General features: G+C 32.1%; 4 protein-coding genes and 3 long non-coding RNA genes across 9 annotated transcripts; 2 read left to right on the forward strand and 5 right to left on the reverse strand.

Moving 5' to 3' along the window:
* Window positions 1-3,392: 3,392 nt before the first annotated feature.
* On the reverse strand, window positions 3,393-52,493 carry LOC139523509 (transient receptor potential cation channel subfamily M member-like 2). 2 transcript variants are annotated; one of them, XM_071317574.1, is made up of 25 exons: window positions 52,384-52,493; window positions 47,054-47,406; window positions 44,762-44,934; window positions 43,649-43,862; window positions 42,280-42,445; window positions 39,719-39,836; window positions 39,221-39,323; window positions 38,483-38,527; window positions 38,041-38,076; window positions 37,156-37,263; window positions 31,383-31,498; window positions 30,628-30,744; window positions 29,790-29,849; window positions 28,495-28,660; window positions 28,020-28,073; window positions 24,980-25,069; window positions 23,097-23,196; window positions 19,500-19,761; window positions 18,630-18,707; window positions 17,739-17,885; window positions 15,583-15,855; window positions 13,908-14,103; window positions 5,860-6,031; window positions 4,241-4,410; window positions 3,393-3,569 (listed from the first exon to the last, which is right to left on the reverse strand). In XM_071317574.1, the coding sequence occupies exons 1-25, from the start codon at window positions 52,413-52,415 to the stop codon at window positions 3,490-3,492; spliced, it is 3,429 nt and encodes a 1,142-aa protein (XP_071173675.1). In that variant the 5' UTR covers window positions 52,416-52,493; the 3' UTR covers window positions 3,393-3,489. The 2 variants fall into 2 exon arrangements, with proteins under 2 accessions (XP_071173675.1, XP_071173676.1); XM_071317575.1 differs by lacking the exon at window positions 28,020-28,073.
* A 5,318-nt stretch (window positions 52,494-57,811) lies between these two features.
* LOC139522376 (uncharacterized) lies at window positions 57,812-60,363 on the forward strand. Its single transcript, XR_011664401.1, has 2 exons — window positions 57,812-58,002; window positions 59,264-60,363. It is a non-coding gene; the product is annotated as an uncharacterized lncRNA (long non-coding RNA).
* A 1,211-nt stretch (window positions 60,364-61,574) lies between these two features.
* On the reverse strand, window positions 61,575-62,618 carry LOC139525059 (beta-1,3-galactosyltransferase 1-like). Its single transcript, XM_071320236.1, has one exon. The coding sequence runs from the start codon at window positions 62,616-62,618 to the stop codon at window positions 61,575-61,577; it is 1,044 nt and encodes a 347-aa protein (XP_071176337.1).
* Window positions 62,619-79,598: 16,980 nt separating this feature from the next.
* Window positions 79,599-92,839, reverse strand: LOC139523510 (uncharacterized). Of its 2 annotated transcripts, XM_071317577.1 has the most exons (7): window positions 92,646-92,755; window positions 91,599-91,709; window positions 88,605-88,957; window positions 86,093-86,265; window positions 84,988-85,201; window positions 80,354-80,572; window positions 79,599-79,703 (listed from the first exon to the last, which is right to left on the reverse strand). In XM_071317577.1, exons 2-7 carry the CDS (start codon window positions 91,613-91,615, stop codon window positions 79,648-79,650), a joined length of 1,032 nt encoding a protein of 343 aa, XP_071173678.1. In that variant the 5' UTR covers window positions 91,616-91,709; window positions 92,646-92,755; the 3' UTR covers window positions 79,599-79,647. The 2 variants fall into 2 exon arrangements, with proteins under 2 accessions (XP_071173678.1, XP_071173677.1); XM_071317576.1 differs by lacking the exon at window positions 91,599-91,709 and having other exon boundaries at window positions 92,646-92,839.
* On the reverse strand, window positions 82,109-83,397 carry LOC139523511 (uncharacterized). Its single transcript, XM_071317578.1, has 2 exons — window positions 82,772-83,397; window positions 82,109-82,456 (listed from the first exon to the last, which is right to left on the reverse strand). Exons 1-2 carry the CDS (start codon window positions 83,021-83,023, stop codon window positions 82,208-82,210), a joined length of 501 nt encoding a protein of 166 aa, XP_071173679.1. The 5' UTR covers window positions 83,024-83,397; the 3' UTR covers window positions 82,109-82,207.
* Window positions 92,840-96,762: 3,923 nt separating the features above from the next.
* On the forward strand, window positions 96,763-99,356 carry LOC139522377 (uncharacterized). Its single transcript, XR_011664402.1, has 2 exons — window positions 96,763-96,998; window positions 98,257-99,356. It is a non-coding gene; the product is annotated as an uncharacterized lncRNA (long non-coding RNA).
* A 36,567-nt stretch (window positions 99,357-135,923) lies between these two features.
* LOC139523512 (uncharacterized) lies at window positions 135,924-140,621 on the reverse strand. Its single transcript, XR_011664635.1, has 3 exons — window positions 140,334-140,621; window positions 137,782-137,874; window positions 135,924-136,614 (listed from the first exon to the last, which is right to left on the reverse strand). It is a non-coding gene; the product is annotated as an uncharacterized lncRNA (long non-coding RNA).
* Window positions 140,622-144,179: the final 3,558 nt, after the last annotated feature.

Consider the following 144,179-nt stretch of genomic DNA (forward strand, 5'->3'; position numbering starts at 1 on the left):
AATTCATCTTCCACCTCTTTATGGCATAAAGGACATATTCTATTTTCTAAAGCTGTTTTGTTGTATCTACCACGTTCAACAGCCAGCATACTATTACTTATTCTTATTTTAGCATAATTTGTTGTAACATTTTTATCTAAATTCAATAAAAGGTACTTTTCTAGTTCATACTTTACTTTAAATTTTCTGTAGGTTCTTAGTTTATTTCCATTTATTGAATTATCATCATTAAAGAGACAATTTCTCCAAAATATAATGTAATTTTCATTGAGCTTCTTCACGATGGCTAAAAGTAATCTTTTTTTAGAGAAGGTACATTGATTTTCCCAAACATGAGTGAAATTCAATTTTGAAAGTAGCATTTTAACTTTTGAAGCAAATCCATCATTTAACTGCTTGTTAGCTTTATAAACATTATATAATGAGGACTCATTTTCATTTGACTTTAAAATATGTAACCAAAATCCAACAGAAGACTTAAGGGCCTGTATACCAATAGGGTACATTCCCAATTCAGCTAATACAGCTGTATTTACTGCCTTTGAATTAACATTTAGAAGACCTTTCGCAAATTTGATTTGGAGTTTTACCGATTCCATAGATAAATATTGAGATTCAAGAGTTTTGTTGTTCTTCACAATATTTAGCGACCATATCTCACTACAATACAGTAATATTGGGCTAACACAAGAATTAAATAGTTTCATATGGGAAAAAACATCCATCTCATCAGAGTAGAGTATTTTTTTTATACAAAACAATGCCTTAGAAGCTTTTTTACATATGAGATTTACTGCATTAGTGAAAATTCCTGATGGCTTGAATAGTATACCTAAATATTTATATTCTGTGCAACATTCAATTACTTCATTATTCAATACAAACTTGTCTTTAGTAAGTTTTTTTACCACTTTTATTAAATATCATTGTTTTTGTCTTGTCAAGATTGACAGTCAAGTTCCATTTTTCACAATAAGTATTTAACTTATTTAGACAATTTTGTAAACCTTCTGAGGATTCTGATATTAATACTAAGTCATCAGCATATAACAGACTAGACAATTTGATGTCATGTAATGTTACAGGATCACATGTGTTATCAAACATTGAGGTTATATCATTTATATAAAAAGAAAATAAGGTAGGACTTAGAATGCAGCCTTGTTTTACTCCAACTGTGGAAGGGAACATATTAGTAATGCCTTCAGTGACGTTAACTGCAAATAAAACTTCTTTGTACATATCTTTTAGAATATTAAAGAATGGTCCATTTATGTTATATTCAGCAAGTTTGTGCAACAGAGCCTCTCTATTTATATGCTTTTACAATTATTGTAAACTTTTTATATATTGTGACTTAGACGGAAATTTGTCTCATTGGCACTCATATACACGTCTCCTTATTTATTAGCTAATTTCAAAGAATGACAATTTATAGTTTCTTGTACTGTTTCTTAGTCGGGCATCTGCATTTGTTTGTTTTCAATCACGTCGCTAAATACTCATTCTACTTCAACAACGTAGACTACAACCTCCAAAAAGACACCAACACATTGAAGACCTATTGGTGACCTTCTGCTGTTGTCTGTTCTATGGTTGGGTTGTTGTCTCTTTGACAAATTCACCATTTCCATTCTCAATTTTATAACACATACTCTTTACTTTATTGATAAAATATTCAAATCAAATACGTCAGTAAAATGTAAAAACGCTTCTAACAACAAATATGAAACAAATAACACTGACGAAAAGGACAAACCATACATCTCCCGATCAAAAATATGTGACAATAGTACCGTAACATGTATGCATGTGACATTTAAGGTAGATAATAAGTAAATGTTTTTTGAGACAGAAATTTTTTATAATTTGCCAAAATGAAGATCTTACTACGCTTTTTTCAAAAATATACCAAAAAGTATGGGTCACCGTGCTATTTTTCGAGCTATGAGTCGTTGAAAACTGCCTAAATTTGGTTAGTTTGTTCATGAAAAAAAACCTAAGAGTGCATAAAAAAAATTCTATGAGATAGAATTTTGAAATAAATTGTGAGAAGATAGGTTTCATAATATATTTTAAGAAAATGAAAAGAAAACATGGTGTCACCGAACTTGTTTTCTTGCCACAAGTAAAAATAAAAACTTTCCCTATTAGTCCAGAATAAATTTTGTGCTAAAAGAGTTATCTCCCCTTAAATGGCTCATTTGAAAAAAATGATTTTAAAAACCAAAAAGCTTGATATTTGTTAAAATATTTTGAATAATACAATAAATTTACAAGTTTTCTTAATATAGATAAACAGTCTAACCATTAAATTGCAAATCTGTTTCCAAATTTGTTGATTTGGGCAAATAACTAGACCGATTTTGTACTGTAATTGTACAATCCGAGATGGCGGTATACTATGAATCTACCTTAAGGGCAATCACTTCTTGTAAAAACTATGTATATGCTTTATGTCGAACATAATACACACTGAAATACTGGGAATAAAAAATAATTCACACACTGTTTATAAAAATCACTCAATGAAATTTAAAATAAAACACATGATTCAAAATTACACACTGATAAATTAAAAAAAACACAAAAATCGCACCCTTTTACGAAATAACATAAAAAAAAATTGGTGCCCACTTTCAAATAAACCGCTACGAAGGTTATCAAGTCAGTGTGCATCAATTTTTTTAGGCTTTTTCTTCAAAGTCAGAAAAAAATATTACAGTCATTCCTTAATGAAAATGGGTTAAACATAATTTTCGTTTATTATGGGTTAAACATCTTGCGCTAAAAGGTTATACATTACTTCCGCGCTAAAACGTCTGATTTTTTTCCACTCAAATGTCTTATCAATGCGCTTAAATGTCATCCACTTATTTAAAACTGCATCTATTATATAAGTAAACGATATTTTCGAAGATAAATAATGTCATAGAATTTGAATGAAATTACTAAATGAAAAATTAACAAAAAAAAAAAAAGAGGAGAAGTGAACATAAGAAATGTTTTCTCTATCAACAGATAGCCGTGAAATCGGAGTGGAAGACTTACAGCCGATTGCATTGTGTGTGTAGGGAAAGATAATATGTTTGGTTAGCTTGCTTGTTAGCAGAACCGTGAAGGCATTATTATGTTAGGTATAAACTACCCTCCTTTAAGTGTAGACTTAGTCTGACAGATAAACAATCTATCTGTCTGTAGGACTAGACTACTGACTACTTCGAAAGGAGGGTAATATACCTTAACTAATAATGACTTCGCAGTTCAGCTAGCAAGTAAGCTAATCATACATATTACATTTACCTACACTCTCAATGCAATCGGCTGTAAAAGGTATTCCGATACACTCCTCTTATTTATATATGCAGGGATCAACATCTAAAGAAAAACTATTCAGGTTTTTAAATTCGTGTTCTAACATTTGTACAACGGTTTACATATCAATGTTATTCCCTATAAACCTATTTGTTTGTCATAAAACGTTTGTTCCTACTTTTTCTTCATGGACTCAAAATACAGACATTTTACAGCATGTAGATTCTGTGTTTCTTGGCTCACTGTTTTAACATCTGAAAGTATTTCAATCTCATGAAAATTGCAAATTGATACACAGTGAAGTAAAATACCAGATTCATACCGGATGCAGCATATTTTAAGCTTATGTCGTTAATTTGGCATTTAACACGTCTGTTTCCAATTAGCTTCATATATATCTTTTTATAATAATTATTATTTTCATAAATCACCATCATGGCCGAGTAAGCCAAATATACATATCAGGTCTCCAAACTGAAATTCACATTTGTCCTTTTTCATAAATATTTGCTTACTATGTACGGTTATTATCCCCTTTTTTCAACAAAACTATAGTTCTAAAAATATCTTTCAGGGAATAATGGTCATAATTTGAACCAGTAGGGGACGTGGTTTAATTATGAAATCTCCTTGTACGGTCAAATTATCAAAAATATAATGTGGTCACCAACAAATGAATCACATCAGTCGAAATTGAACTGTTTCTATGGCAAGACGTTTTACTACTTATTATTGAACAGATATATCATGTTATGGAGGGGTATCTGTGAAAAATACCTCTCCATAACATGATATATCTGTTCAATTATAAGTAGTATATACCGTGCGTAACGTCATACTGTTTATTAAGTGATCGTGTTTTTTGTGTTTTTGTGTGTGAATGAAATGACAATAGGAATCACATATAACATTTCGTTAAACATACCTTCTTTCCTACAATCACACTGCTGTTTGCAACAATTTCTCCATATTCTCCATGGTAGAAATAACAGATTCAATGGAACAGGATGTCGGTTTCTATATTGCGTTATTACTGAGTATCTCCAGTATTTCGACAGTTTGTCCGAGTCCTTTTGCACTTCTTCAAAACGAGAACTGAAAAAATAACATGTCGATATAAACAGTGATTTACTCTTTTGGAAATACTCAATCAAGCGAAAAAAAATTCTCTTTACATTTTCTGAAGTACCATATCCTACTCCCTTTCCACTTTGCGGGTGCGAGTGCTGCCTTGTAGTGGCATTAGCCTGCTCTTTTTCGAAATCTACAGAGGTGTCTTTTACGTGCAAGACATATGTCTCTCTCTAAACACGGGTCAGCCATTTATCGTACCCTTCCGACTGACTATCATCGTTTCCTCAAGATTATACTCGCAAATGGTGTCAAGGGAGAGCCGAAACTGAATTCAGTCCCTAAAATTTTCACCCGAAACAATGATCGAACCAGGAACCTTTGTGTTAGAAGTCCGATGCGTTAACCACTATACCACGGTTCTTCAAACCACTACACAATCGCTGGTATGTTAACGTGAAGAGAAAAAAGAATACACAATGTATTGAATGATATAAGAATATCAACATTTCGTGTGTACTCTTGACTAGAAACCATTTATAAACTATCGCTATTGTCTTAGAAAATTGTTGATGACATGTGACCCCCGTTAATCAAAAAGGTAAACATAAAATACAATACAAAACAGGTCAGCACATGAAACAGTACAATGTCGATTTTCTTATTGTTTTTTTTATCATATTTTATAGATCTAAACGTATCTATTCCTCTGCTAACATTCTGTAAAATACTTATTTTTGGTGGGTTGAATCAACTAGCGACATTCTTACTAATGATTTTCATAGTTTAAAGTTGCAATCACTGCACATGCGCAACCAATTTTCAATAAAAGTTAAACCACAGGTCGCATGCCTACATATCCAAATGAGGTTTAAATATAGACTTGGAAGTAATAATTCATCAGTGTTTTTGTCAATTTATTGTGACAAAACTGAATCAAACTGACTGCTAATACCAAAATATCATTTCAAAATTCCACTTTTATGAACATTTGAAACAAAAACAATCAATGGCAAAAAATAGTTATATATGAATCTATCTAATTATCTGTAGATTGCCAGAGAGGTAAGCAAAAAATGATCTATGCAATAGATGAATTATCTATGAATCCATCTAGTTGAACAATATATATCTTTGAATCTATGTTGTTAAACAATATATATCGTTTGACCTATCTTGTTGAACAATACATATCGTAAGACCTATCTTGTTGAACAATATATATATTTGTATCTATCTGTGTGTAAATATTTAAATTAATTATAATAAAAAAGCTGTGGCCAGTACTGCCAACAAATCTTAGTTTTACAAGCCATCTCGAATAATCATATATTATGTTTTTGTCGATATCGTAGCTCATGAACCATTAATAATACACCTGTAAAAGTATCACAGAAACAGCGTACCATGTATAATTAATTAAAAGTAAAACATTTAAGAATTAAAAGTAAAACAGTAAAGAGTAATATTTACGTGAACAAGGCAATAATCAGGTTAACCAACAGTAAGTTCGTGATCAGCATGTAAAAGGCAGCAATGACGATTACCGCCCAGTCGTAATCAACACAACGTTCATACGTCCCCGGCTGATTTTCCCATACAGAAGTCTCAAATGTACAGTTTCCATTGACACCATTGTTGTCGCCTGTGAAAAAACAATATTTTATGTCTGAGAACACACAACTGTTTTCTCGAATTATCTTAATGTTCTCTTTTTTGTTTGCATGACATAAGCATTTTAGAGTACAATGATGTGCAGTAACGGATCTAGCCAATTTTTAAAAGCTTTAAGGATGGTCCCAAACCAGGACGAAGGGGAGGGGGATCCAACTATATATCCCCTTTCAAATGCATTTATCGGCCAAAAAAAGGGGGGTCCAACCCCGGACACCCCCTCTGGATCCGCCAATGATGTGTACTATAAAAAGCATGTACTCCTTTCTATCATGTGTATTGTGATCCAGCTAGGGTACTTATAAAGCATGTATAAACCGATCTTAGTTTATCGAAGTGTTTGACCTTAGTAAGAGTCAAGTTGCTCTCAACGCTATATATGTAAGTCGGAATAAGGAGACCTAAAGTAGCAGGCATTTGTTTTTTCCGATTCTTTATAATCTTTTAGATCCACCTTTGATGTGTGTAGTAGCCACATTTTCTTGTAAGGACTGGTGATAGATTTTGAGGACTTTATAGGTGCATTGAGCATCAGAGCGCAGTGTATATATATATAAAAAATGAATTTCTGGTCCGAGATCGTAAAAGGTAAATTGTTAAGTAGGTATATAATACACCTTTCGCATCATTAATACTTAATTCCTACTATAAATATGTTCACTACCTATCCACCCGTACCGTAGTCGAAATTGTTATTCCCCCAACCAATATATCCCGCGATTTAATATAAGTGTTATATTGTATAAATAGCATCTGCCTTTTGGATGGGAAAGCAATTCGTGAGTAAGCCGTGCCTCATAATTAAAAAAATTACAAAACGTCAACAGAGGGACACTGTACGTCAAAACTTTCGAAAATTAGAAGAGTCAACCATTTCAATTTCTGAACACTTTCCGAAAGCTATACATGAAAAATGTAAACTATTATTTCCTGTGTATAAAAAAGCAAAGGAGGCAGGTAAAAGAGTCTCGTTTAATAAAGATAAACATTTTATTGATGGTGAGCAGACTGTGGTTATATCAAACGAACTAGTCAAAATTACACGTCGTGATCAGTCAGGTGATAGAATGTCGGATACATCGTCGGGTCTAGGGTTGTCAGTGGCCGAAAAAACACCGAGCCGCAGAGCGTTTCAAGTATACAACCTAGTAAATCTTCAGTGAGTGATGGCTCGTCTAGTGGGTCCCACTTTGAAGTTTTAGCAGATATACACACAGGTCCAGATTAGGACACATCGAGAAGCATCTCCTTTATTAACTTTTTGTATTGGAACATTAATGGTGGTTTACATGATAAACTTATGAGTCAATTTTTTTTTTATCTTACGTTCAAACATATGATATTGTTATTTTGTCTGAGTGTTGGATTGATAAGTCATTTGATGCTATTGTAGATAGTTATATTTGGTCAAAAAGTAAATATAAACAAGGCGGTGGACTATATTTGTTAATAAAAAACTGTTTATATATATTCAGAACGATACAATTATATGGCTCAAGGTGTCAAACGATACATCAACTTGTAGGTTTGATTATTTTATTGGATGTATATATTTGCCTCCTGCCTATTCAAATATTATAAAATGTATAATTGTGATTTTTTCTATGATTTGTTAAATTCTGTTGAAAAATAGTCATCAGAAACTTCATGAGTATTTTTACTAGGTGATATGAATGCAAGAACTGCTATAGTTAATGATTTTATAATAAATAACCATGTATGTGGCCCCATTTTTGATAGTTTCAACCATATTTTTGGGTATTTAAGTGACACAAATCTACCAGTAAGAAGAAATCCAGATCGAAGTAGTAATGAGTTAGGGTTAAAATTGTTAAATCTGTGTAAAAGCACTGGTCTACGTATTTTGAACAGTCGGCATAAGGATGTCTTTAATAGCTAATGACTATACATTTTGCGGTTCTCGGGAAATGAGTGTTGTGGACTACTTATTGGCTCCATATGACTTTTTACACATTATAGACCAGTTTATTGTTTGTAACTTCACTTCTTTTAGTGACGACGCGCCTTTACATATTGCACGATTCACAAGAACCTGAGCGTAACAGTGGTACGTCAAACAACTCATATGAAAGTTACCGATGGAAGGAAGAACTAAAAGATCACTGTTATGAGTCTTTAACTTTAAACAGTGGTTCACTTAGCCAGATAATATTTTTCTGATAATGAGAAATCCCAAGATGGTGTTGACAATTATGTTGAATCGTTTACCTCCAACTTGATGGACATTATTTCACCATTCTTTTGTAATTCACATAATTCAAATAATACTTGTAAACGTACCCGTAGTAAGACGACCCGATATAAAGATGACAAACCATGGTTTAACTACGAGTGCAAAAGACTTCGATCTATCTATATTAGTTCTTTGTATATGTTGTGTAAAAGTTATCATTTTGTACAAATTATAATTTGTATTTTGACTTTGTACAAATTGTAATTTGTACAAAAAGTGCCTGTAATTTGTACAAAATAAGGTTAAATTTCACTTATAACTTGTACAATATTTTAAATATAATAAGTTTCAAATCAAATGATAAAAGATAAATCCAATTTTAATTACGTATCAATATGAAACACACTGATACCTCTATTTACAATACTATACAATAATATATAGTGTTCTTATTTGTTTGAGCAGGTTAGCGAACCATGACACCATGAATTACACAATACATTTTGCTTTTTACATTTACACTTTGAATTGTTACAACCGCCTTTACATTTGCAAGACAGATAACCCTGTCCACCAGTTTTTGAATTTTTTTCACAGCTTCCCTTAGGGAAAGTTGTAAATCTGTAATTTGTGTAACGGACAAAGAAGAGTCACTAATTGATTCTAGTTGGTTTTTGCTTAAGACTCCTGATAAATTACCAGCTATTGTCCCTACACGATATCCAAAATTTCCTACTCCTACAACAACTACTGTATGTTCCTCGGAACGGTCGGTACTCGGTCATATTGTGGTATTGGGATAATAACGTTGTCTCCAACAGATAACTCACTCAGTTTCTGTTTTGTATTTCTTGTAAGGACATCTGCTTTGATTTGTTGGCCAGACAATGCACTTTTTCTAGCACGAATGATTGGGGTTTCGAATTTCTCTGATACTACTTCAATAGTTGTACTTGTTGATCCAGAATCGTTAAGTTCTCTTTCTGATTCTACCGATTCAGCATCTGTGTTTTCATCCGTTCCATAAATCTCAATTTCACTGTTATCCTCTGAAACCTCTTTAAACACTTTCTCCAGATCTTCCTCAGTTTCAAGATTTGGCAAAATTTCCTTGGGCAAAGAAGATGAAGAAAAACCTATCTTTGGGTCAGAACCAAACAGAGCATGAAAAGGCGATTGATCAATTACTCTGTGATATGATCTATTTTTCTGAAATTGCACGAAGCGCCATTTCTATATCTGCAACTTCAATAGCATCATATTTCTTTAGCAAATGTCTGTCTTGGTCACTTTTCTGCGATACCTCTTTTGCATTTTTAACTTTAGAAATTAACTCATTCAATTTGTCCCTAGTATAAAGATGGTTGTGCTTAGATGTATTATTCTCAGCAAATTGCTGAACTTCTGGATAAAATTTATCCTGTTGATCAACAATACTAGCCATTTTTTTAACAGTTTATTAAACCTTATTATTATAGACGTCCATCGTCGTTCAAATAAGTTCAACTTCTCAGCACTGCAAATGTAAAAGATTTGCGTAATTTGTGTAAGTTCTTGTTTAATGCACTTAATCATAGGTCCGAACTGTAATTGGTCAATACTTGTTATTTATTTGCTTCTCTGATGTATTATGACATGTTGTGTTATAAAAATGTATTTGTATTTATTGCAACGATAAGCATAATGTGCTTAAAGTAATAAAGAATTGAAATTGAATTGTATGTGTGTATTTTCATTTTATCAATTAAATTACTAAAGACACGTCTTAATTTCATCTAATTGGTAAATTAAAAATACACTTACATCTATCTTGATGATAATATGTTTGTTAAATCATTAAGATATCTCTATATATCTTACAGTGATTTGTATAACCAGTGATTAAGTAGAATCCCTGAAATTATCAGGGATTATGTAGAATCACTGGCTGGTTTAGGGATTATGTATAATCACTAAAATTTTCAGGGATTATGTATTATCACTAGAAAAAATGCCAGGGATTATACATAATAACTGAAATGAGGAATTAGTTTTATTTATATTCGATAAAAGCATATTAAAACATCATTATAAACATGAATTGTAAAATGTTAAGCACAATATATCAAAATGATAACGCCATTTTTTTTTTAAATGTTAGGCACATGATATATTAAAATATTAAACACAACATATTAAAATAATATGCTTTGCATCTGTTTTTACCACCATATCCACATTTGAAAAAAATGAATCAGATTTTACGACATACCCAGGAGAGAATAGTGTTCAGTAAAAACATCCCAACCTCCCCCCAAAAATAAATAAATAAAGGGAATTAGCAACCTCGAACTGGTTCAAACAAGATACCATGTCTTGTGGCCAGGCGATATCCTTTTTCAGATTTTTTGTGAACAATTGCCATTATGTTTTTTTGGATTTTCCTTTCCTTTTTACCCTGTCAAATTGCTATGAAAATATTACACCAAATACCAGCTTCCTCTAAAATTTGGTCCTATTTGTCAATTCTTAGTTTTGCCTGTTTTTTTATACATTTAGATGCGTAATTTCTCTCAGTTTGAATTTCTGGGTCATTTGAACAAAAAACAATTCCATTCTCAATTTTAAACACAAAAATACCAACAAGACAGATGTTCTATAATCGTCTTCACCATTTTTTTTCAAATGTTCCACTAATAACATGATGTGTGGATTCACAAATAAAACATTAACATCCATTCGACGCTGGCTTTTAATAATAAAACAAGAATGTGTCCTCAGTACACAAATGCCCCACTCGCACTATCATTTTCAATGTTCAGTGGACCGTGAAATTGGGGTAAAATCTCTAATTTGGCATTAAAATTAGAAAGATCATATCATAGGGAACATGTGTACCAAGTTTGAAGTCGATTGGACTTCAACTTCATCAAAAACTACCTCGACCAAAAACTTTAACCTGAAGCGGGACAGACGGACGAACAATCGAACGGACGAACGAACGAACGGATGCACAGACCAGAAAACATAATGCCCCTCTACTATCGTAGGTGGGGCATAAACACAATAATACATGTAAAGAAAGGTATTGCTATAGCAATAACTGTCCTTTCATAGATCTAGATATTTCAGTAAAACACCAGAAACTTTTATAAAGATTTTAAAAACTCCGATAAAAGGAATGATTTTTATATATTGAGTGCCTAAAATTGCTTATATCAACTTCATTTGAACTTTAGTGGATAGTTGTCCCAAAGGAAATCATACCACACCTCCTTATTTTTACATCAATAGTCAGTTAATGTAATGAAGAAACATATTTTAGAAACACATAAGGTGTACTGTTAAAAACTATTCAAACAGAGCATTTTCAAGTACAATCAAGGATATCATTCGTAACTATAAATCAACATGCCGACATCTTATACGTTCAGATATTTCACATCCAATCTTTTATGATAATCTTCTTTGCAAAGCACAATTATGTCGGCATTCACCTCAAAAGCTAACAGACTTATTCCGAAGGGATGTTATTATGGTAATGTTGTCAGATCATAAAAGATGGCATATTTTGGTATTAATATTGATTTGATTGTTTTGTAACATAAAATCAGTATTTTCATGGATGGTGATACCCTCGGGTAAATCTTGTATATATAAAAAAGAAGATGTGTTATGATTGCAAATGAGACAACTGTCCACAGGAGACCAACATGACACATAAATTAACAACTATAGGTCACCGTACGGCCCTCAACAATGAGCAAAGCCCATACCGCAAAGTCAGCTATAAAAGGTCTCGAAATGACAATGTAAAACAATTCAAACGAGAAAACTAACGGCCTTATTTATATTAAGAAAATGAACGGAAAACAAATATGTAACACATATTCTCTGAATTACAGGCTCCTGATTTGGGACAGGCACATGCATACATAATGTGGCGGGGTTAAACATGTTAGCGGGATCCTAATTCCCTCCAATAACCTGGGACAGTGGTATAACAGGAGAACATAAGAACGAACTATAAAAATTAGTTGAAAAAGGCTTATTGGCTTTGCTCATTGTTGAAGGCTGTACGGTGACCTATAGTTGTTAATGTCTGTGTCATTTTTGTCTTTTGTGGATAGTTGTCTCATTGGCAATCATACCACATCTTCTTTTTTATATTAACTCATCAGATAGACCAAAATACAAGTGGACGTGGCCGTGTACATCCCAACAACTAAAAGACACTTGGAACATATCTGAGAGTACTCGCAGTTATCTGACAGCTAACAACTAATAAAAAAATCATGCATCTAAGACTAAATTATCAATACGTACACATCCAACATGTATGTATGATTATTAATATTAGTTTTTGTAAATGAGTTTTGGAGTTTGGTATGACACAAATGTATGACGTTCTTTATCACTGAATTACTAGTAGTACATATTTTTGTTTAAGGGCCAGCTGAAGCCAGCTTCTGGGTGCGGGATTTTCGTGCTGTGTTGAAGACCTATTGAAGATATTTGGCTGTTTTTCTGCTCTATGGTCGAGTTATTATCTCTTTGACACATTCCCCATTTCCATTTAATTTTATAGTGCATTAGTCAGAGCCAAAAGAGATTTTACAGATAAGTATCTTGATCTCCCACGACAGTGTTATATTACCTGTATTTATCCTGCAATTGGGTGTTCTTCTATACCCTACAGATATCGCTATTCTGTATCTGTATACTATACAGATATCGCGTTAAAGCTCCGCCCACTGCCGGACTGAGTATTGTATGAACCTGCGTTACCTCAGAATGTGTATTGCAATCGCATTCCAATGAGTATTAATAGCGAATTAACGATTACTTTTATACGTTCTGTTTGTTTTCAAACATTTCTTTAGAGCAATAAGAATCACACCAATCTTCTGATAACATACACACATGAGCAGCAGTCTTTTCTACGATGACAAATATCGATTTCAAAACTTGAATGTGTATGATTGTGTAACAAAACAACCATGACAATTTCAGCATGCATGTTAAGTGAATGTCGAGTCTGAAGCGTAGGACAACTCGTACACTCTTGTTTCAAATTGGACAATGTTTTTGTTTACTGTTGAAATTAGTTGCTATGTTAAAATATGTAATTATTCACCTTGAGCGATGTATTTTTGTTGATCTTTCGAGATTCCTTTTTTGCGAACCCGTCTTTAGCTGAATGTGTGATTACTGTATCGTATTACTACACGGGCTTCAAGGGATTTCAAATCGAAAATAAATGCAAAACATGTGTTTTTGTGTCTTTCAAAACACAAATAATATACAGAATTTATTGCAGGATAAAGACAATAACTGTTTAGTGTCTTTAAATATCAGCTGTATTTGTACTCGACTCGTAAGAGGTGTAATAGCTCGCTAAAAGCTCGCATACACCTTGTTTCCTAGCCTCGTACAAATTTGATATTTAAAGACACTAAACAGTTATTGTCTATATATCGTAACGATTCGAAAAGAAGGGTATGCATTTTATGCATATTAGTAGATAATAATCATTTTGTTGCATGTGATGACTCCGGTTTTGTTTTTTGTTTGGTATATTCCATATGAAATTTTAAGCTTTGAGCATAGGTAAACCAATATGTAAATCTTTATTTTAAACACAATGATGTTTGATATTTGAATATTATCATACCTTGAAGATCTTCCAAAAAAAGCTCTCCGTAAATTTGCCAGTAAGGCAATGCTATTATTTTCCAGATTCGCCAGTACTGCACACCTTCTGGTGACCACATGTCATAATGACTGGGATACATGTTTGCATGATACAACACACCTGTACACATCATGAATATAATCAAAATCCAGACAAATTTAAACAACTCCAGAAGCTACAAAAATGAATTAAAAAAACATAAGTAGAAGCAAATTCCAATAAACATATCTGAATTTGAATTTGACAAAAATGAAATGATTTCGATATACGATAATTATGCGGTTTTTATCCAAAGTGTCTTTGTAATAGATGACAGTACATAGATATAAATCGGTATATTTCTTTCCATAACGTATACAAAAAGACAAATATACATTTTCATAAAGATAAATGGCCAAAACAAATAACAAATTGTCAACGAATTGCATAGATTACTGTTGATTAAAATAAACTTATGATATCATAATATTTTCACCGTAATTTGTGAGAAAATTTAACAATCGGAAGGTTTCAGCGAAAATAATGACATCGTGCCTGTTTTCAATTGGCATTTAAATCTGTCAGATATGTTTGGAGTGTCCTATATCTTCTCCTCTTCTATTTTCATGAAATAGACCGATATACTGTTTATTATATAAACGTATTTACACTTGTATGCACCATTGTCTGCTATAATAATTACTTAATATCACACAAGTTCCCATAAAATATTCCATCACAATTTTAAAAATATAGACGGTTCAATTAAAATGTGATTAAAGCATTACGTCAGAAGAATATTCAGAGACACTATTAAACTAAATACCTAAAGTGTAAATACTTAAGAAATAATTTATGCAAGCTATTCTTTTTTGTAGTTTTAACATGGGTAGGCATTATATTCGTGATTATTGTTGCCCGAGCGATTATATTCGTGATTATTTTTGCCCGAGCGATTATATTCGTGATTATTTTTGCCCGAGCGATAGTGATGGCTAAAATAGCATGAATGCAATGCCTGCCCATGTTAAAACTACAATAAAGTATAGCTTGAATCAATTATTTCGATTATGAATAGGACAATTAATGTAATTTCTATGTCCGATAAGTATAAGTGTAAAAGCGTTTGTGTAAGCTCTTCCATGAACCTTCCTTTTTGTTTGTAAAGAAGCAAACGGCTGGCACTGTGATTTTTCAGAGAAAGGAGTTTGAACAGCCAGCATGAACGGTTGTCGTATCTAGGTCAAATAGTCAATTTCGGAATGCAACACATTACAGTCATAACAAATGAATTAGTAACATCATGTGCACAATTTAAGAGTTTGAAAGTGTTTCAAAGTTAAGGAAATATATTTTAAAAGTGCACGATAATTTGATAAAATTCATCATTCTAAATAAGTCAATATACGCATGTGCAAACACATTTTATTGGATTTAGACCATGGGTTTGTTCACAAAGCGAAAGCATCACGTCTTATTAGAATCAGTAACAATTCGTGGGAACAATTTTATCGAGGAGTTTATGAAGGTGAACAACGATTTTTCAATATTCAACAGAGCAGACAAACCTATGGGCGTGTATACAGACTTTGTAAAACCCCAACATCAAATATCAACGAAAATATATAATTTTAATTGGTACCCACGAAAATAAATGTATATTTAAACAACTTACCATTTCACCAATCATGATGATTTTAGGTCCAAAGTAACTGTGTACGATCATGCACTGTAGAAATCTCATATACATCAAAAACAAACCAAGGCTGTAAAGTCTGAGTGATGCTCTATGGTAGACGGATGAGGTGAAAAATCTCACCCATATAGCTTGAATTAAAACTACATGCGACAAAAACGTAAGAATAGTCCAAAAATTGAAAAGAAATCTTTTCATTTTAAACCAATATGTATGCTTCCGACGTCTAAACATACGTGGTCTTATCAAATTCTGAAATGAAATTAAAAAATAAAAATGGTTTATTAAATTGTTTTTTTTTTATTTGGCGAAACATAAAACTACATAAGTACTTACAAATTTTCATCAATCGCTGTTTGCATGTTTCCCTGTAATAGGCTTTGTTTTATGTTACTGTTATCAACATTTGCTGTTACCTTGTACACGTGGAAAATCCTTTATATGGTGTGACAGTACTTATTTCATATTCATATTTTTATGAATAAATGTGTTATATCGTAACAAATCCGAATAGAAGGGCGTCAACAAATTATCAAATAGGAGGAAACAGTAAGTTAACTGATGCACTAAATTACAAACCAAAAGAAAACCAAAATGTCAGGTATTGTATGAAGCAGACGATTAACAACACTGATATTGTGTAAACGAATGTGGTACGTTTTAGGTGCGAATCAAATCTTGATTGAATAGGCTTGTTAGTTTTTCTATCGAAAGACGGTGGTTCTCTCCGATCACTCTGGCTTCCTATGAAAATAAAAAGATGACCACCAAAAAATAGTACAACAGTGCTTAAAGTAGCGTTTACCATCAGTCAATGAAAATTATGATTATCGTCGTGTCATATGTTTTCGTATGTCATATGTTTTCGTATCAAGCACATTTCGTTGGTTTCAATTGCACACGCGTACATTGTGGGGTGTTTATCGGTTTCTATATTTGGTACAACAACAACACTACAACGTGACAAATGTATGACATACTCAAAGTCGCTTTTAAAGACGTAAGAACTAATTAAATTAAATTTACCTTTTCAGCCATTTTTATTTAATGTCCAAAATACGCATCACTAGAATAGTTGTTGAGAATAATTCTGTGGGGTTATATGAAGTATAGCTATATTTTCTACCTTTAGGACACCAGATCTTCAAGACATGTGACTGTCATGTGTTTTTTTTTTGTCATTTTTATTACAAACCAGCGAGTTAAAATTATCATGGTTCTTATATAAAATGGTTGTTCAAAATCCATTTCATTCAATATTCTATTGACAATTTTTATTATACATCCGTGACACATAGAATTAAAAACAGTCTTAAATTGTTATATTTAATCCAAAATTTTAAAAACTGCATTTTAATTTCAATAAAATAATGTCCAATGTAGAAACCCAGTGCAAAACTGAAATAAATCAAAATGTAACAATTTTCACGAAACACAAACTAACACTATTTACTTGTTATTTTTAGTGCTGAAAAGTATTTAATAACTTTTTTTACGATTTAAGCGATTACCAGAATCACGACTTTATAACTGCTCATTTCCGGACTTTAAAGTCATTTCCTGTCCGTGTATTGATCCAATTTTTTAATTCATACGAAAACATATGACGCCGTTTTTTTGACATACCACAATCCCAAAGTAATCGGAAACAATAAAAAATCGTAGTAACACTTGACAAAACATTTAGATAGCTAAAAACATTCGACAAAACATGCTCTTAATATTTTAGTAAAAACCTGAATAAAAATTCAACAGTGAAAATTGATATTAGTACGAAAACACATGACACGAGGATACATTAGTGATCAATAAGTTATATATTATTATCAGAACATTTTGGAGAAAAATCGCGAAATGACCAAAGACGGCATGTAGTATTTTAAAATTTTGAATAAATGTCTAAACTTTTTAATTTTAAATTAAATTTTAGAATTGTCTTTGAAGTAACTCTAGTTCATCAACTTTGTTTATACTAGACAGTTTGAAATAGAGAGACAGGCTTCCTACATAAGCATAAATGTAGTTTGAAGGGTGATAATAATTCAATTGACTGAACATAGTTTTGGTGTCTAGTTATTATAATTAGATAACAGAAGAGTTGAAATGTTATTGGACTGCATACTCTTTATACTCACTGGAAACCCAAACTCCTCTAGAAGGTCTGCAAATAACCACAAATACAGTAGCCATTCATAAATTCCAATGTCACTGATACTTGATATTATCTTTAGGTCAGTAAGAACAAAAGCACTGAACTCTATAATTAATGCCATCAGAAAAATCTAAAAAATATTAAAAATATGTTAATTAAACTTGTTTAAAGCAATTAACTTTATTCACATTCAATTAATCATCGTCATCTTCAGCTGTTCATTACTAATACTTGTGTGGAGAAATGTAATATTCGACAACGGAACCAGGGAAAGAACAGCAATGGAGCCAACTTCGACTGGAACAAAAAACCGAAACCAATTTTTACCTCTTTCTTTCTCACAAATAATCAAGCTTGCATTTTTCATGGATAAATTTATCTTTCATCTTCTTATTTACCTTTTGATTGACTGGTTGCTAACGTAGATTAATTTTCTATTAAAGTTTTCTATTGATATTGTGTCATAAGTGATTTCACGGGAAGTAACGCGTCCTATCACTAAGTGCACTTTTAGAACTTCTCGTTTTAGAACACCAAAAAATAAATAAATAAGAATATAATTTCTAAGGTATTTGCTCACCACTAACTCAGATCAAGTGTAAAATGTCTTTATGTCGAAATTGGCAAATACAATGCATAAATGAGAGATTTATAATGGCATTCGATGCTTCAGTGCTATGAAAGCTGAGATTAGGAGTAATAGCAAGAATAATAAGTCCAAGTTGTGAGACACGTCTGTTTTGGCGTGCATGTGTAAGTATGACGTTCCAAAAATTCAACACAAATCAAACATCAATAATTAAGTATATCAACCCATTTTTATAGAAATCAAATAACAATAATGAGTACAAATACTTAAAAAAAGTTATCTTACATAATGAATAAAAAACTTCATCAATGGGGAAAACCATGCTTGAATCCTTCTGGTACACCCATTACAACAACATGCATTCTGTATCAAAAAAGATTCAAGCAGTTAATATGACATTCTTCATCATTGTAATAATGAAATGTATATATCTATAATGACAATATGAAGGATAACATGATAAAAATGACACTCTTAAACATGTTTGTTCTTCGTATCAATTCAAGTATAGTTTGAAATTACGACTTTCATTATTTACTAATATCAAATGATTACAATCGGACACATTGCATGGAAGTATAAACAAAACTATACTAGAATTCGTATAAATTTTATAAAAATGTAATAATTCTGTTAGTTCAGGGTGCTTGTTTTCTAGATGTCGGTTGTTTGGAAAATTACATACGTTGTATGGATCATACAGAAAAGGCATCATAATGTGAATAGAAGGTAAACTAAATGATATAATTTTTAAATTAAGAATTAAATAATACCTCTTATCAAATTCTTTCAAAATTTAAAAAGGATAAATGTGTTCACTGTACGTTTTTTTTTCTTCTATAACATAATATTGAAAAATGTCCTAAAGATTTCTTTATAAATATACTTTTTTCCGAACTACCTCCCCTTAGTACACAAATATTAATATATTTCGAAATCGAGCAAAATATTCAATTTTGTAACATATGAGTGATAAGAGCCTAATATATTTGTTTCTATTAGTAATCAAGTTGCATTCCTGTATCAAAATTTGCCGACCTCGTTAAAATTTCTAAACCTGTTACGTTCTGCTTCATGTGCTATATAATTCAAGATAACGGAGGACAACCCCAATTACATTTCTAAATGTGCAATTATAAATGAAATTGGCTTTACCCTGAAACAGTCCCAAAACTTTGCTGCTGCCTCAGAGGTACCGATAGGGAAACATATTTGTTCATTATACCATATTCTGTTTAGATGTCGTTGAATGCAGGGATGGCCTATAACATCTATCATATTGTGCTCATGCGCACATATCATTGGAGAAACATGAATTCCCCAAACGTCATCTTTTTTTTCCATAAGCGACATAGCATCATATTCACTTTCCTCATATAATGAGCTCTGCATATGAACCACTCTCTCTTCAAACAACCTAATGCAGAGAATAATAATAAGATAAATGAAGTGTCATTTATGTCAATGCTTACTGCAAAAGAGACACTTTGTCATTCCAAATGTGTTTTTTTTTCAAATATAAAATCACTTTTCTTATGGGAATTTGAGCCTCAATTATAATTTTTGGGCAATTCCAATATTTCGTTATGAGTTTTCGATACCTCTACTGGTAGACGTTTAATCCCTGAGAGTATCACTAGCCCATATGCCAAGACGTTGGTATTGGCAAGAAAATAAGGATGTTGTGTGACTTAACATTTACGCTTGTATTAATTGAAAGTATTTGGTTTTGCAATTTTGAATATTTTGGTCCGAGTAATATTGAAATGGCATTGTTTTCTGAATGCGCATATGATGAAAACATAAATTGACTGTACGATTAGTCTGGTAACTAACAAATACACAAGAATGAAAATTACACCACGCAATTCAGACATTTATTTACTTGTAAAATTTGGTTTAAAGAATGGTTTTCATGTTTCAAGAGGACTTAGAAAAATATGTTTTTGTAAATCTGTGAGCAAATACAAATTTATCAATATCGTATAATAAAGCTGTTCAAGTGTTACTATATGGAGAGATTGCTGATAAATGATTTACTTTAATTTTGAACTACTCCACATACCGTTTCAAATTAAAAAAAAAAACAATCAGCTGTGCTGTACATATCGACAAACACTCAATTTGTATAATTTCAATTTCAATAGAGCTTAGAAAATGCACCATTTAAACACCGTGTTACTACTCAATTATAGACATCAATTATACATTTTACCATTATCATATCTACGAATTGATATCATTATAATTGCATCTTATCTTATACTATCTGGAAGATTAACGTTTCGTTAAAGTACTGTAAACAAATTCAAAATCAATGGAACAAATAAAACATTCTTTAAATGATAGCACTTGAGCTAAATGTGACAAAACATGTAAGAAGCTGCATGTGATTGATTACAAGGAATATTTGCTTATATTTATATATTGAAACTATTTCAGAAGTGATACAAAAAATACCAAACGGATTATCCAATTGATAAGTCGAAAACAAACTTAAAATGCTGTGACAAAAAATAAAAAGAAGGAAGACAAACATTACACAGAACACAACAAAAAACTTAAAACTGAAGAACACGAATCGCAACAAAAACTTGTATGATGATTCCAGTTGTTCTGGACGGTTCAGTAGATCCCTCTCCAGATGTGTCCCCGTCGTGTTACGTGTTAAATGTGACAAAACATGAAAGTAGCTGCATCTGATTGGTTAAAAGGCAAATTAAGTAATCTTTGTTTATTTATATATATATTTAAACTGAATTTTGGTGATATGAACATAATTGTTCTATCGCAAAAGTACAGTTCCATTTAAAAAAACCAAAACAAGAGTACAATTCACACCAAAACAATAAAATGAACATATGGGACATACACTTCAGCAGATCTTACTATTGCTGTACGTTTACAAGTTGTTATCAGATATGACAATTAAAATGTTATCCATTCGTGGGTTGAATTGTTGGAGTGTTATCCATTCGTGGGTTGAATTGTTGGAGTGTCATCCATTCGTGGGTTCAATTGTTGGAGTGTCATCCATTCGTGGGTTCAATTGTTGGAGAATCATCCATTCTTGGGTTCAATTGTTGGAGTGTTATCCATTCGTTGGTTCAATTGTTGGAGTGTTATCCATTCGTGGGTTGAATTGTTGTAGTGTTATCCATTCGTGGGTTGAATTGTTGGAGTGTTATCTATTCGTGGGTTGAATTGTTGGAGTGTCATCCATTAGTTGGTTCAATTGTTGGAGTGTCATCCATTCGTTGGTTCAATTGTTGAAGCGTTATCCATTCGTTGATTCAATTGTTGGAGTGTTGTCCATTCGTGGGTTGAATTGTTGGAGTGTTATCCATTCGTGGGTTGAATTGTTGGAGTGTTATCCATTAGTTGGTTCAATTGTTGGAGTGTCATCCATTCGTTGGTTCAATTGTTGGAGTGTCATCCTTTCGTTGGTTGAATTGTTGGAGAATCATCCATTCTTGGGTTCAATTGTTGGAGTGTTATCAATTCGTGGGTTCAATTGTTGGAGTGTCATCCTTTCGTTGGTTCAATTGTTGGAGAATCATCCATTCGTTGGTTCAATTGTTGGAGTGTTATCCATTCGTTGGTTGAATTGTTGGAATGTTATCCATTCGTTGGTTGAATTGTTGGAGTGTCATCCATTAGTTGGTTCAATTGTTGGAGTGTCATCCATTCGTTGGTTCAATTGTTGGAGTGTCATCCTTTCGTTGGTTGAATTGTTGGAGAATCATCCATTCTTGGGTTCAATTGTTGGAGTGTTATCCATTCTTGGGTTGAATTGTTGTAGTGTTATCCATTCGTGGGTTGAATTGTTGGAGTGCTATCCATTCGTGGGTTCAATTGTTGGAGTGTTATCCATTCGTGGGTTCAATTGTTGGAGTGTTGTCCATTCGTTGGTTCCATTGTTGGAGTTTTATCCATTCGTTGGTTGAATTGTTGGAGTGTTATCCATTCATTGGTTGAATTGTTGGAGTGTTATCCATTCGTTGGTTCAATTGTTGGAGTGTCATCCATTCGTTGGTTCAATTGTTGGAGTGTTATTCTGTCGTGGGTTCAATTGTTGGAGTGTTATCCATTCGTGGGTTTAATTGTTGGAGTGTTATCCATTCTTGGGTTCAATTGTTGAAGCGTTATCCATTCGTTGATTCAATTGTTGGAGTGTTGTCCATTCGTGGGTTGAATTGTTGGAGTGTTATCCATTCGTGGGTTGAATTGTTGGAGTGTTATCCATTCGTGGGTTAAATTGTTGGAGTGTTATCCATTCGTGGGTTGAACTGTTGGAGTGTTATCCATTTTTTTTTATGTGTTAAGCTTTGGATTTTGTCATTTGATTAGGGACTTTCCGTTTGGATTTTTCTCGGATTTCAATATTTTTTTTATTTTACTTTTTGGTAGAAATACGTGCATTTTGAACAGTATCTTGAGCTCTACATCAAAGGCAATTTTAATGTTAAAGGTTTGCATGAATGACATAAGATACATGCAACGTGTATGATGTTTTATTGTACATTCGATAGTCCATACTAAAGTCACGTTTTAAATATGATGTATTGACTGATCTCAGCTTGTTATTATTTATCGCCTCGGAATATCTATTATACAATGTTAAGAATTAAACCTGTTGACTACATACTATATAATAAAATGCAGAAAGGCACTTTGGACGCATTCATTTTCATAGATGTCAAAGTATATTAAGGAAAGTTTTGTTGTCATACAATGGATTGTTTTAACAACCTTGAATGGCCTAGGAGATCTTGGTAAAGCTGTCTGTCCTTCGCTGATGTTGCTTTGTTCGCCATATTTTTCAATATACTGCTAGCCATTACCGCTGTTACTGTAATACCAATACATTATATATCATATTTACTTGCTATATAACATGATATTGAACCAAAGATATTGTATGTTAAAATTGATGGGATATTTCAATTGGTTTTCTTGGTAACACACGTATCTGAATTATCTGCACTTCACAAAAGCCACATATTATAAACAAGGAATATGCAAATTAATAAAATATGCTGCTTAGAGAATAATTAACAGAGTTTACGTATACGTTGATAACAAAACTGTACTACTCAACTTGACATAAAAAAAAACCATTATTTTATTTTATTGTATAAAAATAAGAAGTTGTGATTAAATTGTCAATGAGACAATTCTCCATTAGACATAAAAAAAAAAGAGTAGAAGTACGAACCTTATGAAATTCAATTATGAGCAAAACCCATGAGGCATATAACAGATTTCCAATTAAATAGCATACGTACATAACTCGACGTACGCATTTAATGTGAACGGTTAGGGTAAACTTATGCATTTTTGTTAATACGTCGCTCAAATTTAAACACATAATCCATGACGTTTTAAATCAAACACTGCTTATTTCATATGGTTATCAAGATTCCAGCCTTAATTTTTATTGGCATTATATCACGTTTAAACACGTATCCTATAGCAATAATACAAAATAATTAAGTTGTTTTCAATATTTTGTTGATGACTACTATTTATCAATATACTTTGCAGATTGATGCAACATTATTATGATTATTCTATATTATAAATGCTTATTTTTGTCATCCGATGTTCTTTCGTTTTCCTTTTTTCCCTATCTATCTATTACTAATCAAGGACTTCTGCACTGTTTTTGTTTTTTGGTGTCATCGATACATTTGTTACATTCCGGAACGGTAGAAAATCTTGACTTATTATCTTTTGTATTTAAGAAATAATTGATGCAAGCTATATTTTATTGTAGTTCTAACAAGGGTAGGCATTATATTCGTGATTATTTTTGCCCGAGCGATAGTGAGGGCTAAAATAACACGAATATAATGACTACCCATGTGAAAACTACAATAAAATATAGCTTGTATCAATTATTTTGATTCTGATTAGGACAATTAAGGTAATTTCTATGTCCAATGTGTATAAGTGGAGAGAGTTTGTGTATGCTCTTCCATGAACCTCTCTTGCTGTTTGTAAACAAGCAAACGACTGAATGTGATTTTTCAGAGGGAGGAGTTTTGAACAGCCATCATGAACAGTTGTCGTATTTAGGTCAAATATGTCAATTTCGAATGGCAACACATTACAGTCATAATAAATGAATTAATAACAACATGTGCATTATTTGAGAGTTTGGAAGTGTTTTAAGCTAATGCAATATATTAAATGATTGCCAATTTGACAAAATTCATTATTCTGCAGTACTCAATATACGCATGTGCAAACACATTTTATTTTATTTAGAACATGGGTTTATTCAAAAAGTGAAAGAAGCACGTCATTTTAGAATGCTAAATAACCAATCCAATATGCACTTCAGGAACCCGATTGTCAGTGATTGTCTTTTGTTGATGTGGTTCATTAGTGTGTCTCCTTTCTCGTTTTGTTTTATAGATTAGACCTTTGGTTTTTCCATTTGAATGGATTTACACTATTCATTTTAGGGCCACTTTATAATCTGTTGTTCGATGTGACCTAATTGGTCTGTGTTGAAAACCGTACTTTGACCAATAATGTTTTACTTTTACAAATTGTCACTTAGATGGAGAGTTGTCTCAATGGCACCCATACCACATCTTTTGAAGGAATAATCAGATATAACTTACGTAATTGATTTTTGCATCTTGACCAAAAAACTCCTGCTATCTCTACCCTGTTAGTGAACAAAGCCCATGCCAACAGATCATGAAAATAACCTGCAAAATTATTATTGATATCATTTATCATAGTTTTATACAAAGATCATTGCCATTGCTGAACTATCACAAAATTATATATCATATATAATCTTTTACATCAATAAAGTTTGATATAAAAAAGTGTATTAATTGCAATTTAATACTCTGTTTTGAGTAAAGAACTGCCAATTCCAAACACTGTATTACTCGTGTAATTATTCGGGTAAAACTGTCGTAACATAATTCATTTAAAAAAGGTCACTGACATATATAATTTCCTGATACAAAACTTTGATTTTTTCGAAAAACTAAGGATTTTCTTGTCCCAGGAATAGATTACCTTAGCCGTATTTGGCACAACTTTTTGGAATTTTGGATCCTCTATGCTCTTCAACTTTGTATTGTTTGGCTTTATAACTATTTTGATATGAGCGTCACTGATGAGTCTTATGTAGACGAAACGCGCGTCTGGCGTACTAAATTATAACCCTGGTACTTTTGATCACTATTATGATTAATTTTTTTTAAACACGACGCTGGTGATGTTAATCGTATATGTGAAACTTCAAACTTGCCCTAATATCATTTGTTACTTTTTGTTTTTTGGTTTTTGACACACACGGACTTATTCTTTTACTGATGACACAAGGAGTATCGCCATACATATTTACACAATAGTGATGAATAATGGATGACAAAAAATTGGGGTTGAAACGTCCACATACAATAAAAAATGTTTTAATGATTGCTTATATTAAATACCGTTAAATGGATAACTCTTTATTAGATACGGACATGAGTACAAGCAAGTTTTACCAGTATTGGCATTTCGCTAAGTTTATATGTCTATAAAAAGCTATATTCATATAAAGTTATATTTGGTACTTTTCGAAATTGTTTGCTATACAATGACCTTCAACTTCGTATTTAAACTGTTTAGAATCGAATGTCACAGATGAGTCGTATGTAGACGAAATGCGAGTCTGGTATACTATATGATAAGTTTAGAAAAAAAACATTTTTTTCAGTTCATGAACTTAGTGAATAAAATACTATTGAATGTGAACGTGTTAATATGTTAAGATTAGTTTTCTTTTCCTTTTAAATTAGTCTCACTAACCTATAAAAACCTTAATCTTTTGTTACTCATGCTAAAAATTAAAATAACAAAAATACTGAACTCCGAGGAAAATTCAAAACGAAAGCTCCCTAATCAAATGGCAAAATCAAATGATAAAACACATCAAACAATGGACAACAACTATCATATTCCTGACTTAGTACATGCATTTTTAAATGTAGAAAATTGTGGATTGAACCTGGTTTTATAGCGTACAAACTCTCACTTGTATGACAGTCGCATCAAATGCCATTATAGTTATAACGATGTGTAAACAAAACAGATATAAAAGGTAAAATTGTCAAAATTGGGATACAGCCATCGTCACCGTGTCACTATCTCAATCAGAACAAAAACAAACAAATATATAACAAAGAAACACAAAAAAGGAAATATAAAGTGGTGTTAAATTAATAAACTACTAGAACACTCCCGCGAAATCGTGGGCATATACAGCTTGTGAACTGTTGTAGGGTGATTTTTTGTAAAAGATATTATGTATGGAGAATTTCATAAAAGGTAACAAAAGCCCTCTCCCTTTTTCAAAAGTGCAATATTTCAATTGTTTCCTTTCTGCTAAATTCAATAAGTTTCGTGTTTCTGGCCTCAGACCACAATTATTCTTCTCCATTGCTACAATGCATATTTTGGTAAAAGTCAAATTAACTTAAATTGTGCACCGCTTCAAACATGAAGTAAATGTAACTGTTTATATATAGACCATTATTAGTCTAATAAAATATGTTTCTAGGACAATCCATCAGTGTTTTTTCTTTCGAGAACCTTATTAACATGCCAATGGCAGGATATGAATCTTGTATAAATGACTAAGACGAACTAAGGATAATTTGAGGGGTGTCGGATGGGTCATGATCCAGAAATCCCGAGATGCAGAATTTAAAGAAATTCATATCCCGAAATCGAAAAATGTATTCCCGGATCCCATATGGATCAATCCCCTAATCCCGAGCTTAAAAAACACCCGATCCCGACGTCCCGACGTCCCGAAAAAGGCCATCCCTCCCTCCAATCTCTACCCTAGTTTCTTTTTTGCCAAATCACTACTTTTACTTTCAACAATGAATGTTTATGCCCCATTTATGGGCATTATGTTTTCTAGTGTGTGCATCCGTGCGTTCGTTCGTTCGTTCGTTCGTTCGTCCGTTCGTCTGTCCCGCTTCAGGTTAAAGTTTTTGGTCGAGGTAGTTTTTTGTGAAGTTGAAGTCCAATCAACTCGAAACTAAGTATCAACTCGAAACTTAGTAAATATGGTGCCGATGTGGCATCCATGTACTATTGACACATTCTTGTTTCCACATGTTTTACTTCTTTTAATATATATGCAACTGGTTTGCCACTTAAATAGTAAACATTTTAAAGAAAACAGTAGATAGACTATAAAGAGTCTCTATATATTAAAGTAGTATAATCGTAGTTTACATCTAGATAAACGCGAAAAATAATTGTTCTCTCTAAGAAGGTATAATAGTTGTGGTTCTTGCGATCTATACACCATGATATGGAGAACGCACTGATTGGCTTATCAATTTTTCATTTTTGTTATCTATCATACGATTGGTTGAACTTGTGCATGTTTTAAACCGGAAGACTTATCTATGACTAAAAGTCAGTCTGATGACGGAATCAATATTCGGACTCCCTTTTTTGTCGTTTTTCTCCCAAAAAAAATCAATCTGAATAATCATAAGAATGGATGACAAATGCGACTATGTATGTTACCTATAGAACACAGAGGCATGGTGATTAATTTATCGTGGAAGGAAGAGAAACGACACACAAACTGAGGTCTTCTCGTTTAATAGTATAGATGTACATGTATATTGATACCTTCATCATCATCTAGTGTAGGATGTACTGTTCCAGGTCTGATTTCATTTGTAACTGTTGATAAATTAAATTGTAAAAACGTATCACTAATGTATTTTTAGATTTAGTTTTAGATTTTTTAAATCTTTGCTGAAATTAGGTAGTTCATGTTCCCATATACATTTTCCTATTTCCTGTTTAAAATTTCTTCAAACCAGGCAATCACATTATTTGGAACATGAAATTAGATTTAACTAGACAAACGGGGAACAACAAATCAAACGATATGTGTTAATTGTTTATTTGATAACATTACTATTAACAAGTAATCATTATAAAATCTCGTAAAGGACTAGAAACATTAAAAATATCTTTAACAGTTATCTCCTTTAAAATGGCTTTGTCTCTTCTTAATCAGAACAGTTTCTCGAACTCATTTAAACAATAATACGTTCTTTAAGTACACTGTTATAGATACTCATCTTGACGTTCTTACTTGTGGCATAATTGAGTAACTGTTGACACATTAGCCTTCCACTGTCGCAGATTGTTAGGGATCTCGCGACATGTCTTTTACAATTGGCAGATCCGTTCCCTGCAATTCCTTTCATTTTGCCTTGGCATGTACACCAGATTTGTTCACAAACGTCAGCACTAATTCTCTTTATAGTAAAAACCAGTCATTAATTTTATTTCATCTCTAAGAATTATATCTTACAATTACAAACATGATACCTGAGTTCACACACGACATACAGAGTATGGATTGCTAATTTTTTGATACATGCTCACGTAATGTCTTTGCTTTTATTCATGATATGCAATTCACATAAATATTCTTCTTGACACCAGATTATTCGATGTGCAAACGGAGATGCATCATCAAAGTTAAGGATAGCATACTATCTTCTTTCTGTTATCTTTTGTTTTTAGATTTTTGGTCGGGTTGTGTTTTTGCTTTGCCACATCACCAGTTTCCATTATCGACTCTATTTTATTAACAACTAAAGATATCAACAATTTAGTCAGCAGTTTAGTAATGGAGGTTATTTATTATGAACCTGTCAACTTGTGCAATTTCGTGGTACGTTGATATTAAAGTTTTTTTTATAGATGTATTACACTTAAGACACTTAAGAAATGCGTATGTATATGTAAAAAATATTCCTATATCCATCTTCACTATTTTCGTAGATATATTTAATGATATTTTAGTTTGAAAAACATATCACCTCTCTTTTAATCCAATTAGTTGTCAATATTTGTACAATGTCAATTGATTAATTAGCGTTTAACGCTATTTGCAGCACAATTATGCTATTTTAGGTGGTAGGCAGTTTTCTCTGACGGCGGCAGATTTAGTTTACGGAAAGAACCAACTTTTGGCAGGAAACCTGATAATCCGAATAAATTGAGATCGAAGCCAAGCGCACCTGCATGCCACGTGCATTATTCGAACTCATACACCAGGAGTTCACCGACTATTGAGACATACGTAAGACGACTTACACTTCTCGGCTTTTGAAAACAATACGCTCAAAATTGCAAGAAAAGACGCACGAACGACGGAACTATTATTTGTAGTCTACACACTAATAAAGAGGATTTATTGATGTTTTGTGAGGATTAGTTGGAAACGAAATTGGTCACATACATTACATAATGTACTTACGAATTAAATCCAAGAACATTTTGAGATTTGAAATGATTAATCATGTAAAATTGATTATGTCAAGTCACGATATTTACCGCAATAATTTGAAAATGACGGGTATATAAAAATTTACTTACGTGATGAATGGAGTGAATTTTGCGACAGTCTTTTGCTCGACAGTTTTCGCATTGCAATGTCTACAAGAAAATGGCAATATGAAAGAAGGACTTTACCTTTGAACATTTATTATGTATCATGTCACATGAAAAAAAATATATCGATTTTCTTGTTAATACTTTTAAAAATCTTTTATTCCGATACGACTGATTAAAAGGTATAGAAGGTCGCTAAAAGATTAAAACAACTCGACATACCCAAAGCTATGCTAAATTAAAGGGCCATACCAAAATAGTTACTTACAATCACGTCAATTAGACTCTATTTGGTCGGTTGTTGATCCAGTTTTCTCGTTGTCGATCATCTCGCATCATCTTATTCTATATTAGTTAGGTGATATAGTTCAATTATCCATCTTGCGATATTGGTATGTTTGATCTGTTTCAAAGGTTTCTTCCAACCAGAATGTTCTCTTTTGATGTGATTTATTTTAAACTCTTGAGTGTGACTATTTATATTTGATTTAAAGACCGCAAACAAAAAATATTTTTGAAATTTAAGATCCGTAAGCAAATGATTTTCTTCAGCATGTCATTTGAGAAGCTAGTGCTCAAACAACCAGATAAACCCTTCTCGACATTTTCATCATCAATGTGGTTGTCGTTGACCGTTCTTATGTTTAATTTGAATGTTGTGTATACTTTATTCGTAACTTGAGCAGAATTACAAAACATTAAATCATATCGCGAAGGCTCTCTAAATGTCTGTTACCGTAAATTTTACCCGTTTCGAACAACTTCCCTTGGTTTGTAATACTAAATAACGATAACAATATAATATGTCATAAAATACACTTACTTCATTATATAAAGTTTCAAAGTGATCATAATTGAATTCGACTCCATTCTGTAGCATGGCTGATACATAATCTACACGATCTGCTATGATAGCTTCTAGTAAGAGTAACTGTAAGTCCTTAACAAAAGATATTTAGTTATATTTGATAATTGAAACAGACGAAATGTTCAGTTTGAGTATGCGTATCTATTTTTTGGAAGAAAGCATCTATTGTTAGAAATACCGCCCAAGGTGATATCAAGTGTTCTCTACGAGTAAGTATATCATACTCAATTTTTAGCATCCATCAACATACTTATGTAGATACAAACACGGTATTAATATGATAATAGGAAATATAAACTCTAGAATATCGTGACAACTTGGAGATATATATGCAGTCGCTGTTGAAATGTTTTTACATAAAATCGGAAAGTTAAAAAATGAGAAACAGAAAACATCTCTTTAGTCTTAACAGTTTAGTCTTAACCGACCCACGCGCATTATCAATTCAGATTTGCAGTCTTACATGTATGTATCCTTCATATCAAGTTCGATTGGATAGATACGCCCAACATAGTCACCATATTTAACTTCTTCAGTGAAAGGACGAAATGTATATAGCGGAACTTGAAGTTAAAAGGATAATGCCAGCCTCATCTTTATGAGAAGATCCTGTACGAAGTCAACCACGTATTACTACAAAACCAGTTGCTTACAAACTTGTAAATATATGAAAATATATAATAAAATAGCTTAACATTTGTATTTCTTACTTTCTCCTTGTTCTTGTAGGTCTTTTCCTGTATGAACTGATATGCAATGTAAAAGTACAAAGACAGGGATCCAGGTGAAAGTGACAGTTGATAGCTTTTCATCAAACTTTGAATATCTGCAATACATGTGATAAATTCGTCATTTTAAATCAATGTTATATACCCCTGAATACCTCAGTTTTTAGCCAAATCTTAAAAACTGTACCTCCTTTGTCAGTTTTTTAATGTTGAATATCTTAATAAGATCTCTGATGATGCAACATTGTATAAAATTTAGCAATTTCAAGCATAAAAAATGTTAATCTTTATGCTTATTGCATACCAAAGACTTGATTAAAAAACTTGGTGATAGGGAATCAATTTCTTACATCTGATTTAACTATACATTTAATATATGCCAAAATGTAACATGAAATCTTGATAGAAACAATAATTTGATATATTCGCAAGAAAAAAACCAACGCGTTCAATACTTAGGCTACTACATGCAGCCCAATCCATCAGAAGCAAGAGTTAAGCCGATAGAGAACAAATATAAGCCCTGTGTCAAAATGCTAAGGACTGTAAACAATAAAATTGACATATATTGTCATTCTTAAACACTTAATTTACTCAGAAGTTGATTTAGAATCTACATATCAATAGATTTGTGGCATGAAAAGTCTTAAATTATACAATTCTGAGTTTGGTAAGTATGCCATAAGGTAGCAATAAACAGTTAGGAATAAATACTAAAATTTGCCCTTATGAATTTTACCATCCCCTTTTCATCGCTTTCTTGCAATATCAAACTTACTGTTTGTGTCATATATGGGCATATGTATGTAATCAGAATCTTCCATAGATTTTATATCCAGTATATAAAATGGTCAAATATAATTTCTTTTTGGTGTATCCATGGCAACAATCTGCATTTATTTGTTATAAAATATTGTAAAAGGGGGGGGGGGGGGGGGGGGAAGATGTCACATATTTCCCCAAAATTTGGCTAAAAGTAGAATTTCAATCGCTTGAAGTAATACCTTTTCTGAAACTGTGTACATATATCATTCAGCAAATCCAATGAAAATCATATGTCTTTCATCTCATTTTTTTGTAAAATTGCGTCAAAAACTTCGTGTCAAAAAGAGTGTTTGTAAACAGTACATTAATTTCTGGACCGAAGGCCGGTCTAGCTATGCAAATACGGATTGTCAAACAGAAAACAGCCCATAAAACATGTAAAAAATAGTCTTGATGCACTTATAAAACATCTTTGAAGGCTAAATTAGCACTCATCTGTCTAAAATGAATTTTATTACACAATAACTTTCCTATTTGAAAAATCCACAGGGAGCAAAATGCGAAACTAAACTCCTAACTGTGTATTGCTACCTTAATGACCAGCACCAAAAAAAATCATTTTCTTTCCATTTTGAAAAAAAAGTTGAATAATCGAGTCATAAATTGATATTTCTATGTCCGCCATTTTGGATATTACCGGCAGTAAGGGTTTTTAAAACATATGTCTTATACATTGCATCCATCAGAAGAACCAAAGAAAGGTTCCTGCACAATGTAATTATAGTAGCAATACGTTAAAACACACTTCAATTACCCTCCCTAAAAAATATGCTTATTTGAGTACAATGTCCGCAATGTTGGATTTTACCGGAAGTTGGGTTTATGAAGACATCTAATCTATATATATCCAAAAGTAGTACTAAACAAAGGTTTGTATCAAATATTATGCTAGTAGCATGATAATAACACCTTTTCACCTAGTACTAGCCTTTAATATTAGGCTGATTCAAGTACGATGTCCGCAATTTTGGATCTTACCGGAAGTGAGACATTTTTTTTCAAATGCCTCCCTATCTGAAATAAAAGAGTAATAGTTGAGGAGGGTCTATGCTTAATTTCATGCTTGTAGCAGGATGAGCACAATTCGTCTGAAATAATCTTGTAGCCGCCGGACTACTGTGTTCCAATGAGATTAACAGATAAAGTAACCGAGTTAAATAAGTTTAAGAACAAATTTAAAAATAAAGGATGTTCGCTTGTCATGTTTTGGATTTTTGTCAGATTTTAGGAGTCCTCTGGTTTTTATCTTTTTGAATGCCTTAAAACTCTTGTCCCTTGACCCCCAATTTGTCTTTTTATAAATCTTTGACGTGTATAATTATAAGCCATCTTTAAAAGTCTTATAAAATTGAGAATGGAAATGGGGAATGTGCCAAAGAGACAACAACCCGACCATAGAAAAAAACAACAGCAGAAGGTCACCAACAGGTCTTCAATGTAGCGAGAAATTCCCGCACCCGGAGGCGTTCTTTAACTGGCCCCTAAACACATATATACTAGTTCAGTGATAATGAACGCCATACTAATTTCCAAATTGTACACAAGAAACTGAAATTAAAATAATACAAAACTAACAAAGGCCAGAGGCTCCTGATTTGGGACAGGCGCAAAATTGCGGCGGGGTTAAACATGTTTGTGAGATCTCAACACTCCCCCTATACCTCTAGCCAATGTAGAAAAGTAAACGCATAACAATACGCACATTAAAATTCAGTTCAAGAGAAGTCCTAGTCTGATGTCAGAAGATTGGCTAAAAGTAGAATTTCAATCGCTTGAAGTAATACCTTTTCTGAAACTGTGTACATATATCATTCAGCAAATCCAATGAAAATCATATGTCTTTCATCTCATTGTTTTGTAAAATTGACTATACAATGTTTGTTATCATTTAAAAAAAATTGAGAACTTAAACTTGTCAATTTCAAAGCTATAAAAAAATCACGAGAGAGAACATTTTCCAGCAAACATTTTTTTTGGTTCCTTTATTTATCCCCTATCAATACATGTATATGTTACAGGGAATTTGTAAAATCAGGGATTTTGTTGAATCACTGGGCTAATCAGTGATTTTGTAAAATCACTAACAGTTTCAATGGTTGTGTTTAATCCCTGAAATTGTAAGGGGTTTTATAAAATCACTGAAAATAGAGCTAGAGATTTTGTAAAATCCTTGATGACAATTAAGTATAACTTGCTTTTAGAAATGTGTTTTTCTTGATATAAAAATAGACTAATGATCACTAATGATTTTGAAATATATTTTTTTAATAAACATTATGAGCTAGAACTAGGCATAGATAAACAAAAATACTATATCAATTGGACATGCTTTGATACTATATCTGCCCTGGAATTTTTACTAGATAACATTTTTATTCGCTGTGGAGATTCCGTAAATCGTCAGGTGATCGGAATTCCAATGGGGACTAACTGTGCACCACTTATTGCGGACCTGTTTTTGTATTGCTATGACTAAAATCAGCAAAGACCCATCGAAACAACATCTGTTAAACAAATTTAAAAATACTTTCAGATATTTGGATGATATTTTGGCTCTCAATACTGACGACTTCAGTATGTATACTAAAGAAATTTATCCTGTTGAACTTACTTAAATAAAGCTAATACTAACAATGACCACTGCCCTTTCCTCGATCTTGATATCTATATCACTAACGGAAAGCTTAATACTAAAATTTATGATAAAAGAGATGATTTTTTGTTTTCTATCGTTAATTATCCATTTTTAGATGACGACGTTCCCTTGTCACCATCTTACGGTGTTTATATATCTCAACTTGTACGATTTGCTCGTGTATGTAACAATGTTTTAGATTTTAACGAGATAAATTTGTGTATTACTGAAAAATCATTACACCAGGGTTTTCGATATCACAAACTCGCCAAAACATTTATTAAATTTTTTATCATCGGTATAAGGACATCATTGGTATATATAGCTCAACGTGCAGACTTCTTATACGTTCAGGTATTTCACATCCAATTTTTAATGGAAATATTCTTTATAAAGCACACACATGTCAGTATTCACCTCAGAAACTAACAAAACCTTTAAATAGACTTATTAAAAAAGGATATTGTTACGATACTGTTGTCAGGTCATTAAAGATTGAATATTTTGGCGTTAATATTGATTCACTTATAGGGTCTTTGCATCGGAACTAAACACATTTATTTAAAAACCAGTTTTTGGCATGACACGGGTTATCATATATGTTATGATGGTATGATACTAAACCCCTAACGGGAAGGATTGTGCCTGATATTCATATGATGAAATTATAATCTTTCAATCAGTTAAATTGAAGCCTGGAGCTGGCATGTCAGTTAACTGCTAGTAGTTTGTTGTTATTTATGTATTATTGTCATTTTGTTTATTTTCTTTGGTTACATCTTCTGATATCAGACTAGGAATTCTCTTGAACTGCATTTTAATGTGCGTACTGTTATGCGTTTACTTTTCTACATTGGCTAGAGGTATAGGGGAGGGTTGAGATCTCATAAACATGTTTAACCCCGCCGCATTTTTGCACCTGATCCAAGTCAGGAGCCTCTGGCCTTTGTAAGTCTTGTATTATTTTAATTTTAGTTTCTCCTCCGGGTGCGGGAATTTCTCGCAACATTGAAGACCTGTTGGTGACATTCTGTTGTTATTTTTTCTATGGTCGGGTTGTTGTCTCTTTGAAACATTCCCCATTTCTATTCTCAATTTTATATAAACAGAACGATATTTAGATCACTATGAATTACTTATTTTTGCATAGCAAGTTTGGGTGACTTCTACTGTTACATAATAGTCCTGCTTTTCGATGCATGTCTGTATCAAATCAACCTATGACGTGTTCTCGGAAATTTGAACTCTTTGCTTATTATAGACTTAACGACAATACATTAAGTGTAGCAGCTCTACGTTTTGTAGTTGTAATTCCTCTTAAAAGATTAAAAGATTTGAGAAAGTTGAGAAATTATGTCACTTTGTGAAAGAATATATGTATCTGATATATGACCAAAGTACGTAAAACTTTTTTCTTATCTCTACCTTATTTGAACAGTTACTTTCTTTCAAACAATTAAGGTAGTGATAAGAGCTTGTTTTTGTATTATGTCTGTGGCTCATTGACAACATGTTCCAAATTTCATCATATTTTCCCCGGTTCCATATGTTGCACTTTGATTTACCCTCAATTATTTGAAGTAACTATTGTGTGTATGTTTGCTCTTGATTTAAAGACATCTGTGCCTGAGACATTGTTCTACAGTATGCCAAGTTGTATTGTGCATGAAAACTGCTGACTTAATATTAAGATAAAGACTAGATTAACCTCAAACTTATTGAGTGTTACTTTTGTGGGCTTTTTTTTCACAGAAATTCGTAGTAGAAATGAATGAATTTATTTTACAAATCCTGAATTTAATAAGTGAATCTGTAAAAAAGATCTTTATTATTTCAGGGATTTTATAAAATCACTAGTCAAAATCAGGGATTTTTATAAAATCACTAATCAGTTCAGAGATTTAAAAAAATCACTAATCAGTTCAGTGATTTTGTAAAATCACTAATCAGTTCAGTGATTTTACAAATTCCCTGAAATTTCAGTAATTTTACAAAATCCCTGATTTCACAAATTCCCTGTAACATATATACTAGTGTTATTTTGAAACTGAGTAGCGAACTTCCTTAAGCAAAACACTTCGATCTTGCTCAGTTATGAAACCAATCTGTGTCTATGACACATCAAAATAAAATATGTCTGATGTACAGTTGGGGGAAAATAACGCAATAACAAATAAACATAATGGTTAAGGCATGATCATAAATATAAAATTGATGAGTTGGCTGTTTTTTTAATTCATTGCTATCAAGCTAATTAGTGCCTATTGTTGATTAATATAAATTTGAAGAACTTACTTAAGTTTTTGTCATTTACTATGTTTAATGTCACAGTATTTCGTGTACGATGTTCTTCATGCTTTTGTTTTTTGTCTGCTTGTTGTTCCTGTGGCTGTCGGTACATGTCTACAACACAAACGTATAACTTTCTGAAATACACTTAAGGTATTCAACCATTTGTGTTATCTTAAAATCAACAGTTAAAAACTCAAATACAAAATAAAACAAAACCAATGAAAGATAGTTGACCATTCGTTTGTTTGTTGATGTTAGCATACAATTACATTTTACATTTTGGGTACATGTAGCAGCTCTCTTTTGGTTTGTGTACGCAATCATATGGTAACTTGATATATCATCGTTATCGGTCAACATAATTGCTAAAAGTAATGTAAAATAAAGGGGATTGATCCTTGCGTTTGGTAAAATATATCTGATAATTTATTGATATAAACATTTGAAGATCGTTAAAGAAAAAATGCAAATTGCTAACCTCTGTATATACACCTTTATCTTGAAATTTACTACATAGTATATATTTATCAATTTTGCAAATAGAACCATGTAATTGATGAATGATACATTTTCAGTCGAGCGGATTATATACGGAAACAACAAACCACAGCAAAATGTACACAAAGAAATGTTTGTTAATAGTAAGCTGAGATGATTTTTTATTATCCTGCCGATTGCCCAATAACGTGGTGTTTTTAAAGTTACGTGTACCGCTCTTGTGACCTTTATACCTTTGCCTTTATCTTCATTTGTTGTTTCATGAAACTCAGACATCACAAGTTTTTTCAAATAAGCTTATGTATATATTTTTATTTGGTATCTTCTAATTTGTGTTCGAAAAATTCTTTGAACATCATAGAGGGTATAGTTATTTGGAAATGTACTTACCAGCTTCAGCTATTAGAAATTCAACGGACAGCTCATCTACAATTAAAAATGACTTCAGTAATCAAATTTAAAATATGTCACTGCGTGTTGCGTTGTTTTATGTCTATCGACAGGCGGAAACAGTTCTGACGAATGTTATGGTGGTATTGCTTGTAGCTTCCTCCATGGTAGAATATTGTAAGTACACAATGAAGTATATTTTTTTTTTATATAGAATCAATGCCATAACATTATTTTACTATAATACTCTATATGTTGTATGTAGTATATTCAAGTAAACTACAGAGCAAATAAATAAAAATTACCAATTTTGATTGTGAAAAATTAATGCTATAATATATGCGCAAGTAACATTATGATAACATGTCATTATTCGTTCCATATCCATTATCGTTTTTCATAAATGCTACAACTAAATATCAGTAATGAGAACGTTACATACCCGGTTTGAATTCTTTCTCGTATTCTCCGACGTGTACTTTATCATCTGAAAGGAATTCAAAGCCCAATACTACATCAAAAGAGGCAATTTAAATGCCTTTCATTTCATTTTATTTGTGTGAGCTAATTTTAATAACGAATGACCTGAAATTAGTCTGAATATAATTCACAATGCTATTTCTTGACTTTCAACTAAGCTTTTCTTTAAATAAACTTCTTCCTTAAAATAGAAAAAACACTGATAATACTTAAAGCTGTTCCTTACATCAATACTATTACAATTCATGATTGAGCATATATGTCAGTGGATTATGGTATGTCTAGGAGTCAAGTAATGCATTTTCATCAGTAGTTATCATATGTCAAATTTTCAAGTGTTAATAGAGATTCAAAACGTACCTGAAAAATCTTTCTCTCAACTTTTAAAGAATCATGACGATTTTAAAGCTTAACATATCCCCTATATTACGTTTACGTCATTTTCGTTATTGTTTTGTTTTCATATTATTTGATTGTTTTACTTTCTTTCCTCATTCAAAGTCAAAATGTACGACCCTTTGCTCTGGTCTACCAGATCTGCAAACCATATTTATTGCATTTGTTTTCATTTACTTCTACGAGTTCTGGATAGAGTATTTAGTCACTTCTGATGTTAAGTAAAAAAGATAAGGGGTAAATCAACAAAAAACTGTAAAAAATAAATCATTATTCTCATTGAGAAACGACAAGATTAACTGACTGTTCTTGTTTAAGTCCCGTAATGACCATCCTTTAATTATGGCTTCGACTACTGCTTCTTCCATCTTTAAACCTTCGTCGTTGTTAACATCATATATCGTGATCTGAAGAATAAAACATTTTTTTACAAATACTACCACAGTCGTACATATAAAAGAGTTAACTTTTAAATAAATCATTATTAACTTCACTTTCAGTTGGAAATATGTCTTGAATATGGAAGTATATACAGATAGAAATGAAAAAATATATAAATTTATACAAAATCCGTACAGTTTAAACTTAGAAAAAAAGAGGTAAATATTATCGAAACTTCTGAAATCCTCCGGTATTGAATTCATTTAATTATTAAAATTAAAGGAATGTTGTTGTATGTTGCAAGCCATAATTCAAAAGCCAGAGAAAATATAGAAAATCACAACAGTATATAATATTTCAATCGGTGTTTTATAAAGCTTTTACAACAGATGCACATTTCTACAGACAAAGATAAACTCACCAAATGATCAAAGTTTGCAATGGTTTCCATCGTCTTTATCAATTTCTGGAAGCGGTCATTCAAAAAATAAGTTCCGAATAGCAAAGGCGCCTTCTTTTTTAGCAGACGATATCTTTCACTGAAAAAGAAGGTGTCCAATGTATGATCTTGGGGTGTTATTGGTACATATAGATAAAGCTGAAATGGTAATGAAAAATGTCAAAGCTGTTCTGTGACGATATTGATAACTTGGTCTCAATGATAGTTGAAAAGCTATACAATTTCTTTAATGTAGTCCTTTTTCTAGTTAAAGATATATATATATATTCAATTGACTATAAAGAACTTGTTTAGCTTTCCCAAACGAGATAAGTATACAGTTGCTTGTATATAAAGCATTTAATGCATGAAATAAATGTTCAGGCCTTTCCATAAGTGTTATATACGTTGAATGTAAATAGAAAAATAACAAAAATACCGAACTCCGAGGAAAATCAAAATGGAAAGGTCTATAATCAGGCAAAATCAAAATCTCAAACGAATAGAAACTGTCATATCCCTGACTTGTTACAGACAGTTTCTATGTAGAAAACGGTAAATAAAACCAGGTTTAATGACCTGTATAAAAGAGGGACGAAAGATACCAAAGGAACAGTCAAACCTATAAATCTAAAACAAACTGACAACGCCACGGACAGAAACGAAAAAGACAAACAGACAAACAACAGTACACATGACACAACATAGAAAACTAAAGAATAAACAACACGAACCCCACCAAAAACTAGGGGTGATCTCAGGTGCTCCGGCAGAGTAATAGTCGCATGAAATTCCATTATATTGTGACAAATCTGGACTGATAATTGTTATTATTTAACCTATTATTTATTGTATATTACATATGTTTATTTGAATATTGCCGGGTGGTCAACTTCTCGGGTGTGCTGAAATGCATTGACTTTCATACTCATGATTTAAACTATTTGTACTTTGCAAGCGATAAGGGCCAGTTTTATATGTATATCTTGGTAATGTTTACCTAGTATGTAATACTTTGATTATCCTGTCATATAGTGATTTATTTTGACAAATATCGTCGTGAGATTCAACTTGTTTACATCTGCCATGACACCGTTTTGTACTTTCACTTTGCGATCTTATTATTATTATTTGTTTAAGTTAACACTTTATGAATGCAGATTAATTGCGTTTTTGTTATGTTTGTGCCTCCCTTTTCATTAACATTGTCTTTATTTATGATATAATAGGGTTTTCATTGATCTCATTTAAGCATTATATCTAATGCGTAAGGTTATGTAAATTACACCCAAGTTCATACGCCGTACCGAGAAAGGAATTTACTGTCCGTTTTAATATAGCATTATATAGATATGTCCGTTTAGTTTTATTTGCTTTTAAACATAATTCGGACAAGAAGGACAAAGTGAGGACAACTTAATATTGTTTCTTTATTTAAGAATAACGAAATCTGATTGTTTTCTTAAACGTTACTAGCCAAAAGACGTATGAGACGTTGCTTTTGATTGGACGATTAGATGTTTACTCTAACGTCATAGTAAGTGCCAAAAGACATAAATAGGAGCCTGTAGAACAACGTGTCATTCAGAATCAATCCTTTAAGCTGTCAACTACAACTTACATTGACCACCCGATTTATTGTTTTATTTGCTGAAAGATAAATGTGTATCATTTTGATGTTTATTATATTGAAAGAAGAAGTAATTTGAATACGACTGAAATAAATACTATTGTTATGTATTACAAATCTATTTCTTCACGCTGCCGTCGATTCCACTCCTCTTGAATGATGGTTAAACAGTTTATAGTAACCCTAGGTTTGTTACAATATTGACAAACACACAAAAGATAAGAATGTCAAAAATCAGTCAACATGGAGCTATAATCATCTAATCACTATAAATAATAAAGAAACACAAATAGGCATTTATACAAACCAATCATTGAATGTGCTTTACTGAGTATATTTAAAATAAATTTTAAGGTATAATTTTTTTTTCCTTTTCATTTTTCCAAGTAGATGCAAATATCATAAAATTTATTTTTAAACTGTGATTACACGACCCAAAGTTCAAAGAAGGAAAACCTCGATCTTGAAAACAAATTTCATGCATCTTCAATTTTTAGGATACATTTTTAATAAGTTGTACATGTGTTTGCAATAAATACATGTGTACGAATTCTACATGGGTTGTTGAGTTCATTTGAAAACAAAAGATATGCAGAAATTGATATTCGTTACGCAAAGCGTCAAAGTATTATATTTATAATCGCTACAATCAAAATGATCTTGAATTTCACGTACTAAATTATCGTTATATCACTTCAAGGTTTGATAGTATGATAAACAATACTAATTGCAAAGCAAGGAAATGTATGAAGCAAATCTTTAAAACATAAAGGATTTGTATATCAATTAGGTATCAATTGTCTTTAAACCTTATTATAAAATTTATTTTAAAGTTCTATTAGAACTGGATGTCATTTTTTAAATAAATTTCTTTTAAACGAACATCTTATTAGACTCTCTATAACAATCATACCTCTGAAGTGGTTCATCTAAATAATTCGATATTAAATCTGCTGCGTTACCAGAACCTTTGATCAGCAGAACTGGTATATTCTTCTTTACTGTAGCCTTAACTTGATGGACAGTACGCATATCATCTTCCACTACCAATAGCAATACTGGAACTTTCATTTCTAAGGCTGGAATAAAACATACATGATTATGTACAAAAAAACCTTAAAAATTAAAAGAAATTAAATATAACGAAGAGTTGAATGTATATGTTGTGTACAAGTTATAATTTTGTACAAATTACAATTTGAACAAAAATATTGTACAGATTATAATTTGTATTTTGACTTTGTACAAATTGTAATTTGTACAAAAAATGCTTGTACAAATTACAATTTGTACAAAAATGGACAAAAATTCACTTATAACTTGTACAATAATTTATCATATGGATTTTGGTGAAAAAAGCATTGATATACATTATTGAATTGCTATTAAATGACCACACAGTACACCTAAGTTGCAAATTTCAAAAGTAGTTCTTTGTCATTCGTATGAGCAGGTGATCTAGTAACTTATGGAATCATGTATTGCAAACCATCTTTTGACTCTTAAATCGATGAAGACCTGTTTTACAGGCATTTTAACTGCTTTCTAGGCTCAGGGACCGTTGATGTGAATTTAAAACATGTGTATTTTACTGCTTCAGTTAGACTTTTAGACAAATAAATACCCCAGAAAGAAAGCGAGATTAAACACCCCATTTTGTCAGGAATATGTCAGTTGTTTTTCAGTTGTTTTTTATCAATGCTTTTTAGGATCTTTGTTTTATAAATATCTATGACTGTGCATAAAACTTAAAGGAAATTAGTTGAGACAATCTAAACTTTAAAAACAACATAAAACTTATGTAGAACAGACAGATGGACTTTTATTTTATAAGTAAACTAGTAAGTGTAGTAGTATGAAATCATCAGCCCCAATGGCATTGAAACCATCAATCTTTTCGCAAACAAAAGTGAAGCGGAATAAGTTATGTTAAGAAAGAAGTCGTAAAAACAGTTGATACTAGATTAATACTGAATCTTCAGGAATCATATATTCATTATATTTAAAAACATGAAAAAAATGACAAATTAATCAATTGGCAAAAACTTATTGATATGTCTAAACTTATTGCGAGTTTTCGACTGAATTTCCTGCTAAATTAAAAAAAAAGAGCCTTAACCAAGAGCTCCAAAATATACATTACTAATACAAAGGCCATGTTACTTAATTCTTTTCCTTTACGTTATACAAATGATAATGAAATAGTAACAGATAGTAGATATCAGAACCAGCGATGGATATAGACAAGAGAAGTTACTTCGTATGTTACTGTAAATAACAACCTTGACTATCATGTTGGTCCTCATCTACGAATAAAACATCTAGCAAAGGAGTCCATCTTTCTGAAATATCTGCTAAAAGTGTAGCAATGTACGTGTTAAACCACTTGTATTCTTCTTTCTTTTTAACTAATTCGCATTTTTCTTTTTCTTTTTCAGGTTCCATGTTTAATTGAAATACCTTATGTGGATTAAGTTTTCCTGCCTTCAATAGTTTCTGCAATGAAAATGGTATTATGAACAAGAGAAAAAAAAATATAGACTTCTAAAAGTATACTTTTTATGGTGAAAGAGGACGGGCGTTCTCGATATTTTTAATGCGGAAAATAGCTATTTTTGTTTTAGAAATAGTAACAGACTAAGGATGTTATGTCTAATATCGATATGCAGCTAGGATTAACAATTTTTAATTTTCAAAATTACAAGCTAATTTATTGCAATTATACAGATAAATAATGAACTAGTACATTATGACTTGTATTTACGTGTATATTTCTAATAAAACAGTAAAAACAAGAATGTGTCCATAGTACATGGATGCCCCACTTGCACTATAATTTTCCATGTTCAGTAGACCGTGAAATTGGGGTCAAAACTTTAATTTGGAATTAAAATTCGAAAGATCATATCATGGGGAACATGTGTACTAAGTTTCAAGTGGACTGGACTTCAACTTCATCAAAAACTACCTTGACCAAAAACTTTACCCTGAAGTGGGACGAACGAACGGACGAACGGACGAACGGAGGCACGGAACATAATGCCCCTCTACTATCGTAGGTGGGGCATACATTTTTCTTTAAAGTTAAAGATCATTGTTTTTTTTAAATAGTCTCAATAAGTATTGACACCGACAATAATTTACTATTGATTTTGTCGATTTGTTTTTGTTAAATGAGATACTTTACTATTGTTGCCGAGTTATTATTGTGATTATTTTTAAAGAGGGTATTGTTGTAAATGACAGCGAGGAAGAAAGGATTTGTAATGGTATTTAGTGGTTTGTTGACATTAAAACGCATTAGACACATCGTATTTCTTAATTACTTTTTCTCGAAAATTTTAAGTATTAAAGAATTAAAGAATATTAAAAAAATAAACATATGATTCACTTACCTTTATTTTGTCATTTTTCTTTGGTTGAACAGCAATGAGAATTGTTGAATCAGTTTCATTAAGTGGAGTAGTGTTGGTCTTATCTTTCTTACTGTTGCTAGTTTCTTTCTTAAATGCTTTATTTATGTAAGAACTGACTCCACTATTCTTTCCTCGATAGAATATCCAGCTTTCTATGAAATAATACATGTTTACAATATGCATACGATAAAGAAAACTCCCCTCCTTTATTTTTTCTTAAGATAAAAATGAGAATGGAAATGGGGAATGTGTCAAAGAGACAACAACCCGACCCTATAACAAACAACAGCAGAAGGTCTCCATGCAATAGGTCTTCATTGCAGCGAGAAATTCCCGCAGCCGGAGTCGTCCTTCAGCTGGCCCCTAAATAAAAGTATATACTAGTTCCGTAATAATGACACCATACTAAACTACAAATTATACGTAATTGCTAACCAAGGTACACTGTATTCAGAAATATTGAAAGGGTCAATATTATTCCACTCGGAGGATAATGTGACGGGGTAGGGTGACATGTCTTCTCTATGGTTTTACGAAATGACACGTTAAAATACGGCTCAGTGTTTCGGTCAAGTACACATCAGTGTTCATATTCGTATTTTACCAACATTTTCTTGTCCTGCTTTATATATATTATTAGTTACATGGTCTGTACGTGACCTTATACGACATAAGGGGTCAGCAAATTCTATATGGGATGAGAGCGAAGCTGGAATCAACAACGTTTTAGCTTTAAAAAAAATATGAATGGTTTTTCTTCGTTCATTATCAGTTTCTTCGTCTGTTTGAAAGTAACTCCTTACTAACCCCATATGGCTGCTAACCATATATATGGTAACTAACTAACATGTTTTTATGGCACCCTTTACCAAAACAAAAAATATAGTCACCACGTGCAGTCGGTTAACCAAACATATCCCCATAAATCTATAGGAGGTAAGATAAAATACAGTATATAATATTTGACAATAACCGACATGACATGAAAACGACACATCAATCTATGCTAATTTTTATACCATGGCGTATGGTGTAAAGGAGGACATAAAATCAGTACAGAATTAATGTGAACGTTTAACTATTCAGTTTCTCAGCCAGGTTTAACAGATCTTATAACTACCAGAAAGTTTATATTCCCCATAAATAAAGGTATCAGTAGTATACCGCTGTTCAAAAGTCATAAATCCGGCTACAAACTAAAACCAAGGGAAACACAATCACTAAAAAAAAAAAACTGAAAAAAAAAAATTGGCAAAATATAAAAACAATTTTTATACAAAATAAGAATTAAGAGGTGTAGTAAGAAAACCAGGACGGGTTCAAAAATAAAGATTTTTGAAAGCAGAGACAATTGCCCATATTTGCATCAGCATGACTTTATTATGAGATATATAAAGGCAACAGTAGTATACCGCTGTTCAAAACTCATAAATCCATGGACAAAAAACAAAATCGGCGTAACAAACTACAACAGAGGGAAACGCATTAAATATAAGAGGAGAACAACGACACATTAAAATGTAACACACACAGAAACGGACTAAGCATTAGACAAAATCATATGAGAATAACAAATATAACAAATATAACATCCAACCAAATACATGAATTTGGGATAGATAAGTACCGTGACACGTCTTATAGTAATTTGAATTCACACTCAAAAATAAGAGAAAACAAACGACACAACGGAAACACAACGTTAAAATGTAACACACACAAAAACGAACTATAATATAACAATGGTCATATTCCTGACTTGGTACAGGACATTTTTAAAGGAATAAATGGTTGGTTGAACCTGGTTTTGTGGCATGCCAAACCTCCCTGAAACTAAAAGTATGAAGGCGTAGATACTTTAATTCACAAAACCGCGGGTGAGTTCTAACATTCAGTACCATCAAGGAAAGAGGACATTTATTTGCCCTTTATGGATTATTAAACGTTTTTTAAGTATTTTAAATGTCTGATTAAAAGTAAAAAAATAATTCAGCGAAACCACAATCTGGTGTATATACAGACCCAGTATACTTATTTGCCTACAATGATATGAAAACACTTTGACATTTTATGTTCTGGGAATTTTTATACCAGCAAATAAAATTGATGCTTCTAAATGTTTGAAGGCGACAAAATCTGAGTATTCTGAAAGGTCTTTCAAATAGAAAGTAGAATAGAGCGCTAGCGGACAGATCTTTGTAAACAAAGCTTGAAGTTAGAATCTTTAATTCAAACTGGGTGCGAAAGTTTTCTATCAAAAAAAAAACTTACTGTTCACTCCATGTACAGTGTTCAATAGTCCAGTCGTAAATGCTGTAGTATTCCATGGCCTAGGTACATAACTGTCACAATCTCCTACAACTGCTAGAACAAGACCGGGAAATTTTTCATTGTCTTCTGTGTTTGTACATTCTATGATTTCCTCTCCTTTAGTCTCAGTCAACTCATTCCATATTACATTCGTTTTTTTCGTGTCTTGATTCCCTCCGTCTTTCTTCTGTTTCTTATCATCAGTATTACACGTATCATATACTTTTAGTGTATAATTTGCATATTTCACTTTCTTATCCGTTAAGCTGTATTGTAATGATTCTTCAGCAGTAACTATTACTTGTATTTGTTTGCTAAAAGAAATAAGTGTAAAACCCTGTGTTTCAAAGATTTTGATTTGAAAAATAATCAATCAGAATAACAGTTTCAATCTGGCTGTCGTATGTTTCATCCAATAACATATAAAAAAAGGTAAGGCATTTCTTTTTCAATATCTGGGTCCTACTTTTATCAAACAAATAAAGAGAATGAGACAGCCAAATGATCAACAAGAATTGAAATAATGTTAATTAAGTCCTTACATGAAATCATAGTATAGACTTCAACAATGAGCAGATAATCATATATTGCAAAAGGCCCAATAACATAATGTAAAACAATTCAACAATTTTCAAACGAGAAAAAAAAACACTGCCTAGTAAATGACAAACAAGAAAACAATAGCAAATATTTCAGACAACAGCCAACGAAAAATGAATACCAGGTTCTAACTTGGGACAGTCACATAAGGAATGATGCAGGGTTAAAAAGTGTTTATGGGCGGAGATCAATCCCTAACCTGGGACATGAATTGTTACTGTACAACATAAGAACAAATTGTAATGCAAAGCATCATTGATGCTGTAACCTAGAACATTTGTTAATCTAGTCAAATATTATTTTCGTTTGATTCCTTGACAACATTTCAAGACAACAAGCTCAAGTAAGTGCACTTTTGTTTATTGATTTTCTCACTGGTGATGAGTGGTCCTATCAACAATCAAAACACATCTTCTTATACAGTTTGATTTTTGAGCAAAAAACTATTAATTGTAAATAAAATTCACCTTAATTGTTGTTTAATAAATAAAATTAAGAATGAAAATGAGGAGTGTGTCAAAGACACAACAACCCGACCAAAAAGCAGAAAACCAATGGGTCTTCAATACAGCGGGAAAATCCCACACCCGGGGACGTGCCTTAGCTGACCGCTAAACAAAAAGGGGTACCATTTCAATGATAAGGGACGTCATACTAAACTCTGAAATATTTAAATGAACTAAAAATCTTACAAGACTAACAATGATCAGAGGCTTCTTACTTTTGTCAGGCGCAAACATGCAGGGGGTTAAAAATGCTTTTTACAGATCTCAACCCTTCCCCTATACTTTTAGCCAATTCAGAAAAATAAACATACAGCAATAAGCACATATGAACATAACAGTGATTCAACAAGTAAATCAGCTATGTTTGCATTTTTAATACATATTTTTTTATTTTTTTCCCGTAAAGAAATCAATTTATTAATCATTCATCATATATCCTTGATAGCTTGTTTATCGAATATTTTGATGTAGTGAACATCGAAGGTTATTATATGTACACTTTTTGAGGTTTATATTTGGCATTAGTCGTATATTGACCTGCGTAATAAAGCGTGTTTTTTTTATGTAAAACAATACATTAAGATTTAAAAGATGGCAGTTAATGATCGAAACACTACCTAATATACACAGTGATAATCAGTTCAAATACATTACACCAATTCAGTATCTGTGACCATCTGACAATCCGGAGTAATCAGAAAGACCCATCATGGCTGGATAAAAAATATGTCGGTTTGACTCATTAGATTAAAACGATACAAAAAATAACAACTTATATAAAAAACCAAAATATTGGTTTTAGCTTGAAAGAACTCGTTGGTGCTGAATTTAGCCCACATCTAATTGCGTCTAATAAATGAATCATTTTCCAACGAACTATGTTATCGATGAGTACGTCAATAGTTCATTGAATTCAAAAACGAAATAGTTGGGAAATATCCAAAACTTAAAATAACACTACACTTTTCGATTAAATAACAACGGTCATATATTGAAAGAATTTAAGAACGAATTTATTGAACGGACCAATGAGCTAACATGGATCGTATTACCAACATTCAAATGAATTCAAATTAAATATATTCAAAACAAACGGTATGTAGTTTGTTTCTTTGGAAAAGATTTTTTTTAAATATCAATGATTCACGTTACATTATCTGCAGAACAAGACAGAACCATTTCTGTACACTCCCCTTTTAATAACGCAAACGGTATCAATCTTACTGAAACATAAACGCATTTCGACAATTAATGTGTCCTCAATTATACTAGAGGACAACATGAGTGAAGATCCCAAAATTTAAACAAATCTAGCACAAAACGGTATACGAGGGATGTCCGTAAAGTTCGTGGAAAAGCTGAAGTCTGCGTAAAAATTGCATTTCAGGAATAGTTTTTTTTGCATATTTGTAATCCTGAACTATATCCTAGTTCGGTTATATAAATACTTTTCCAATTTTAAATGTGAAATAATAACACTTACTTCGTATACGTATAAGCAATAGGGACCCGGAGCATGGCGAAAATATCATATAGCATGCAGGCTGTTTTTTCATATTTTTGTAATTTTAAGGATGTACTAAGGTGAGGTTTTGGAATAAGTGTAAAATGTTCGGAATCCTTGGTGTTTTTTCATACCATGCAAGGTAAAATATTTTGCCCCATAACACCTATTTTTTTTAACATAAGACTTAATAGCTCATAGGTCATATGACAAAATTTATACAGATTCTTAATTTCTTTTGATTTGAGACCCAAATAATACCAATGCAAATTTAAGGTAAAAGACCGAGGCAGCCTTTTCCCGTCATATTTTATAAATCAAATATCTTGAAAAAGAGCTCCATGACCTATCTTTTTTTTAGCTTGTTTTCTATGCTTAAGTAATACTCTTCCTGTTTAAAGTATCAACTTTGATTGTATAATTTATTGAATTTTACCTTAGATCCCCTAAGTACATCCTTAAGTTTCAAAATATGCCAACAAATACATAAAACTTACATTGTGACGTCGACCATAGTTATAACGTTAAACCTGCTAAATTTGAATGGTCAAAATTTCAAAATGGCGGAGAAATCTCGATTTGAAGTTTTGAATCGAGAATCGGCATTTCTGAAAAAAGGAAATTTACGGAAAAGGTGTAGCAGCGAGCGATTAAAGAGTTTGTATTGCCATCGGAAAAACGCCAACAGTATTGAACACACAAACAGTATGCGAAACACAGCAATGTTAGTCCTACATTGGTATCCAACTGGCACAAAAGGTTTGGAACGGAAGAGACAAGCTGGAAGACGATAAGCGGGCAGTTAGGCCATCTTTCATGGAATCAGATGCGATTGAAGATGAAATTCATAACGTTATCAACAGTGACCGGCGACTAACAGTTCGAGAAGTTGCAGACAAATGTGACCAGTCACGAGATATCCAGGCTTATGGAGGTAGAACGTCATTGTGAAAAAACGCCGTTAACTATATGTGACTAGCCACTTCCAGGCTTAGGAGGGTATATTGTCTAAAATTTGCTTTTTGTATATTTATCTAGAATATTCCGAAACAAAACTCTCTGTCATGTTGTTATGACATATTTGTTTTAATGGCAATGAAGAAACGAGTCATTTCGAATATCGGTATGAAAATGAGACTGTTTTATGACGGCTTTAATTTATTGAAGGCACTAATTTATAAAATATAAAATTATTATTTATTGGCTCTTAGTAATGTTCAATAGCGTATTTGAATAAAATTTCAAAGACTCAAATTTACTACAATACAAACAATTCTTAGCTCTATTTTAGAACATGTAATTAAAACTGTTGAAATGAAGTTAGTTTAACATTTGTCAAAGTAAGCTTTAAGAATTTTTTTTTTTAAATTCGTCTTTAATTTAGATTTTTCATGCATGTCTCTAAACATAGTATGCGACGCGTAACAGTTTATAAGTAGGTGTTCTCATATATACATTTGATACGGTACATTTATTATGGATATATTTCAGACTCCATTTATGAAAGAAAATTTATAATGCAGAACATTTGTTTTGTAGCTCTATTTTAGAACATGTAATTTAAACTTGTTGAAATGAAGTTAGTTTAAAATTTGTCAAAGTAAGCTTTAAGAATTCCTTTTTTTAATTTAGATTTATTATGCACGTCTCTATACTTAGTATGCGACGCGTAACAGTTTATAAGTAGGTATTATCTTATATGAGATCTTGGATACGGTACATTCGTTAGGGATATATTTCAGATTTCATTTATGAAAGGAAATCTATAGAGCAGAAATTAGATTTTTTTGGTATCAATTTAAAATGGTAGATTCAAATATTTTTCACTTCAAACGACAAAGTAAGATTTCTTTTAAACTATATATGATGTATAGTTCGGCGTCAGCAAAAAAGAAACCAAGGAAAGTGTTTATCTCTTCTTCACAAATACGTATTTCATTGAATCTCGATATTTATCATGTTTATAATTTTTCTAACAATGACGTTCTACCTCCATAAGCCTGCAAATGTCATGGCGGATCACAAATGTAAAATTTCTGATCATTTCTAAGACAACAGCGCACCACATTTTATCAAATGATTTAAATATGCATTGAGAATGTGCTCGATGGGTACCGCGACTTCCTTTAGCAGAACATTTAACAAAAAGTATTGAATTGTCAAATCAATTTATTAGAAAAGTTTCTCGTGGTGGCATTGGATTTCTAGACAAAATGATTGCAACCGATGAAAATCATGAAATTAGTTATATACTTGCTTTATTTATTTCGGAAGGGTAAACAATATATTATTGAGATAATCCTCTAACTTTACGGACAACCCTCGTATAAGACCAATGTAATTTTATAAAAAAAATCGTGGACACAGTTGACAACTGACTTAATGTTATTTATGTCTTATATGATCAGTGTTATAAATGTATAGTAAGGCTTAGAATACCAAATACAAAAACCACCCTTTGACTATCTGAGTGCATACAAACTGATGTCAGGACAAACCCTGCTTAGTTTTCAGGAGGAGAATTAGTAACAAGGACAAGGATTTCAATCAAAATGTCATTTATTAAAAGACTTAATGTAACTTATATTAAACTTTGACAAAACTTTAAAATTAGATTATAAAATTAAAAAAAGGCATTGTTAATTATGATTATAATAACAAAACAATGATATTCCACCTACATTTGTTCGACAGTATTCTCCGTTCCTGCCATTTTGTACGGTATAAATGTATGTCATGTTTAAATTCTCTCACAAATGGATAATTTCTGTAGGTTAACCTTGATTTAAATAATTAATTGCGCAGAAGTTAAGACTTTCGGAAAATTGATTTTTAATTATTCACAGTAGGCATAGTGTTATGCTGGGTCGTGTTTGTTTTACTCGAATCGGTCCATTTTTATACTCTTTATTTATAATTGTTAGAATTGTATCATACCACTATATTAAATTTTGAAAAATTTCCACATCACCTTAAAAATAACGATGGGATATTGGGTTTGACATCAGGTTTACAACGGCAAATAACACTGTCTAATCACTTATGTATGTATCTATAAGATGATTTAGGAATAGTTATACGCAATTTGTAGCAAAGTACCCTAATTTAAAAATTCCTAACATATAAAAAGGAAGATGTGGTATGATTGCCAATGAGGCAACTATCCACAATGCAAAAGACCAAAATGACACAGACATTAACAACTATAGGTCACCATTCGGCCTTCAACAATGAACAAAGCCTTTACCGCATAGTCAGCTGCAAAAGGCCCCGATATGACAATGTTAAACGATTCAAACGATTTTAAACGAGAAAACTAACGGCCTTATTTAAATAAAAAAACACACCCAACATCCAATGGATTTAGTATAAGGACGCCTTAAACAGTCAGAGAAACACATGACCTTGTGCAATGCCAAGTTACAGGTATCGACAGAATATAGATCCATGCATGTGTATATGTATTATAACATACTAGAAATATTTAGATTGGCTTTTAATTTACTGACAACAAAAAAAATATTTATACCAATACAAACAATATTCAATGATCTTATTACAGTGTTGAATTGGTAACCTTTGATGATAAGTTTATTGAAGGGAGCGATAAGTTTTCAATGATCATTTCTAAATTTCCGTGCACGGTTAACAATATTTCAGTAAAAATGAGGATGTGCTATCCCGTTTGAAATATTTTTCTACAGGTACAACCAAACTTCAAAACCAAATCTTTGATTATAAGATTGAGAATGGAAATTGGGAATGTGTCAAAGAGACAACAACCCGACCAAAGAACAGACGACGGCAGGAGGTGACCAATATGTCTTCAAGGCAGCGAGAAACTTCCGTACCCGGAGGCGTCCTTCAGCTGGCTCCTAAATAAATATATATACTAGTTCAGTGATAACGAACGTCATACTAAACTCCGAATTATGTACACAAGAAACTTAAATTAAAAATCACACAAGACTAACAGAGGTGAGAGGCTCCTGACTTGGGACAGGCGCAAAAACGCAGCTGGGTAAAACATGTTTTTGAGTTCTAAACCCTCCCTTAAACCTTTAGCCAATGTAGAAAAGTAAACGCATAACAATACGCACAGTTAAATTTAATTCAAGAGAAGTCCGAGTTTGATGTTAGAAGACGTAACAAAAGAAAATAAAACAAATAAAACAAAAGGACAATAATATATAAATAACAATAGACTACTAACAGTTACTGACATGCCAGCTTCAGACCTCAATTAAACAGCTTGAATGATTATGTCTGCATCATATGAATATCAGGCACAATCCCTCCCGCCAGGGGTTTAGTATTATACCATAAAAAAATATATGAGGAGAACATAACCCGTGTCATGCCAACAACTGGTTTTTAAATAAATGTGTTGTCCGATGCAAAGACCCTATAAGTGAATCAATATTAAAGCCAAAATATGCAAACTTTTATGACCTGACAACAGTATCTCAACTACATTCCTCTTAATAAGTCTGTTATACAAAGATTTATATATTTATTAAAAACTCAAACGTCTGTATAGATATGGGCATAGTAGGGGAGTTTGGAAATACACAAAACATTTTAGACTCAATGTATCATCATCTAAAAAGAAACAAATAACAATAGTAAAGATATTTCGTCTCTGTTGTGGCAAACAGTGTGTAGAGGTTTTTTGCGATAAACTGAAATACATCAAATCTAGAAAATGATGTAAATATGACGTCATTCAATGTGTTGTATACTTTCTACTATCGTTTTCAAAAAGTTATAGTCAGTGTGCGCTTTTGGTAAATATATAGTTTGGGAAATGATAAAATACCCACACCATGTACGTATCTACTCTCAATGCCCTGTCACGAACTGGTAACACATGACATTCAGAAGGGAAATAGCTGTAATCATACACATTGAATCAATCAAAATGTATGTTTTAAATGTGTATCGGTTGTACCTGTTAGCTGGTACAATTAAAAAGGTGCACGGCACACAAAATAAAAAACACTACATATAGTTAAAACGTTATTAAAATAATGTTTTGACCTGTGAACAGGACACAATACAATGATACAGCTAATGAAGTGGAAAGCGCAAGTAACTGTAATATGAACATAAGAATCACGAACACGACATATTCGTATTTCACTGAATTCATCAGTACAGTAAGGCAAAACGAGTATATTACATTTATTAGCACAAAATAATGTGCTTTATTCAATTGGTACTCTAGAAAATGGTGACTGTTTTCAAAAATCCAGATATACACATTCACAGTTCATGTACAATATATCTTATTCAAAAAAGGTACTTACATAGAACTAATAAAATGTAGTTATTCTTGTAACTTGCGATCTTTGAGTTTGATTGTCATCTCCACTGTTTAAAAGGGGCTTAGGCCACACCAATTTAATTTCTTGTTCTACGGATTTTTGGACTCCAAAATTTGGGGCGAGCGAGCGATTTGAAAATTTTAATAAAAAAATATTTAATTTGCAAATTTTTGAGGCGAAGCTTGAAAAGTAAAGGCGAGCGATTATAATTTTTTTTTGTAAACATAAAATAGTGGGTTTTGACAATATTAAAGCTTGATTTATCATTTGTACTTTGACATTTCTTTAATTTCTGAAGTATTTTTTCCCTGTTCACCAAGAAATAATTAAATCTGGGTTATGTTTGTGTGACTGACATTGACAATGAGACAATTCTCCTTCCAAGTCATAATCAGTTTGGAGACAACCCCTTAATGTTATAAATATCCCTTTTACATGTTTTATGAGGGATCAATATAAGTTATAATATATTTGTTTGTACAAAAGGCTCATATTTTCTCAAAGAACTATATATCTATCTGGTATTAAATGGTCAAAACATGTCCAAGAATTTTGTAATATTCCTGGACTTTAACCATGTTAACACATTTACTTTAACAGATTAATATTATTCGAAATAAGTGGACCCCTTTTTTATAAAAAGTTGTTTAAAATATGATGCAACTCTCCTCTTTTTGAGTACAAAATTCTAAGTTTTCAAAGGTTTTGTATAGAAGAACTATACAAATCCTTGGCATTTCTATTTTCTTTTCTACATCAGTAAAATGACCCCTTGTCTGAGGGAGGGTCGTTCTCAACCTGATAGTAACAAACACAGGTCAAAGTACTGCCTTTTACACAGGGCTTTGATACAGACCAAACAGCAGGCTATAAAGGACCCCAAAATTATTAGCGTACACAATTCGAAGAGGAAAACCAACGATCTAATTTATATATCATGTATATCCAAACGGGAAAATACCAATGAACAACATCAACAAACGATAACTGCTGAACGACATGCCCCTGAATCAATCAGGACAGGTGCATAAACAATCAGCGGCTATGGATAGTTTTGTTTCGCCAGCATATAATATAATTGCAGTTGAAGGCAAATCCTTCAGCAGTTCTTTGTACTTTATTCTAAAAACGAACATTTGTTAATAGGGAATATAAGTAAGGGGGAAAGTAACCGATTTTTTGTTCTTTTTATAATATTTCCAAAAAAAAAAAAAACGGTGCGGGAAATGGACATGATTACATTTCCGGATGCGGGAAGCGGGAATATAAAAAAAATAAAAAAATTCTGTTTTGAAAAAAATAGGTGCGGGCGGGTCCGTCGAACAAGGAATCAAATTGGTGTGGCCTTATTTTAATATTTTAGAATAGAAACCTTGTAAGAACATTGACGGTACCAATTTTCCTACACCAGATGCGCATTTCGACAATACATGTCTCTTCAGTGATGCTCGTGGTCGAAATATTTAAAATTTAAAGCTTATATAAAAAATGAAGAGCTATAATCCAAAAGGTCCAAAAAGTATAGCCAAATCCGTGAAAGGGATCAGAGCTTTGCATGAGGGATATAAATTCCTTAATTTATAATAATTTCTAACATTCTGTAACAGCAAATTTTAATAACACAAAAATCCGTATTTACATGCCAGTACCGAAGTACTGGCTACTGGACTGGTGATACCCTCGGGGAATAACAGTAATTGTATATTTAACTTTGATAACTCAAAGTAATATGTATTATTGATAATAACGTGCACGACAAATTCATATTGATCGTTTTAATCTATTTTTCGAGCGTCGGTTTCATGTTTTTAAAAATCAAACTTTGTTCGTGAACATACCTGTTCTGGAAAACTTATTTAGTTACTCTCGGCAAACCAGCAGAAATTTAAACCTACAGTGTAATTGTGTAGAGGTTTTGAAAGATTGCTGATGTACGGTAGTTTTGAAAACATATCCTTATCATGGGTTGGAAGGTCGTCCTATCGAAGAGCATTTAGTACAGTGACATTGTTATAGTTTCGCTAAGTTGATCAAGGTCTGGTTAAGTTACTTCCTAGAACGGTTGACTCCGTTCTTTTCAAATTAGCAGACAAAAATCAAAATACATGTTTATTTGAAACTGTTGTTTTTAAAAATTAGCTGCAGGATAATCAAAATATCGAAACTGCTAAGGTTTGGTTTAGCTATTGACACGATTCAGTAAAATGTCTCAGACATTCATCATGGCTATGATCAAATTTGTCATGGTTCAGACCAACATTAATACATATTTGTTTTACCTTTATATTAATAGTTTGTTGGAATTTCATATACATAAACTACCTAATATATTGTATTGCTTTAAACTTACCATTTCTATCAATTTCTATTGATATTTGATTATTAGATTATACAACTTGGTATATATTGTTTCATTTGTTGTTTGATTACGTTAGCTGTCAACGCTTATCCAACAAATAAACAAGACGAGGTTAAATAAATTGTGCTTTAATGAAAATGAACCACGAAAAATTGGTGTTATAGTTAAAGTTATGGTCATGTATTGAAATCTTATCAGTGAATATAAATATGCAAACACAGGATACAGATAATTTAAATGTTTCATTCAACTTTCCGTCCTTACAATATATGAAATATTTGGAAATACTTGCAGTGACAAAGTGTAAATAAATTTGTCATTGAAATATTTATCAAAGTTGATCTTTTGACATGCAAACTATTGAAAGCGTAGAATGGCAACTCACAAGTATGACACGAAATTATGACTTTTACGTAAAGACTCAACATTTTACTGTTTAATCTTAAATTTAACATTGAACAAATGTTCAATACTATAACTTGTCGTTTACAACTTCCCAAATACACTTCTGTAGGAATCATAAGTGAGACATGTGAATGGAATGGATTGGATATGACATTTTGTAAAATTTCAAATTTTGATTGCTATTAGTCAACCAGTATCCAAATAATTGCGTAAGTTTTGTTTCGGTTTTATAAATTTGTAACTCTCTGTATTAAGGTTTATTATTTATAAATTGAGTAAAAGCTAAGCGGTCAAAACAAAATTTGTACTTGTAAACATCATCTTTATCTTATGTCATTAAACAGTAAAAGTAAAAGTTACACTACTTTGTGATATAATGATTGGTGAAATGAAAAATAACTAAAATAAGATATATAAGAATAAGAATATTTATCAAATCCAATCAAAGGACCCGTTTCAGAGCATATACACACACATATATATATATATAGATTGTAATAATTTATATACAGTACTTTTGAAGATATATTACATTATATATAAATGATTTAATAACTACACTTCATACTAGATGGTGTTTAAAAATTAATAAAATAGAATATTTTGTCTCTATAAAAAAATCGTTTCCAATTGGTTGTTCACAGTTTGTTTTTACAGTATGTTGTTCTGAACTGCAATGCTGTCCGAGGTACATTTAGGATAAGGAATGCGTGCACATAATCGTGTTATGTGTTAATACTCCGCCACCTGGTTTATGCGCCTGTTCCCAGGTAGGAGTTGTGATTCATTGGTTGACACTGGTTGCAGTGTTTGTTTTTCTCTTTTTTTTATAGGACAAATCAGGCTATTATTTTATATTTTTTTCGTTTTAATTATTCCATATATTGTCTAGCCCAACAACTGTCATGTACGTGTGAGGTTTATCTTTCTATACAACCAGGTTTTACCCACCATTGTCTTCAGAAAATGTCTCTGCCAAGTCAGGAATACGACAGTTGTTTTGCAATCCTTCCGCTCGTTGATAACGTTTGATTTCGACAGTTTTTAAGGACTTCTAATTGACTCTGGTATTTTTTAATACTATACGGTCTGGGTATTCTTACTGTTGAATGCCGAATGATGACATTTATTACAAACATTTGCGTATTTGGTCTCTAGTAGATTGTTGTCCCATAGGCAATCAAACTATACCACGTATTGCTATATTGATAAACAAATTAAATTAAAACACGGTGACTCCCAATCTTAAATTTGTTTTAACGATTTTTATTGTTCCGTTATAGGGGTTGGTTTTGAATATTGCCATCGGACGTTCAACGCAAACATCCAAACAAATTAATTCATCGGTTAAGTTTTATATTTCCAAATGAATACCAGAGGTTATCCTGCAGGCTTTTTAAAGAAAAGGATAACAACCTTTCTCATACCTCTTGTAATCATGATAACAATATTTTGTATAATCATTTTCAGATACTCTAATGTAATATAACAACAGGAATTATTCAAAATTACAACCAAGATGAAGAACGGTCGACAGTTCAGAGTAATGGCAACCAGTATCTTTACATTTTGTGTTATAATTGTATGTATGGTTAAAACCTCTTTACATACGAACTCTTGCACTGATAATTGCACAAACTTAACGATACAAAGAACGGTTAAGAGACAAAAGCTGCAATATAAACGGAATATTACCATACAATCAGAATATCCGACAGTTTTAACACAATCGTATAAAATAAATAATAAGGACATTTGTAAAAACATTTCCAAACTTTCGTGTATTGTAATGGTGTACTCGTCTCCCGATCATTTTGAAAGGAGGGAGGTAATGAGGAAAACTTTTTTGAACTCGACATTTTACAAGCAAGAAACTATAAGAGCGATCTTTATTCTAGGGGAAGTCTATAATTCTTCACTACAACACACCATTGAACAGGAAAATCTAGTTTTCCAAGACATTATACAGGGTCAATTTATAGATTCCTATCGTAACTTGACTTATAAAGGAGTGTTGGGATTCAAATGGATTTCCGAAAATTGTCGAAATGCTGAATTTGCTGCCAAAATAGACGACGATGTGATTGTTAACTTCTTTAAAAATTTTCAACATTTGTCATTCATTAAATTCAAAAGGAGATTTTTAATGTGCGATAAGGTGAATCCAAACTTATATCCAATACAACGTGATACTAATGAGAAATGGAATGTACACAACGATGTGTTTAAAAGGATGTTACGTTATCCTTATACTTCATGTTTAGGTCCGGCAGTATTCATATCTCGAGATCTTATTCCGATTTTATACACCACTGCATCAATGTCGCCATTTTTTTGGATAGAGGATATTTATCTGTTCGGAATACTTCCCTCAAAGATTCCAGCTTTAGTTCACCACGGCATCAATCAGAACGTTTCATATAATTACCAGTACACAGCAGACTGTTTTGGAAAGCAGAGAAAAGAATGTGGTTTGGTAGTGGGTATGCCAGATCCTGAGGATAATGCTGCAACGGTCAAAATCTGGAACTCTTTGATAAAAACAATACATTAAAATGTATTGAATTCTATCTTGTGTTGGTTGTGATTATTCAATTAATACGAATCAATTAAGACATTTATTATAATGTCTATTACCTATACTCATAAAGGATGAGAGTTGCCTTTGTGCTTTTGTCTTTCCCTTTTCTGGTTGATAAAACTTGTGTTGTGTTTAAATAGGCATGTTCACTTCTCCACATGCGGTAAGACAACATCTTGTTCAACTATAAATGTATAACAAACTGTCGAGACTAACAATAAGAGGGTTCTTAACGATGTTGACGCATTTTTAGTATGTGCATCTTTGAGACTCGCATTGTTCTTATCTGTTACTTTGAATCTAAAACAATGTATATATCTTTATTTTCATATACATTGCATTCAAGAGATTAGGTATTCCCTTAATTTTGATATATGCGTAGAAGTCCAACATGTATGTTCAATTGTTTCGGCTCCTCCTCACACAAAACTACACTTGTTTGTATCAGTCCCTTCAATCTGAAGAGAAGATCGTTCGTGCCTAAAATTAGAAGAATTATTCTGTATTGAAACCCCTGTTGTTTGGAATTATTGGTAATATATATGATTTGAATGTTAGTTTGAACTGAGTATCAAGGGTCATTTTTGTTCACATTTCTGTTAAAGGGCTGGTTTTTTACTGTTTCAAATATTGTACATATATATATTTTGAACCTCTCGGGCATTTAATGATTTTTTTATATATCTGAGGAATAAACGCTACTGTTTTATTTGCAGTTTTAATTGCAGAAATTAGGCCTTGTTGTGTAAAGAAATTAGTTTTGTCATTGCGTACATTTTGTAATTGTAATAATACGTGTACAATCTTTGTTTGGACTGAAAAACGATAATATATCACACTCGTTACCTTATTATAACTTAGTAAAAAAACGATAATGCCTTTCTTTGTGATTAGTACTCGCTAACGTTTTTTCTCAATCATACAGAAAGGAATTTTCATTTCCTGACATATTCTTATTAATCATACAGTTCTTAAATCATTTATTAACTTCAACAATACAATAATACATTACTTCTTCACAGTATGCAAAACATGAACAATATAATCAGGGAAACCAAATGCCGACAAGTCCATTAGATATAGTACAACAACAACATAGCAGCATGCGTACCAATATCCCTATTGGCTTATACAGACCATACGTCTTAAATTAAAGCCAGGTTAACATTTAATCTATTATAAAATTGTGTTTTTTTATAACTACTTTCCGATCTCATCACAAATTTTAATTTTACGTTTATTATCTGGATCTGTAACACCCGCAAATAACTCACATGTATCTTTATACTTTGTGAAACAGTTAAATGTTCTTCGATGATTGAGGGAAACATGTTCATTAATTCCATAGTGAATAACTCCGTGAATCTTTGCAGGTAATATACCAAAAAGATAGAAGTCATCCACCCAGAAAAATGGCGATATTAATGCCGCTTTGTATAACAAGGGAACTAAGTCGATTGAAATGAACACGGCCAACCCACTACATGACGTGAATGGATAAAATTTATATCCTTTGAAATCATCTCTGTGTACGTACCATTTATCGTTTATTCCACGTTGTATGAAATTTGAATTTGCGTTAAGTCTATTACAAACCAAGTACTTTCGCCTATCTTTTATAAATTTTAATCTTCCAAATATTCTATGAAAATTCATAAATACGTCATCGTCTATTTCTGCTACAAATTCGGCGTTTCTGCAATGATCTGTAATCCATTTCAGACCCATGACTCCTTTATTTGTCAAATTATGGTAAGTGTCCATAAAATATCCCTGAACAATATCTTGATTTACTAAGCTTTCGTATTCAATCATAGTCTGCAGTGTTGAATTATTTGTCAGTCCCATTAAGAAAACGACACGGATAATATTTGGACTGTAATAAGTTGAGTTAAACATTTCCCGCATATTGCGCCTTCTTTCAAAATGGTTGAGAGATGTATGAACCATCACAATACATGTTATCTTTGGAACACGTCGACAAATGCCTTCATTGTTTATCTTGTACGGTTGTGATATTACTATCGGGTATGACATTTGCATAATGATTTTACGTGTATAAGCCAGTTGTATGTCATTGGATTTGTTGACGGTTCGTTTTGTCAATGTCAATAGTGTTTTGTCTTTAATAAATCCACTGCAGCTCTGGTTTGCTTGGGTATTCATCAATGTCAGTAGAAAACCAGTTATACACACCATATTAATACCAAGCATTAATGTCTTATGCTTTAAGGCTTTTACCATCTCAGCTGAACTAGGTACTAGAGTATTAGGACAACCCAGTAAATAAGCTCTATTTACATATATAGATCTGAAAAAAAAGTTATAGTTAAAAATTATTTTGATATTTTGATAAAAGTTTTCAATTAAAAAACATGTATCACTGAAATGCATAGATCATGTTTCGCATATCGAATGACCTCATCATTATTGTCCAATGAAATAATCGTAAACCCTTTCTGAATAATCTGTTTCAAACTACATGTTAACAAATATCTTCAAGACAAATGTCTTCAAAGGTGTTTTAGTCAATTTTTAAGGACGAATAAGTTTTTTAAAGGTCAATTAAATTGACATCTTCCCCACCTTTTCAAAAGTCATTGTTTATGTATTACTGCTGTAATCAAATCGTTTGTTTGAAACAGTTTAATAAACAAAATCTTAAACTTTTGTCGGTTTTATGTAAAAATTGTATATGTATTCTTACTAAATCGAAAAAATAGCGACATTTAGCTTTGTAAATTTATAACCGTAAGTTTTAAACAACACAAGAGTACACCAACTATTTCTACAAGAATGACGAAACAAGAACAAGATGTTTAAATTGAATTGTTCATACAAACCCGATAACATGGTATTGGGGTTACACATGCTACAATAATTCAGACACCTGGTATTGGGGTTACACATGTTACAATAATTCAGACACCTGGTATTGGGGATACACATGTTACAATAATTCAGACTTATGGTTACAACACTTCAGACGTATGGTTACAATACCTCAGACCTATGGTTACAATAATTCAGACTTATGGTTACAATACTTCAGACCTATGGTTACAATAATTCAGACACCTGTTATTAGGGTTACACATGTTACAATAATTCAGACACCTGGTATTGGGGTTACACATGTTACAATAATTGAGACACCTGGTATTGGGGTTACACATGTTACAATAATTCAGACACCTAGTATTGGGGTTACAAATGTTACAATAATTCAGACATCTGGTATTGGGGTTACACATGTTACAATAATTCAGACTTATGGTTACAATAATTCAGACTTATGGTTACAATACTTCAGACCTATGGTTACAATAGTTCAGACCCATGGTTACAATATTTCAGACCTATGGTTACAATACTTCAGACCTATGGTTACAATAATTCAGACAACTGGTATTGGGGTTACACATGTTACAATAATTCAGACTTATGGTTACAATACTTCAGACGTATGGTTACAATACTTCAGACCTATGGTTACAATAATTCAGACTTATGGTTACAATAATTCAGACTTATGGTTACAATACTTCAGACGTATGGTTACAATACTTCAGACCTATGGTTACAATAATTCAGACTTATGGTTACAATACTTCAGACCTATGGTTACAATAATTCAGACACCTGTTATTAGGGTTACACATGTTACAATAATTCAGACACCTGGTATTGGGGTTACACATGTTACAATAATTCAGACACCTGGTATGTGGGTTACACATGTTACAATAATTCAGACACCTGGTATTGGGGTTACACATGTTACAATAATTCAGACTTATGGTTACAATAATTCAGACTTATGGTTACAATACTTCAGACCTATGGTTACAATAGTTCAGACCTATGGTTACAATATTTCAGACCTATGGTTACAATACTTCAGACCTATGGTTACAATAATTCAGACCTATGGTTACAATACTTCAGACCTATGGTTACAATACTTCAGACTTATGGTTGCAATACTTCAGACCTATGGTTACAATACTTCAGACTTATGGTTACAATAATTCAGACTTATGGTTACAATACCTCAGACACCATTTATGACTTATGAAATATTGTTGGATGCGACTAAGTATTTTGCGTGAAGTATATTACATGTAACATCAGTACAAATAATGTGATTACGTAATAGCTACAGGATGGTGAGTTAAACAAATATAAAATTGCAAAAAGTAAAACATTTTGTTAGTAATTAGTAATTTTCTCAGGCGAAATCAATTTTATAAATTGAAGGGAGGTATGATCCTCCAAAATGTTTTGTGTCCATGTTTGTCCGTTTCCTCAAGCATATGATAGTTTTCTCTCTATCTAAGATATTTATCATGTCCGGAATGTTATTTCCAAGAAAACAAATACATATCTTATTATCATCAAAAACCTCAACAAATAAAAATATTAATAAAACCCTACCACATTGAGTTGATATAGAGGACAAGTTTGAGATGGTTTACAAATCTGCCAAAAAACAAAGAAACTTTACCCTATCCGTATAAATATTCTGACTCCGAGCTGAACTTTGAATTTAAAAGAAAAGAGGTGGTTCACAATGTTCATGTAACAGTCCGCAGGGTAACTTATTCTAACCGGATATATCATCCTAACTCCTAGCCTAGCCGAACCTTGTATCTAAAGAACGGTGAATATTTTTCCGTGTTTCATATCTTCGACTGTTTGGTACATATCGATGGCTATCAATTAACAGGCATTAACAAATAAATATATACATTGAAAATATTGATAAAGGCAATGATACTGTATTTGAGACAAGTTAATCCGTTTTGGTTAAAGATAACCTGTATAACTGAAACATATAATACCATACAAATTATAACATTTTCTTGACCATATACGCAAACGTACACGTATACATTTTTCCTTTTATGATTGAGCTTATTAATATGCTCGATTACTCACCTTTTAAAAATTCTCAATCTATATTTATGAACGTTAACGTTCTCATGAACGATATTCGTAAAATGGATTCGAATGCACAAATTTTCTTTTTATGTACGCAATATACAGATTTTCCAAATACTTATTATCATAAAGAAAAAAATCGAAAAATATTTAAAATATAGAATCCTGGTTTTTATGTGTTATCAAGTAAAGTTTTTCTCCCTCGATGTGTTTAAGTGGTCAGGTTTGTTACCTCTTATTGCACAACCTTGTTCACATCCTGGTTTAGAAGATCATTTTATATAAGCTTATCGCTACTTGTATTCTTAACCGGGGACAAATCTGTATGTATTAAAAGTAAAACTAGGATCGGATAGTATGAGGTTTATCCTCTTGATAAAACTCATTATCTTATTGAAGATTAAGGTTCAATTAATCAAAACGTTGTCTATGAATAGTTAAACTGTAATATAAATTAAAAAAAGCATCCGCTTTTAAATTGCATTTATTTGGTAAATAAAAGTTCAGGCACTTGAATAAAAATTATTATAACATTGGTAATGTGCATATTTCTATATAACTGATACTACATTTGAAGTTAGTGTAGGTACCATATAAGACCAGATTTTATACCATAGTCATAAATCATAACTAATGATTAATGGACTGTGATTCTACTTTGTTAATTTGTGAAAAATCATTGTGTGATGATTTATTTACGCTCGGTAATATAAAGAACACAAAAGAGACTAATATTCGGATTGATTTTAAGGTGTACATGTCTGTCTGGCAAGTATATTTCCTCCTTGACCACATGTTCACATCCTTAGCTCAATATTAAGTTTCAGAAGTTTGGTCTTCTTCTAAGATATTATAGACAATATGTCTTTATTTGTTTTATTGATTTATTGTAAGGTGTACAAGTCTGTCTGGCTTGGTTTATCTGATCTTGACCCCATGATCATGGATAATTGATAATGTAAAGTTTATGTGATATTTGTAAATAATGATCATTTAAGCAGGCGAGACATTTCAGTTTGTTTCAGTTTTCAATAAGCTGGCGAAACTTCCTTAAAAAAAAATCGAAAGAAAGTTTCCAGTGCAACATATTTCATTTCATTTTGCTGTATTTTACTGATGAAAGCATATCAAGTTTTTACAAGTTAAAGGTTAAGCTAGTTATTAACCCAGGTTTAAACTTACCGAGAACCAAATTGCATAGAATTAAATTAACAACTATACTGGTCACTGAAAAGGCCTTCAACAATGAATAAAAACAATAAAAAGTAGTCAGTTATAAAAGGCTCCATAATGACAAATGTAAAACAATTCAAACGAGCAAAACTAACGGCCTGATTTATGTACAAAACAATGAACGAAAAACAAATATTCAATGTTGTCGTTTGTTGATGTAATTCATACGTGTTTCTCGTTTCTCGCTTTTTATATAGATTAGACCGTTGGTTTTCTCGTTTGAATGGTTTTACACTATTTATTGTTGGGGCCCTTTATAGCTTGATGTTCGGTGTGAGCCAAGGCTCCGTGTTGAAGACTGTACTTTGACCTATAATGGTTTACTTTAATAAATTGCGACTTGGATGGAGAGTTGTATCATTGGCACTCATACCACATCTTAAACTAGTTTGTTGGCATAAAACCTTCCCCTAACTTTGAACTGTGGTGTAACAGAACAGCATAACAACAAACTATAAAAATCAGTTGAAAAGGGCTCAACTTATCAGATCGATACAAAGCAGAAAAAATGTCTAACAAAACAAATACCGGACGTGGCAGGTTATTTATAATTCCCTTACTCCAAATAAAGACACATAGTACAGATCTGAGAGTACTCGCAGTTACTGACAGCTCATTCAAAGCAAATAACTACTTATAAAAATCATGTACTACAACAGTTCTTAGGTCTCAGATAAAGTGATCTTGTACACCAGTCTACAAAAGTCTACAAAAGTCATTTGGACCAATTTCCGATTTTTCCGGTTTTTTTTATTTAACTGGACTTGCAACGCTTATATATCTGCAGGTTTACACACACACACACACCGGACGTGACATGGTATTCCCTTGCAAATAGTTCACTCTTTCGACATGCTTGTCACCTCGGCATTATTCCCATTTACATTAATGCAGTAATCTCTTTTTAAAGTAAAATGTCTGAATTTTTGCATCCTGAATATGATATAACTTTAAAATAACAAATATCGATGACTAATTGATAATAGGTTATTCATTAAAAAAAAAACTCCGTAAATATAGACTGTACTAAGCCAAAGTTGGGATAATTTATTGTAATCTTATCAGAGAAAAGTGAACTAAAGGATTTAAGTTCTACAAATTTTACTAACAAAAGTACCTGTTTGTCCATTTGAAAGATATCTTCAAAGATAAAAACAGATTTAAAACGTACATGTAAAAGTACACAAAGTCACGGAGTTCAAATGACAGCACAAACGAAAGTGCACATACTATGATACATTAAATAGTAATTCCTTTTATTTTGTAAAAAATCATGAAGGGTTCTTGCGTCGAGAAGTCGTTTGTCATTCGAATAACTCATCCTTCAATAACACTTACCTTTGGAAAAAAATATATGCGCATGTTATTTTAGATAGGTGTTTCATGTATTGAACCTTTAAATTGTTCTCGATTGTAAACTTAGATATATATACTGGCTTGTTTCGAAGCATAGACATCTTTACGTGTGTCATTAGGATTTGGGATGCATAGTGAAATATATTTGTTTAGCCAACGCCGAAAAGTTCTTTGTGATGTTGCTTCTCGAAGTTGAAGTTCTCTTTTTTTTTTGCACAAAATCTTTGGAAATTCAGTTCTTTGCCAACACAGAATAGCTGTATAGTGTTTACATCTTTATTTATTACCAGTAATGCAATAACAACATGACGAATACTACTACATAGAAATAATTTTCTTACTAATTATGTTTGAGTACCGCACTTTGAGGCATATGAAGGATGTTGATCGCGAACAGTACACATATCTATACTTTTTGACGGACAGGTGTATTATGGACATTCGAATACTTTTATTTTCATTTTGTTCAATTATTGTTTTCTGTTTTATTTGTTTATCATAAGTGGCCGAAAAGTAGGTTTATTTGATATTCAATCATAATTTATCCGCGATAATGTCTGATTTGTGTACTATATAATTCATAGTTTATTTAGTTTTTTTTTTTAAAGTTTTTGGTTCGAGCGTCCTTGATAAGTCTTTTGAAGACAAAGAGCGCACCAGGCGTATATATTATTAATCCTGGTTTCTTTGATTAGTTTTTTTTAAGGATTCCGACTTTGGACAGGGACATACAGAACTGTCTTTGTTAAACATGTTTGAAATACTCCAAACTGGAACAGTAGTGTAACACTACAATATAAGAACCAACTATTAAAAGGATTAACTCATCAGATCGATACAATGCTACGGCAGCCTTTTAAGGCCATGTTAATTTACTTTGTACAATTTGATATAACAAATCATTAATTTGATATAACAGATTATTAATTTGATATAACAGATTATTAATTTGATATAACAGATTAGCAATCCGGAAGTGGCAGGGTATTTTACCTTGAAGCGTTGATTAACTGATAACTTATAACTGTACCTTATGATTTGTTAAGGCTTTTGTATGACTTAGTGTCGATTTGATCAGTATAGCATTTACAGCTTACGAGGAGTGCTCATTGTTGAAAGACGTATACTATTTTTTGTCCGTCGGTCCATCTGTCCCGCTTCAGGTAAACAATTTTTGGTTAAAGTTTTTTATCAATGAAGTTTTTGATGAAGTTTAAGTCCAATTAACTTGGAATTATGGTTACAATTCTTCAGACCTATGGTTACAATAGTTCAGACTAATGGTTACAATAATTCAGACTTATGGTTACAATACCTCAGACACCATTTATGACTTATGAAATATTGTTGGATGCGACTAAGTATTTTGCGTGAAGTATATTACATGTAACATCAGTACAAATAATGTGATTACGTAATAGCTACAGGATGGTGAGTTAAACAAATATAAAATTGCAAAAAGTAAAACATTTTGTTAGTAATTAGTAATTTTCTCAGGCGAAATCAATTTTATAAATTGAAGGGAGGTATGATCCTCCAAAATGTTTTGTGTCCATGTTTGTCCGTTTCCTCAAGCATATGATAGTTTTCTCTCTATCTAAGATATTTATCATGTCCGGAATGTTATTTCCAAGAAAACAAATACATATCGTATTATCATCAAAAACCTCAACAAATAAAAATATTAATAAAACCCTACCACATTGAGTTGATATAGAGGACAAGTTTGAGATGGTTTACAAATCTGCCAAAAAACAAAGAAACTTTACCCTATCCGTATAAATATTCTGACTCCGAGCTGAACTTTGAATTTAAAAGAAAAGAGGTGGTTCACAATGTTCATGTAACAGTCCGCAGGGTAACTTATTCTAACCGGATATATCATCCTAACTCCTAGCCTAGCCGAACCTTGTATCTAAAGAACGGTGAATATTTTTCCGTGTTTCATATCTTCGACTGTTTGGTACATATCGATGGCTATCAATTAACAGACATTAACAAAAAAATATATACATTGAAAATATTGATAAAGGCAATGATACTGTATTTGAGACAAGTTAATCCGTTTTGGTTAAAGATAACCTGTATTGCGAATATATAACTGAAACAAAAAATACCATACAAATTATAACATTTTCTTGACCATATACGCAAACGTACACGTACACATTTTTCCTTTTATGATTTAGCTTATTAATATGCTCGATTACTCACCTTTTAAAAATTCTCAATCTATATTTATGAACGTTCTCATGAACGATATTCGTAAAATGGATTCGAATGCACAAATTTTCTTTTTATATACGCAATATACAGATTTTCCAAATACTTATTATCATAAAGAAAAAAATCGAAAAATATTTAAAATATAGAATCCTGGTTTTTATGTGTTATCAAGTAAAGTTTTTCTCCCTCGATGTGTTTAAGTGGTCAGGTTTGTTACCTCTTATTGCACAACCTTGGTCACATCCTGGTTTAGAAGATCATTTTATATAAGCTTATCGCTACTTGTATTCTTAACCGGGGACAAATCTGTATGTATTAAAAGTAAAACTAGGATCGGATAGTATGATGTTTATCCTCTTGATAAAACTCATTATCTTATTGAAGATTAAGGTTCAATTAATCAAAACGTTGTCTATGAATAGTTAAACTGTAATATAAATTAAAAAAAGCATCCGCTTTTAAATTGCATTTATTTGGTAAATAAAAGTTCAGGCACTTGAATAAAAATTATTATAACATTGGTAATGTGCATATTTCTATATAACTGATACTACATTTGAAGTTAGTGTAGGTACTATATAAGACCAGATTTTATACCATAGTCATAAATCATAACTAATGATTAATGGACTGTGATTCTACTTTGTTAATTTGTGAAAAATCATTGTGTGATGATTTATTTACGCTCGGTAATATAAAGAACACAAAAGAGACTAATATTCGGATTGATTTTAAGGTGTACATGTCTGCCTGTCAAGTATATTTCCTCCTTGACCACATGTTCACATCCTTAGCTCAATATTAAGTTTCAGAAGTTTGGTCTTCTTCTAAGATATTATAGGCAATATGTCTATATTTGGTTTATTGATTTATTGTAAGGTGTACAAGTCTGTCTGGCTTGGTTTATCTGATCTTGACCCCATGGTCATGGATAATTGATAATGTAAAGTTTATGTGATATTTGTAAATAATGATCATTTAAGCAGGCGAGACATTTCAGTTTGTTTCAGTTTTCAATAAGCTGGCGAAACTTCCTTAAAAAAAAATCGAAAGAAAGTTTCCAGTGCAACATATTTCATTTCATTTTGCTGTATTTTACTGATGAAAGCATATCAAGTTTTTACAAGTTAAAGGTTAAGCTAGTTATTAACCCAGGTTTAAACTTACCGAGAACCAAATTGCATAGAATTAAATTAACAACTATACTGGTCACTGAAAAGGCCTTCAACAATGAATAAAAACAATAAAAAGTAGTCAGTTATAAAAGGCTCCATAATGACAAATGTAAAACAATTCAAACGAGCAAAACTAACGGCCTGATTTATGTACAAAACAATGAACGAAAAACAAATATTCAATGTTGTCGTTTGTTGATGTAATTCATACGTGTTTCTCGTTTCTCGCTTTTTATATAGATTAGACCGTTGGTTTTCCCGTTTGAATGGTTTTACACTATTTATTGTTGGGGCCCTTTATAGCTTGATGTTTGGTGTGAGCCAAGGCTCCGTGTTGAAGACTGTACTTTGACCTATAATGGTTTACTTTAATAAATTGCGACTTGGATGGAGAGTTGTATCATTGGCACTCATACCACATCTTAAACTAGTTTGTTGGCATAAAACCTTCCCCTAACTTTGAACTGTGGTGTAACAGAACAGCATAACAACAAACTATAAAAATCAGTTGAAAAGGGCTCAACTTATCAGATTGATACAAAGCAGAAAAAATGTCTAACAAAACAAATACCGGACGTGGCAGGTTATTTATAATTCCCTTACTCCAAATAAAGACACATAGTACAGATCTGAGAGTACCCTCAGTTACTGACAGCTCATTCAAAGCAAATAACTACTTATAAAAATCATGTACTACAACAGTTCTTAGGTCTCAGATAAAGTGATCTTGTACACCAGTCTACAAAAGTCTACAAAAGTCATTTGGACCAATTTCCGATTTTTCCGGGTTTTTTTTATTTAACTGAACTGCAACGCTTATATATCTGCAGGTTTACACACACACACACCGGACGTGACATTGTATTCCCTTGCAAATAGTTCACTCTTTCGACATGCTTGTCACCTCGGCATTATTCCCATTTACATTAATGCAGTAATCTCTTTTTAAAGTAAAATGTCTGAATTTTTGCATCCTGAATATGATATAACTTTAAAATAACAAATATCGATGACTAATTGATAATAGGTTATTCATTAAAAAAAAACCTCCGTAAATATAGACTGTACTAAGCCAAAGTTGGGATAATTTATTGTAATCTTATCAGAGAAAAGTGAACTAAAGGATTTAAGTTCTACAAATTTTACTAACAAAAGTACCTGTTTGTCCATTTGAAAGATATCTTCAAATATAAAAACAGATTTAAAACGTACATGTAAAAGTACACAAAGTCACGGAGTTCAAATGACAGCACAAACGAATGCAATAACAACATGACGAATACTACTACATAGAAATAATTTTCTTACTAATTATGTTTGAGTACCGCACTTTGAGGCATATGAAGGATGTTGATCGCGAACAGTACACATATCTATACTTTTTGACGGACAGGTGTATTATGGACATTCGAATACTTTTATTTTCATTTTGTTCAATTATTGTTTTCTGTTTTATTTGTTTATCATAAGTGGCCGAAAAGTAGGTTTATTTGATATCCAATCATAATTTATCCGCGATAATGTCTGATTTGTGTACTATATAATTCATAGTTTATTTAGTTTTTTTTTTTAAAGTTTTTGGTTCGAGCGTCCTTGATAAGTCTTTTGAAGACAAAGAGCGCACCAGGCGTATATATTATTAATCCTGGTTTCTTTGATTAGTTTTTTTTAAGGATTCCGACTTTGGACAGGGACATACAGAACTGTCTTTGTTAAACATGTTTGAAATACTCCAAACTGGAACAGTAGTGTAACACTACAATATAAGAACCAACTATTAAAAGGATTAACTCATCAGATCGATACAATGCTACGGAAGCCTTTTAAGGCCATGTTAATTTACTTTGTACAATTTGATATAACAAATCATTAATTTGATATAACAGATTATTAATTTGATATAACAGATTAGCAATCCGGAAGTGGCAGGGTATTTTACCTTGAAGCGTTGATTAACTGATAACTTATAACTGTACCTTATGATTTGTTAAGGTTTTTGTATGACTTAGTGTCGATTTGATCAGTATAGCATTTACAGCTTACGAGGAGTGCTCATTGTTGAAAGACGTATACTATTTTTTGTCCGTCGGTCCATCTGTCCCGCTTCAGGTAAACAATTTTTGGTTAAAGTTTTTTATCAATGAAGTTTTTGATGAAGTTTAAGTCCAATTAACTTGGAATTATGGTTACAATTCTTCAGACCTATGGTTACAATACTTCAGACTTATGGTTACAATAATTCAGACTTATGGTAACAATACCTCAGACACCATTTATGACTTATGAAATATTGTTGGATGCGACTAAGTATTTTGCGTGAAGTATATTACATGTAACATCAGTACAAATAATGTGATTACGTAATAGCTACAGGATGGTGAGTTAAACAAATATAAAATTGCAAAAAGTAAAACATTTTGTTAGTAATTAGTAATTTTCTCAGGCGAAATCAATTTTATAAATTGAAGGGAGGTATGATCCTCCAAAATGTTTTGTGTCCATGTTTGTCCGTTTCCTCAAGCATATGACAGTTTTCTCTCTATCTAAGATATTTATCATGTCCGGAATGTTATTTCCAAGAAAACAAATACATATCGTATTATCATCAAAAACCTCAACAAATAAAAATATTAATAAAACCCTACCACATTGAGTTGATATAGAGGACAAGTTTGAGATGGTTTACAAATCTGCCAAAAAACAAAGAAACTTTACCCTATCCGTATAAATATTCTGACTCCGAGCTGAACTTTGAATTTAAAAGAAAAGAGGTGGTTCACAATGTTCATGTAACAGTCCGCAGGGTAACTTATTCTAACCGGATATATCATCCTAACTCCTAGCCTAGTCGAACCTTGTATCTAAAGAACGGTGAATATTTTTCTGTGTTTCATATCTTCGACTGTTTGGTACATATCGATGGCTATCAATTAACAGACATTAACAAAAAAATATATACATTGAAAATATTGATAAAGGCAATGATACTGTATTTGAGACAAGTTAATCCGTTTTGGTTAAAGATAACCTGTATTGCGAATATATAACTGAAACAAATAATACCATACAAATTATAACATTTTCTTGACCATATACGCAAACGTACACGTACACACTTTTCCTTTTATGATTTAGCTTATTAATATGCTCGATTACTCACCTTTTAAAAATTCTCAATCTATATTTATGAACGTTCTCATGAACGATATTCGTAAAATGGATTCGAATGCACAAATTTTCTTTTTATATACGCAATATACAGATTTTCCAAATACTTATTATCATAAAGAAAAAAATCGAAAAATATTTAAAATATAGAATCCTGGTTTTTATGTGTTATCAAGTAAAGTTTTTCTCCCTCGATGTGTTTAAGTGGTCAGGTTTGTTACCTCTTATTGCACAACCTTGTTCACATCCTGGTTTAGAAGATCATTTTATATAAGCTTATCGCTACTTGTATTCTTAACCGGGGACAAATCTGTATGTATTAAAAGTAAAACTAGGATCGGATAGTATGATGTTTATCCTCTTGATAAAACTCATTATCTTATTGAAGATTAAGGTTCAATTAATCAAAACGTTGTCTATGAATAGTTAAACTGTAATATAAATTAAAAAAAGCATCCGCTTTTAAATTGCATTTATTTGGTAAATAAAAGTTCAGGCACTTGAATAAAAATTATTATAACATTGGTAATGTGCATATTTCTATATAACTGATACTACATTTGAAGTTAGTGTAGGTACTATATAAGACCAGATTTTATACCATAGTCATAAATCATAACTAATGATTAATGGACTGTGATTCTACTTTGTTAATTTGTGAAAAATCATTGTGTGATGATTTATTTACGCTCGGTAATATAAAGAACACAAAAGAGACTAATATTCGGATTGATTTTAAGGTGTACATGTCTGTCTGGCAAGTATATTTCCTCCTTGACCACATGTTCACACCCTTAGCTCAATATTAAGTTTCAGAAGTTTGGTCTTCTTCTAAGATATTATAGACAATATGTCTATATTTGGTTTATTGATTTATTGTAAGGTGTACAAGTCTGTCTGGCTTGGTTTATCTGATCTTGACCGCATGGTCAAGGATAATTGATAATGTAAAGTTTATGTGATATTTGTAAGGAATGATCATTTAAGCAGGCGAGACATTTCAGTTTGTTTCAGTTTTCAATAAGCTGGCGAAACTTCCTTAAAAAAAAATCGAAAGAAAGTTTCCAGTGCAACATATTTCATTTCATTTTGCTGTATTTTACTGATGAAAGCATATCAAGTTTTTACAAGTTAAAGGTTAAGCTAGCTATAAACCCAGGTTTAAACTTACCGAGAACCAAATTGCATAGAATTAAATTAACAACTATACTGGTCACTGAAAAGGCCTTCAACAATGAATAAAAACAATAAAAAGTAGTCAGTTATAAAAGGCTCCATAATGACAAATGTAAAACAATTCAAACGAGCAAAACTAACGGCCTGATTTATGTACAAAACAATGAACGAAAAACAAATATTCAATGTTGTCGTTTGTTGATGTAATTCATACGTGTTTCTCGTTTCTCGCTTTTTATATAGATTAGACCGTTGGTTTTCCCGTTTGAATGGTTTTACACTATTTATTGTTGGGGCCCTTTATAGCTTGATGTTCGGTGTGAGCCAAGGCTCCGTGTTGAAGACTGTACTTTGACCTATAATGGTTTACTTTAATAAATTGCGACTTGGATGGAGAGTTGTATCATTGGCACTCATACCACATCTTAAACTAGTTTGTTGGCATAAAACCTTCCCCTAACTTTGAACTGTGGTGTAACAGAACAGCATAACAACAAACTATAAAAATCAGTTGAAAAGGGCTCAACTTATCAGATCGATACAAAGCAGAAAAAATGTCTAACAAAACAAATACCGGACGTGGCAGGTTATTTATAATTCCCTTACTCCAAATAAAGACACATAGTACAGATCTGAGAGTACTCGCAGTTACTGACAGCTCATTCAAAGCAAATAACTACTTATAAAAATCATGTACTACAACAGTTCTTAGGTCTCAGATAAAGTGATCTTGTACACCAGTCTACAAAAGTCTACAAAAGTCATTTGGACCAATTTCCGATTTTTCCGTTTTTTTTATTTAACTGGACTTGCAACGCTTATATATCTGCAGCTTTACACACACACACACACACACAGCGGACGTGACATGGTATTCCCTTGCAAATAGTTCACTCTTTCGACATGCTTGTCACCTCGGCATTATTCCCATTTACATTAATGCAGTAATCTCTTTTTAAAGTAAAATGTCTGAATTTTTGCATCCTGAAAATGATATAACTTTAAAATAACAAATATCGATGACTAATTGATAATAGGTTATTCATTAAAAAAAAACCTCCGTAAATATAGACTGTACTAAGCCAAAGTTTGGATAATTTATTGTAATCTTATCAGAGAAAAGTGAACTAAAGGATTTAAGTTCTACAAATTTTACTAACAAAAGTACCTGTTTGTCCATTTGAAAGATATCTTCAAAGATAAAAACAGATTTAAAACGTACATGTAAAAGTACACAAAGTCACGGAGTTCAAATGACAGCACAAACGAAAGTGCACATACTATGATACATTAAATAGTAATTCCTTTTATTTTGTAAAAAATCATGAAGGGTTCTTGCGTCGAGAAGTCGTTTGTCATTCGAATAACTCATCCTTCAATAACACTTACCTTTGGAAAAAAATATATGCGCATGTTATTTTAGATAGATGTTTCATGTATTGAACCTTTAAATTGTTCTCCATTGTAAACTTAGATATATATACTGGCTTGTTTCGAAGCATAGACATCTTTACGTGTGTCATTAGGATTTGGGATGCATAGTGAAATATATTTGTTTAGCCAACGCCGAAAAGTTCTTTGTGATGTTGCTTTTCGAGGTTGAAGTTCTCTTTTTTTTTGCACAAAATCTTTGGAAATTCAGTTCTTTGCCAACACAGAATAGCTGTATAGTGTTTACACCTTTATTTATTACCAGTAATGCAATAACAACATGACGAATACTACTACATAGAAATAATTTTCTTACTAATTATGTTTGAGTACCGCACTTTGAGGCATATGAAGGATGTTGATCGCGAACAGTACACATATCTATACTTTTTGACGGACAGGTGTATTATGGACATTCGAATACTTTTATTTTCATTTTGTTCAATTATTGTTTTCTGTTTTATTTGTTTATCATAAGTGGCCGAAAAGTAGGTTTATTTGATATCCAATCATAATTTATCCGCGATAATGTCTGATTTGTGTACTATATAATTCATAGTTTATTTAGTTTTTTTTTTTTTTTTAAAGTTTTTGGTTCGAGCGTCCTTGATAAGTCTTTTGAAGACAAAGAGCGCACCAGGCGTATATATTATTAATCCTGGTTTCTTTGATTAGTTTTTTTTAAGGATTCCGACTTTTGACAGAGACATACAGAACTGTCTTGGTTAAACATGTTGGAAATACTCCAAACTGGAACAGTAGTGTAACACTACAATATAAGAACCAACTATTAAAAGGATTAACTCATCAGATCGATACAATGCTACGGACGCCTTTTAAGACCATGTTAATTTACTTTGTACAATTTGATATAACAAATCATTAATTTGATATAACAGATTATTAATTTGATATAACAGATTATTAATTTGATATAACAGATTAGCAATCCGGAAGTGGCAGGGTATTTTACCTTGAAGCGTTGATTAACTGATAACTTATAACTGTACCTTATGATTTGTTAAGGCTTTTGTATCACTTAGTGTCGATTTGATCAGTATAGCATTTACAGCTTACGAGGAGTGCTCATTGTTGAAAGACGTATACTATCTTTTGTCCGTCGGTCCATCTATCCCGCTTCAGGTAAACAATTTTTGGTTAAAGTTTTTTATCAATGAAGTTTTTGATGAAGTTTAAGTCCAATTAACTTGAAACTTAGTACATATATTTCCTGTAATATGATCTTTCTAATTTTAATGCAAAATTAGAGTGTTTACAGTTCACTGAACATAGGAAATGATAGTCCGAGTGGGGCATCCATGTTCTATGGACAAATTCTTGTTTTTTCTTTTGTTGCCCGTCAAATATTAATACAGTGCAATATAAAAGAGGAGAGAAAGATCCCAGAGGGACATTCAAACTCATAGATCGAAAATAAACTGAAAACGACATAGGTAAAAATGAAAATCACAAACAAACATTATTCTAGTACACAAAATATAACATAGAAGAAAAGACTTAGCAACATGATCCACACAAACAACTGGGGTGATCTCAGGTGCTCGTTAAGGTAAACAGTTCCCGCTCCACGTGTGGCACCAGTCGTAATTTTCATGTAAGTTATTAGTATAATTTGGTAGGTCACATTCGTGAAAAGGGAACGACTTAAGGAACATATCCGCTATCATCTGTGACACGGACATTCAATAGCGGTCAACCAACTCGTGAAGGCGTTCGTAAAATTTACGAAGGGATGATTTCAACTTCCCCATTTAGAATTCTTGGTTTAATAGCCTCCTTGTGAGCAGCAACCCTCTATCAAGGAAATCATGATAGGAAATACAAGCCCGGGAATATCGTATCAATTGGGAGAAATAAACTCCGTATGCAGGCGCTGCTGAAATGTTGCTACATAGAAATCGAAAGTTCACAATTGGGAAGTTGTATTCATCTTTTTTGTCGCAAAGATTTGTTTTCAACCAACCCTCATTGTCAATTTCTAGATGTAAGTCAAGATATGAGGCAGAGTTATCTGTTGTATCTTTTATCTCTAGTTCGATGGAAAATATGCGTTCAACAAAGTCAACAAAGTTTGAATTTTGAAGTACATGTAGGTATTGAGAGAAATCATCTATATAGCGGAAAGTAAAGGTAAAGGATACTGTGAACTTCTTTTCTTTCTTCTTAAAAAGTTCATGTATGAAGTCAGCCTTATTAGAATAAAGGAACAAGTCAGCAAGAAGAGGGGCATAGTTGGTTCCCATGGGAATGCCGATAGTTTGTTGAAAAACACGTCTTTCAAACGTAAAAAAATATTTTGTCAATCATGAAACCAATATCATGATAATGTCAGCTTCAGAGAATTTTTTGTTTGAATCAGTACGATATTTTACAAATTAAGAATTATCCCTCACTTTAGACAAGAAACTTGTATCGACGTTGGCCATTCTTTTTTTATGAAACAAAGCAATACCAACTCTTTTCATATGTCAATTAGTGAAACACAAATTAAATCTTATGAATTACAGAAACAATTTTAATCTAATAACTTTGAAGTGCTCAATTTAGCATGATCGTATGAGTCTGTTTCCTTTTGTTGTTCCTCTTTTATTTAAGAAGCCTGAAATGAAAAGTAGATCGGATCTGTAGCAAATGTTATTACACAAAAGGCTAAAATTCTTTCATTCTTTCAAAATGTTTTGTTACCAAGACTTGGTGATAAATAACAGTCTGAGGATTTAATCAACATTGACATATTTGACAAAATATATAATTTTTAAAGTTATGTTAAGATTTAAAACTATTGAGTTTGATATGTGTATAATGAATCTATTCAAACTAGTAATACATGGATTACGGCAACGTCTTAGTGAAGAGCTCTCAAAATGACATTTATTAAACCCGGTTTAATCAACCATTTTCTACATACGAAAATGTCTGTATCAAGTCAAGAATATTACAGTTCTAATCCATTCGTTTGATGTGTTTGAGCTTTTGATTTTGGCTTTTTATTAGGGACTTTCCATTTTTAAGTTTCCTCGGAGTTCAGTATTTTTCATGATTTATCTTTTTAGACAGGATTCCACATCTTTTTTAAATGTTTGTATTGTATTTTAGTGTTGTTAAGATTTATCTTCTTCATTCACTAGGTTCTTTTAAATTTCGACATTATCTCATTTATTTCATTAAAGATTTGGTGTATTGGTTTGACTTTTTTAAAAAGATTTCAACACTCTCTTTCATCCATTAGATAAGACACATGCTACTTACAAAAATTACTTTCACATACATAGGCAGTCTTTGAATTGCAATTAGTATCAATCCACTGACCCCTATTAGGATGGAAGTAAACACAGTTACTCTTATATCCAGCTGAGCCAGTTTTTGGGAAGCCACTCTGAAAGTTTTTAAAAGATAGTTCTGATTGGTCGTATGTCCATCTGAAATCACCTTCCTGAACATTAGTTAAACCAATCCAGTACCAATATTCTAAAAATTAAGAGTACATAAACTATTTTGTTGCACTAATAATTATGAACAATGTCCATTAGTGCTTCAATAGTAACGCTAATGTTCCTTCTTGTGTTGTTAATTGCTAAATAAATATTTAGCAAAAATACCATACATCTATATTCTGTAATATTACATATGGTGTAGCATTTTACTATTTTCATTGGATATTACGATGACAATGACGTGTTTCAAATGTTAACACATGGCAGAGGTAAAATCCCTTTGATCTTACTGTGGCATAATCTGGATAATGCACGGGTCAGGTGTGCATTAACTACTTCATTTATTGCACAGGTCACGTGTACTTCACGTCCTTGACAGATGTTTTTTGTACAGTAGTTTACGTTTCTTGATTCCATTGCTACTACAGATATTTGTTTTTCTCCATTTTGTAAGAAATATCAAGTGGATACATGTATCTATACTAGGACATACAAATCAGTCACTTGATAAACATCAGAATAGAAAACATACAAAACAAATGTAGTAGCATTACAATCAACAAAATAAAAATCTAAATAAGATAAAGAACACAGGTTGTTATAATACTAAAATTATTTTTCCATTAATATAAAATAATTGTCATTAAAAAAAAATGAAAATAAATAATCATTGACATCTTCCTATTATAGTCTTGATATGTAAGTTAAAAGTTATCAGTGTCACAACCTGACACAGTGAAAACTATAAAAAAACGCTTTTTCATACATTTCTATGTACGGCTTTAAAACAACTTAAAATAACGATTCAGTGTCAACAATTGAAAAAAAAAAGATCTGTGAGGTTCACATCTTCGTTACAAAATTGAACACGCAGTTTTGAAAAGAGCTGTTACTTGATAGTCCCCGATATTTTCCTTCTGGTTTTGAAACATTAAATGCATTTTCTGTATTTTCAATATTAACTTGTTCAGGTAGGATTGCACGAGTATCCGACTTGGTTAATGGTTTGGGATCCTCAAGTGTTATCTGCTTATTAGAAGGATTCAAAATGTAAGAGACATCTTCTAGCATAGAATCCGCAGGTCGTTTTAAGGTACGAACAGTCTTTTCACTCCTGTGACCTGTTCTATCCATTCTGCTGACTGACTCCTGCTTGGTACAATCTAGTTGCAAGTGTTCTTTTTCCAGAGTGGTTACTAAAATTCCCCTTTAGTTCTCCCTTTTGGCATATTGTTTTCGTGAGTGACCCTAATCTATTAGCACCCAGTATGTGGTCAAACTTAACAGAACCATCCGATAAAACAGGGCTACGATAAAAAGGACTGCTAACAGATTTATCAATTTCACATATTGTATTCATATAAATCTGATAAGATTCAAGTATCTTCTCTAAATATTGTCTGACAGATTTCGGTGCAATATAGCGATGGAGTATGATATACGTTTTATTATCCTTACCCCGGAATTCAATATAGTTTCCGTTATCATCTTCTTCTAACTGTATTTGTGAAATTTGCAGATAACGGTGTTCGTCACGACCACGTAGACCAAAATATTTACAGTTGTAAAAAAAAACCCAGTATGCAATAGACTTTCGGATGAATGATTACCAAACACAGACTTGTCCCACAATATTTCTTCCTGTTCAACTGAAATCGGATCGGCTTGTTTAACATTTATACCATACACATCTGATGTTAATTTTTTCATCTTGAACAGACAAATTCTTCAGGTTTGGTATAATTAAACCACTACCAATTTTAGAATTCTTCCAGTGTTCATAGACATTTACTGCCCATTTTGTGGCTTTCTTTGTGCTTTTGTTCTCAGCATCTTCAATAAGTGTATCAATTTCACTGTCTGTCATTTCTGCAAACCTTGATTCGATTCCTTGTCCCTGTTCTTTAGGTTTTTCATCCTGAAATAAGATAATATCACATAATTTAACACATGGCAAATATTTCATGAATATTCCGGATGAAAACAATTAAACGATAAATCTAGTCGGAAGTTTCCGCAAATGATTATATCTAAGGTTCAAGTAGCGGATCCAGAACTTTTTATTAAAGGGGGAGGGCTAACTGACCTAAAAGGATTTCCTATATAATTAACCAAATTTTCCCACAAAAGAGGGATCCGGGACCCCATCCCGTAGGTCCGTCTATGGGTCCGCACCTCAAATTATGCAATAATGGGTCTGCGCGTGGCAGATAATTCTAAAACAAAGACGTACCTTGACGTTTTTTATCTTTCCGTTTTCCGAAGGAACTTGCAACCATAGATTTAAGTCTAGTCCTAGGTCAAATGAAACAGCTGAGGTGTCGATTAAATCTCCAGATGCATTCTCATCCATCACATTATTAGGAAACTCTCCAAAAAAGTCCTCTATATGTACATTTCTCAGTTCCATTTCATTCCCCAATGTTTCTAATACTTGTGATAAAATCATATCGTCCTCCGATAATTCATGATGAAATCCATCCATATCAGCTTCTTGTTGGTCGGATGTGATGTGATTTATGCGGGAAAACTGTTGACGTCATGTGTTAAAACAGTTATTGACCAATCAAATCGGTATATGGAATTTAATTTGCACAGCACGAGATGACCCAATAACCCGAATTCCTTCGTCTTTCGGGTTAAACAGGGTCACTCGAGCTGTGCATATTGTTAAATCCCATATACTGACTTGCTTGTTCAATAACTATAACTTATTTTACGTATCCGTAGCCTTGTTTCTATTTCTAAAGTATATTGACGCTATGTTTTTTATTTACATGTATATTGATGGTCAATATAAAAAAAAATAGATTTATGACGTCACACATAACAACCACAGAGGAATCGCCGCAGCAGACAAAAAGAAAATCTTCAAGATTTCACTGGATATTTCAAGAACTTTTATATATTTCATAACTACATGTATTGTTGATTTAAAAGATAAACACAAGCTATTCCAATATAAGTATCCTTTAAAGTTTGGCATTTTTTTAAAAAAATAACCTATATTTTTTCAAATGTTCGTGAGGTTAGAAAAAAACGTAATTTTTGGCTGAATATTTCTCAAATTTAAAAAGTTGCATTGTTGACTTTTTCATGAAAATTAGTACAAATAATTTTTATACATTGTACCTAATCAAACCAAATGTCGTTTAAAAAAAGAGCTCGTTTTCAAGTTAAATCAGTTTGAATAATAAAAATCAGTCGAAAATGCACCTTTTCCTGATATGTCACAGTTTATTGATAAGTATTACAGTTATGTCATATCGGTTAAGAATTAGCTTCTCTTATTGGATGACAAGGGACCACATGAAATTCTTTATTCTTCAGTGATAATTTCTATCGGTCATTAACAGGAAAAAACGAAGCGGAAAAACGGTCGTTAACGAACATTTACATGTTAAAAGCATGACCGGTGGGGCGTGGTTTCTATGTTTTTACATGTTAATGACCGGTTGGCGTGGTTTCTCTGTTTTTACATGTTAATGACCGGTGGGGTGTTGTTTCTCTATCAAGAGAGATGTTTGTTTAATTAAATTTTATATTGAAGTTGTTGGTTTTCTTACCATATGTTTTCGCCTACATATGTACTTGCACATGTAAATGTTTATTTACGTGTAACGCGATTTTTTTTTACCTGTGTTTTTGACCAATCCATTAAACAGGTCGAGAACTCTAGATTTCCTGACGTCAGAATATATTTGCATAGTAATTTCCCAAACACAAGGCCAATATGGCCTTGAATAACTGACCAATCGGGTCAATGAGCTACAATGCATGGTGGGCTACTACGAGTATACTACTACTTGAAAACATGTGGAATTAGTGGAAAAACTGTCAACTAATATAGTGTCTGGAACTCTCAATATAAATGTTTTTGCTATGCGAATAAATATCTATGACTGTGCATAAAACTTAACGGAAATCAGTTGAGACAATCTAAACTTTAAAAACAACATAAAACTTATGTAGAACAGACAGACGGACTTTTATTTTATAAGAAAACTAGTTAGTGTAGTATTATAAAATCATCAGCCCCAATGGCACTGAACCATCAATCCTTTCGCAAACAAAAGTGAAGCGGAATAAGTTATGTTAAGAAAGAAGGCGTAAAAACAGTTGATACTAGTTTAATACTGAATCTTCAGGAATCATATATTCATTATATTTAAAAACATGAAAAAAATGACAAATTAATAAATTGGCAAAAACTTATTGACATGTCAAAACTTATTGCGAGTTTTCGACTGAATTTCCTGCCAAATTAAAAAAAAAAGAGTCTTAAGCAAGAGCTTCAAAATATACATTACGAATGCAAAGTCCATGTTACTTAATTCTTTTCCTTTACGTTATACAAATGATAATGAAATAGTAACAGATAGTAGATATCAGAACCAGCGGTGGATATAGACAAGAGAAGTTACTTCGTATGTTACTGTAAATAACAACCTTGACTATCATGTTGGTCCTCATCTACGAATAAAATATCTAGCAAAGGAGTCCATCTTTCTGAAATATCTGCTAAAAGTGTAGCAATGTACGTGTTAAACCACTTGTATTCTTCTTTCTTTTTAACTAATTCGCATTTTTCTTTTTCTTTTTCAGGTTCCATGTTTAATTGAAATACCTTATGTGGATTAAGTTTTCCTGCCTTCAATAGTTTCTGCAATGAAAATGGTATTATGAACAAGAGAAAAAAAAATATAGACTTCTAAAAGTATACTTTTTATGGTGAAAGAGGACGGGCGTTCTCGATATTTTTAATGCGGAAAATAGCTATTTTTGTTTTAGAAATAGTAACAGACTAAGGATGTTATGTCTAATATCGATATGCAGCTAGGATTAACAATTTTTAATTTTCAAAATTACAAGCTAATATATTGCAATTATACAGATAAATATTGAACTAGTACATTATGACTTGTATTTACGTGTATATTTCTAATAAAACAGTAAAAACAAGAATGTGTCCATAGTACATGGATGCCCCACTTGCACTATAATTTTCCATGTTCAGTAGACCGTGAAATTGGGGTCAAAACTTTAATTTGGAATAAAAATTCGAAAGATCATATCATGGGGAACATGTGTACTAAGTTTCAAGTGGACTGGACTTCAACTTCATCAAAAACTACCTTGACCAAAAACTTTACCCTGAAGTGGGACGAACGAACGGACGAACGGAGGCACGGAACATAATGCCCCTCTACTATCGTAGGTGGGGCATACATTTTTCTTTAAAGTTAAAGATCATTGTTTTTTTTAAATAGTCTCAATAAGTATTGACACCGACAATAATTTACTATTGATTTTGTCGATTTGTTTTTGTTAAATGAGATACTTTACTATTGTTGCCGAGTTATTATTGTGATTATTTTTAAAGAGGGTATTGTTGTAAATGACAGCGAGGAAGAAAGGATTTGTAATGGTATTTAGTGGTTTGTTGACATTAAAACGCATTAGACACATCGTATTTCTTAATTACTTTTTCTCGAAAATTTTAAGTATTAAAGAATTAAAGAATATTAAAAAAATAAACATATGATTCACTTACCTTTATTTTGTCATTTTTCTTTGGTTGAACAGCAATGAGAATTGTTGAATCAGTTTCATTAAGTGGAGTAGTGTTGGTCTTATCTTTCTTACTGTTGCTAGTTTCTTTCTTAAATGCTTTATTTATGTAAGAACTGACTCCACTATTCTTTCCTCGATAGAATATCCAGCTTTCTATGAAATAATACATGTTTACAATATGCATACGATAAAGAAAACTCCCCTCCTTTATTTTTTCTTAAGATAAAAATGAGAATGGAAATGGGGAATGTGTCAAAGAGACAACAACCCGACCCTATAACAAACAACAGCAGAAGGTCTCCATGCAATAGGTCTTCATTGCAGCGAGAAATTCCCGCAGCCGGAGTCGTCCTTCAGCTGGCCCCTAAATAAATGTATATACTAGTTCCGTAATAATGACACCATACTAAACTACAAATTATACACAAGAAACTAAAATTTAAAAAACATTACAAAACTAACAAAGGCCAGAGGCTCCTGGCTTCGGACAGGCGCAAAAAATGCGTCGTGGTTAACAAATAGGCAATTTTGATATGGACTATCGAAATATGATACTTTTAATCCTCAAATAATTGCCTCAGTGATAATCGACTCCAGCGCTTGAGGTTATGATTTCGATTAAAAAAAAAAGCCATTTGACGCGTAATTGCTAACCAAGGTACACTGTATTCAGAAATATTGAAAGGGTCAATATTATTCCACTCGGAGGATAATGTGACGGGGTAGGGTGACATGTCTTCTCTATGGTGTTACGAAATGACACGTTAAAATACGGCTCAGTGTTTCGGTCAAGTACACATCAGTGTTCATATTCGTATTTTACCAACATTTTCTTGTCCTGCTTTATATATATTATTAGTTACATGGTCTGTACGTGACCTTATACGACATAAGGGGTCAGCAAATTCTATATGGGATGAAAGCGAAGCTGGAATCAACAACGTTTTAGCTTTAAAAAAAATATGAATGGTTTTTCTTCGTTCATTATCAGTTTCTTCGTCTGTTTGAAAGTAACTCCTTACTAACCCCATATGGCTGCTAACCATATATATGGTAACTAACTAACATGTTTTTATGGCACCCTTTACCAAAACAAAAAATATAGTCACCACGTGCAGTCGGTTAATCAAACATATCCCCATAAATCTATAGGAGGTAAGATAAAATACAGTATATAATATTTGACAATAACCGACATGACATGAAAACGACACATCAATCTATGCTAATTTTTATACCATGGCGTATGGTGTAAAGGAGGACATAAAATCAGTACAGAATTAATGTGAACGTTTAACTATTCAGTTTCTCAGCCAGGTTTAACAGATCTTATAACTACCAGAAAGTTTATATTCCCCATAAATAAAGGTATCAGTAGTATACCGCTGTTCAAAAGTCATAAATCCGGCTACAAACTAAAACCAAGGGAAACACAATCACTAAAAAAAAAAAACTGAAAAAAAAAAAAATTGGCAAAATATAAAAACAATTTTTATACAAAATAAGAATTAAGAGGTGTAGTAAGAAAACCAGGACGGGTTCAAAAATAAAGATTTTTGAAAGCAGAGACAATTGCCCATATTTGCATCAGCATGACTTTATTATGAGATATATAAAGGCAACAGTAGTATACCGCTGTTCAAAACTCATAAATCCATGGACAAAAAACAAAATCGGCGTAACAAACTAAAACAGAGGGAAACGCATTAAATATAAGAGGAGAACAACGACACATTAAAATGTAACACACACAGAAACGGACTAAGCATTAGACAAAATCCTATGAGAATAACAAATATAACAAATATAACATCCAACCAAATACATGAATTTGGGATAGATAAGTACCGTGACACGTCTTATAGTAATTTGAATTCACACTCAAAAATAAGAGAAAACAAACGACACAACGGAAACACAACGTTAAAATGTAACACACACAAAAACGAACTATAATATAACAATGGTCATATTCCTGACTTGGTACAGGACATTTTTAAAGGAATAAATGGTTGGTTGAACCTGGTTTTGTGGCATGCCAAACCTCCCTGAAACTAAAAGTATGAAGGCGTAGATACTTTAATTCACAAAACCGCGGGTGAGTTCTAACATTCAGTACCATCAAGGAAAGAGGACATTTATTTGCCCTTTAATGATTATTAAACGTTTTTTAAGTATTTTAAATGTCTGATTAAAAGTAAAAAAATAATTCAGCGAAACCACAATCTGGTGTATATACAGACCCAGTATACTTATATGCCTACAATGATATGAAAACACTTTGACATTTTATGTTCTGGGAATTTTTATACCAGCAAATAAAATTGATGCTTCTAAATGTTTGAAGGCGACAAAATCTGAGTATTCTGAAAGGTCTTTCAAATAGAAAGTAGAATAGAGCGCTAGCGGACAGATCTTTGTAAACAAAGCTTGAAGTTAGAATCTTTAATTCAAACTGGGTGCGAAAGTTTTCTATCAAAATAAAATCTTACTGTTCACTCCATGTACAGTGTTCAATAGTCCAGTCGTAAATGCTGTAGTATTCCATGGCCTAGGTACATAACTGTCACAATCTCCTACAACAGCTAGAATAAGACCGGGAAATTTTTCATTGTCTTCTGTGTTTGTACATTCTATGATTTCCTCTCCTTTAGTCTCAGTCAACTCATTCCATATTACATTCGTTTTTTTCGTGTCTTGATTCCCTCCGTCTTTCTTCTGTTTCTTATCATCAGTATTACACGTATCATATACTTTTAGTGTATAATTTGCATATTTCACTTTCTTATCCGTTAAGCTGTATTGTAATGATTCTTCAGCAGTAACTATTACTTGTATTTGTTTGCTAAAAGAAATAAGTGTAAAACCCTGTGTTTCAAAGATTTTGATTTGAAAAATAATCAATCAGAATAACAGTTTCAATCTGGCTGTCGTATGTTTCATCCAAAAACATATAAAAAAAGGTAAGGCATTTCTTTTTCAATATCTGGGTCCTACTTTTATCAAACAAATAAAGAGAATGAGACAGCCAAATGATCAACAAGAATTGAAATAATGTTTATTAAGTCCTTACATGAAATCATAGTATAGACTTCAACAATGAGCAGATAATCATATATTGCAAAAGGCCCAATAACATAATGTAAAACAATTCAACAATTTTCAAACGAGAAAAAAAACACTGCCCAGTAAATGACAAACAAAAAAACAATAGCAAATATTTCAGACAACAGCCAACGAAAAATGAATACCAGGTTCTAACTTGGGACAGTCACATAAGGAATGATGCAGGGTTAAAAAGTGTTTATGGGCGGAGATCAATCCCTAACCTGGGACATGAATTGTTACTGTACAACATAAGAACAAATTGTAATGCAAAGCATCATTGATGCTGTAACCTAGAACATTTGTTAATCTAGTCAAATATTATTTTCGTTTGATTCCTTGACAACATTTCAAGACAACAAGCTCAAGTAAGTGCACTTTTGTTTATTGATTTTCTCACTGGTGATGAGTGGTCCTATCAACAATCAAAACGCATCTTCTTATACAGTTTGATTTTTGAGCAAAAAACTATTAATTGTAAATAAAATTCACCTTAATTGTTGTTTAATAAATAAAATTAAGAATGAAAATGAGGAGTGTGTCAAAGACACAACAACCCGACCAAAAAGCAGAAAACCAATGGGTCTTCAATACAGCGGGAAAATCCCACACCCGGGGACGTGCCTTAGCTGACCGCTAAACAAAAAGGGGTGCCATTTCAATGATAAGGGACGTCATACTAAACTCTGAAATATTTAAATGAACTAAAAATCTTACAAGACTAACAATGATCAGAGGCTTCTTACTTTTGTCAGGCGCAAAAATGCAGGGGGTTAAAAATGCTTTTTACAGATCTCAACCCTTCCCCTATACTTTTAGCCAATTTAGAAAAATAAACATACAGCAATAAGCACATATGAACATAACAGTGATTCAACAAGTAAATCAGCTATGTTTGCATTTTTAATACATATTTTTTTATTTTTTTCCCGTAAAAAAATCAATTTATTAATCATTCATCATATATCCTTGACAGCTTGTTTATCGAATATTTTGATGTAGTGAACATCGAAGGTTATTATATGTACCCTTTTTGAGGTTTGTATTTAGCATTAGTCGTATATTGACCTGCGTAATAAAGCGGTTTTTTTTTTTATGTTAAACAATACATTAAGATTTAAAAGATGGCAGTTAATGATCGAAACACTTCCAAATATACTCAGTGATAATCAGTTCAAATACATTACACCAATTCAGTATCTGTGACCATCTGACAATCCGGAGTAATCAGAAAGACCCATCATGGCTGGATAAAAAATATGTCGGTTTGACTCATTAGATTAAAACGATACAAAAAATAACAACTTATATAAAAAACCAAAATATTGGTTTTAGCTTGAAAGAACTCGTTGGTGCTGAATTTAGCCCACATCTAATAAATGAATCATTTTCCAACGAACTATGTTATCGATGAGTACATCAACGTTTAGTTCATTGAATTCAAAAATGAAATAAATGGGAAATATCCAAACCTTAAAATTACAATACACTTTTCGATTAAATTACAACGGTCATATATTGAAAGAAATTTAAGAACGAATTTATTCAACGGACCAATGAGCTAACATGGATCGTATTACCAACATTCAAATGAATTCAAATTAAATATATTCAAAATAAACGGTATGTAGTTTATTTCTTTTGGAAAAGATTTTTTTTAAATATCAATGATTCACGTTACATTATCTGCAGAACAAGACAGAACCATTTCTGCACACTCCCCTTTTAATAACACAAACGGTATCAATCTAACTGAAACAAACGGTCAACAAGATTTCTGACAAATCTAGTACAAAACGTTATACGAGGGTTGTCCGTAAAGTTCGTGGAAAAGCTGAAGTCTGCGTAAAAATTGCATTTCAGGAATAGTAGTTTTGCATATTTGTAATCCTGAACAACATCCTAGTTCGGTTATATAAGTACTTTTCCAATTTTAAATGTGAAATAATAACACTTACATCGTATAAGTATAAGCAATAGGGACCCGGAGCATGGCGAAAATATCATATAACATGCAGGCTGTTTTTTTTATATTTTGGTTATTTAAAGGATGTACTAAGGTTTTTGAATAAGTGTGAAATGTTCGGAATCCTTGGTGTTTTTTCATACCATGCAAGGTATAATATTTTGCCCCATAACACCTACCGATACAAATTTAGGGTGAAAGACCGAGGCAGCCTTTTCCTGCCATATTTTATAAATCAAATATCTTGAAAAGTAGCTCCATGACCTATATTTTTTTTAGCTTATTTTTTATCCTCAACTAATACTCTTCCAGTTTAAAGTATCAATTTTGATTTCATAATTTATTGAATTTTACCTTAGATCACCTAAGTACATCCTTCAGTTTCAAAATATGCCAACAAATACATAAAACTTACATTGTAACGTCGACCATAGTTATGACGTTAAACCTGCTAAATTCGAATGGTCAAAATTTCCAAATGGCGGAGAAATCTCGATTTGAAGTATTGCATGGAGAATCGGCATTCCTGAAAAAATGAAATTTACGGAAAAGGTGTAGCAGCGAGCGATTAAAGAGTTTGTATTGACATCGGAAAAACGCCAACAGTATTGAACACACAAACAGCCTGCAAAACATAGCAATGTTAGTCCTACATTGGTATCCAACTGGCACAAAAGGTTTGGAACGGAAGAAACAAGCTGGAAGACGATAAGCGGGCAGTTAGGCCATCTTTCATGGAATCAGATGCGATTGAAGATGAAATTCATAACGTTATCAACAGTGACCGGCGACTAACAGTTCGAGAAGTTGCAGACAAATGTGAAATTTCTGATCATTTCTAAGACTACAGCTCACCACATTTTATCAAATGATTTAAATATGAATTGAGAATGTGCTTGATGGGTACCGCGACTCCTTTTAGCAGAACATTTAACAAAAAGTATTGAATTGTCAAATCAATTTATTAAAAAAATGGTGGCTTGAATTTCTATACAGAATGATTGCACCCGATGAAAATCATGAAATTAGTTACACACTTTCTTTCTTTATTTCGGAAGGGTAAACAATATATTATTGAGATCTTCCTCAAACTTTACGGACAACCCTCGTAAAAGACCAATAGAATTTTATAAAAAAATCGTGGACACAGTTGACGACTGACTTAATGTTATATATGTCTTATATGATCAGTGTTATAAATGTATTGTAAGGCTTAGAATACCAAATACAAAAACCACCCTTTGACTATCTGAGTGCATACACACTGATGTCAGGACAAACCCTGCTCAGTTTCAAGAAGGAGAATTAGTAACAAGGACAAGGGTTCCAATCAAAATGTCATTTATTAAAAGACTTAATGTAACTTATATCAAACTTTGACGAAACTATAAAATTAGATTATAAAATTAAAAAAAAATCATTGTTAATTATGATTTTAACAAAATAATGATATTCCACCTACATTTGTTCGACATTATTCTCCGTTCCTGCCATTTTGTACGGTACAAATGTATGTCATGTTTAAATTCTTTCACAAACGGATAATTTCTGTAGGTTAACCTTGATTTAAATAATTAATTGCGCAGAAGTTAAGACTTTCAGAAAATTGTTTTTTAATTATTCACAGTAGGCATAGTGTTATGCTGGGTCGTGTTTGTTTTACTCGAATCGGTCCATTTTTATACTCTTTGTTTATAATTGTTAGAATTGTATCATACCACTATATTAAATTTTTGAAAAATTTCCACATCACCTTAAAAATAACGATGGGATATTGAGTTTGACATCAGGTTTACAACTGCAAATAACACTTTCTAATCAATTATGTATGTATCTATGAGATGATTTAGGAATAGTTATACGCAATTTGTACCAAAGTACCTTAATTTAAAAATTCCTAACATATAAAAAGGAAGATGTGGTATGATTGCCAATGAGGCAACTATCCACAATGCAAGAGACCAAAATGCCACAGACATTAAAAACTATAGGTCACCATTCGGCCTTCAACAATGAACAAAGCATTTACCGCATAGTCAGCTGCAAAAGGTCCCGATATGACAATGTTAAACGATTCAAACGAGAAAACTAACGGCCTTATTTAAATAAAAAAACACACCCAACATCCAATGGATTTAGTATAAGGACGCCATAAACAGTCAGAGAAAAACATGACCTTGAGCAATGCCAAGTTACAGGTATCGACAGAATATAGATCCATGCATGTGTATATGTATATAACATACTAGAAATATTTAGATTGGCTTTTAATTTACTGACAACAAAAAAAATATTTATACCAATACAAACAGTATTCAATGATCTTATTACAGTGTTGAATTGGTAACCTTTGATAATAAGTTTATTGAAGGGAGCGATAAGTTTTCAATGATCATTTCTAAATTTCCGTGCACGGTTAACAATATTTCAGTAAAAATGAGGATGTGCTATACCGTTTGAAATATTTTTCTACAGGTACAACCAAACTTCAAAACCAAATCTTTGATTATAAGATTGAGAATGGAAATTGGGAATGTGTCAAAGAGACAACAACCCGACCAAAGAACAGACGACGGCAGGAGGTGACCAATATGTCTTCAATGCAGCGAGAAACTCCCGTACCCGGAGGCGTCCTTCAGCTGGCTCCTAAATAAATATATATACTAGTTCAGTGATAACGAACGTCATACTAAACTCCGAATTATGTACACAAGAAACTTAAATTAAAAAATCACACAAGACTAACAGCGGTGAGAGGCTCCTGACTTGGGACAGGCGCAAAAACGCAGCTGGGTAAAACATGTTTTTGAGTCCTAAACCCTCCCTTAATCCTTTAGCTAATGTAGAAAAGTAAACGCATAACAATACGCACAGTTAAATTTAATTCATGAGAAGTCCGAGTTTGATGTTAGAAGACGTAACAAAAGAAAATAAAACAAAAGGACAATAATATATAAATAACAATAGACTACTAACAGTTACTGACATGCCAGCTTCAGACCTCAATTAAACAGCTTGAATGATTATGTCTGCATCATATGAATATCAGGCACAATCCCTCCCGCCAGGGGTTTAGTATTATACCATAAAAAAATATATGAGGAGAACATAACCCGTGTCATGTCAACAACTGGTTTTTAAATAAATGTGTTGTCCGATGCAAAGACCCTATAAGTGAATCAATATTAAAGCCAAAATATGCAAACTTTTATGACCTGACAACAGTATCTCAACTACATTCCTCTTAATAAGTCTGTTATACAAAGATTTATATATTTATTAAAAACTCAAACGTCTGTATAGATATGGGCATAGTAGGGGAGTTTGGAAATACACAAAACATTTTAGACTCAATGTATCATCATCTAAAAAGAAACAAATAACAATAGTAAAGATATTTCGTCTCTTTTGTGGCAAACAGTGTGTAGAGGTTTTTTGCGATAAACTGAAATACATCAAATCTAGAAAATGATGTACATATGACGTCATTCAATGTGTTGTATACTTTCTACTATCGTTTTCAAAAAGTTATAGTCAGTGTGCGCTTTGGGGTAAATATATAGTTTGGGAAATGATAAAATACCCACACCATGTACGTATCTACTCTCAATGCCCTGTCACGAACTGGTAACACATGACATTCAGAAGAGAAATAGCTGTAATCATACACATTGAATCAATCAAAATGTATGTTTTAAATGTGTATCGGTTGTACCTGTTAGCTGGTACAATTAAAAAGGTGCACGGCACACAAAATAAAAAACACTACATATAGTTAAAACGTTATTAAAATATGTTCAGAACGAGAACATGTTTTTGACCTGTGAACAGGACACAATACAATGATACAGCTAATGAAGTGGAAAGCGCAAGTAACTGTAATATGAACATAAGAATCACGAACACGACATATTCGTACTTCACTGAATTCATCAGTACAGTAAGGCAAAACGAGTATATTACATTTATTAACACAAAATAATGTGCTTTATTCAATTGGTACTCTAGAAAATGGTGACTGTTTTCAAAAATCCAGATATACACATTCACAGTTCATGTACAATATATCTTATTCAAAAAAGGTACTTACATAGAACTAATAAAATGTAGTTATTCTTGTAACTTGCGATCTTTGAGTGTGATTGTCATCTCCACTGTTTAAAAGGGGCTTATTTTAATATTTTAGAATAGAAACCTTGTAAGAACATTGACGGTACCAATTTTCCTACACCAGATGCGCATTTCGACAATACATGTCTCTTCAGTGATGCTTGTGGTCGGAATATTTGAAATCCAAAGCTTATATAAAAAATGAAGAGCTATAATCCAAAAGGTCCAAAAGTATAGCCAAATCCGTGAAAGGGATCAGAGCTTTGCATGAGGGATATACATTCCTTAATTTATAATAATTTCTAACATTTTGTAACAGCAAATTTTAATAACACAAAAATCCGTATTTACATGCCAGTACCGAAGTACTGGCTAGTGGACTGGTGATACCCTCGGGGAATAACAGTAATTGTATATTTAACTTTGATAACTCAAAGTAATATGTATTATTGATAATAACGTGCACGACAAATTCATATTGATCGTTTTAATCTATTTTTCGAGCGTCGGTTTCATGTTTTTAAAAATCAAACTTTGTTCGTGAACATACCTGTTCTGGAAAACTTATTTAGTTACTCTCGGCAAATCAGCAGAAATTTAAACCTACAGTGTAATTGTGTAGAGGTTTTGAAAGATTGCTGATGTACGGTAATTTTGAAAACATATCCTTATCATGGGTTGGAAGGTCGTCCTATCGAAGAGCTTTTAGTACAGTGACATTGTTATAGTTTCGCTAAGTTGATCAAGGTCTGGTTAAGTCACTTCCTAGAATGGTTGACTCCGTTCTTTTCAAATTAGCAGACAAAAATCAAAATACATGTTTATTTGAAACTGTTGTTTTTAAAAATTAGCTGCAGGATAATCAAAATATCGAAACTGCTAAGGTTTGGTTTAGCTATTGACACGATTCAGTAAAATGTCTCAGACATTCATCATGGCTATGATCAAATTTGTCATGGTTCAGACCAACATTAATACATATTTGTTTTACCTTTATATTAATAGTTTGTTGGAATTTCATAATATTCTAAATGATTCATATACATAAACTACCTAATATATTGTATTGCTTTAAACTTACCATTTCTATCAATTTCTATTGATATTTGATTATTAGATTATACAACTTGTTATATATTGTTTCATTTGTTGTTTGATTACGTTACCTGTCAACGCTTATCCAACAAATAAACAAGACGAGGTTAAATAAATTGTGCTTTAATGAAAACGAACCACGAAAAATTGGTGTTATAGTTAAAGTTATGGTCATGTATTGAAATCTTATCAGTGAATATAAATATGCAAACACAGGATACAGATAATTTAAATGTTTCATTCAACTTTCCGTCCTTACAATATATGACATATTGGGAAATACTTGCAGTGACAAAGTGTAAATACATTTGTCATTGAAAAATTTATCAAAGTTGATCTTTTGACATGCAAACTATTGAAAGCGTAGAATGGCAACTCACAAGTATGACACGAAATTTTGACTTTTACGTAAAGACTCAACATTTTACTGTTTAATCTTAAATTTTAACATTGAACAAATGTTCAATACTATAACTTGTTGTTTACAACTTCCCAAATACACTTCTGTAGGAATCATAAGTGAGACATGTGAATGGAATGGATTGGATATGACATTTTATAAAATTTCAAATTTTGATTGCTATTAGTCAACCAGTATCCAAATAATTGCGTAAGTTTTGTTTCGGTTTTATAAATTTGTAACTCTCTGTATTAAGGTTTATTATTTATAAATTGAGTAAAAGCTAAGCGGTCAAAACAAAATTTGTACTTGTAAACATCATCTTTATCTTATGTCATTAAACAGTAAAAGTAAAAGTTACACTACTTTGTGATATAATGATTGGTGAAATGGAAAATAACTAAAATAAGATATATAAGAATAAGAATATTTATCAAATCCAATCAAAGGACCCGTTTCAGAGCATATACACACATATATATATATATATATTGTAATAATTAATATACAGTACTTTTGAAAATATGTTACATTATATATAAATGATTTAATAACTACACTTCATACTAGATGGTGTTTAAAAATTAATAAAATAGAATATTTTGTCTCTATAAAAAAATCGTTTCCAATTGGTTGTTCACAGTTTGTTTTTACAGTATGTTGTTCTGAACTGCAATGCTGTCCGAGGTATATTTAGGATAAGGGTTGCGTGCACATAATCGTGTTATGTGTTAATACTCCGCCACCTGGTTTATGCGCCTGTTCCCAGGTAGGAGTTGTGATTCATTGGTTGACACTGGTTGCAGTGTTTGTTTTTCTCTTTTTTTTATAGCACAAATCAGGCTATTATTTTATATTTTTTTCGTTTTAATTATTCCATATATTGTCTAGCCCAACAACTGTCATGTACGTGTGAGGTTTATCTTTCTATACAACCAGGTTTTACCCACCATTGTCTTCAGAAAATGTCTCTGCCAAGTCAGGAATACGACAGTTGTTTTGCAATCCTTCCGCTCGTTGATAACATTTGATTTCGACAGTTTTTAAGGACTTCTAATTGACTCTGGTATTTTTTAATACTATACGGTCTGGGTATTCTTACTGTTGAATGCCGAATGATGACATTTATTACAAACATTTGCGTATTTGGTCTCTAGTAGATTGTTGTCCCATAGGCAATCAAACCATACCACGTATTGCTATATTGATAAACAAATTAAATTAAAACACGGTGACTCCCAATCTTAAATTTGTTTTAACGATTTTTATTGTTCCGTTATAGGGGTTGGTTTTGAATATTGACATCGGACGTTCAACGCAAACATCCAAACAATTAATTCATCGGTTAAGTTTTATATTTCCAAATGAATACCAGAGGTTATCCTGTAGGCTTTTTAAAGAAAAGGATAACAACCTTTCTCATACCTCTTGTAATCATGATAACAATATTTTGTATAATCATTTTCAGAGACTCTAATGTAATATAACAACAGGAATTATTCAAAATTACAACCAAGATGAAGAACGGTCGACAGTTCAGAGTAATGGCAACCAGTATCTTTACATTTTGTGTTATAATTGTATGTATGGTTAAAACCTCTTTACATACGAACTCTTGCACTGATAATTGCACAAACTTAACGATACAAAGAACGGTTAAGATACAAAAGCTGCAATATAAACGGAATATTACCATACAATCAAAATATCCGACAGTTTTAACACAATCGTATAAAATAAATAATAAGGACATTTGTAAAAACATTTCCAAACTTTCGTGTATTGTAATGGTGTACTCGTCTCCCGATCATTTTGAAAGGAGGGAGGCATTGAGGAAAACTTTTTTGAACTCGACATTTTACAAGCAAGAAACTATAAGAGCGATCTTTCTTCTAGGGGAAGTCTATAATTCTTCACTACAACACACCATTGAACGGGAAAATCTAGTTTTCCAAGACATTATACAGGGTCAATTTATAGATTCCTATCGTAATTTGACTTATAAAGGAGTGTTGGGATTCAAATGGATTTCCGAAAATTGTCCAAATGCTGAATTTGCTGCCAAAATAGACGACGATGTGATTGTTAACTTCTTTAAAATTTTTCAACATTTGTCATTCATTAAATTCAAAAGGAGATTTTTAATGTGCGATAAGGTGAATCCAAACTTATATCCAATACAACGTGATACTAATGAGAAATGGAATGTACACAACGATGTGTTTAAAAGGATGTTACGTTATCCTTATACTTCTTGTTTAGGTCCGGCAGTATTCATATCTCGAGATCTTATTCCGATTTTATACACCACTGCATCAATGTCGCCATTTTTTTGGATAGAGGATATTTATCTGTTCGGAATACTTCCCTCAAAGATTCCAGCTGTAGTTCACCACGGCATCAATCAGAACGTTTCATATAATTACCAGTACACAGCAGACTGTTTTGGAAAGCACAGAAAAGAATGTGGTTTGGTAGTGGGTATGCCAGATCCTGAGGATAATGGTGCAACGGTCAAAATCTGGAACTCTTTGATAAAAACAATACATTAAAATGTATTAAATTCTATCTTGTGTTGGTTGTGATTATTCCATTAATACGAATCAATTAAGAAATTTATTATAATGTCTATTACCTATACTCATATAGGATGAGAGTTGCCTTTGTGCTTTTGTCTTTCCCTTTTCTGGTTGATAAAACTTGTGTTTAAATAGGCATGTTCACTTCTCCACATGCGGTAAGACAACATCTTGTTCAACTATAAATGTATAACAAACTGTCGAGACTAACACTAAGAGGGTTCTTAACGATGTTGATGCATTTTTAGTATGTGCATCTTTGAGACTCGCATTGTTCTTATCTGTTATTTTCAATCTAAAACAATGTATATATCTATATTTTCATATACATTGCATTCAAGAGATTAGATATTCCCATAATTTTGATATATGCGTAGAAGTCCAACATGTATGTTCAATTGTTCCGGCTCCTCCTCACACAAAACTACACTTGTTTGTATCAGTCCCTTCAATCTGAAGAGAAGACCGTTCGTGCCTAAAATTAGAAGAATTATTCTGTATTGAAACCCCTGTTGTTTGGAATTATTGGTAATATATATGATTTTAATGTTAGTTTGAACTGAGTATCAAGGGTCATTTTTGTTCACATTTCTGTTAAAGGGTTGGCTTTTTACTGTTTCAAATATTGTACATATATATATTTTGAACCTCTCGGGCATTTAATGATTTTTTTATATATCTGAGGAATAAACGCTACGGTTTTTTTGCAGTTTTAATTGCAGAAAATAGGCCTTGTTGTGTAAAGAAATTAGTTTTGTCATTGCGTGCATTTTGTAATTGTAATAATACGTGTACAATCTTTGTTTGGACTGTAAAACGATAATATATCACACTCGTTACCTTATTTTAACTTAGTAAAAAAACGATAATGCCTTTCTTTGTGATTAGTACTCGCTAACGTTTTTTCTCAATCATACAGAAAGGAATTTTCATTTCCTGACATGTTGTTATTAATCATACAGTTCTTAAATCATTTATTAACTTCAACAATACAATAATACATTACTTCTTCACAGTATGCAAAACATGAACAATATAATCAGGGAAACCAAATGCCGACAAGTCCATTAGATATATACACATGGAAAAAAGTATTGCAACACCTTGATTTTTTAAAATTTGAAAAATCAGCCTCTTTTTTTGGATGAAATATAATAAAATATGTGTATAATATTATTGAAACATAGTTTATGATAACATTGGCATTGAAACGAACAAAAAATGTTTGAAAACAAATAATTTATATAACCACAATTTTAATACCAAAATGGAGTGTTTTTTGTACAAAAAAAAGCATTTTACAACTTTTACTGTAGTCGAACTTTACAATGTCAGACATTTCAAAATTAATCCTTAGATGACTGTTCATATCATGGTTGATCGTTATACGCCAAAGAATTAGTACTTTGTGCGCAGTCTCCATTCAAACGGATAACCGCATCTAAACGTCTTCTGATTCCTGCCATAAATCGACTAATTTGTTGCTAAGGTAGCAGCAACCATTTCTGATGAAGGGCATTGTTTATTTCATGATGTGTTTGAACTGGGGTGTCCTTTCGCTCACTTTCCGCCCAATAGTGTCCCAAATATGCTCGATATGGTTGAAATCCGGGCTACGATCGTGCCAAGGAAGATGAACTGAATTCCATTTGAACATTGAATCTTCCTCCACGATGCTAATTTCCAACTTTGGCGAGCTCAGCACTACATTGGATACGGAAAACTGTGTGTCTGTTCGTTAGCAAAGGTCTCCGAAATGGTCTTATCGCACGATCACCAGTAGCGATGAGTCGATCTCGAACAGTTCTTGTTAAAAAGCTCCTGTATGGCCACCACTCTCTTTTTAGGATTGTCTTGTATGCAATGGGTTTCCTTCTGACCAACCTTCATTATGCTTGATTTTCCTTAGCAAATGGTATAGGGGGTCTTCATTATCTCGGAATGTCTTTAGCAGCGTTTATTGCCTGATTTATTCTCAAAACGACTTATAGTGAAATGGTGATGACCAACAATACGTGCAGTTTTTACATCGACATCCCTGCTTCCCTTATGCTGATAATCTGCCATCTGGCTGCAGTTAAGAGTTGTCAAGGACCCATTATAAGGTGTCAATCACATAACTTTAAAAATTTTGTTACTTAAAGGGTTGAAAACAAAGAAGATAAAAACAACTGTTTTCCTGTTTACGGGTACAGTAGCTGCATGTGCAGATAAAAAATTATCGAGTCGATATTTATTGATTAAACTCAGGTGATACTTAAATAATGTTTAACTAGTTCTATTTTACCAAATTATATCCCAAAAAAATGAAAAGTGTTTTTTTAATTTCAATTTCAATTTGGTGTTGCAATACTTTTTTCCATGTGTATAGTACAACAACAACATAGCAGCATGCGTACCAATATCCCTATTGGCATATACAGACCATCCGTCTTAAATAAAAGCCAGGTTAACATTTAACGTTTTTTTTATAACTACTTTCCGATCTCATCCCAAATTTTAATTTTACGATTATTATCTGGATCTGTAACACCCGCAAATAACTCACATTTATCTTTATACTTTGAGAAACAGTTAAATGTTCTTCGATGATTGAGGGAAACATGTTCATTAATTCCATAGTGAATAACTCCGTGAATCTTTGCAGGTAATATACCAAAAAGATAGAAGTCATCCACCCAGAAAAATGGCGATATTAATGCCGCTTTGTATAACAAGGGAACTAAGTCGATTGAAATGAACACGGCCAACCCACTACATGAAGTGAATGGATAAAATTTAAATCCTTTGAAATCATCTCTGTGTACGTACCATTTATCGTTTATTCCACGTTGTATGAAATTTGAATTTGCGTTAATTCTATTACAAACCAAGTACTTTCGCCTATCTTTTATAAATTTTAATCTTCCAAATATTCTATGAAAATTCATAAATACGTCATCGTCTATTTTTGCTACAAATTCGGCGTTTCTGCAATGATCTGTAATCCATTTCAGACCCATGACTCCTTTATTTGTCAAATTATGGTAAGTGTCCATAAAATATCCCTGAACAATATCTTGATTTACTAAGCTTTCGTATTCAATCATAGTCTGCAGTGTTGAATTATTTGTCAGTCCCATTAAGAAAACGACACGGATAATATTTGGACTGTAATAAGTTGAGTTAAACATTTCCCGCATATTGCGCCTTCTTTCAAAATGGTTGAGAGATGTATGAACCATCACAATACATGTTATCTTTGGAACACGTCGACAAATGCCTTCATTGTTTATCTTGTACGGTTGTGATATTGCTTTCGGGTATGACATTTGCATAATGATTTTACGTGTATAAGCCAGTTGTATGTCATTGGATTTGTTGATGGTTCGTTTTGTCAATGTCAATAGTGTTTTGTCTTTAATAAATCCACTGCAGCTCTGGTTTGCTTGGGTATTCATCAATGTCAGTAGAAAACCAGTTATACACACCATATTAATACCAAGCATTAATGTCTTATGCCTTATGTCTTTTAACATCTCAGCTGAACTGTATATAGCTAGGTACTACAGTAATAAGTAATTTCGACAACTATGTAAATAAGCTCTATTTACATCTATAGATCTGAAACAAATTTATTATAATAGTTAAAAATTATTTTGATATTTCAATAAAAATTTTCATTTAAAAAACATGTTTCACGGAATTGCATAGATCCTGTTTTGTATATCCAATGACCTCACCCTTATTGTCCAATTGAGTAATCGTAAACCCTTTCTGAATCATCTGTTTCAAACTACATGTAAACAAATCTTTTCAACAAAAATGTCTTCGAAAGTGTTTTGGCCAATTTTTCAGGACGAATAAGTGCATGAAAGGTCAACTAAATTGACATCTACTCCAACTTTTAAAACGTAATTATTGATGTATTACTGATGCGATCAAATCATTTTTTGGAACAGTTTAATTAACAAATCTTAAAACTATGGCGGTTTATGTAAAAATTGTATACTTACTAAAACGATAAAAAAAAAAAAAAAATAGCGATGTCTAGCTTTGTTGATATATTCCGTTAGTTTTCAACTCCACAAGAATACATCAACTATCTCTACAAAAATGGGGAAAAAAAGAACAAAATTTTATGATCGCATCATTCATGCAAACATGATAACCTGTTATTGGGGTTACATATGTTACAATACTTCAGACTTACGGTTACAATACTTCAGACAACATTTATGACTTATAAGATATGGAGAGATGCGACTAAGTATTTTGCGTGAGGTATATTACATGTAACATCAGTACAAATAATGTGATTACGTCATAGCTACAGGACGTTGAGTTATAAAAATAAGTGACAAGAAAGTGGACATTGTTTTAGTCATTAGTAATTTCTTGGGCGAAATCAGTTTTATCTTTACCAGAAATTAATTTTGTCCGAAATGTTATTCCAAGAACACATATGGGTGTTATATCATCACAAAAATCCTCAACAAATCGAATTAATAATCTAACCCTGCCGCTTTGAGTTGATCTAGAGGACAAGTTAGAGATAATTCAAAAGTATGTAATAAAGGAAAAGTCACCCTATCCGGATAAAGTATTCTAATTCCGAGTCGTACCTTAGATTTAAAAGAAAAGTACGAAATGGTTCACAAGGTACATGTGACAGTCCGCAGTGGAACTTATTAAAACCGGATATACCAGCCTCCATGCCTAGCCCAACCTCGTATCTAAAGGACGATGAATATTTTTACGTGCTTTATATCTTCGGCTGTTTGTTACATATCGATGTCTATCAACTATAACAGACATTTACAAATAATAGAAAATATATGCAATGATATTGGTAAAAGGCAATGATACTGTATTTCAGACAAGCTATTTCGTTTTGGTTAAAGATGATCTATGATACGAATATTTCACAAAAACATCAATTATATAACCAGAAAAGTTGTAATATTTTCTGACAATATACGTGTAGTACACCTACCCTTTTTCCTTTTATGATTTAGCTTATATGCTCGATTACTCACCTTTTAAAAACCGTCAATCGATATTTATGAACGTTCTGTCGGACGATATTCGTAAAAATATATTCGAGTGCACAAATTTTATTTTTATATACGCAGTATTCAGACTTTCCAAATACTTATTATCATAAAGAAAATATTCGCAAAATATTCAAAATATAGAATCCTGGTTTTATTTGTTATCAAACAAAGTTTTTATCCCTCGATGTGTATTAGTGGTCAGATTTGTTACCTCTTATAGTATAACCATTTTTATATCCTGATTAAGAACATTTTATGAATTTTAAAACTTATCTTATCAGGGGAAATAAAACGTTTCAAATCTGTATAAATCAAAAATAAAACTAGGTTTGGAAAGTAAGATGTTTACCCTTTTGATCAAAGACATTATCTAATTGAGGATTAAGGTTCTATGAATCAAAATATCTATAAATAGAAAAACTGTAATATAGTTTGAAAAAAAACCCATCCGCTTTTAAATTTCATTGATAAAAAAAGGGTTTATTTTATTTAAACAGGCAAATGAATTTAATGTATTATAACACTGGTTATTTGCATATTTCTGTGTAAAGAATACCAGTTAGTTTAGGTACCATATTAGACCAGTATTTACATCATAGTAATATTTTATAGCTTATGGTTACTCTATAATTTGAGTTTATGAAAAGTCTTTGTGGGATGAATTATTGTCACTCGGCAATATAATGAACACTAAAGATACTAATATTTGAATTGATTGTAAGGTGTACATTTCTGTCTTGTCAATGTTCAGTTTCAGAAGTTTGGTTCTTTTCTAACACCTCTTTGTCGTGGATTATTGATAATGTTTAGTTTATGTGATACTTGTAAATCATGATCAGTTTAGAAGGCGAGACAATCTAAGCTTGTTTAAGGCATAAATTATAACTTGGTGAAACTTTCCTTAAAAGATATAATCAAATGAAAGTATCCAGTGCAAAATGTTTCCATACAGTTCCTCGATCTTGATATCTATATCATTAACGGAACGCTAAATACATATATTTATGTGCGGTTCGCGTATGATTTTTGAAGTATGTAATTTACTCTATTGTGTTTTCACAATAGTAGTAAACCGGTTTTGGCGGTCAGTATATAATGAAAGTTTGCACGAGATTTAATTATCGAGGTTTGGGCAGTGACCATTATCGTACGTTTCCTTTGTATTGAAGTTTAATTTTCATTAAGAAATCTGTTTTTTAATGTATTGAAGTTGTATGTAAAGAATTAATGTGTTTTGTATATATTTTGTAGATGTTTGATAGCTGTCTTTTACCGGTATTGTTGATTGTGTGATGTTTATAAACCGGGATTTGTTTTCATAGATGCATGGTTGCCGTATTCAAAACATGAACTGTTAATGGTGTTTGATATTAGAAATATTGTGATCTCTGGATCTATATTTATTAAAATTGAGATGGTCATTGCGCCTAACAGTACCTAAATATGTATTTAGTTTTCTATGATGCCTTTATCGTATAAAGGTACATATCTGAATGTGCTCAGATATGTATGTTTTACAAAAATCTAGAGAGATTTAGCACATAAATACTTTATGTTCGTTTGAACAGCGTGAATTTAGAACATAATAAAATTTATGATAAAAGAGATGATTTCTCATTTCCTATCGTTAATTATCCATTTTCAGATGGTGACGTTCCCTTGTGACCATCTTACGGTGTTTATATATCTCAACTTGTACGATTCGCTCGTGTTTGTAATATTGTTTTAGATTTTCATGAGAGAAATTTATGTATTACTGAAAAATTATTACACCAGGGTTTTCGATATCACAAACTGGTCAAAACATTTACTACATTTTATCATCGGTATAAGGACATCATTCGTAAATATAGCTCAACATGCAGACTTCTTATACGTTCAGGTATTTCACATCCAATATGTTATGGAAATATTCTTTATAAAGCACAAAAATGTCAGTATTCACCCCAGAAGCTAACAAAATCTTTAAATAGACTTATTAAGAAGGGATATAGTTACGATACTGTTGTCAGGTCATTAAAAATTGCATATTTTGGCGTTAATATTGATACACTTATAGGGTCTTTGCATCGGAACTAAACACATTTATTTAAAAACCAGTTGTTTGCATGACACAGGTTATGTTCTTCTCATATATGTTATGATGATATGATACTAAACCCCTCACGGGGAGGATTGTGCCTGATATTCATATGATGAAGACATAATTTTTCAATCAGTTTAATTGAAGTCTGGAGCTGGCATGTCAGCGAAACGCGCGTCTGGCGTACTAAATTATAATCCTGGTACCTTTGATAACTATTAACTGCTAGTAGTCTGACGTTATTTATGTATTATTGTCATTTTGTTTATTTTCTTTGGTTACATCTTCTGACATCAGACTCGGACTTCTCTTGAACTGAATTTTAATGTGCGTATTGTTATGCATTTACTTTTCTGCATTGGCAAGAGGTATAGGGGGAGGGTTGAGAACTCACAAACATGTTTAACACAGCCGTATTTTTGCGCCTGTCCCAAGTCTGGAGCCTCTGGCCTTTGTTAGTCTTGTATTATCTTAACTTTTAGTTTCTTGTGTACAATTTGGAGTTTAGTATGGCGTTCATTATCACTGAACTAGTATATATATTTGTTTAGGGACCAGCTGAAGGACGCCTCCGGGTGTGGGAATTTCTCGCTGCATTGAAGACCTGTTGGTGAGCTTCTGCTGTTGTCTGCTATATGGTCGGGTTGTTGTCTCTTTGACACATTCCCCATTTCCATTCTCAATTTTTGGAATTACATTATTTATACATCAGTAGAAAAGAGGGGTGAAAGTATCCAGAGGGACATTTAAAATCATTAATCGGAAATAAACTGACAACGCGGTGGACTAAATAGAAAAAGTCAAAACAAAACCAAAAAAACAATTATAGTACACAAAACACAACTAAGAAAACTGTTGAGACGAACCCCACCAAAAACTGGGGATGATTTCAGGTGCTCCGGAAAGCAGGTTCTGTTCCACATGTACCACCTGTCGTTTTGCTAGCTAGTACAAATCTGGATAAAAGTCTAATTTGGTAGGTCAAATTCGTGAAAAGGAGAAGTAGTTACGACATTAGAAATATATCCGCGATCATCTGTATAAAAACGGATATTCCATAAAGGTCAACAAACTTGTGATGGCGTCCAGACAATTTACGAAGGGATGATTTCAACGTCACTATTTGGTACTTTTGGTTCAATAGCTTCCTTGTGAGTAGCTACCCTATATTAGGGAAATCATGATAGGAAATACAGGCCCAGGAATATCGTATCGTTATGGAAATTGCTTAGTTAAACATTTATGAAATATTACAAAACTTGAACAGAATCTAGAACAAGATAAAGAAATAGCAATTGATGAAAACAGTTCCATTGAACCCTTAATTAATATTCTAATAAATCGTATTCAAATTGTTACATATATTTATTGTCACCAGAATAGTACCTATTTTTTCTATCAGATCCTCTTTGGATTTAGATAAAGATTTACATAAAGATATTTATAATGATATAGTACTGCCTGCAAGTGACTACATCGTAATCATTTGTTTAGCATTGAGTAGTTTAGCTTGTTGTCTGTCCACCAAGATAAAAGCCTGTAATGGAGCTACCATTTGATTTTAATGGGCGGCTCTGGTGAAATTTGAAAAAAAAACAGGACTAGAGTCAATTTAGGTAAAAAAAAGTTAGGAGGACTATTTAGGTAAAAAAGTCAGGATGACAATTTAGGTAAAAAAAGTCAGGAGGACAATTTAGGTAAAAAAAGTCAGGATGACAATTTAGGTAAAAAAAAGTCAGGATGACAATTCAGGTAAAAAAGTCAGGATGACAATATAGGTAAAAAAAAGTCAGGATGACAATTTAGGTAAAAAAGTCAGGAAAAACTGATAAAAAAGCAGGACAAAGATAACAACTGAAACAAAATGCAGAGCAACATTTATCATCGTAGTCCCGATCCCTCGTAGTTAAAAATATGTTATGACATCTACATATGGGATATTAAATAGTTCACGATAGATGAATTTAAGTACTTCTTTGTTCTAGAAGTCTAGCTCAACATGCAGACTTCTTATACGTTCAGGTATTTCACATCCTATATTTTATAGAAATACTTTTTATAAAGCACAAAAATGTCAGTATTCACCTCAGAAGCTAACAAAACCTTTAAATAGACTTACTCAGAAGGGATATAGTTACGATACTGTTGTCAGGTCATTAAACATTGCATATTTTGGCGTTAATCTTGATTCACTTATATGGTCTTTGCATCGGAACTAAACACATTTATTCAAAAACCAGTTGTTGGCATGACACGGGTTATGTTCTTCTCATATATATAATGAGGGGAGGATTGTGCCTGATATTCATATGATGAATACATAATTTTTCAATCAGTTTAATTGAAGTCTGGAGCTGGCATGTCAACTACCTGCTAGTAGTCTGATGTTATTTATGTATTATTGTCTTTTTGTTTATTTTCTTTTGTTACATCTTCTGACATCAGACTCGGACTTCTATTGAACTGAATTTTAATGTGCGTATTGTAATGCATTTACTTTTCTGCATTGGCTAGAGGTATAGGGGAGGGTTGAGATCTAACTAACATGTTTATCCCCGCCGCATTTATGCGCCTGTCCCAAGTCAGGAGCCTCTGGCCTTTGTTAGTCTTGTATTATTTTAACTTTTAGTTTCTTGTGTACAATTTGGAGTTTAGTATGGCGTTCATTATCACTGAACTACTGTTTATATATTTGTTTAGGGGCCAACTGAAGGACGACTCCGGGTGCAGGAATTTCTCACTGCATTGAAGACCTGTTGGTGACCTTCTGCTGTTGTTTTTTTTCTATGGTCGGGTTGTTGTCTCTTTGACACATTCCCCATTTCCATCCTCAAGTTTAGTTTGGAATTACATTATTTATACATCAGTAGAAAAGAGGGGTTAAATTATCCAGAGGGTCATTTAAAATCATAAATCGGAAATAAACTGACAACGCCGTGGATTAAATAGAAAAAGGCAAAACAAAACCAAAGAAACAATTATAATACACAAAACACAACTAAGAAAACTGTTGAGACGAACTCCACCAAAAACTGGGGGTGATTTCAGGTGCTCCAGAAATCAGGTTCTGCTCCAAATGTACCACCTGTCGTTTTGCTAGCTGGTACAAATCTCGATAAAAGTTTAATTTGGTAGGTCAAATTCGTGAAAAGGGGAAGTTGTTACGACATTAGGAATATATCCGTTATCATCTGTAAAACAGTTATTCCATAAAGGTCAACAAACTTGTGATGGCGTCCAGAAATTTTACGAAGTGATGATTTCAACGTCACCATTTGGTACTTTTGGTTTAATAGCTTCCTTGTGAGCAGCTATCCTATTTTAGGGAAATAATGATAGGAAATACAGGCCCAGGAATATCGTATCGTTATGGAGATTGCTTAGTTAAACATTTATGAAATATTACAAAACTTGAACAGAATCTAGTACAAGATAAAGAAATAGCAATTGATGAAAACAGTTCCATGGAACCCTTAATATTAATATATTAATATTCTAATAAATCGTATTCAAATTGTTACATATAATTATTGTCACCAGAATAGTGCCTATTTTTTCTATCAGATCCTCTTTGGATTAAGATAAAGATTTACATAAAGATATTTATAATGATATAGTACTGCCTGCAAGTGACTACATCGTAATATTTTTTTTTTAGCATTGAGTAGTTTAGCTTGTTGTCTGTTCACCAAGATAAAAGCCTGTAATGGAGCTACCATTTGATTTTAATGGGCGGCTCTGGTGAAATTTGAAAAAAAGCAGGAATGGAGTCAATTTAGGTAAAAAAAGTCAGGAGGACAATTTAGGTAAAAAAGTCAGGATGACAATTCAGGTAAAAAAAGTCAGGAGGACAATTTAGGTAAAACATAAGTCAGGATGACAATTTAGGTAAAAAAGTCAGGATGACAATTTAGGTAAAAAAAAGTCAGGATGACAATTCAGGTAAAAAAGTCAGGATGACAATTTAGGTAAAAAAAAGTCAGGATGACAATTTAGGTAAAAAAATCAGGAAAAACTGATAAAACAGCAGGACAAAGATAACAACTGAAACAAAATGCAGAGCAACATTTATCATCGTAGTCCCGATCCCTCGTAGTTAAAAATATGTTATGACATCTACATATGGGATATTAAGAAGTTCATGATAGATGAATTTAAGTACTGCTTTGTTCTAGAAGTCATCTTTTAAATTAAAGATTTAACTTCACCATAAACTAATTCACAGTTTGACCAGTCTCAGCTTTTACCCCTTAATATTGAACAATTTTTTTAACCATCAATCTTCCTCCGGCAAAGAGGAGCAAAAGTATTTTAATCTGTCCAATAAAAACATTAAATTATAGTATACAAATAAATAGATAAGGTGTGATTGTCAATGAGAAAACCAGATAGAATTAGGTTAATAACTATACAGGTCACTGAACGGCCTTCAACAATGAGCAAAACTCATTCTACATAGTCAGCTTTAAAAGCCCCGAAATGACAAATGTAAAACAATTCAAATGAGCAAAACGGCCTGATTTATGTACAAAACAATGAACGAAAACAAATGTGAAATACGGTAACGATGACAATCACTGCATAGAGGCCCCTGACTGGGGACATGTTCATACATAATGTGGCTTAAAGACTAGTTTTTTGGCACCAAACCTTCCCCTAAAATGAATCTGTGGTGTAACAGTACGGCAAAAGAACAACTTATACAAATCAGTCAAAAAGGGCTCAACTTCTCAGATCGCTACAACGCAGAAAAAATCTAGCAAATATCACAGACCGGACGTGGTAAGGAATTCACTTGAAAATAGTTCACTCTTGTGTGCATTATTTCCATTTAAAATATGCAGTAATCTCTTTTTTTTTAAATATCTGTACTTTTGTATCCTGAATATCATTTTAAATATCGATGATTTATTGATAATAGGTAATTCATAAAAAAAAACACGTAAATATTGACTGTACTAAACCAGAGTTGTTGTCATTTATTGTAATCTTATCAGAGAAAAGTTAACTAGTATTAAAGCTCTACAAATTTGACCAACAAAAGTATCTACTTGTCCATTTGAAAGATATCTTTAAAGATAAAAACAGATGTTAAACGTACATGTAAAAGTACACAAAGTAACGGAGTTCTAATGACAGCATAAATGAGAGTACACATGCTGTGATATAGTAATGCTTTTTATTTTGAAAGAAATCAAGGGTTCTGGCGTAGAGAAGTCGTTTGTCATTCGAATAACACAACCTTCAATAACACTTACCAATGGAAAAAATATATGCGCATGTCAATTCAGATAGCGGTTTCATCTATTGAACCTTTAAATTGTTCTCGATTCCTCGGCCCATATTGTAAACATCTAGCGTCGTACTAGATTCAAACTGACGGGAAAGGTAACACCCGGCCACTGAAAGCTTCTTTTTTTATGAAGCCCAGGTGGTCATGTGGTCTAGCGCGCCGGTTACAGAGCAGGCGATTTGGTGTCACGATATCTCAGTAGCATGGGTTCGAATCCCGGCTAGGGAAGAACAGAAAATTTACGAAAGCAAATTTACAGATCTAACATTGTTGGGTTGATGTTGAGACGAGTTGTATACACAGAATGTACACAGCCATGTATCACCATCACTGTTGGTGATCCGATGGATAAATCTGTTGTAGAGTTGTCACTGCTTCAGACGTACTTATATATATATACGAGGGAAGACAAAAAATTTGCAAAAGCAAATTTACAGATCTTACATTGTTGGGTTGGTGTTTAGACGAGTTGTATATAATAATGTACATAGCCATGTATCACCATAAATGCTGGTGATCCGATGGATAAATCTGTTGTAGAGTTGTCACTGACTCTGTCGTACTTATAAATATAATTAAAAACCAATTGTTCAGAGAACAATTGAAGGTCTTTCTACCAAAAACAATGTATTTTAATATGAAAGTTGTAAAATTAAGTTTAAAATGTCATTTTAATCGTCAAATGATAGCTTTTGGTACGCTGATTCCGGTTTCTATACAATCTTTTTTAAATAACGGATAATTTGTTTCTTCCGGTTTGAAAAGTGTTACTTCCGATAATATTTGAATATTTACTTGACACTGATTTCAAAAATAACTGGTTATATATACTTTTATATTAATAAAGTTCCGGTTTACACAAGGTCACTTCCGGTTGTTTTTTTCAAGGTTAAATGGTTTGATACCTTTTGCCAAAAGTCTCATGGTTTTATCATGTATACATATTAGGTAAAAGCACAGGTCAAAATCTAGAACGTCAAATTAAGCTATGACCTTGAGATCAATTTCAAGGTTATAAACAAAGGACCTCAAATCAAAAGACCATAGGTCTGAATTATATTTGGTTAATGAGTTTTATCACCATACGCGTATTTTTAAATACAAAAGGGGAAGAAAACTCCCTTTTACGTTCAACGTACCCTTGCAATCAAAATTTACGTGTTAAGACATGTCGCAACTAACAATTTAGTAAAAATAATTTGTTAATTATGATAATAAGTGAAAATAAGCCAAATTCAAAAATTAGAATATGACCTTGACCTTTGACCTTGACCTAATTTTCATTTTTTTGGACCAAGGACCTCAAATCAAAAGATCCTAGGTCTCTATCACTAACAAAGAGCAATTTAATAAAATAAATTTGTCGTAATTTTACGGTTGCGAAGCAGTAGTGGACACAAGGAAAACAGTGTTTGGGGAGATAACTCCTACAAAGAAAAGTATTCATTTAAGCAGGGTAAATTTCAAAGGCTATCTAAATTTCACAGAAAATAATTATATTTATAAGTACGTCTTAGCCAGTGACAACTCTACAACAGCTTTATCCATCGGATCACCAGCAGTGATGGTGATACATGGCTGTGTACATTATGTATATACAACTCGTCTTAACATCAACCCAACAATGTTAGATCTGTAAATTTGTCTTTTGCAAATTTTTTGTTCTTCCCTCGCCGGGATTCGTACCCATGCTACTGAGATATCGTGACACCAATTCGCCTGCACATCAATTGTATAACCAGGAAAAATGTACTATTTTCTGACAACATACGTGTAGTACACGTACACTTTCTCCTTTTATGATTTAGCTTATATGCTCGATTACTCACCTTTAAAAAATTGTCAATCTATATTTATGAACGTTCTCTCGCACGATATTCGTAAAATATATTCGAGTGAAAAAAAAATCTTTTTATATACGCAGTATTCAGATTTTCCAAATACTTATTATCATAAAGAAAATATTCCCAAAATATTCAAAATATAGAATCCTGGTTGTATTTGTTATCAAACAAAGTTTTTCTCCCTCGATGTGTATTAGTGGTCAGATATGTTACCTCTTATAGTATAACCATTTGTATGTCCTGATTAAGAACATTTTATGAATTCAAAGCTTATCTCATCAGGGGAAATAAAACGTTCCAAATCTGTATGAATCACAAATAAAACTTGGTTCGGAAAGTAAAATGTTTAACCTTTTGACCAAAGACATTATCTTATTGAGGATTAACGTTCTATTAATCAAAATGTCTATAAATAGAAAAACTGTAATGTAGTTTGAAAAACACATCCGCTTTTTATTTCATTAATAAATAAAAGTTTATTTTATTTTAACAGGCAAATGAATTAAATCTATTATAACACTGGTTATATGCATATATCTGCATACTAGTTAGTTTAGGTACCATATTAGACCAGTATTTACATCATAGTAATATTTCATAGCTTATGGTTACTCTATAATTTGACTTTGGTAGTTTATGAAAAGTCTTTGTGGGATGAATTATTGTCGCTCGGCAATATAATGAACACTAAAGATACTAATATTTGAAATGATTGTAAGGTGTACATTTCTGTCTTGCAAGTATATTTTCTCCTTAACCATATGTTTATATTCAGAGGTCAATGTTAAGTTTTAGGTGTTTGGTTCTTTTCTATCACCTCTTTGTCATGGATTATTGATAATGTTTAGTTTATGTGATACTTGTAAATCATGATCAATTTAGAAGGCTAGACAATCTAAGCTTGTTTAAGACATAAATTATAACTTGGTGAAAATTTCCTTAAAAGATATGATTAAATGAAAGTATCCAGTGCAAAATGATTCCATACAGTTCCTAGATCTTGATATCTATATCATTAACGGAAAGCTAAATACTAAAATTTTTATGATAAAAGAGATGATTTTTTTATTTCCTATCGTTAATTATCCATTTTTTTAGATGGTGAAGTTCCCTTGTCACCATCTTACGGTGTTTATAAATCTCAACTTGTACGATTCGCTCGTGTATGTAACAATGCTTAAGATTTTAACGAGAGAAATTTATGTATTACTGAAAAATTGTTATTCCAGGGTTTTCGATATCACAAACTGGTCAAAACATTTACTAAATGAAATCATCGGTATAAGGACATCATTCGTAAATATAGCTCAACATGCAGACTTCCTATACGTTCAGGTATTACACATCCTATATTTTATAGAAATATTTGTATAAAGCACAAAAATGTCAGTATTCACCTCAGAAGCTAACAAATCTAGACTTACTAAGAAGGGATATAGTTACGATACTGTTGTCAGGTCATTAAACATTGCATATTTTGGCGTTAATATTGATTCACTTATAGGGTCTTTGCATCGGAACTAAACACATTTATTTAAAAACCAGTTGTTGGCATGACACGGGTTATGTTCTTCTCATATATGTAATGATGATATGATACTAAACCCCTCACGGGGAATATTGTCCCTGATATTCATAAGATGAATACATAATTTTTCAATCAGTTTAATTGAAGTCTGGAGCTGGCATGTCAGTTAACTGCTAGTAGTCTGATGTTATTTATGTATTATTGTCTTTTTGTTTATTTTCTTTGGTTACATCTTCTGACATCAGACTCGGACTTCTATTGAACTGAATTTTAATGTGCGTATTGTTATGCATTTACTTTTCTGCATTGACTAGAGGTATATTGTTAGTCTTGTATTATTTTAACTTTTAGTTTCTTGTGTACAATTTGGAGTTAAGTATGGCGTTCATTATCACTGAACTACTGTATATATATTTGTTTAGGGGCCAACTGAAGGACGCCTCCGGGTGCGGGAATTTCTCACTGCATTGAAGACCTGTTGGTGGCCTTCTGCTGTTGTCTGCTATATGGTCGGGTTGTTGTCTCTTTGACACATTCCCAATTTCCATTCTCAATTTTAGTTTGGAATTACATTATTTATACATGAGTAGAAAAGAGGCGTGAAATTATCCAGAGGGACATTTAAAATCATAAATCGGAAATAAACTGACAACGCCGTGGATTAAATAGAAAAAGGCAAAACAAAACCAAAGAAACAATTATAGTACACAAAACACTACTAAGAAAACTGTTGAGACGACACCACTAAAAACTGGGGGTGATTTCAGGTGCTCCGGAAATGAGGTTCTACTCCACATGTACCACCTGTCGTTTTGCTAGCTAGTACAAATCTCGATAAATGCATGTCTAATTTGATAAGGAGATTTGAAAAATCTATCTCAATGGTAGTTGAAATTATTCTGACAGTGCAATCATTTTGTGTCCGTCGTTGTCTTTCATACATATCAATGAATTGGTGTATCCACTGTTTGCTGTTCGTAATCTATTGTTTATGGCAGTCAGGCCTCGCGATTGATTCCAAAATTTAAGCTCCCACCTAGGTAAATTAATGATTATTTATAGGGGATGGGCTATTTTTCTCGATGCAAACATTATTTTCCTTCCTGAAAAAAAAGCAGCTTAACAATTTTCTATATGTTTTCATTAAATCATAAACCGATGAATATTAAATGATTTTTAAAAAATTTAAAAACATATATTTATGGTAAATATATCTAAATGTCTGGGTAATTTTCCTCTCTTAATAATAATTTTTTTTTTCATTTTTAAGGTAATAGTGTTATCAGTTATGTAATTTGACACGTGTGTTATAATTCAGTGATTTTCGGAAAAATTAACGAAAACCGGCACAGGCAGTGTTCAATTATTATCAGTGATCTTTTATTGATTAAATTTGAATATATGCATTAAATATCAATCTCAATCTAGATAAGAAATTTGTTTACACTGCACACCACTCTTTTAGTCCTTAGTAGCATATTATAACATATTAGTGCACTTATGAGTCCTTAGCCGTGTTTAGACGCACCATTTTCTGCTCTTTGGTTGGATTGTTGTCTTTTTGACACATTCTCCATTTCAATCCTCCATTTTATTCAATTAGTTGTGATTCTCTTTATCTCTCTGTTTTATGTTTTTGCAGACAAAAACAATTCGCAGAATTAATCTAAAATAGCAGACATTAAACTCTTTCTTTTAAAAACTTTTAGCATTTTAACATTTTGTCGAGATTTAACCATTAGCTTAAGAGCATATTTCCCTTCTTTTTAGAAATTTGGCCTGATACCGTATGGAGATTTTTGTTCCAACTATTATGAAGAAATTAACGACTTTTTTTTTAACTAGATAAATATTCAACAAAAATACCGTTTTTCTTAAATCAATTTCTTTTAACAAAAATCAATTATTAACAAAGAATTGTTACACAAATGTAGGAAGAACCCAATTTTCAAATTTGTAACGAAGATATTCCTTATCTCTTTACCGAAATCTGCATATCTTTATATTTTGAAACATAAAATATTAAGGGTGTCTGCTCAAAGGACAGAAATGTCCAAGAAACCGAAATATTAAGTAAATGTCGAATAATTCAAACCCATTTGTCTATTAAATTTAGCACATGAAGATATAATTTTTAGCACATATACACAGTAACAAATTGATTCTCTGTTCTCTGTTTTATACGATCCAAGATGGAGGAAGACACCCATACCACCTTAAATATCAATCTCTAGCACGATATATAAAAATAATACACATAACAGCACTCCTTCTATTCCTTAGTGGTATTGTATAGTCAAAGCCTTAGTGCACTAAGAATTCCTTAGCAGTGTTAAGACGTACCGAAAAAAAAACCAACATCCGTCATTCTTTAATAATCATAGAAGGTTTATAACAACCTAGTTTGTTTCCCGGCCGTTATTGAAATTCTTGACAATACCTTAATATTTGTATGTTCCGAAGGCATACTGAATGTTTTACGGAGGGGACCAACCTGGTCAGTAACAACGTACTATTGTGAATTATTTTTCGGATAATAATCTTTTAGGCATACATTAAACACGGTGTTATTGATAGGCAACCATGCACCTGAGACTACTTTATAGTGTTATAGTAGTCTCAGCATGAACACAATGAAAAATGAATCCGTGAAAGTGTTCCATGTTTATTCCATTCAAGTAAAGACTTGTTATGATAATACCATATATTTAACTAATTTATAAAAAAAAAAAAAAACAAGATTATATCTTAAACTTGTAAATCCAATTTCAAGTTTTAAAAGTTCCTCAATTTAAAATAATACATGATATATTGGCGTGATCTTATATTTGTTTAATTAAAAAAATGCCTTCAAATACATGTAATGTTTATTTTTATTCAATTTTCCACAAAACATTATAGCTTAGTTTAAATGAAATTCAGAACAGAGAATTCAAACACGGTTGAAGAGAATATACATATTCGTGTTAATTCGCCTCAGTTTAATTTGTTAATTCATGTTTGACATTTAACATTTTAATCCGCAATCCACATTTACCCGACAATCTTGTATATTGTATTTTCTCAATGAAATAACATAACGTGCATGTGACCATCAGAAACTAAGACAACAATGATATTTATAATGGTATTTATCAAAACTTAAATATTTCGAAATATCTTAGTAGCATAGGAATTTGCCAAATAAGCGAAGAATAATTATCTACCTAGGATTTACAACCAAGGATTTGTATAGTTTCTTTTCAATAAAATATTGTTGGTGTTTTTGGCGACTATAGCAGCAACATTGCCGTTATTAAATAAAAATATTAAATTTTCGCTATCTTATAATTATAGCCGCGGGTTAAAATGTTCATTAAAATGTATAATATTATACTATAATGGGCATTTTAGAATGACATGAAGTTCATCTTCAATAGTAGAGCTACAACACATGTCATCTCGTGGACTTCTTTTCTTTCATACTTTCCAGTTTCTATTTTTTTAGTGGAGCTACCCCACATTTAAATTTTACAAAAACACATTTGTTTTCAATTGACAGAATATTTTTAACAAATACCAGTTGGCCAACAGTATATTTTTAAGTCCATTTTCGCTCAGTTGAATAGAAATTCCAATTTTAACTCTTCTGTCGTAGAAATGTCAATATCATGTTATTGTTTGTATGTACAACATGTATCATCATATCAAAATGTGTCAGTCCCAGCCAAGATTCACCGAATAACCACAAAATCTTTACAGATGATAAAATATTTACACAAAAAGTCATGAATCTGTATGAACGTTATGTACGATGAAGTTAATTAAGAGTCTACAAGAAAGTAAGTATGACTGTAAATTTTATTTAAAGTCGGAACATACATATATATTATATATATATGCATATACTTTAACCGCTCTATAACCGACTATCATTTAAAAACCGCAATGTATGAACGTTACACAATTAGAGATGAACGTTTCACAAATGCACGTTATCTGATCTACACAATTATACACGATTGACGAACGCACGGTTAAGAATGAATGATAAGAGAACGCACGATACACGCACGATACACGGTTAAGAATGAATGTTTGATAAGCGCACGATACACGATTAAGAATACACGATGCACGCACGTTACACGGAAAATACACGGAACGATGAATGATGAACGCACGATTGGTACACGCACGATAAACACACGATGCACGCATGCAACATGCACGATACACGATGAACGCACGAAATAATGGTCAGTTTGAATTTTAGAAGGTCTGTATCACCATAACTACTGGTGATCCAATGGATAAATCTGTTGTAGAGTTGTCACTGACTCAGACGTACTTATAAATATAATTAAAACCCAATTGTTCAGAGAACAATTGAAAGTCTTTCCACCAAAAACAATGTATTTTAATATGAAAGTTGTAAAATTAAGTTTAAAATGTAATTTCAATCGTCAAATGATAGCTTAATATGGTACGCTGATTCAAAAGTATATGGTTTCTATATTACAATATCTTTTAAATAAGGAAGATAATTTGTTTCTTCCGGTTTTAAAAATGTTACTTCCGATAATATTTGAATATTTACTTGACACTGATTTCAAAAATATCTGGTTCTATATACTTTTATATTAATAAAGTACAAAAAATAGCTACTTCCGGTTTACACAAGGTCACTTCCGGTTGTTTTTTTAAGGTTAAATGGTTTGATACATTTTGCTAAAAGTCTCAAGGCTTTATTATGTATACATATGAGGTAAAAGCAAAGGTCAAAATCTAGAACGTCAAATTAAGCTATGACCATGAGATCAATTTCAAGGTCATAAACCAAGGACCCCAAATCAAAATACCATAGGTCTTAATTATATTTGGTTAATGATTTATATCACCATACGCATATTTTTAAATAGAAGCGGGAAGAAACTCCCTTTTACGTTCAACGTACCCTTGCAATCAAAATTTACGTGTTACGACATGTCGCAACTAACAATTTAGTAAAAATAATTTGTTAATTATGAAAATAAGTGAAAATAAGGTAAATTCAAAAATTAGAATATGACCTTGACCTTTGACCTTAACCTAATTTTCATTTTTTTTTGGACCAAGGACCTCAAATCAAAAGATCCTAGGTCTCTATCAATGGTTTACAAGATAGAAATGCATATCACTTATATCAAATGCATAAGGGGAAATAAATCTCATACGGAGCTTTCATATTGCTTCGGTCAAAAAGGACCAAAACAATTTGTGCATTCAATCAAAAGTAACTGTTGTTTGTTTTGCTAAATAAACAAGAATTAATTATTGCACATTTAATATTAATTTTATAAAAGTATAAAAAAAATGTTTTTTAAATCGTTAGATTGATACACTTTTGATTGAAAAAATATAATATTTCTGATTTATGAAATATATCTTTTAAGGTATTGAATTAAACTTTTTTTCTTAACCTGATTTTTGGGTTTATATATGACTCTAGAAAAATAATTGATGACGAAAAAATCATATGGTGGTGCACTTATTTTTGCTACGGCCATTTGAATGTACACAATTCTGATGATTTTCCCAATTTTCATCAAATTTTATCCATTTTTGGGCTATTATCATGAAAAAAATCACAGTTTCACAATTAAATTTTATATAAATTTAATAATTCAAACGAAAAAACTAATGGCATAATTTATGTACAAAATAATGAATGAAAAACAAATATGTTACACGGCAACAAACGACAACCACTGACTTACAGGCTCCTGGCTTATAAATAAATAAATAATAATAATAATAAATTCTTTATTTAAAGAGGGTAACTCAATTAGAAATAGTCTAATTTTCATTGAGGCCCTCAAACAAAATACATGCATACAGTTAACATTCATACATTAATTTACAATATATATTACTAGTATATACACAATTCAATCATTGAAATATACAAAGGGTAATAAATGACAATATTTGATATAGTTTTGTTAGAGGAAAACAAATTAGTTGACTTGCATATAATTTTCAAGAAAATGATTATAACTATGTTTTTTGAATAATTCCACATTAGGACATTTTTTTATTTCGAGTGGTAAATTATTCCATACTTTTGTTGCAGAATAATGAAAAGATTTTTTATAAAAATTTGTATTTGGTCTTGGAACAAAAAGATCATTTTTAGAGACAGATCGTAAGTTGTGGCGTTGCACATCATCAATTTTTAGTATTGTTAAATAATCAGGTGTTAGCCCATTTACAATTTTATACATTAGAATTGATTGTTGGTATTTTATTCTTTTGGTAAAAGATAGCCATTTTAAAGAAGAAAACATGAAATTAGATGGAATAGAAATATCGCATTCCAGTATAATTCTTGCTACTCTTTTTTGAAGTTTTATGATTCTATCTGAATCTTTTTGTAATAAATTTCCCCAAACTGAACTACAATAGTCTATATATGGTAGAATATATGCATTATAAAATAGTTGCCTTGTGTGTATTGGCAAATATACTTTAATTTTGTATAAAAGTGATACTTTAGATGAGATAATTTTACATATACGATCAACATGATCTTCCCAGCTAAAATTTTCATCAATGTCTATTCCAAGTAATTTGAAAGAATGGACATTCTCAATAGATGTTTCGTTGACGGTAATACATAATTCTGATAGTTGTTTAAGTTTTTGTTTTGAACCCAATTTCATACACTTAGTTTTTTGTGCATTGATTTTCATACTGTTATTGTTACACCAAGATTGTATAGCATTTAAATCATTTTGCAATATGCTGTTTATTTTTTCAATGTTTTTATCATGAAAATGCAATGTTGAATCATCAGCATATAAATCCATATTGGATTGTTTAACATGAAGTGGTAAATCATTTATATATATTAAAAATAACAGCGGACCTAAAATAGAACCTTGAGGCACTCCATACTTTACAAACGATTTATTCGATTTAATGTTAGCGTATTGGACTTCTTGTTGTCTGTCAGACAAATATGATTTTATCCATGCTTGGAACATCACCACAACAAAGACACTAAGTACAGATCTGAGAGTACTCGCAGTACTGACCGCTAGTTTAAAGTCAATAAAAAATAATTAAAAAAAAATATGCATCTTAGACTAAAATTTTTGAAAAGACTTCATATTATATTATCTATATGATACTTCAACTGTACCTTCTATGAGCAAAATCAAATATGTAAATATTATTATTTGTTCTTATTTTGTTCATATTTTATAAGTTACATTGATTAGTAACCTTTGATTAACTGCAACACGCTATAAAAACAACAAATTAATCACTATAAAAACAGTTCCAATTGTCCCATATTTAAACTTCCCAATTGTCCCACAAACATATTCCCGATTGTCCCACAAAATTTCCTTACCTTTTTACCTGTAATTTCAAAAAGTGGGACAATCGGGAAGACACCGTCAGGAGCTGTATAAAGTTTAGACAAAATACACAGGCAGTTGGAAGGGACAAACAGATACACAAACCGACAAACATACGGGGCGGGGCGATTCCTATCCTATATACACACAACTTTATTTGCATGGAAAAGGGGGGGGGGGGTTACAATTAACGAATGACATACACTGGAGTGTACCCCATGCCTCAACCTTACTTTCTGATTTTAAATCGTTTATTGTATTTCCGTTAGTTCCACCGTTGGTGTCTAGGATCATAACTAAAGTTCTTAAACAAAAGTTCCTTCCACGAGGACCATTTTAACAAAACTTCATTGGCTAGAGGTATAAGGTAGGGTTGAGATCTCACAACACATGTCTAACCTAGCCGCATGTTTGCGCCTGTCCCAAGTCTCTGGCCTTTGTTAGTGGTGTATATATTTTTAATTTTAGTTCATTTATATGTGTTGGAATCTAGTATGACGTCCATTTTCACTGAACTAATGCATAATTTTATTGAGGGACCAACTGAGGCCCACCTCCGAATGTGGGATTTCTCGCAGAGTTGATGACCTTTGGTGGTCTTTGGCTGTTATCTGCTCTTCGGTCGGGTTGTTGTCTTTTTGACATATTCCCCATTTCCATTCTGAATTTTATTTTGAAATAATTTTTGCGGATTTTATTTTGTAACAGCGGTCCAGGTTTTTGCCTCAGTAATGGTGAAAGGAAAATATGTCAGGAAATCACAATAAGGCTTGCAATTTCAAGGGACCATTTTGATTATTTTTTTGTATTGTTATTAAATTTGTGATAATCTAACAGAATTACAGCCGATTGCATTGAGTGTGTAGGTAAAGGTAGAATCTTTGGTTAGCTTGCTTGTTAGCTAAACAATAAAGTCATTATTATGTAAGGTATACTACCCTCCTTTCTAATTAGCCTAGTTCTACAGACAGATAGATTGGTAATCTGTCGGACAAGTGTACTCTGGAGTTTACCTAACCTAATAATGACTTCACAGTTCAGATAGCAAGCAAGCTAACCAAACATATTATTTTTACCTACACACTCAATGCAATCGACTGTAAGCCTTGTATAAAATCTGATGACCAGTTTAACACTAAACAGATTGCTTCGTCAGAAGTTGACAGGTATGATAATAGACTACCATATGATTTTTATGGAGGGGGGTGTCAAGGATAAAATTTGAAAAAAGGCAGGACTAGAGTGGAGTAAAAAAAGGCGGATGGCAATTTTTGTAAAAAAATATCAGGACAAACTTATAAAAAAAGGCAGGACCGAAAAGAGTGAAAAATAAAAATGTTAGAGATTACACTAAAACAAATGCACCTCACAACATTTAACATACTAGCCCCCTCCTCCTTTTGAAAAAATATCATTTTTGAACGGGTTAAAAAAACTGATATATTTTTATTTATAAACTGATCGATGAAATTATATATAAAACTTGAATACCCAATTAAAAAGACAGATAAAGAAACGATCCCACAACATCACATTTACATATTGTTTCAGAACATCTAAATTATGCATTCATATCTGTATGAGTATAGTAAAAGTTGTCGGTGCAGTCGAATAGTCCTGTGCGTGATGCACATTTCATCATGCGTTCAACAATAATAAACAATTATCATACGTAGCAGAATTTATACGTCTTTTATCGATAAATCATGAAAACCATTTACAATTGGTATATTTAATGCATTTTTCTCTGTTATCGTGATTGCATCCGAATACAATTCAAACATATTAACCATTACATAACAACACCTTTTGGTTTTAAGTACGTTTGTAAACATACAATTACCGTTCCTAATACGTTCGTTCGTTCGTCAATATACTGGTCATCTCTCTCATCTACTAATCAGGTGCATGGACACATCACAAGGTGACAATGAATATTTACACAGGGAGAGGCGGTGATTTTCAAGTTATTAAATGAGCATCTGTATATGACATAGTATGAAGGTCATCCTTTTTTTTCATTTTATTATTGTGGGCGTTGAAAATATTGAATAAAGGAAGTATTTTTTTTATTTTTTTTAAATCTATTTTTTTTCTCTCAGTGAAGTGGACAATGTATTTGCATTGGTATTTCCTTTGGTTAAATAATGCAACATTGGAATTTTTTTTTTGAAAAGTGTGGGGAAAGGGGGATTTTAAAATTTTGTTTTGTTTTTAGGAGTATTTTTTCTTCTGACGTCCCTATATTTAGGATATTTTGTAGAGTTATCTGCTTTCACATGGTGGTATTATATTTTTACCTATCGTACGTCCCGAAATCCTATTTATCACAAGAAATTTAATTCAATAAGTGCCGTTGCATGTAGGGTAATGGTCCATAATAGGCTAACATTAGTGTGAAATGCCATCGAAGTTCGATGACATGACGATTATTTGAATATGTCAAAATAAAGGATCCCTAAAACGAGTCTTGCATATTATTCGTCAAGCATACGTACCTTTCGTCAATTTGTAATTATATATATATAAGAAAGATAAAATGGAGAATGGAAATGGGGAATGGGTCAAAGAGACAACAACCCGACCATAGAGCAGACAACAGCAGAAGGTCACCAACAGGTCTTCAATGAAGCTCTATTAAGGAAATTGATCGAGTTCAGAACAAAAACACGGATAGTAACCTCGTCATATCGAGGAGCGGTTAAGATGAACATGGTTGTGTTAAGTGTTTTTGATGAAAAACGGTACAAAAATATAAACATTCGAATTCGAAGACAACAAGCAGCAACAAATTCAAGCTCGACCGTATATTTGTTTATAGCTAATACTAGTATATCAGTATTAATTTGACACAGAATATATATAATGCTTGCGTATGTCAAAATATAAAAGTTGTGATTCCTTTTCAATGCATAAAGAAAAGTGGTTTTCTTTTGTATTTTTAAAATTCCTTTATTTCCATCAGTTGCTTGTTACATTGTCTTCAACAAGTCCAAGCTCCTTGTGAAGAATACATATAAATTTTAATTCAATTCTATTAATAAATAAAACATCAATCTAATAAATGTTTCTTAACATAAACTAAAAATTTATCTTCTTTTAACTTCTTGGAATAATACATTCGTTTTGTAAATTCTCTAATAAATAGACAAAAAACATCAAATCTTTTCATTTTCTGATCAGATACATAGTAGGATTTATAAATTGAAACCCCAATAATAGTAATAAGACAATAACAATCAAAACCAACGAGTAAACAAAGACTCACAAAACCAAAGAACATTTACATCAACAGTTATAAATGATAAATAAGAAACAACACTAAAAACCGGGAGTGAAATCAGGTGCTCTGGAAGGGTAAGCATTTCCTGCACCGTAAACGACACCCGTCGTGTTATTTCTTTGTTCAGTTCGGTAATGATAGAAGGCTATTATGACTGAGGAAAAATATCAAATATGATGTCTAACACACTTTGTCATAATGGCCAATCAGCTCATGATGGCGACCGTAACATTTCTTGAGTGATGACCTTAATTTGATTGATTCATAGCCCTGTCTTAGCAACTTTTGAGAAAGTAGTATTCCTTGTTCAACAAAATCAACGTATTTTGAGCTAGCTCTAGAGTAACGTATCAATTGAGACACATATACTGCATATGCAGGTACCGCTGAGATGTTGCTACACAGAAATGGAAAGTTGATTATAGGAAAATCAAAATAATCGCGTTTGTCAAAAATTTTGGTATTCAACCTACCATCAGTAGTCATTGGAGAAAAAGGTCTAAATATGAAGCAGATTTATCTGTATTGGTAGTATCTTAATTTTCAAGTTCACTTGAATATATTAAATATAAGTGATCACTGAATCTATTATTATTAAGAGACATTACATCATCAATATACCGAAAGGTGAAATTAAAAGACTGGGCTAATTTCTTTTCTCCTTTCTGTACAAGCCCTTGGATAAATTCTGCTTCACAGGAATACAAAAACAAATCTGCAAGTAGATTAGCGCAATTGGTACCCATTGGGATTCCAATAGACTAAGTCTGCCCTCCTAATTCAACAAATATGTTGTCAATTAAAAAGTCCAGCATGGCAGTGATATCCCCTTTGGTGTATTTTTTCCTTGACTCTGTATGATTCTCACAAAGTAAGCTGAATTTCTGCCCAAAACTACATAGTTAAAACGTCTAGTGCCCTTTTTGTTAAAGAAACATAAGCTGACGAGATCTTTCAGTCGAGCATTAAGTTTAGTATGTGAAATAGTGGTATAAAGAGTTGAACAATCAAAGGTTTTAATTTTGGTACAATGTTTTTAATGATTGAGATTGTAAATTCACCAATAACTCTTTTCAATTTTATAGTTAAAGCCAAAGTAATATTTATCAAATATTTTGAACAGATATATCTTGTTAAGGAGGGGTATTTTTTTGCAAATACCCCTCAAGAACATGTTATATCTGTTTAATTACACAGAATGTTAACGTTCAAAAAGGCAATGATGATCGTGACGTTACAAGCATCCAATCGGATAGAATATATTTTGGCAAATACCACGGTAGAGAGGGTAAAAAAGCATATCCTTTTTGCATATACCCCGGCGGCGTTATTCATTTGATAACAGTAAATTGGTGAAAAATACACTGGCTATCTTACCATACCTTACCAGGAAATCTTTCTCCGTCTACTTCGGGACAACCTCATTTGAGTAGACTAAGTCAATATTCCACCACCACATCTATTTACACTATTTTACACACATTATCGGTAATTATATAATACACTTGAGTACGGAGATATCGATGTTTCATACTATCCTCCATGCATCACTGAATTAGCAATGTTTAAAATAATTTCAACATTATACGAGTATATACAGTACACTATTTGACAGGTATGCTCTCGGCACAACAACAGTATAAATACGGGAGTGTCGATGTTCGGAACATGTTATCAGTTCATAACAAAGAAATATCCTCATTTCCTTTTAATGTCTAGAGATCGGTATCTTGCTATATGTAACGCATACGACATTTGCCTGCAGATTGCATCTAATTTAACAATATTTTCACTATTTCCTTTTAGTCCAGTATAGTGCAACGAGCAGTCCAAAATTATTTGGATTTTATCATGACTGGAAAGTGTTGTAAAATTGTCTTTCGATATTAACTGTAATATTTCATCGATCTGGTGAAAATATTTTCGTCGGATAGGTTCTAGAATTTGACAGTCCAACAGGAAGTGACAGAGAGTTTCATCGCCTTGATCGCATAATTTGCAGATCGGTGTTTCGTTTTCTGTATATCTAAATCTTTTATTCTGTAAGATGTAGGTGCCGGTTACTAATTTTAATTTAATTGCCAGTCTTGTTGTTTCTCTGGTAGGATCATTAGTTGTATTTATGTCCAAAAGATGGTGAAATTTCCGAGGATTGTATGCGTCTATATTAAGATGTCGTAGAGACGTATAGCTTTTTCCGGACGAAATTATTGCTTCTTTCCAGTATTTAAAAACAGCAATTTGAACAGTTCTCTTCCATTGAAACTTTTTTGGCGCACAGTTTAGAAGTTGTAACGGAGATGGTAGTCCATATTTGAATATCATTTTCTTAATTGAAATAAACCAGCTGTTGCTTGATTGATCTTTGATGGATAATTGTCTAATAGCCAATTTCTTTTCTAAATTTGAGTTGTCTTGCCTACATATAGTATGAAATTCATAACAGTGTAGCTATGGCCATTCATTGACTGGGGAAAATTAGGTGAACGTTCGTCTGTAATGCCCACTGCTCACGACGTACTTATCATAGACATTTAAACTGTGAGGTCACCAAAGGTTCTAAACGCCTAAATAAAATAATTAAAAATACTAATCAGGAATAACCTTTGTAATTTGAAAATAAATAAAAATGGCCTTCAACACGGAGTCTTGGCTCACACCGAACAAGCAAGCTATAAAGGTTGAATACTTAAAATTCTTTACTTGATTTTTTGTTATGGTTTGACCATCAATTTTCCTAATATGATATCGCACGTTCTTTCAGAGATTTTTTTTTTACTTAATTGGCTTTAAAAGTTACAATGCATGATGTCGTCTGTTTATGTAGTTCATATGTGTTTTTCGTTTCTCGTTGGTTTTCCCGTTTGAATGGTTTTATACTAGTAGTTTTGGGGCCCTCTATAACTTGCTGTTCGGTGTCACAGGCGCTTGGGTGTATGATACAGATTTTTTTTGGGGATTTTTTTTTTGCTGATTAAAATATTCAATTTTCTATATTTATAATACATATCTATCACTTCTGTGCATGTTTCACCTAGTTTCGAGTGTTTTAAACGACCCAGAGAAAATACCCAATTTTACTATCCATACTAGTTTCTTAGTATGGATAGTAAAATTGGGTATTTTCTTTCTTAGTATGGATAGTAAAATTGGGTATTTTCTCTGGGTCGTTTAAAACACTCGAAACTAGGTGAAACATGCACAGAAGTGATAGATATGTATTATAAATATAGAAAATTGAATATTTTAATCAGCAAAAAAAAAATCCCAAAAAAAACTATCCATACTAGTTTCTTAGTATGGATAGTAAAATTGGGTATTTTCTCTGGGTCGTTTAAAACACTCGAAACTAGGTGAAACATGCACAGAAGTGATAGATATGTATTATAAATATAGAAAATTGAATATTTTAATCAGCAAAAAAAAAATCCCCCAAAAAAAATCTGTATCATACACCCAAGCGCCTGTGACACCGAACAGCACCCAAGCGCCTGTGTTCAGTGTGAGCCAAGGCTCCGTGTTGCAGGTCGTACCTTGACCTATAATGGTTTACTTTTATGAATTATTACTTGGGAGGAGAGTTGTCTCATTGGCACTCATACCACAGCTTCCTATATCTATCTATATTTATACATTTTTTTTTCAACAAAAGAATACATCACAAGAATATAAGTTTTGTAAGAAACGTGAGAAATTGTGTTGGACTTGAAGATAAGGCAAAGTGACAAATATCTGAAAGAATGAATCGTTTTATGGTATTAAACAAAGAAATCAAATGATTTTTTAATTATCCAGAACTCTTCACAAACAAAACCCACATGTATACGCATTGAATAAATAGTAGGCCATTCTTAAATGATCACACCGTAGAAGTAGTTGTGCTCTTAATCAATGAGATATTTTGTTAATTAACCCCATCAACTTAATAGTTTTTTTTACAATGGATAAACCTATTTTTTTTTATTATTATTAAATAATATCATCTCTGAACATTATTATTCTTATAAATGACACGGTTGTATGTGATGATTATAATAAATATTTTAAAACAAATTCCTTTCAAGCTTTGTATAAAGAAAGTTTCATTTTATGTATCGGAATGTGTAACAAGTGAATATTTCAATCCCCACTGGAAGGCCTCTGACAGACTGGGTGAACATAAAATCATAGCCGTTGACAAACAAGTTACAACCTACAAACGTTTTACTGTCGACCACACTGTTATGCAATTAGTTCTATTATTAAATAATATTAGCGCTTTTTGATCGATTTGTGCTTCTATCAACCAATCAAAACCCAGGACTCTTACAACAGGTGTAATTATATATCCAAAGACAACATCGTTCAATGTGAAATCTTTTTCTACATTAACTTTTTGCAATAAATTATGAAAAAAATCGTTTAAAAAAGAACATGACATACAATAATGTTGATAATCTTCTTCAGTATTTAAAGCATTTGTTACATAAATCATTGTATGTTACCTTCCATCTAAATAATAACTTTTTAGTAAGTAAACTGCTTTGTAAAAGTTTCCATCGATACATCTTCAATTTATTTTCTTTTAAAAAGTAAAAATTAAAGTTGTACAATGGTTTCAAAGAAATTCTGTCTGTAATGGTAATACATTTAACCACACATTTATAACAATAGGTTTTTTCTTTACTATTCTGTTATATAATAATATTTGACAAAAAAGAAATGTCAATATAATTACCACTTATTGACAAACATTATCATTTTACATTGACTATACTTCTCGTTGAATTCTCTGATCTAAGACATTGTAACCAATCTTTTTGCGATTTTTAGGGATGTCAACTCAGCTATCAAATTTGATTTATTTTCCATTTTTTGCAAAATTACATCTTGTGAATTTTCGCCATTTTCGTTGAAAATATCATTTAAATAAATCAAATTACCTTTTATCCAATTTTTGAAAAAAAATATATTTGTTATTAAATTTGATGCATTTATTCCCCCAAATAATTTATTTTCTAATTTCGTAACAGGTTTTTGGTATATCTGTATAATACATTTCTATACAATTTTGGAATATTAGGTAGATATTGATCAACTTTATCATAATCCATATTCATATAAACTGCTATGCAATTATTTCTTGAGCATTGTAAATAATTTTAGGTTATAAGTTGCCATATGGCTATATCTGTATATAAAATTCTACCTATCCATGATGCTTTTAGTGATTCAAAGTGACTTTCAATGTCAATCATATTCAAATCCCCGTTTTCACGTGATTAGAAAGAAAATGAAGTGTTGTTACTCTCTCAACAAAAATATGGATTTCGGTTAGTTATACAGGAGATTTTGGAGTAAGATTTCAACAACTGTAAATATTATACTTTTTGAACTTATTGTCTAAATTTCGGAGATCTTGAACCCATATTAGAAGTTTTTGATAACAACGAAACTATTATTTTCACTGAGACCTGTCCTGTATACCCTGGGGGATAAACAGTGTATGTATTGAAAACTGTTCATTAAACATTGAATGAAAGTGGACTTTGGACTATAGTAAAATCAGCTGTTTTATAGTAAATTTGACCTATTCACCTATAAGAACAACCAATCATATCAAAAAGAATGTCGATGAGCGATACGTCGAGGTTGATTAAAGAGAGCCGAAGAATAGTTGACGCTTCCAATGATGTCAATCTGAACTCCGGCACATTGCTTAACATGATTTTGGAAATAGTTACGGGTATCGACTCCACAATGAGACGAATGGAAACAAGTATGGAGAAGCGCCTTGATGATTTGAAACAAGATTTCTTAACGGTGTCAGCTAGGGTTAGAACATTAGAAGACCAGGCGAGCGATTTCAACAAAAAGCTGTCAGACTGCGAGAATAGCTGCCAAGGTGTTGGCAATCTTTTCGATCAGGTATCTGGACAAGTAAAAACTAACAGACGTAATATAAACAATCATGATACGAGAATTAAGAAACTTGAAGACAACACCATCGTCCGACCGGGTGTTCCATCAGTCATCAATTCAAAGGAAATTGAGTCCTTAAAAACAGCCATTCTTGACTTGCAATGCAGGTCAATGAAAAACAATCTGATCTTTACGGGATTGCATAGAGTTCCGGGTGAAGATAAAAGAGCTTTTGCGATCTTTTCTATACGATCAGCTGAGGATCGACTACAGGATCGAATTCGGCAATGTCCATCGATTCCGAACAAAGGGGGACAACAGAAGAGCACCGATAGTTGCAAGATTCCTATATCACCGTGATCTTGAATATGTTTTAGCAAATGCTACCAGACTAAAAGGTAGACCATACGGAATACGGGAGCAATTTCCTCATGAAATTGAACAAAAGCGGAAGGAACTGTATCCGGTGTTAAAACAGGCCAAACAGCAAAATAGACAAGCCTCTCTTGTGCGTGATAGGCTATACATAGACAACCAGCTCTACATTCCTAACACGGTACTAGAGGACACTAGAACGGAGCATACTGGCTCTTCATCAACAAACCATGACACGAGCCCAAAAGGGTCTTATTCTAGTGATACCCCTCCTAGCAAAAGACAGCGACAGGGACCGTCCCCTGGCCCACCGCACACAGATGATTCACCAAATTCTGGCAGATAGGGGAATGGTGCAAGAGGACAACCTCAAAAGAAATCGAAAAATTATAAAACTGTGAATAAGAAATATACAATTAACAATGATAGTTTAAATATTTGTTTCTTAAATGTTTGTGGACTTAAGAAAAGACTATTGTCTCCTGATTTCATTGAAATTTTGCTTGAACATGATATCTGTATTTTTGTTGAAACGATGTTAACTGATTTAGATAATTTAAACTTACCAGACGATTATTTTTATGTCACAAAAAATAGAAAAAAATTTAAAAAAGCATCAGGTGGAATAGTTGTTATTTATAGAAAGAGTTTAGAAAAAGAGTTGAATTTCTATAATACTGAGAGTCAATTTGTTTTATGGTTTAAACTTTCGAAATCAATTTTGTCACTTAATTCAGATGTAATTTTTGGTTGTGTTTATGTACCACCTGAAAATTCTAAGTATTCTACTATAGAAGCTTTTGAAGAATTGGAAAATGAATTGAATATCCTTACAAACACTGAAAATTGTTATATTGCCCTAGTTGGCGATTTTAACTCAAAAACTGGGTCTTTACCCGATTATATTATACCTGATGAGTCAATTGTTAGTATGTTTGATTTAGATTGTGATGCTGATATATTAGATTATTTGTATGATTATGAGAATCTGACTCGAAACAAAATCACCTTACAAAGAGTGTCTCAGTGTACATGCAGACCTAATAAGTATGGTCATAGACTGTTAGAGTTGTGCAGAAAAAATAATTTATATATTGCAAATTCAAGAGTTGGATCAGATAAAGATATTGGGGAGAAAACATGTAACGATTCAAGTGTTGTTGATTATTTAATTATTTCATCAATGCTCTTCCCTTTGATTGTTTATTTTGAAATTGCTGACTTTATACCGTTATATTCTGATTGTCATTCTTTTATAAATTTTAGACTTCAGGCCACATTTAGTAAATCAGATTCAATTGTTATCAACAATAGAAATGATAAAACTTTTGTCAGGTGGAAGAGTGAACAGAAATCTGAATACGTTGATCGAATTCACAATGATTCCGAAGGTATTTTGACCACTGTTATGAATAAACTGGACAAATTGTCCGTAAATAATGATGCAACTCAAAATGATATAAACAATATAGTTTTAGATATCAGCAAAAATTTTAAAGATGCTGCAGCAGAAACGTTTGGGAAAGTAAATAAACATAAACATTTTTACAAACATGAAAATTCAAAACCTTGGTTTAATAGAAAATGCTCGATGAGTAGAAAAAAATTTCATAAAGCTCGAAAGAGATATAGTTTTTTGAAAAATGCTGAAAACAGAAGTAAAATGAGACAAGCTAGTAAAGAACATAAAATAACATTAAATAAATCTTTTGCAAACTATCAACAGAGAGCTGCTGATGAGTTGCGTAACATTTCTAAAAAGGATACAAAAGCTCTATGGAAAATCCTTAATAATCTAAATGATAGTAAAAAAAAAGATAACAATGACGATATATCTCTAAAAGCATTGTATGATCATTTTAAAATACTAAATGAAACTGTTGAGACAGAAAATGATTTCGAACAAGATTTGGAATTTAATACTCTACCAGACGATGTTGAGTTATTTTTAAACAGTCCAGTAACAGAAGATGAAATTAAAAAAGTTGTTTCAAACTTAAAAAATGGCAAAGCTTCAGGTAGTGATGAAATTTTAAATGAGTATATAAAGAATACAATTGACGATTTAATGCCAATTTATGTTAAGCTATTCAATTTGATTTTAGATACTGGAATTGTTCCAATTCCTGACAGTTGGTCTAATGGAATCATGATTACTATATTTAAAAATAAAGGATCAAGATCTGATCCCGAAATGTACAGAGGAATCACTTTGAATTCATGCTTTAGTAAAACTTTTTCTGCCATGTTGAATTACAGGTTAAATAATTATGCAGATCACGTAGACCTGATTTCAAAGGCACAAGCAGGTTTTCGTAGAGGATTCTCTACTGTTGACAATATATTTGTATTGTATTCTTTAATTACTATATATTTTTCATTTGGTAAGAAGCTATTTTGCACTTTTATAGACTTTAAGAGCGCTTTTGACACTGTATGGAGGTCAGGATTGTGGCAAAAAATGCAAAAATCAAACATTAAAGGTAAACTATTTAATGTGATCTATAATATGTATCAAAATATAAAAACATGTGTCAAGAAAGGAAATGAATTTTCCGAATTTTTTATATCTCATACAGGAGTAAAACAAGGTGAAAATCTATCACCTTTTTTATTTTCTTTGTTTCTAAATGATTTAGAAAATTATTTTGTGGAAAATAATATAGAAAGTCTAAATAATATTTCAAAGCTGTGCTTGGAATCATTAGAAATGTATGTTAAATTGTTTATTATACTGTACGCAGATGATACTGCGCTATTGTCTGAAAGTGCAGAAGGATTACAAAAAACCCTTGTATGTTTTGAAGAATATTGTAAAAAATGGAAGCTTAAGATTAACACAAGCAAAACCAAAGTAGTGATTTTTAGTAAAAGGAAAGTAAAAAGAAATCAGAATTTTATGATATATGGTGAAAAAATTGAAATAGTTGATTCCTACTGCTACCTTGGTGTACTTTTCAATTACAACGGTAGCTTTTGTACAGCACGAAAAAAACTTCTTGTTCAAGCACAGAAGTCTTTGTATGCTCTATACCGAAAAATTAAAAATATATGTATTCCCGTCGATTTGCAGCTAAAACTTTTTGACTCATTGGTTAGTCCTGTTTTATTATATGCTTCAGAGGTATGGGGATTTGAAAATAAAGAAAGCATTGAGAAAATACACAACAGTCTCCGGGACAAGTTTGCAATTCCGCTGAGTGCAAAAGTTGTCACCTTAATTTTTGGAGTTAAGTCAAAATAAAGTTGATTACTTGGTTGGTATTAGTTCCCTGATATTTGTCCTAAAATTTTTTTGATCTAGCACCACTGTTGAAAAAGTTATGCCCCTTTTTTCAACAATTTCCTCAGAGGAAAAGTACTTTTCCTCAAGGGAAATCAAATTTCCCTGAAGGAAAAAGATTTTTCCTCAAGGGAAATTGTTTTTTCCTCAAGGGAAAAAGATTTCCCTTAGGGAATTTGCTGCATAATTATTTCCTTTGAGGAAATTCTATTTCCTTAAAGGAATTTCTTTTTCCTTTGAGGAAATTTGCAGCTTCAAATTTTCCTTGGAGGAAATACTTTTTCCTGTGAGGAAATTTGTAGCTTCAAATTTTCCTTGGAGGAAATACTTTTTCCTGTGAGGAAATTTTTGACAAACACTTTTCCTTGGAGGAAAATTCAAGACAACAAATTTCCTCTAAGGAAATCATTGATCTTCAAATTTCCTCTAGGGAAATTTCTGAACATCAAATTTCCCTTAAGGAAATGTTTTTCCTCTATGGAAATTTCATAACAGTACAAACAGTATTAATATATTTTCTCCTAGACTGAATTATTGATACAAAAGATAATTAAAACTTTAATACTGTAATACAAATTTTCATGGTGAGTATTAAACATACAAAAACAAAAGGCTGACTGTTTAGCATGTTTAAGACAATACAATAATAAGCAAAACGCTATGAATATCATACCATTTGTGATGTTATTAATATTGTGCTCATATTTGCATATTAAATCAAATAAACACTTTTCATGTTAAATTAACTTGTCTTCTGTTTCAGCTGCTGTGTATTCGACCCCCTACATAACTGTTCAGTGCATAAATAATTCAATCCACAAGACATCTTCCTTCAATTGGTTGAATAAATTTTGGCAACATATGTTCTTCAAGCATCTTCTTTGTATATTTGATATGATGGAGCCATGTACATGAATGGATAAAGCAGGTGTTTATTTCGACAACAAACATGACAAAGATACTATTTTTTTTCTTAATTTCTCCATAATCCATCAGTTAATATGAATGTAGGTTGTTACATTTTACCAAATTGTGTTCTTTGATAGTACTCCATTTTGTTTATAGCAATTTTGTAGGATTTTTTCTATTTCTTTTTCCAGAAAAACACACAGTTGAGTTCATTTCACATTAATAATCCAATTAGCACATTATGTAGAAAAGTATTAACAATTAAGTTTCCTCTTCAGTATAGACCTGCAGGACCTGTTGATGATCATAAAAACCAAGATATCTGACCTATAAATACACAAAATAAAAAAAAAATGTTATAAATGGAGAAAAAAACAGCAATATAAATAAGCTTATTTTATCATGTTTTAATGAACATTTTGAGAAACTTTCATTTGATATTCTTACTTGTCATGCTTATGAGTTCTCTTATTTCAGTGCTTTGTGTCCAAGATTTAATATTCGTTGTTTAGTGCCTTGCAGTGATATTTAAAGTTGAGCCACTTGCAATAGTTGTTATAGAATGTTCATATGTTGTGTTAATATTTGAACCACTGTCCAATATTATGGTCAGGTTGAGTGCTCACAGACATGAGGCCTAAATTGATATATTGTTTTTTCCCTAATCCCTATTCTGACAAGCCAGGTGTGGGTAGTTAGGTAGGTAAATAATTTTATTTTTCCCAAAAGCCTGAATATTATCGGATGATCCGGCAAGCCCGAAAATCAGAAATGAATAAAATATTTGGCTTAGTTTTGACAATAAAATTTTATGAGTAGGGCCATTTTTGCAGGGTCGACAGGGGCGGATCCAGCCATTTTAAAAAGGGGGGTTCCCATCCCAGAGTAAAGGGGGGGGGGGGGTTCCAGCTATATGCTCCCATTCAAATGCATTGATCGGTAAAAAAAAAAGGGGGGTTCCAACCCCCGGAACCCCCCCTCTGGATCCGCGCCTGGTCGGTCAGGATTGGAGAAACAAACAATATTTTATATTAGGCATGATTTTTTTTTATTAATTGTTATTGACTTTGAACATGTTGAACTAAATTGGATTGTTTAAATCTTTATATGTTGAGATCTTTAATGGATGACCTATAAAGGAAGTGTTTTCTCATTATTGAAGGCAGGCCCATGATTGGCCTTTAATTTCTTGCATCGGCTTCATTGAACTCTGGTGGATAAGTCACTCATTTACCATACCACATTTTCTTATTTTTATATGAGTCATCATTCAAAGGCAATTTCTTTTATTACTGTAATTCAGAAATTATCGAAACTTTTTAGTAATGCGAATAATGTGACTGGGTGAGTATCGCAAAAACAGAAACATATATATATATATATATATATATATCATGTAACTATATAGATCTTTATGCAGATTTTTTTTGTAATCACAATAAGATGTCCATTCCCTGAAAAATCTGAATTTACAGTATATAGAAGTGGTCTTACCATTTAGGCCTTGTTCTATTCTGTTTATCTTGTTTTGTGCTCATTTCTATTGTAACTGTTTATATTTTTCATTATTTTTCTATATTTCTTGTCCTATAAAACATAAAAAGGGTAAAAACTATTATAAAACATCAGTTTGTGTTTTTCTTTATATTCAGTTATATTTAAAAAGAATGGAATATTTGTGCTATTTCATTTCACAAACTTTTTGCCAGTCATGACTTTCAAAGACTTTCACCCTGGTCAATAGTTTAAAAAACAAACATTCCCATACTTTGTCTTTGTGTTTGTACTAATTTTTCATTTGACAACAAAGACATGATTCAACTATTCTTCTAAAATTTGTTTCGCTTGACTACGTTAAACTCTGAAATATTGTTAACAGTATAATCTGTATGTGTCTCACTTGTCAAAATTTCAAATTAATATATAAATAACCAATAAAAATGCTATGCATGGCTCAGCTTGATACAAACGTACAGGTTGAACCCAGAACAGTTGGGGCAAGTATGGACACAACATTCAAGCTCGATAAACTCTGAATTTTAAATTTGGATTGTGATTCAATAGTTGATGCAGCATAGGTTTCTGACACAGAATGAATGCGGTCCAAGTACTTAAAAATTTTAAATTGACAATTAACCTCTAAAATGGTCCAATATTCAAAATCTCAATACATGGTTAGATGCAGCATATCAACATGATCAAAGAACCCCAATAATTCATTTTTTGGTGAAATCAAATAAAGTTAAATTTTGGACCTTTTAGAACTCAATGTGGACCAATTTGATAACGGGCCAAAATATCAAAAATCTTAATGAATGGTTAGATTCAGCATATCAAAGAGCCTCATATAATCAATTTTTGTTGAAATCAAACAAAGTAAAATTTTGGACCCCGATTTGGACCAACTTGAAATTTGGGCCCATAATAACAAAATCTAAGTAAATATTCAGATTCAGCATATTAATCTGAACACCAAGAATTTAAATATTGTTAAAATCAAAATAAGTTTAATTTTGGACCCTTTGGACCTTAAGGTAGACCAATTTAAACAGGACCAAAAAACTAGGAATCTAAATACACAGTTAGATTTGGCATATCAAAGAACTCCAATAATTCAATTTTCTATAAAATCAAACAAAGTTTACTATTGGTCCCTATTGGCCCCTAATTCATGTAATTCCTAAACTCTGAACAAAAACTCTGGTCACAAACCTTGTGTTTGAATTTCATAGATTTCTATTACTTGTACTAAAGTAATTAAGCGAAAACTAAATGTCCTGGGACAACGACGACTACATGATAAAATTGAGAATGGAAAAAGGGAATGTGTCAAAGAGACAACAACCTGACCATAGATTCGAGGGTTGGAATCCTTTTCTTTTACCGAGCAATGCATTTGAATGGGAGATATAGTTGGAACCCCTCTTTGCTCTTGGTTGGGACCCCCTTTTAAAATGGCTGGATCCGCCCCTGAGAAGCATTATAGAAAAATCTATAAGCTTTAACTCAAAATAAGGATAATTTTATTTTTAAAGGGCAGGCACAGATCCAGAGAGGGGTTCAAGGGATTGGAACCCCCCTTTTTTCGGATTATCAATGCATTTAAATAGGGACATGTAATTGGACCCCCCCCTTTCCCCTTTTGTCCTGGGTTAGAATCCCACCCCCACCCCTTTTTAAAATGACTGGATCCGCCCCTTAAGGGTCTATAATTAAGTTTGACAACATCAGACATACTACTTTATCAACAAAAAAAATGCCACATTTCATTCAATTTAATTTCATCCCTTACTTGCTACATGTATTTCATCCATAATATTTAAAGAAATAAATTTGGGAGGAGTATGATTTTAATTTGCAAGTTATTAACTATCCAAACTAGAGACCTAATAGAGTAGATATATATTTGACTAATTTAAATCAAACTTGGGGTGACTGGGAACAAAGATTTAAGGTAATAGATGACAGTTTACCTACAATGACCTAGTTTCATAGCAATAGCATACATTAATAAAGACTACATGGTCATTCTTATGTTTAAACGTGGTTTAAACTTTGGGTGTTCATTTTTAATGTTTAACATGTTTAAAGCTAACAGTTTCAACTACATACATGTATCAAGATTTGATCCTACATTATTTAAATATTGAAAAAAATAGCTTTTTAAATTTGGATCTATATATAATTGTAAATGTCACATGGATGTATTTTAATGTAAAGCATCTGAAAAATCATTAGCCGTCTCATATTTATTTCAGTTCTTCAAAAGGCAAATTTATATGAGCTTATGCTTAAAATAGAGATTTCTTATTAAGGAGAAATCCCTGCCCCCCTTTTTGTGTGAAAAATTTTGTTGATTATATAGGGAATCACAGAAACATGACTGATGCAAGCATCCCCCATCTGAACCCCCCCCCCCCCCTCCAATGAAAAGTTCTGGATCCCCCCGTCAATCTTTCACTCAGGTCATTGGTGAAGAGTTCAACCATTTGATGTGTAGGCCGGGTAAAAAATGCTTTGTAAACTTGTGCTTTAAATAAAATTACCAATCCATTAAAAAATCTGTGAGCCCAATCTCATCCAGTGAAATAGATTATAGTCTGTTTTCGAAGTTATATGGAAGTAAGTTAGTAGTCCAGATAATTATGACGCATTGCAAGACATTTTTTCTAAGGAGAAGTGTAGAATGGGGGAATGGAACCAATAAATTGATCGGATCCGAAATGTTCTTCCCAGTAAAGGAGCACCTATTATTTTGTAGGTAATTATTATTAGTGTCGGTGGTCTCACAAGTAAATCAGAGTGAATATTGCATGCACATTAAAATTAGCAGAGAAGAGACAATATATCAACTGGTGTATTATTCATTTTCTCGCAGTTATTTACGGTAAATCAGCTATATAGACATAGGAAGATGTGGTGTATGTATATTTATCATATGTTTAGTAGTAAATACAGTAGTTTTGCATATGTGATAAATAGCCTGCTGTTTAATCAATATCGCGCAACTTTGATGCGCACCCTTTATCGCATACCCTTTATCACACCCCTACCCTTTATCGCATACCCTTTATCACACCCCTACTTAATATTGTATGTGACGTCACGAACGTCAAGTTTTCATATTTTTTGGCACACTAAATGTAACTATGAAAAATACAAAACACACAAATTAATACAATAATAAAATAAATATTTTTAAAACAACAGCACGCAAATTGTAAGGTAACCCAGGTGCTTCGGATAAGTAATTGAGCAGTTCTTTTAAGGTCTTTGAAACAAGACAAAAGTAGAAATGAAGGTAACCCAGTGCTATGGATCCGAAAACAGTTCATATAATATAATACTCTTCTGTTGAAATATATGATAAAGTGTATAATACATGGCAAAATCCGTATCACATGCCGTATCACCCTCGACCAATATCATCCCTCGGGCCTAAAGGCCCTTGGGCTGATATTGATGTCTCGGGATGATACGACATATGATACGGATTTTGCCATGTATTATTCTCTATATATCCCAAAACAGGTGTTCGGTTCTAGTACTATATAGTGGCTATAGTATATGACTTTTAAATAACAATTATCAATTATATCTGTATTCTGTGGCGGGTCGAAGGGGATGGAATCCGGGGTTGGCCTCCCCTAGCATTTTGTGACCAAGCATTGCATAAATGATAATCTCGGGAATCCTCTCAAGTTCCTATATACAAGGTGATAGGACGTTCCGTTGGAATAGGTTACCTGTGCATCAGGAAAAGTTTTAAGGCATAGCGTGAAAAGGTAACCTATTCCAACGGAACCGAACGTCCTATCACCTTGTATATAGGAACCTTAAAAATATGTGAATAGGTCGGGAAAAACTCTCTTTTGACACTTAGGTATGCTTAGACACCCCTTATTTAATGGAGACATGTAGTTGGAACCCCCTTTATTATGGCTGGATCCGCCCATGATTTTACATGTAAATCAAGCCCCGGGTATTTGTTGGCATAACGGTAACCACGAAAGGGGGGGGGCCTAATTAAAAGCACGAGGAATTATAAATATACAATTCATCAGGGGTAGAGTGCATCGAGGAATGGGAATTAAAATTGTCTCTTCACGATGATCGAAAAAAGTATCTTGCACGTTATTTTCATCATCTTGTCTGAAACACTCTGAATAATAAGCTTCAAGGCGAAAACAAGGCATGTGAAATACTAATAACATACACTTCTTTTTTTATACGTTGTATGGACAAACCCATAAATCCCTCAACAAAAATTGCTTGATTCATGTCATATCAAATAAATTACAGCGCGGAAAGGTAACTTTAATTTAATATCTAAACTAAATTTTTGTTATATTTTTCAATAAATTTATAAATCTTAATTAGGCATGCGTTGCGTGAGTTCCATTTCATGAGACCTACACAGATTTCTATAAAACAAATCAAAAATTATAAATACAGTTTTTCAATTCTTTCCGGCATAGATAAAAAAAATATGTATATAATCAAGGATTTGTATAGTAAGAAAATCCTTGATATAATCTATATACGATTTGGTTGAATTATTTCACTTCATTATAATGATAAATCCTTTAGTTCTTAAATTTTTAATTAAAATGAATATGAAATTCATAACAGTGTAGCTATGGCCATTCATTGACTGGGGAAAATTAGGTGAACGTTCGTCTGTAATGCCCACTGCTCACGACGTACTTATCATAGACATTTAAACTGTGAGGTCACCAAAGGTTCTAAACGCCTAAATAAAATAATTAAAAATACTAATCAGGAATAACCTTTGTAATTTGAAAATAAATAAAAATGGCCTTCAACACGGAGTCTTGGCTCACACCGAACAAGCAAGCTATAAAGGTTGAATACTTAAAATTCTTTACTTGATTTTTTGTTATGGTTTGACCATCAATTTTCCTAATATGATATCGCACGTTCTTTCAGAGATTTTTTTTTTACTTAATTGGCTTTAAAAGTTACAATGCATGATGTCGTCTGTTTATGTAGTTCATATGTGTTTTTCGTTTCTCTTTGGTTTTCCCGTTTGAATGGTTTTATACTAGTAGTTTTGGGGCCCTCTATAACTTGCTGTTCGGTGTCACAGGCGCTTGGGTGTATGATACAGATTTTTTTGGGGGATTTTTTTTTTGCTGATTAAAATATTCAATTTTCTATATTTATAATACATATCTATCACTTCTGTGCATGTTTCACCTAGTTTCGAGTGTTTTAAACGACCCAGAGAAAATACCCAATTTTACTATCCATACTAGTTTCTTAGTATGGATAGTAAAATTGGGTATTTTCTCTGGGTCGTTTAAAACACTCGAAACTAGGTGAAACATGCACAGAAGTGATAGATATGTATTATAAATATAGAAAATTGAATATTTTAATCAGCAAAAAAAAAATCCCCAAAAAAACTATCCATACTAGTTTCTTAGTATGGATAGTAAAATTGGGTATTTTCTCTGGGTCGTTTAAAACACTCGAAACTAGGTGAAACATGCACAGAAGTGATAGATATGTATTATAAATATAGAAAATTGAATATTTTAATCAGCAAAAAAAAAATCCCCCAAAAAAAATCTGTATCATACACCCAAGCGCCTGTGACACCGAACAGCACCCAAGCGCCTGTGTTCAGTGTGAGCCAAGGCTCCGTGTTGCAGGTCGTACCTTGACCTATAATGGTTTACTTTTATGAATTATTACTTGGGAGGAGAGTTGTCTCATTGGCACTCATACCACAGCTTCCTATATCTATCTATATTTATACATTTTTTTTTCAACAAAAGAATACATCACAAGAATATAAGTTTTGTAAGAAACGTGAGAAATTGTGTTGGACTTGAAGATAAGGCAAAGTGACAAATATCTGAAAGAATGAATCGTTTTATGGTATTAAACAAAGAAATCAAATGATTTTTTAATTATCCAGAACTCTTCACAAACAAAACCCACATGTATACGCATTGAATAAATAGTAGGCCATTCTTAAATGATCACACCGTAGAAGTAGTTGTGCTCTTAATCAATGAGATATTTTGTTAATTAACCCCATCAACTTAATAGTTTTTTTTACAATGGATAAACCTATTTTTTTTTATTATTATTAAATAATATCATCTCGGAACATTATTATTCTTATAAATGACACGGTTGTATGTGATGATTATAATAAATATTTTAAAACAAATTCCTTTCAAGCTTTGTATAAAGAAAGTTTCATTTTATGTATCGGAATGTGTAACAAGTGAATATTTCAATCCCCACTGGAAGGCCTCTGACAGACTGGGTGAACATAAAATCATAGCCGTTGACAAACAAGTTACAACCTACAAACGTTTTACTGTCGACCACACTGTTATGCAATTAGTTCTATT

Source organism: Mytilus edulis, chromosome 5 (assembly GCF_963676685.1).
Source record: "Mytilus edulis chromosome 5, xbMytEdul2.2, whole genome shotgun sequence".
In the NCBI taxonomy this organism is placed as follows: Eukaryota; Metazoa; Mollusca; class Bivalvia; order Mytilida; family Mytilidae; genus Mytilus; species Mytilus edulis.

Bases quoted from the DNA above. Each gene is read 5' to 3' on its own strand.
- LOC139525059 (XM_071320236.1), bottom strand. From the start codon at position 62,618: ATGGTAAAAGCCTTAAAGCATAAGACATTAATGCTTGGTATTAATATG.
- LOC139523510 (XM_071317576.1), bottom strand. From the start codon at position 92,677: ATGGCAGGAACGGAGAATAATGTCGAACAAAT. The intron at 88,958-92,645 runs GTAGGTGGAATA...TATTTCTTTTAG, and splicing joins GAGAATAATGTCGAACAAAT to CAAACAAATACAAGTAATAG. The intron at 85,202-86,092 runs GTAAGTGAATCA...TTTTCATTGCAG, and splicing joins AGAAAAATGACAAAATAAAG to AAACTATTGAAGGCAGGAAA.
- LOC139523509 (XM_071317574.1), bottom strand. From the start codon at position 52,415: ATGGCAGGAACGGAGAATACTGTCGAACAAAT. The intron at 17,886-18,629 runs GTAAGATAACTT...AATATTTTTTAG, and splicing joins TGAAGTTTTTTATTCATTAT to ATTTTTCTGATGGCATTAAT. The intron at 3,570-4,240 runs GTATGTTTAACG...AAATACTTTCAG, and splicing joins GTGTGATTGTAGGAAAGAAG to ATGTTAAAACAGTGAGCCAA.
- LOC139523511 (XM_071317578.1), bottom strand. From the start codon at position 83,023: ATGGATGGATTTCATCATGAATTATCGGAGGACGATATGATTTTATCA. The intron at 82,457-82,771 runs GTACGTCTTTGT...ATCTTATTTCAG, and splicing joins GAAAGATAAAAAACGTCAAG to GATGAAAAACCTAAAGAACA.